Source organism: Thermobia domestica, chromosome 4, assembly GCF_964235325.1.
Source record: "Thermobia domestica chromosome 4, izTheDome1.hap1.1, whole genome shotgun sequence".
Taxonomy (NCBI): domain Eukaryota; kingdom Metazoa; phylum Arthropoda; class Insecta; order Zygentoma; family Lepismatidae; genus Thermobia; species Thermobia domestica.
In genome coordinates this window covers 94,313,178-94,457,356 of record NC_137457.1, presented here as the reverse complement: position 1 = coordinate 94,457,356, position 144,179 = coordinate 94,313,178, and the positions used below count along the sequence as shown (strand labels likewise).

The 144,179-nt window shown below is 36.1% G+C and overlaps 1 pseudogene; it reads left to right on the top strand.

Moving 5' to 3' along the window:
• The first annotated feature begins 92,115 nt into the window (after positions 1-92,115).
• LOC145682818 (uncharacterized) lies at positions 92,116-92,919 on the top strand (annotated as a pseudogene).
• The last annotated feature ends 51,260 nt before the right edge of the window (positions 92,920-144,179 follow it).

Here is a 144,179-nt window from a genome sequence, read left to right as displayed (position 1 = left end):
TGGGTAATGTCTTGTCCTACGATCCACTGACTCACTCACAAATCTTAAACCATTTGACTCACCGACCCACTAAATCTCTGATTATAACATGTACTGTATCATTTAAAAGTCGAAACACACATCTACACAATTTGGTCTCGAGTGCAAAGACTGGCTTGATACATACACTAGTTGAAATGGCCATTTCTTCTTACGGTGAGAAATTCATACGATTAAAAAAACCAACTTCAAATGGGTACAAACTACATTCCAAAGATATTTCGCAACCCCAGAAAACTACCACTTCGAAAATATTAGAGTAAGTTTTTTACTTTTTATTGGTCATATCTCCGAGCACCTCATCCTGTGAAGATGGGGTGAATTTGGATATAATACCATTGAGTGCCTCATTCTTCATGTCAAATACCCGGAAAACAATGAATAACACACTACGAACACTCGTTTTACATTATTTTTACATGTTACACCTCCCAATTTCTACCATTGGGGTATCTGACTTCCACAATATTTTTTTTAGATTTAAGTAATACGTCTCCCACGTTTGGTAAAAGTTACGGCATACTTTCTGGAGTTTAGCTGGAATATACACTTATACACACATTGAAAAAATTGGAGGTGTATGAGCAGCACTTTCGATACTGCCCCTGTAAATTCAAAATCCAGCTAACATAATCGGCCAGGCCAAACGTGGCATTAAATGCAATTGCGATTGTAATAGCATGACAAACCGAAAGTATGGATTTGAAAGTAATGTCACTCAATTGAGATATTTTATTTTTCATCGTTTATTGCCTCCGTGACGATAGGGGTATGAATCTATTGAGTTGATTTTGAGTTTAATGTCTCGTTCAGCAGTCAGGCTATTTGAGACGTAGACCTACTAATTAACGTAGAATAAGAACTACACGAGCTTCCACTGGGGGACCGAACCTGGGTCTCCAATCCGAAAATGTGTATCCTATAAGCTTAGTCACCAAGGAGCTTTACGATGCAAATTGTATTATCGGAGTTGTAATTATTAATATCTGCAGCAATGATAACTATGGATTCGACACTAATATCGGTCGCTTTTACTTTATATATATCATGCTCCAACTCCCAATAATTTTACCCGACAGTATTTTTAGAGTCTAAGTACTATATGTTGGAAGTTTGTTTACATTGTGGAACATACATACACCTACACATACACACTTGTTTACGAATGCGCAGAAAAATTACAGTTCCAGCTCCCACTTCCGGTTCCACTTCCGAAATGGTACCAGTACCATAACATATCTGTATGATCTAATGCCACACACACACACACACATTATTAACATTCTTCTACAGAATTTCTGGCACTACTAGGATATCTACAGTGTGACAATATTTCAGTTATCTACAGTGTAAAATAATAGCACAAAGTAGATAATAGACGCAGTTTTGGGGAGAAAAGTCTACAAGAATTTAAAAGTATGAGAAGAGAAACTACATAGTTGTTTATATTTAAATTACCAGATATTCGTCAAGTTAGCTTCCTATAGTTCTCCTTAATTCTGGCAACCACGTTAAATCGGGAGACACTCTGTATGTATGATCTCCACTTCTTTTTATCGGAGTAGAAGTGGGTACTTAAAACAAGTTTTACCAAGAAAGAAACAACTCGTTCGTAAACGGGCGAGAAGCAGTTTGAGGTTTGCTATGACCACAACTGATGGCTGTATTTATTAACAAATGCTCAGAAGGATATATCCACTTTTTCGATTAACTCTCCTGCCATTCAAACAGTTCCTTTACCTTCTGCGTGACGATGACGTAGAAACATTCTTACGACAGTCAGACTATTTTTATATCACATTCGTCGATAAAAAGGAAAAGCATAAAATCTAAGTTGTTTCGAAAGAAAAATGTTGATACAGAAACATAAATAGGGTATGCTGAGAATTTTAACGCGTAGCTATTTTTAGAATTTTCTTGCTAAGTACTTAGACGTTCAATATGGTACATTTGGGATTGCTTTCGGATAGATGAACCGGACTTTTGATCGGACTCTTGTACTGACCTTATGAATTTAAATGTATTCCACATTTGACACTTTACGGAACAACTGAATTACATTGAAAAATGAGCACTCAGTCCAAAAATTGCGCATTAGAAAATGACTGTGACAACTTTGTTTCCACTGTTTGTATGTAAATTCTAGAATTAGAAAATATTCTTGCAATAATCCTGGTCACTGCGTAAGATAATTCTTGTGGGCGTCATTATTATATTACTGAATGCGCCTCTAACAAAGAAACTTACGGAAGTGTAACGATTTGAATGAAACTTCGCAGTTCTGTACAACGTCGAAAAAGGATCGACACGTATTTTTTAAAAAATTCGGCAATGGTATGGGTTTAAGGTTCCTCGGTAACCGTATGAATGTTAGGGAAGATTTTGAAGCATAGACAGAAAACAATCATTTATTATAGAACAAACATACTGCCAGTTAGCTTTTGGAACAGCTGATAAAGAATTTGAAGCCAAAATTAAAAAATTCAAAATGGCGTATCCAATATGTTGTTTACAATTACAAACGTCGGTTTGGGTACAAAACCTCGTGGCCAGAACCTCGCGGCGACAACCTCGCGGACCAAAACCTCGCCTCCCGAAACCTCGCGGCAAAAAATCTCGCCGGGCCGAAACCTCGCCTGGCCAAAACCTCGCCGCCCAAAACCTCGCGGGACAAAATCTCGCCGGGCCAAAACCCCGCCTGGCCAAAACCTCGCCACCCAAAACGTCGCGGGCCAAAATCTCGCCGGGCCAAAACCTCGCCTTGCCAAAACCTCGCGCCCCAAAATATCGCCATACCCAAAATCTCGCCTGACCAAAATGTAAATGTTCCAACAGATGATAAGGATGACGGTATAAAAGACGCTGTTTCAGAAAAAGTATCACGGGTATTTGACTAAGTCCCGCGATACCATATGAAAATTCTACTTCTGTATTAGAGGATTTCAATGTGAAGATAAGTCGACAGGATGTTTTTAAACTGGTTATAGGGAAAGAATGTCTGCATAAGGAAAGTAATGACAACTAAAGGTGTTAGTTTCGTGAACTTTGGAACATCCAAAAACTTAAAATTTCAACAAGAATCTAATAATATTTATGAAAGTATGAAATAATATATGAGTTTTTACGACGTCCCTTGATTATGTCCTGTAGGTTAAAGGAGACGTAGATGACCAGGATGGAGAAAAAGATCAAATAAAGAAAGTGGGAGGAAATGGGAATAACCCGAGAAAGCCCACGCACACGATGTTTTGTATCTTATTATTATTATTATTATTATTATTATTATTATTATTATTATTATTATTATTATTATTATTATTATTATTATTATTTGTAATGTGGAATTGCATATTAAGAAACTCATTGGGTAAATTTTAAAGAAAAGTTTCATTCGCGGCGAGGTTTTGGCCACGCGATGTTTTGGGTAGCGAGGTTTTGGCAACGCGAGGTTTTGTCCCGCGAGGATTTGGGCGGCGAGGTTTTGGCCACGCGATGTTTTGGGTGGCGAGGTTTTGGCCCGGCGAGGTTTTGACAACGCGAGGTTTTGTCCCGCGAGGTTTTGGGCGGCGAGGTTTTGGCCACGCGAGGTTTTGGCCCGGCGAGATTTTGTCCCGCGAGGTTTTGGCCGGCGAGACTTTGGGCGGCGATGTTTCGGCCGCGAGATTTTGTCCGTATCCCACAAACATCTTCTGGTTTGAAATAGTTTGCAGTTAGCCAGGAACGATTATAGTTGGCATGCGTTATTACGAGTAGGTTGCAAACCACTTTGAAACGCCTTTTTGTACTTATTTTAGCGGCATGTTTGATTAAAGTGTGTTTTGTCACCTCTCCTTATTCGGGGTGCTTATTTAAAGAGAGTCCCCTCGCTTGTCACTATTAGAGATGCTTATTGTAAGTGACCACTTCGGCTCTTACTAGTCGGGATGCTTATTTAAGAGATTTATATTATATTTGAGTCCCGAGTTAAACCTCAAAAAAGTATCTCAAAACAGAAACAATTCCTGCAGAAACAACCGGATTTAGCATCGTGATGTATTTTTTTAGTCTCTGGAAAATCTTCTAGGTACATTTTTCTGACATTGTCCTTCTCTATAACATAAATTTACATGTCCGTAATAGTATAATTAAGATCCAATCATTTATTCATAAATAGCTTTTCTTCTCCCATATTTGCAACTATTATTAGGTATCTGTGATACGAAAGCGGTCATTTGTAACAAAAGTCTCCTACATTTGAATATCACGTAACATTTTATTTCAAAGATTGTGCATCATTTTGTAATTTGTGCACAGTTATTGCTGTAATAAAGTGTTTGTTCTGAAAGCTATGTTTATGTATCACACATCTTTTTAAGGAATATCATTACTGTAAAACGTCGTTTCAATAAATTCAAGAATTATAAGAACTGAGGATATATGAAACTTGGACATATTGAGAATCAAGGAGACTCACAATAAACAAGCACCCAGAATAGTGATAGGTATAGAGATGCACTTTGGTCAAGCATTTCGTTAAAATAAGTAAGGAAAGGTGTTTCAAATTGTTCTGCAACCTCCTCACAGTAAATCCTGCTAACTATAATTGTTCTTTGCTAACTGAAGACCATTTCATAGCAGAAGACTTTTGTAATTGTAATCACCATATTGGATGAACCATTTTGCACTTTCTAATTTTGACGTCAGATTCTGAATCAGCTGTCATGAAACCCCCAATTAGTATGTTTTTTTCTACAATATATAATTGTTTTCTGTGTACGCTTCAAGCTCACCTCTAACGTTCAAAGTTTGTTTCCACTCTTAAACTTGCACCAATGCCAATGCCAATAAAAAAAAGTGTCAATTATTTTTCGAAATTTTAGCAGTTTACAAAGTTTCATTCAAATCGGTGAGTTTCACTTTCGTAAGTCTCCTTGTAAGATAAACATCTTATCCGGAAATGTTTAATCTGTCTCTGAAATTGACGTTTTAGATTAACATTTATCTAAAACATGTATTTTATATAATGTTTGATAACATAGTGCTTTTTTTCTCAATATTCAATATCGCTCCAGTGGCCTAAAAAAATAAGTAGTTTAACGTAAAATATTTTGTCGTGCTGAACGTACATGGACATTTCATGTGCCGCCGCAGCTTGATTGTTTGGTTGGTTCGAATTTTAACATGACTTTTGAGCACTGAAACATTTGACACGAACTTTCGCCTTATCATTATGTCCTAACCTCTTCTGTTTCCACCCGGAATGTAGTTGATTTTCGTTGAGCGTCCCTTTCACCAGCGAGGCTATATGAGACGAGGACCTACTGATTAAAGTGGCAATCGAACGACATGAGCTCCCGCCGAAGATCAAATCCGCGTCTTGCGCCTAACATCCTTACTGTATAACAAAATGCCATTTGAATATCCCTACTGTATAACAAAATTGCCAACTTGTGAGGTGAAAGTTGTCGGAAGAGTATAACAATCTAAATCGTTCTTTGATTTTGTATCAGAGATCTGGAATTGAATCTAAATTTGAGATATAGCTTTTGTGATTCAGCGTGTTAGTAAACAAGTAGTTACCCATCTCTTTCCGGCATTTGAATCATATCAATATTAGTAAATCAAAAGTATTGGTAAGATACCGAAATAGAACATTTATATTTCTTCACTGGTAATTTCAGTGAAATTATGGTTGCGATCAATTCGGCGTTTGCCGAGAATGTCCGACATATTGCGATTTTTCAACGTCAAGACGTCAATTATTTTTGAATAGTCTTACATTTAATCATATTTCTATTTGTTCAATATTTTGCTTGAAACATTAGTATATTAAAATATTTCTCAATTGCGTTAGAAAACTGTTTTTCAATGGTATTAAATCAACTCTTTAATAAAAATCATTCTCTGAAATGTGTCGATTCTCTAAAATGTGAAATCTAAACTTCAAATTTGATCTCATCTAACTCGGGAACTAAAAGCCTGAACATCAAATTTATTTCATATGAATATACGTTGTCAAGATTTACAACCGTACCAAGTTTGATTCAGATAAATGAGTTTGGTTGAGTTTGTACTGTACAATTCCCTTTGATCAATGAAAGACGAAACTATAAATGAGGAAAGTTATATAAGCATAGGCGTCTAGTCTAGTCCTAATAACTCATTATGTGTCCATTATCCTTTATGAGTTCTTACTCTAGACTGTAAATTTAACTCTTGTTTAAGAGTAGTGAAGGGGCATTTCTCAGAAGTAACAATAGCATTGAAATTTCCAGTGAAGATTATCAACTTTATTTTTCAATTTTAGCAGTACGGTAATGCAGGGAGTAAAGAGTACCTTGTCTAATCAATGCATATTGTAAAGGCCAACATACACTAGCGTATTTTCTGCGCGTATTTTTGGTCCGTAAAATGATGTCGTAAGTTTAGGTCCGTAAGTTGGCCCATACACCAAGTGTAAAAATAGGCGCGTAAAAGAAGAAGAAAAAGAAGCGGTCGTTTTTCGCTCTTCCACTTGCCTGTTGTTTGAGCACGTGGTCGTTTTGCAGTTTACTCAAGTTACTTGAACAAGATGGATCTATTTGAGGCCATGGTTTTAAGTGCATGTGCTATAAAGATTGTGTTGTTAAGTAAAAGAATAAAAAGAAAGCATAGAAGAAACAGACTGGGAGCCACGCCGAAGAGGATTAAAAATTCACTTTTATCTAAATTACGTCCAAGCAGCTCAATCCATTTGCCCTATTTTTGGTACAATCTTAGATCATTGTACTTAGAGATCTGACAAGGAAGGGTCACGCAGTGGCTCCGCTGAAATCCGAACGAGACAATTGTGTTTGCATTTGAAATGCTATAACTAGATGAATCCCAAAGTTATACGTGCCACCGGGCGGAATATCATGAGTTACAACGTATTTTGTAATGTAAGAACTACGAAAGAAAAACCTGGCAGAATAGTTTGAATCGAGTCATTTGTTCGGAAAGGGTTGGATAAGTGGAAAACTCGACCAACACGTATCCAATCATTTTCAACGACAAACTTTTTTGGGGTAAAAAAAACTTTGTCCCAGGGTACCCCGCAGGGCCCCGGACAGGGTCCAACTCAAAATGTTCAAATGGCAAGAAGGCTTGCATGGCACATCATTTGTAAGATGTTGTAAAATGAAAGAAAATGCAGCAAGTCTCTACTCTCTACAGCAACCCTGTGCAAAATGGCGACGGGTCAAAGTGTAAACAAAAAACGAAATTTTAAAGTCTATGGTCACACCTATAAATCGGAAATGGTGAGACAAATGTGAAAATAGGAAAGGATGTATGGTATTATTTTCAAAGTACAACGATTTAAGTGAAAACGTCTTGTCCCAGGGTCCCCACATGGTCCCAGGTGGTGTCCAACTAAAAAATTTCAAATGGCAGGAGAGGTAGGACATCGTTTGAAAGCTCTTGTTAAGTGAAAGAAGATGAAGCACGTCTCTACTTTCTACGACAACCCTGTCCAAAATTGCGGTGGGTCAAAATGTAAACAAATTGGAAAACAATCCAAGATGGCCGCTTAAAACCTATATCGAAAGGATAAGTATGCCAAACTTCTGAAGCTAGGAAAACAAATTTGGCATTAATGTTGATTAGTAAGTGACTAAAATATGCAAAATATTCAAAAACGCGACATCTTGAGTTCAAAATGCCACATTATGTATCGAACGCATATCCAGCTCGAAACCACTGGTGTTGGAGAAGCGAACGTTTATGGTTAATAGTCCACAAGATATCAAAGAGTATAATCTGTAATCAAATATGGCTGCCAGCGTGAAAAATGAGTTTGACTATAAACATGTTATTTCTTGGAATACTGTGACCAAATCAACAAAGTTTGACGCAGTTCGATGTACTGAAATGACTTACATATTACTGTCTGGTACTACTTGCCAATCTTGCAAATGATTTTTTTTTGTATATTTGGTATTGCTTGAAGTATTGAGATCAAACCAACGAATGTCATACAAATGTAACCATCACGAATACGTTACAATAGAGCCCCCAACCTACTGGTGCAGCAAGTTCTTTCTGTATGACAAAATCTGAGAAATACCCGAAGGTATTCAACTTTTTTTTTGCACTATGAGTAGGAAGTCATAGTTGTGTGTTCATCGCATATTCGTTATATTCAAGCAAATAATGTCGAGAGAACCGTGACGAACGTGCATTAAGAAGAAACCATATATGTGTTGTTACCGAATGAAATAATCGTTGAAGTGAATCGAAATTCTATTGTTCTTTAGTTTCCCTAGTATTTCTAAATACATAATATAGAAAAATAGAGATTTAGATTTGTACTGTTATGAATGACATAGGTTTTAAGCGGCCATCTTGGATTCAAGGTGGCTATAGATTTTCAATTAAGCTTTTATTTACATTTTGACCCGCCACAATTTTGGACAGGGTTGGCGTAGAAAATCAAGACTTGCTCCATCTACTTTCATTTAACAAGATCTTGCAAACGATCAGCTTCTTAACCTCTCTTACCATTTGAAACTTTTTAGTTGGACCCCACCTGGGACCCTGTGGGCACCCTCGGACAAGACGTTTTCACTTAAATTGTTGTACTTTGAAAATAATGCCAGACTCCCTTCTTATATTCATACTTGTCTCACCATTTCCGATTTATAGGGGTGACCATGGACTTTTAAATCTAGTTTTTCTTTACAATTTGACCCTCCATCATATCGCACAGGTTTATTGTAGAGAGTCGAGACTTGCTGCATTTTCTTTCATTTTACAACAGCTTTCAAATGATATGCCACTTAACCCCCCTTGCCATTTGAAAATTTTGAGTTGGACCTCGTCTGGCGCCCTGCAGGAGACCCTGGGACAAAGTTTTTTACCCCAAAATGTTTGTCGTTGAAAATGATGGGATACGTATTGGTCGAGTTTTTCATTTACCCAACCGTTTCCGAACGAATGACTCGGTTCAAACTATTCTGCCAGGTAATTTTTTTTGTAGTTCTTACATTACAAAATATGTTGTAACTCATGATATTCCGCCCGGTGGCACGTATAACTTTGGGATTCATCTAGTTATAGCATTTCAAATGCAAACACAATTGTCTCGTTCGATCTCAGCGGAGCCACTGCATGACCCTTCCTTGTAAGAGTCCAAGCTCTTGGATCTTCCTCCATGTTGACTGAGTCAGGTGAAAAAAGTAACGCTATAAACGAGTTGAATCTCCAAAAGTTTCGTTTACAGGCAGCATTTACGCTATATCAAAATCCATTACCATAGTTACAGGTCCTGATATTCACTAAATTCACTGCAGTGATGCACCACCGCACGAAACAGTTCTTCATATGAATGTTGTGTCTTGGTCTACATTAGGACGTATACCTAGTAAAGGAAGTTTCACTTCAAATAACATACACATTTTTTGGAGCCATTGTATAGTTGGTGTTCTCCATCCATGTTTCACTTTTTAATAACTTCATAAGGCTATATTTAAAGGAAACATCCATAAATATTTATGTTTTTCTTCCTTTATAGAAATTTGTTCTCTTCCCATATATCCAATAACAATTTACCAACGTTTACTCAGAGTTGAAATATAATAAAATTCTTTTAATAGCTTCTAAAATAAGGCCACTCTTTTCAAATGACTCTGTTAACTTGGAAGGTGAAAGAGTTTGTGCTCAGAAAACAGTACTAGAACGACGAAAATTTAGGTCTATTCTGCGGGTAAATTAACAGATTGGCGTATCTTCCCATATTTGCTATTTTCTGTTCTGAAATTTTGATATTCTCGAAATTTAATATTAGTAAATAAAATCAATCATTGTTCCAATTCACAAGAAAGGCGACAAAACTGACTGAAATAATTATCGAGGCATTTCTCTTTTGTCAACATCCTTTCAAATATTCTGTTAGCAGGACTGACCCCTTACGCAGATGAAATTATTGGAGATTATCAGTGCGGATTTAGACGAAATCGATCAACTATCGACCAAATATTTACCATTCGCCAAATACTCGAAAAAAAGTGGGAATACAATACCCCGGTACATCAACTATTTATTGATTTTAGAAAGGCATACGACTCGGTTAGGAGAGAAACATTATACAACGTTCTTACAGAACTTGGAATACCGAGAAAGCTAATTAGATTAATTAAGATATGTTTAAATGAATCCCAAAGTAAAGTCCGGGTAGGAAAATTTTTGTCCACGAGCTTTCACGTCGAAAATGGCCTGAAACAAGGAGATGTGTTGTCGCCATTATTATTTAACTTCGTTCTAGAATACGCTATAAGGAAAATCAAAGAGAGCAACCAGGGCCTACAGTTGAACGGTATTCACCAGGTTATGGCATATGCTGATGATGTAAATTTAATAGGGGATGATAGGAGAACAATAGAAAGAAATGCAGAGATCTTATTAAATGCTTGCAGGGACAGGGGTTTAGAAGTAAATGAGGATAAAACTAAATACATGGAAGTGCGTCGGGACCATAATACGGCAAATTGTGGATGTGTTAAAATATTAAATAATACTTTTGATAAAGTGGATACTTTCAAATATTTAGGGTCGATATTAATAGACGAAAATCATATTCACGAAGAAATTAAATGTCGACTAAAAGCAGGGAATTCGTGTTACTATTTGGTTCAAAATCTCTTGTCGTCGCGAATTCTGTCGAAGAATTTGAAGCTTAAAATATATAAAACGATAATCATGCCTGTTGTTCTGCATGGTTGCGAAACATGGTCGCTTACTCTGAGGGAAGAACATAGACTGAAAGTTTTTGAGAACAAGATCCTGAGACGAATATTCGCACCCAAGATAAACGGAAATGGGGAATGGCGGAAACTTCATAACGAGGAACTACATAATTTATATGGTCTACCCAACATTGTTAGGGTCGTCAAGTCTAGGAGGCTTAGGTGGGTGGGTCATGTAGCTAGAATGGAAGAAAGTAGAACGCTTTCAAAGTCTTGACTGGAAGGCCAATCGGAAAACGACCATTAGGAAGACCTAGGCGCAGATGGGAGGACATTATTAAGATGGATCTCGCAGAGATAGGAATACAAAGTAGAAACTGGATGCAATTAGCTAAAGATAGAAGTCAGTGGAGAGCTTTTGTGAAAGCTGCATTGAACCTCCGGGTTCCATAGGCCATAGAGTTAGTTAGTTAGTTAGTGAATAATGAACCCCATGTTGCATGTGCTTTTAACATTTGCTCAAGCAGACATTATTTTCTTCTACTCGTGCTTGTTCTTGCGTCGAGTACCAGAAACTTCAATTTTGCAGAGTTCAACACCAACTGAATTGTTTTCTAAGTTTTGTTTAAATAACGTAAGCTGTTTAATCGTTTGCTTTGTCTCTATTTAATTCAAAAAAGGTGATGAAGTAACCGTGACAAAATTTCCTATATGACATTATTTGTGTGATAGAATTACTGGAAATTTTTATTTCTTGTCTCAAATACGATATCTAAAATATGTAACTCTTTCTTTAATAATAATAATCTATTTTGATTATGCTGCATAGGTTTGCTTCAGTTGAAGATTAAAGGAAACAATTTCAAAGACCTTTTCGAGTTTGTACATGTATTATACTTGTACTTGTACTTGTATTATGTTCTAAAAGACACTGGTGAGGAAATTGTCGTGACATTATTTTCGGTAACGAAATTACCTATATGGTAATATTTTGGTGACAAAATTACCGGTGACGAAATTACCGTGACGAATTTTTCGGTGACAAAATTACCGCCGCCCGATGTTAGCATGCGGCGCCAGGTTAAATTCAGTTCTATTCTGGTTTTCGTTTATTGCCAGTTTATGACTGTTTATTTTCATGTTTTCTTTAAATGTAGTCTTTAGTGATTTACTGTATTAAAAATGTTTTAAACACTTAATGACTTTTTTCTTCGTTCAAGCTGTCGGGTATGTGACAAGAGGGTAAAATCCACCCAAACTTTAGGGTTTCCACACATACATACAAATCAATTGAATAGTAGTAAGGGCGAACTCAACATCGGATAATTTTCTTTAAATTCGTGTGATAAGTTTCTAAACTTAATACTTTTATCAGATTTCCATGGGAAAGTTTTCGAATTTTCTAACTATCCCCCCCAAAAAAGGAAGTTCACTGATAGATGAAAATAAAAAGACAAACGCGATATTATCGAAAATAACTCTAACGATTCTGTTCGTACATAAATATTTCATTACCACTTTTATTATCTGGCATAAGTTATTTCTGTGGTAAAAATACAAAAAGGTTAGTTTACTCTTGCATGTGAGTTGCCTTGATAAATAAATGGTTTATTAATAATCGGACAATATGACATAATTATTTTTTCCTGAAAAGATCCACAACTGGTAGTTTACTCTTGAGGGAAAATTTGTTTCGAATTTCTGAAAAACGCCTTAGGTGATAGTTCATATTTCATAAATAAATATTTAATTAATAGTCTGCAATATAGAAACATCCATACGAGGCAGTCTTGAAGATGAGTTTCTATTATGTTCAATATGTAATGTTTATGAAAAATATACCCTATTAGGTAGCAGATTGCGTCAATTATGTCAATTCTCCTAATAGTGATGCATATATAACTTACGAACATAGTTAAACGATTGATTTGTACGTGAAATAAATTATTTAAATGACAAGTATTGAGTGATACATAATGTTTTATAGCAATATACCTTAAATTGACATTTATCTAGGAAGGTTTGATAGTACTCCCAACACAGAGATTGAGAAATGCTTTAATAAGTTAATATAAATTTATGAGTGTATTTCCTGTAAATGGGTGTAATTTTCAATTCTGGTCTTAGTTATGATCTCTTTTGGGATTACATCTATTGTACTTTTCAGGTAAGTGTTCATAAACATATCCCCATCATGATGAGATATAATACAATGTTGAAAAATATTCAACATGGCCGGTACCTCGAATTGAACCAGAACTTTTACGGCTGGGAAGCAACGACACACAAAAAAGCTGTACAACGATTTGATATTTGACTTAGTATGTAAGCATTCATGGTGAAATAAGATTATTATTAGATTTAAATATTTGCACAAACTAAAATTTGGAATAATATACGAAGAAAGAAACATTATATCTCGTGGTTCTTCTTCTTCTTGTGGTATATATTCTTTTACGAGTAATGTCAAGATCGCGTGAAAAAATAGTTACTTTCTGAGCCTATTTCGCTATTAATTCTTGTAAAGTTGAGAAAGTACTTAAAATAACAAGCAGCACATTGTCAAAATTGCAAGAATCGTCATCGAATTTCGATATTCAAACTCCGATATTCAAACATCAAATTATTTGCTCCGTGTTATCAGGGAAATATCGGATAGTATCTTGTTCAAGGTCATGATTACTACTATTTAAACTTACTTCGTAGGTAGCTACAGCTTCAATGCTGGTGATGCTTTCTTCGAATATTTTTTTCAGGGAAGCGTGGGATAAAAAAATATTTCCATTAGTTGGTGAAGGAGAGTCCTGCACAAGAGTGAAATGTAATTTATCTTTGTTATTGGGATCAGTTTTATTCGTGGTCGGCCGGAGGGAACCAAGTTCCTGGAAGTATGCCTGGAAGAAATATTGTTGCTGGGTGCGCTAATTTTATCGTTCACTTTTCTTTTCTTTTCTTTTCTTTTCTTTTCTTTTCTTTTCTTTTCTTTTCTTTTCTTTTCTTTTCTTTTCTTTTCTTTTCTTTTCTTTCTTTTTGTTTTTTCGTTTTTGTAAATAGAGTGGCATCATTTATTTATTTATAACATGTTTCAGATACAGCACTAGGCCATTTTACTCTGAAACATTTAAACAATTTGATAATTTAGTAACAATTTGAGGTGAGGATGGTACAAGACGACAGCAACATTACAAAAATAGCTTATCTGAAAGTATAGATGATCTGAAAGTATACGCACTTGAAACAACGTCTACAGTTTCTGGTAACTGATTGTAGGTACTGATAATTTTGTTTAGAAGGGACCTTTGGACAATATTTACTCACACCGTTCTAATGTAAAAGAGATCACTAGACCGTGGTGTTCTAGCGGGTACGCGAAAATTGATCTGACTTAACAACTGTTCATATGATATGTGGCCATTTACAATTTTTTTTGTAAAAATATGAAGTCACAAATTTTGTTTCTCACTAGGGGAGGTTTGATATTGAGGGATTCTAAAACGCTATTTTTTGGAAGTGTTCGGAGGTGAGGTACTCGGTAGGATACAATGGCTAAAAAGCAATTCATTACGGAATTTAAATTTTTAAATAGGTAGGGCAGGCTATAGAGTAGATAGGAGAATAGTAATCAATAGTGGAAGCAACATATGATTTATAGATAATTTTCAATTCTGCAAGAATTGGTCAAATGCTATTGATAGTCTTACTTTTTTTAAAAAAAATATCACAACAGAGGACAAGAGCGGCTCAGTGCTAAAGCACTTATCTCTGGTGCGTGGGGTCCCTGGTTCAATCCCCGTGCAAATAAGTTTGTGTGGGCAACATTATGTCCGTGGGTTTTCTCAGGGTACTCTCGTTTCCTCCCACATTTCATTCCACCAATTCTCTCATCGTCATTCACTTGCCTTAATTATTGTATCCTTTAGTCTAAAGGGCATAATCGTGGGAAGTTAAACTCAAGGGTAACTCTGAAGGTGTGACTTCATCTTTATATGCGCCTTTACCTGTGTGAAAAGAAAACTAATGTCCAAATATTAAATTAAATCTTAAATTCCTAGTCGAAAGGCATCAGGGTCGATAAGTTTAGCGAGCCTATATGATAAGTAGAATCCAACCCGCATGAGCACCGGCCTAGAATCGAACAGGGCACCCCGCACCGAGGACGCGTACGCTGACTATATAGCCACGAAAGAGGTCTCATAATTTGCGAATTCAGAATAGGAGGTATTGGATTTAAATACCTTTCTCTCTGTGCACTCAAAATTAATTATGAATTTTAATTAGGAAATAATGTCTCGTTTTGTGCAATAGAAAATATTAGTTTAGCCGAAATCGTATCTTGTATGGAAAGACTGAAACTAGATTGGAATCATTATTTCTGGTGAGTCTACCAGCAAACCTCTGCAACGATTCTCGAGGACAACACAAGAACAGGTTTTCTCTTCTGAAAACAATACGACCAGACCAGGGAGAAGGCCGTGGAAAGGGCAAGAGTCCACCTGCTGCTCGAAAACCCTTTCATCTGAGCCGTTTTTACGTGCCGTATTTACGCTCGGAGTTGAAAGCAGACAGACTTTTCCAGCGTATTCGGTACGTAAACGTACGCCAGGTCTCATACACTATCGTATTGACAGCTGCTAAAAAGACTAGCGCATGAACTTTTATGGCTACAACCGAAAAATACGTCAATGTATGGCTGGTGTAAAAAAGCTCGTTAATATAGCCAGTTACGGGATCGGTCATTGTACTAAAATGTACGTCGTTTCATGTACATAAATTATTAAGAATTTTACAAACACTTGTTGCAACAATATAATGCATTACTTCGGTCAAAAAATGCTGGCTGGGGCAACTGCAATTCTGATTTAAAAACCAATGCAGATTCATCATCATCCACACAATTATAAGGTAAAATGTTTTCAAATTTACATGTAAAAAATTCAGCTTTTTAATAAAAGATCTGCAGTTTTCTGAAAGAATGTCCACTGTTCAACAATTTCGATGTAATAATCTTACAACATTGTAGAAGAAATAATGAAATGAGAACAAATATTGACCAGTTGCTAAGTGTATTTATATCCTATAGTCCAACCTAACATCAAATGCAGAGTTCCCATTACCGCATCAGTAAAAAAAAATCATCATAACAAATCACAGTATGAGGGATGATAAAATATTTAACATGATTTTCGGTAAGTTTCGGGATGAACCTATTTAGACGATATGTTTCAGAGAATCGGATACCAAATTTTTCAACCCCTCTAATTTTAAACCAGAGAACGTACTAATATCGGAATAGCAGCTTAAGCAATGCACACGAAGACACATGCACTAACACCAGGGCCGGATTAAGGGAGAGGCTTAATGAGGCTGTAGCCCCGGACATCCAAGTGAGTAGGGGCCTGCAATCTGATCAAAATCTCAAGTGACTTTCTAAAAAGAATCATGAAGATATAATCATCAAAAAATAAAATATGACCAAAAATATTAACCATATTCCATAATTTTCCTACTGTACTTTGACAAAAATTTATTAGATGAAGTCCGTAAGGGTCACATATTTTTTTCTAGCCCCGGTTATCCAGATTGTTAATCCAGCCCTGTCTAACACATTACGTACTACGGAAAAGTATTAGAAAAATGAAAATATTTCTATTCTTTTTATAATTAATCTATCTTAAACCACACTCTTAAACCAGATTCTTAAAGCTACGCAGCGACGACACTAGAAAGGACCAGGGGAATGGGCGCATTCCGATCACATCGTCCGCGTTTCGCCCTCGTGACAACTCCTCAGGCATGCTCTATTATCATACAGCCGTTTTTCGGTACACAAAAATATAACTGGGTTTCCAAAAGATGTCTATCCACACACACACCCTCTCCCAAGAAAGTAAAGCTGGTGTCGTCATTGCTTCTACGGCGCGTGTTTCGCAAAAACTAGAGAAATCGAATTATAAGATATCCGAACTTACCGTTAAAACCAATACATCGCACACAACAGCTGAAACGTTGTTAATGCTACTTGTAAAAAGATGGTGAAAATAGTACTAGATTCAGCTAATTGTGAAATCCCAAACGTTCTCTCTCAGTCGACAATCAGTCTCCGAGTTTGTTTTCAGCTAGGCAAGGGCACGAAAGATACAATTTTATTATTTAACGGACTCAGTGAATGCAGTTCGTAGAAGGAGGGACTATAACAGAGTCCAGATGTTGCATTGATGTCATTCTTCGTTATGTTCGTTTGTTTCGTGGAGCTATCCGTCCAACGTTTCGTTTTATGAATGTCAATGCTTGTCCGCATCGTACAGCTGCCGTGGCCGCTTTCCTTTAGGAAGAGTATATTCATTAAATATGATGGTCAGCGTATTTCCTGGAGATCAACCCATAGATCATGCTTGGGCTGCTCTCTGGATACGTGTTGCCGAACGTATACCTCCACCAAGTACTCTTCCAGACTGTCGACGAACTCTCACTGAAGAGTGAGAGGCCCTGCAACAAGAACTGCTTCCCAATTGTTTCCAGTATGGTACGTCGATGTCAGTAGCCCGTTTCTCTTCGATGAGAGCATATTCCATAGTGAGTCCGGCATATGAATGCTCTACTGTCCTAGTCTTTTTGCATTCTGGACATGAGGTTCGACATAAGATACGGTTTGCTTAAATATTAGCAGTATTTGATACACTATTTTAGTACAGACACTCCATGAACAAAATTACTGTAGTTTTACCTTATGTATTTTATTGCTAACCCTAAACGACATTCATGAAACCTGGCATATGAATGTCTTAGGTCACTTTAAGTTTTGGACACGAGTGTATTATTTCCCTTATACTTTCTAAAAGGATTAAATATTTCGTGTGTACATGAACTTAAAATAAACATGAAAGCATGCATTAAATACATACCTACACATAAAGGTAAACACAACTGTTAAAATATTATCCCATACAAAATGATATGGACGCAAATTTAACGTTACAGAAATAAAACACTGTTGGATATTGGATAATGGAGAATGGCACAAAGTTCTTACAAAGAGGATACTAGACCGTTACGGAGTTAAAAAGAGTAATATGTGCAATGAAAGATAGATAGATTGGGGTTATGTTAAGAGAAGACTCTTGGACCAATTTGCGAATTAGACCATCTCTTTTAGTTCAGCCATAAACCAAGATTCTCGGATACCTTGGTGCTTTTCAGTGCTTGCATTACTCTCAACTCTTGATTTCTTTTGACCGTTACAACACATCTTCCCACTGTCTGATTCACAAAAACTTGTTTACACTGTTAAAACGTAAATTTCTTCTGATTCGACTGCGCTAATGTAGTAAATCTCAACAACACAATATATTATTTCACATCTTTATTCTATATCTATGCCTACACTTTAATCTCAGTTCCTTAAATTAATCGTGTTTCGTAAACCTACCATCTTTACTTATATCATAATATAAAGCTTATTTAACATTCATAACCTCCCTCTACTCTTGTCTCAACATATTTCCAATCTATCTATCTTTATTTGCACTATTACACTTTTAGCTCCGTAAGGGTCTAGAATCATCTTTTTAAACACATTGTACCATTCTACATCCAATATTCAACAAAGAGTAGAGAATGTCTTCTAATCATACTACAATTGCTCTTAATCCAAGTGTTGCAGTTACTGTAACCAATGTCAAAAGATTCATGTTGTAATTTACTTTATGAATGCCCTTTATGCCCTCCCAAAATATTCCAGGTGGTGAGGATTTGTCTTCTAAATCCTCGATTTTTTTTTACGAAGCTTAAATTTTAATAAAGTCATTTAAAAATTTTGGCATTCTTAATATATACCATTTTATTATTTTCGTTTACATGTTGTTAATGACGAGAGTAGCCTTAAGCTCTTAAGCTGGATCGTTAGTCATCTTTAGGGTAAAACTTTCTCACTGGATGGCAGAGAACATTGCGATACATGCGATGTTGCCACACGAGTTATGGATAGGAAAGTGTTTAGACACGATCGCATTATATGCATGATTTACAACAAAGAGAGTTGAAAGCTTTTTTTTCCATTTTACTCAATACTGCCTGCTTTAAAATATGAATTAATTATATTATTTGATCAAAAGTTATTTTTTAACTTATGAAACGTTATGCGTATCTCTCAAACTAGATGTCTTTACGGTGAAGATTAAGAATGCCTATACTAATACAAAATCATTTCATAAATTTCATCTTTTGGACAAAACCCTATCAGTACGCTCAAAAATGGTGTTTTATAAGCGTAGTTGTTATTCTTGGAGTAAAACTTATCTCTACTTTAGAGATTTAATATATTATGGCTAAAATTCCATTGTTTTCTGGTATTTCCTGGTTTTCTGGTATTTCCCCAAAATGCAACTCAATTTGCATTTAGGGGAAAATTATATCCTTTCTATGGTAATAGTTTCTTAGAAAACGGCAGTTAAACGTTATACATTTATTTATAATTAGATGCCTCTACGGTGCAGATTAAGGATACGTGTACAAATACAAAATCATTACCTAGATAGAATGGACAAAACAGATTCTTAGTAGGTTCAAGAATGTTATTTTATAGGCGATGTTGCAATCCTTGGAGCAGCTTTACTTTAGGGGCTGAAATATCATGGCTACCATTCCAGCGTTTTCTGGGCAAAATTTGACTCAAACTGCATTTAGGGAAAACTTACTTTTATGGTAAAATACGTGTCTCAAAGGTGCAAATTAAGAATAAGTATACAAATACAAAACCATTACACAAACGCATCTCTTCAACAAAACAGACTTAGTTCCTTCAAGCGTGGTAGTTTTTCAGTTGTATTCCCGTGCAGGTATTTTGTAAGTTGTGTTCAACAGTGCATATATTTTGTAAGTTGAATGTCTTAGTGTAACTTTACTTTAGATGGCATAATCATCAAGCCCGTATCCAGGGGGGTCTACGCGGGCCGGACCCCCCTAAATTTTGACTGGCCTCCCTAAAATTTTCACGGTAGGCTTGCAAATGAACTATAATATGGTGATGAACTATAATGTTGTTGGATCGAGCCCCCTCTAACCTCAGGCGGGTCCCCCTACAATCTTGGAGTGGTTACCAGGATGATAATCATTATGGCTAAAATTCCAGCGTTTTCTGGACCAAACATAGCTACATTAAATTACGTACATAGGCAGATTTGTTCCACTATCCAGGTGAAAAGAGGAATATGAGATAGGGCTTTATGCAGAATCGTTTTGATGTATGATTAGCGTCATACTAAAGGCCTGACTACTGCAGGAAATAAAAGTTAATCGAACTGTTTAGTAATCACGCGTCAGAATGACTCTGCAGCGAGTAAATCTACGCGATTAGCACGGTCTTTGGGTGCTGAAGGCGTATTTGAAATTTTCTAGTTTAACATCCACGATTATAATCAGAATCTAAAAGGAGCAGTGATGACGATTATCGAAATGTTGGACTGAAGGAAGTGGGAAAACACTGAGAAAATCCACGCAAGCTATGGGTCCTACAGAAAGTCTTCCTGGCGAAAAGTGGGATCGAACCAGCGATCTCATGCGCCAGAGGTGGTCTTTCTACCAAGCTATTTGCAGCTAATTTTATTAAAATCTGCTAGTATATTTAACCTACTTCATTTCTCCAAGTGTTTTGCAAGTGCTTGCTTTTACACCGTGATTGCTGTACTTCATATACCACATGATCTTCAACAATAATAACAAGTATGAATTCTGTAATTCTTGTTTATAGTGGCATATATTCAAAACAATTTCACGCTATCTTTTAGTACTGGTTCATACTTGATACTATACATACCTGATAATAACAGTTCCGAATAAGAACACTTTTATCCAGAAACACCCGCAGGATTTTTCCAAAGTCGTGGAAGGGGCAACAGCGCGACACACCTTGATGCGCATAATGCATGATGCAAAACAGTTATTATTGAGGCATATTGAATATCTTTGTGGGCTACATTTTATAGGTCTATATTAAATATTCTAGTAGGTGTAACCAAATATAATGTTCCTTCATGTGTATTTCTGGGCAAAAGTGTTTTGAAACAACCTAACACCTTTCAAAAATGCAGGGTAAAGCGATTGTCCCCTTGCCTTCGCTGCGGACGCTCGTGGCCTGATCGTTGACAGAGTATACGGGTCTATTGCTTTACTCAATGGTGTCATTCACCTAGTTCGCCCGAACCGGTTATTAAAATTTCTCAGGTTCTTGAAACCGGTTGTTAAAATTGTATCTCCACTTCCATATCCGGTACTTAAGGAAACAACAATTTTCTAGTGTTACGAGGTGTTAAAAAAACTTTAAAACTTAAAAAAAGGAAAATATTGAGCGAGCATGGAACAAATGAATTTCATTTTTCTACACAATCCACTCTACGCTCAATTTAAGTTTCCTATTACTTACAAACTCTCCCAATGCCTCCAAAGATTTTTTTTTTTAAATTGGATACGCAATCAGTCATACACCATTCGCTGCACCTCTTCATCTAATTGCAACTTCTTTATCATTAGTGCCTTTCACCACTGAGGCGAGATTAGGTAAGAAACGAGAATGAAATGAAGATTTTCAATGATCGCATCCATTGCACAGGCAGTAGTATAAGGCCGAGTATTGTTATGTTATAGAGGAAATTTGTTTTCAGAAGTCCGTGTTACTTCGTATAGTAAGTTTAAAACCTCTTTGGAGATCGGAACAATTGATCTATGGGCTCCCTATGCTGTAACACTTCAAAATGTCAGCCTTTTGGTCCCAGAAGAAAGAATTAACTTCCCTGTAGATAGTTGTGTCCGATAATGGATACTGCCATTGCATGCTCGCCTTCTTACTTCTGGAATGTAATAGTGCACCAGAGATGGAGTAGGTCAGTGGGTCGGTGGGTCAAGTTTTCCGAGTGGGTCAGTGGGTAGTGGGTCAACAGCATGTGACCCACTGCAACCCACAACCCACCATGACCCACTGCGACGCACCGACTCAGTATGATCTATCGACCCACTCTGCTTACTGCTTTGTAGACAGTATCTTCTGAAAACTGGTAAATTTATCTTCGTTTTATTTCAAGACCTTCATTCCCTTCCTTTTCCATTAGTTTCTGCTTACTTACCTGAGGTGAGTATATCTAACCAAGTGAAAAAAAAGAACTTCAGTCACTTTTGGATATTGATATTTTTAATTGTAATAATAGCAATAGGACTTATACTACTACTTGGCTTTCGAGACCTGTGAGTTTTTAGAGGAGCTAACTACTAGAAAAAATACATTTTTGAATAACTGTAAGATATAAATTATTATATAAAAATTGAATGTAACTATGTGTACCTGATCATCACTGTCAAATTGTAGTGTCAAATGAAATTACTTTTATTACATAGTTAGGCCTTAATCCAAACTGGGATATTATATTGCTTTCATTATAATGCATAATATCTTAAGGAGGTAGTGAGGATCCGAATTTTTGCGAAAAAAAATAGTATTTTGCACGCCGTTAAACTTACGAGCTGAATTTCAGTGTATTGGAAATAAACAGAATGTTCCCTAGCATTTTTTTATAAATTCTCCTTTATGATGGGGGGGGGGTCTTTCTATATATGGAAAATTGGTAGTGAGTTGGTTTTGTAAAAATGATCGAAAACGATCGATTATTTAAGAAAAAATCAGGAACAAAAAATACAGCATCATATATCCATTGCTTTCTACTATAATAATTGCTGAAGCTTATGTTTATTATGTGGAGGGCTTACAGCACAGAACAATCAACCCATAAAGTTGTGAGAAAAATAGCCGTAACATTTGTACTGTAAGCTTAATTACACGGCAATTTTAAGTTTGGATTGTACACATAATTATATGGAAAATTTTACACTTTCCCCCCCTTTACAATGGTTTACTTACCTTGATTTGGAACTTTCAAAACTCATCCCTTTTTCACTGAAAAGTATCGATAATTCAACAAGGAAATAATTATATGATGATAATTTAATTGAAATTCCTTGGCACATAGCAAACAGCAGTGTGGTACTAATTGAAGGGGAAGAAGGAGGGAAATTCCCATTCACCTCTGAACCATTCACCCTTAACCCATTCCAGGAACTTCGTTCCCTTTCGCTTTCTAAAGAGGGGAGGGAACTTGGTAATGGCATCAAAACTTCATGTGTAATTACAAAAATTAAATTTATAAACAAATAAGAAATCATCAGTTTATCAGACTTTAATTCATAAATGCACAAGATTTCCTATCGAAGGTGAAATAAATGAAGTTTCTGTTGTCTATGAGTCGACATTCGCAACTGACATGATCTATATGGAAAATATGTTGTATGGTGATAGAGAGGCGGTACTTCTTGCTGAGTATTTCAAAACTGACCACGAAAACTCGTTATCAGACTTAAGTCAAACAAGCAGATTGTCGATGAGGAGTTCCAGAAATCGGGTAGAAGTATTATCAATTTCCACGACAGAGTGCGAACGGGGATTTCCCATTATGAATTTACAAATGACTGATTTTAGAAATAGACTAAGTGCTCAAACTTGGTCTAACTTGTTCTTCATCAATGTTAATGGCCCACCGCTAGACAAGCTGAAAGTAGACGAGCTAGTTATTTCTTGGCTGAAGGATGAAAATCATTCCGCTCCGGGTGATTTACCACGAAAAAGTTACCAACAGGAAATAAACCAGATTTCAGATTTGTTTTAAGGTGGAAAATTACGAGTTATGGAAAACGTATACTTGTATTACTAATGGCTTATTTGTGTTATTCAACTTTGTACCTTATTTTTAGTAAATCTCTTCTTTGCTTTAGGTAAACTACTTTGAATAAATATTCATAATAATTGCAATTATGCATATTTGTAACTTAAATTTAACGTTGTATTTTAGTGATTACACAAATTACAATTATGAGCATACTTTATGGAGATGCTCTCACATAGGGTACCCGAGCACCTTTATAGACTATGAAAAACTGATTTTTGAAGTATTTTGGGAGAAAACTACTGTGAACTGAAAAACTATAACCTTTTTCATATTGTACAGGGGTATTTTTCTGCGAATAGAAGTTTCTTTTTATTGCGTTCACAAATTAACTCTTCAAGAATACTCTCTTAGTACAAGTATATTTTAGGTACACACTAATATCCCCCCACCTCGAAGTGCTTCAATTTCCTCACTGTCAAACACTTTACCATATTATATCGTCAAGGTCAGATCCACCGTTATTGTAACAAAGTGGTGTTTGAGCGATTGACTAGAAATTCATACTCCGATTAATGACAATTTTACGGTCTTGTATTATTACAAGTGTAAACTCTTTAGTCAGTACAGAAGAGGCCGTGGATCGTGTTCAGAGTTGGTGACGATGGATTTGGGTGAGTGAGAGTAGGTCACAGTGGGTCAGAGTGGGTCACGGTGAATGGTGGGGCATGGTGGGTCAGAGTGGGTCATAGTGGGTCACGGTGGATGGTGTTTAAGTGGGTCGTGGGACACGGTGGGTGGTGGGTCAGTGGGTTGTGGGTCAAATTTTCATTGACCCACGCCAACTCTGTAGTGCACCCATGTTTGATACCCAGAAACGAATCTCTTCTGAAACTCCCTATCTTCTCGTTTACGGCGCAGCAAAATCTCGTGACACATAAAAACATCGCTGCTTCAGTTCGTCCATCAACTGGCAATTCGTCCTGGCACACACATTCCGAAATCTGAGCACAGATGGATAATGTTATAGATTGAACAGTGACTTATGCCAATGATTGTAGCTACTTCATCCAGTCAATCTGCATTGCCCCCTATCACGCATTGCCCACTTTCAATTTACATAGAGCAAAACGGTAAGCGATAACAAGAAATTATTTGTTGATATAGATTCAGCGTCCCAAGCATGGGTTCCATCTCCGCTCTTTATTCTTATGTTGAAACCGCACGCGGTAAACGTACCACTTACAATTCGAAATTCACGGACAATGTTCGTCAGAATATTGGATCAATAAGAGCTAAACTCACTTCTGGTGGGTAAGGTTTTTGGCTTGATCCCAGCTCGCGCCAATTGAGCTTTGTGGTGGATAAACCATAAGTGGAGTTCCCTCCGGGTCCCTCCCTTTCTTTCATTCAACCATTTCATTCGTTGTCATCATCACATTCTATCTTTCCTTCGAAGCACAATGATAAGACGTTAAAGAAAAAAAACATTCATGTCTCTCGGTTATACCATATAGGCTAAACGAGACGTTGATGATAAGAATGAATTAAATGGTAGAATGAGAAAGTAGGAGCACAAAGAGAAACTCTGAGAAAATTCACACACACACTCATATACACACACACACATGGTGTGTATCCACCAAATTGCTCACCTACCAAAGCTTGAATCGAACCAGTGACCCCGCATACAAGATGTCAATGCTCTACCACGGAGTCACTGCAGCTCCGGAGTAGAAAAAGGATTTGCATTTCTCAAGTGAAGCTATAGGGTCTGAATACTTACTTTTCATTATAGGGAAAAAATCAAGCTTTACGGTTTAATGAATTTTTAGGTACTAACTAGAGAATGTCGCGGGATATTACTCAGACTTCGTTCCGACATTATGCTAAGTCGACGCCTTTTTATATATGAAACAATTAGAGAACCGGAGAAAATCTCGATCGCAAGCGTGTTGGATTATAATCGTTAAAGGTTCAAAATTGAACATATTTTGCAGAAAGTTTGAAGTACCATTTCTTGAGATAGACGTTTCAGTTTTGATATCAGGGAGTTCTCCTGGATACCCAACACAGTACTAAGATCAAAACGTATGCATTTTGCAAGATAAGGGCAATTATTTGGAATGGTGTGAAGGGTAATGGCGTCTTACACCAAGCAAATTACCTCCTATTTGACATACTAGGCCAACCAGTGGTAAAGGTGGATCTGAAAAGGGGGGATGGTAGATAGCGGCATGACGCAACGCCGTTCCCCTGCCTATCTATACCCATTATGGTTTTTCCCGAACTGGGAGGACGCCTTATTTTTTTCGAGGTGGGGGTACAGCGTCCCCGCATTCTCCTTCATTTTATCCCTGGGGCCAATACGCTAATAAAATATATTTGATACCCCTATTCGACTATATTGTTATTCCAATATCACTTTCCTATCTGGCCACCTTCAAATTGAACAATCACATTTGTCTTGGAAACGCTTTGCCAGGCGTGCAAAATTTAATGAAGAACGACATGATATTTATAATTGAACTTGTGATTATATTGTGTTCTTCCCAGGCCCGTATCTCCGGGCCGGGCTTCCCTATATTTTTACTGCTCCCCTAAAATGTTCACGATAAGCTTGTAAATGAACAATAATATAATGATGAATTATAATATGGTTGGATCGCCCCCCGCTTAACTTCTACCACTCTCCTGAATATTTGGACTGACTACTGGCCTGGTTCTTTCCCTTCTGTAGCTAGGTCCAAACAGCTCGAGCAGCGCCACACAGGCTTGCCCTGCCGCGGTACTCCGAATCCTGTCGGCCTATGCTTATGCATCGGAGAATACGGTGTTCTAATACATCATCGCTAGCCATGTGTTTAATTTTCAGCAATTGGAATGTCGATTATGGGGAAATAATGGTCAAACTTTAGGAAATATTTCAAGATATTCAACGAGAAAATAGAGCGAAAAATTTAAAGTAGAAAAAATGGTTAGCGGGAATGTGCGCTCTAAATTGTGAAAAGGATGACTTTTATTCTCGAGAAAACCGCTGTTTACATACATAATCTCTAGCAGATTAATTGTTTTTGGTCATTTTTCTCGCGAAATACCGTAAAATATTGTCTGAAGTTTGGCCGCTATTTTTAAACAATCGCCATTAAAATCCGTTGAAAATTTTTAAAATATGGCTAGCGATGAAATATTGAAACACCGTCTTCCACAATGGATACCATCATGTCCATGGATTTCTCGGGGTAATCCTGTTTCCTCCCTTCTTCTCATTCCATCAATTCTTCCATCACCATTCACTTGCTTTAATCATCGTCTCCCTTAGCCTAAAGGGTATAATCATCGGATGTTCAACTGAAATATTTCATTTTTCAACAGGTGGACAAACACCGTGCTCGTGGGTTTTCTAGGGGTTCTCTTCTTACCTCCCACTTTCTTCATTCCACCATCTCACTCATCTCTCATCATCACCGTCTCCTTTAGCCTAACCAGCATAACCGTGGGACGTAAAACTTAAAGATTTCATTTCATTTCATTTTCATTTTTTACACAATGCACAGAGGCCGGCAGGGTTGGGAGTCGCGTTGAAGTTAGTCCCGCGGCAAAGCGTTTCGGAGACAAATGTCATTCTTTAACGTTTAGGTTGACACACAGAAACTGACATTTGAATGACAATACAGTTGGTTTCAAATATATTTTATTAGCCTATTTATCCGGTGTGCCAAATAGGATGCAATTTGTAAGTTGTAAGACGCCATTACCCTGCACCCCTTCCCCAATAAGTTCCCTTATCTTGCAAAATGCGTACGTTATGACCTCACCATTCCGTCGAGTACCCAAGAAAACACCCCAGTACCAAAAATTAGGCGTGTATCTCAAAAAATGATTTCTTCAATTTTTTTTTTCAAAATCTCTTCAGTTTTGAAATTTTAACGCCCATCATTCGAACAAGCTTGCGATCGAGGGTTTCTTCGGTTGCCTAATTGTTTCATATGTAAAAAGGAGTCGACTGAGCATAGTATCAATATGAAGTCAGAGTAACATCCCACGACCTTACCTAGTAAGTGGAATTAATTACTATTTTCCACTAACGGGTTCAGGCAACTATTCGTGTATGTATGAAAACTCAAAAACATATATACAATATTTTCAAGAAGATATAATATTTTATCTAAGCAAATCGTTTCAGCAAAAATAAATAAATAAAGAAAGAAAGGAAAGAAAGAAAAGAAGAAAAGAAAGAACACATATTAGGCTACATATTTAACGTTCAAATGATCGTCAAAATAAACTATCTTTGTATTATTATCTTTGTATTACGTAGGAACAAACAGTTAAAAATTGAAAATCGCTTAGCTGTTTCTTTAATTTATTGTCCCTTTCTCTTTGCTTCCTTTGGCTCTTCGATCGTTTACTTAGATCTCACCTCTGGAATTCAAACGCTAACAAGGAATTGCCCTACTACTGTGACTGCAACAGTACACATGTAAGTTTGGCAACGAAGCATTATGCCGTCCTCCGTAAGCATGAGATTCAGCCGCTAAAACTATTTCCGTAAACACAAAATAATATTTAGATAAAGTGTAAAACATAATATGAAAAACGGTAATATAATATCCATATTCCATAATGAGACAACTACTTGTAAAATAATTTATGCTTGTAAGTAAAAATTTCATAAAACTGAGCACAGGAGTAGTAAAATCTAACAGCAAGCGCCATCTTGTGTACTCATCTTAAAACTGATCAAGATTTTCTCTTATATGTTACTTTTTTAGCTAACAGAATACGTAAGCATAGAAAATAGTATCTCATGTTGGATCCGACGCATAACTCTATTTTATAGTGTATTACTTATAATATGTGTCATTTTATTACGCGTTGGTTAAGGCAATGAACTAATGCTAATAGTGACTTTTGGGTGGTGATCCACCTTAAGAATATAGAACAGAGTAGAACAATAAATATTTATAGAATAATCGTATAGAATACTGATAGAGATATAGAATATACAGAGATATAAATATATATATATACAGGGTGTCCCAAAAAATCCTTACCCCCCTATTAAAATCCAAATGGATGTACTTTCAGCGAATTTGATGTCTTTGTTGAACTTGAGGGTAAGGAGGACACTTTCTGGCGTAGGGTACGCGGACGGCCGCAATTTTGAATTTAACTTTTTTTTTATTACAAACACGTGGGTCATGTGATACATGACCATACTCTAGAATTTAACCAGAAAACCGAATCTGAAGTCAAAATGCATTTATCTCTATGTGGTGAACAGTTATCCACAATAGAAGTTGTGAATTTGACTGCGTTTCTTTTGTGTTGCTGGTTGTGAATCATGCCGTTAACGAGAGACGAATGCATCCAGATCATCAAAATATGGGGCGGGAAGAGTGGCTGCCAATTTCAATGCGCGTCATCCACAACGAGCACCTGTATCGCATGTTTCAGTGGCACGGTTATTGCCCAAATTCGATCAAGCGGGAACAGTTGTGGACAGACCTCGAAGTGGACGGCCAAGGACAGCCACGGATGAAGAAAAAGCTACTGCCGTGCTGGCCTTCTTCTCGAAGTCGCTGCAGCGAAGCACACGGCGTTTAGCAATGCTGTGTGCCGTGAGTAACAGTTCAGTGCACAGGGTGCTCCAAAGGTGTGAGGGGCAACATATAAGATGCAATTGTAGCAACAATTGTCGAAGGATGATCCCGATCGTCGCGTCCAGTTTTGCTAGTGGGCAAAGGAGCAATTGAGGATAAATCCGCAGTTCGCAATGCAGATACTTTTTTGGCTTAAGCCCATTTCTACGTAAATGGTGAGATCAATAAGCCAAACATACGATATTCGTCCCGTGAGAACCCCGCTTGCACATATCTCTCGAAAATGTGAATTTGAAAAAAAACTCGGCATATAAGGGTTTTCGAACACGCTCATTACGAATACCATATTTATTTTTACATATGCCGTACAGGTTATATGGGATAAGCCCGTTTTATGACATGTATAACCGATTTGGATGAAGCTAGGCATACATACATTTTCGTACATTCTGATTAAGAATAGAATATTTGTTTTTACCTCGGGTAGATAGTATATGTGGGATACGCCATTTTTATGACAATCTTAACCGATTTCGAATAAACTCCTCATATAGACGATTTCGGACACCAGGATTACGAATAGCAAATTTAGTTTTACCTAGGCCATATAGCTTATGTGGTATACATCCTTTCTATGACAATTTTATCCGATTTGGATCATATTGGGTATATAAGGGTTTTCGAACACGCTGATTATGAGTATCGAACACGCTGATTTATTTTTAACTAGGTCATGTAGTGTATGTGGGATACGCCCTTTTGATGACATTCTTAACCGATGTCGATAAAACTCGGCCCATGGGAATTGTATTAATGCTGATTAAGAACACCATTTTTATTTTTATCTAGGTTATGTTGTTTATTTGGGATACGCTTTTTTATTACAATTTCAACCGATATATAAAACACGGCATATAGGGTTTTTCGAAGATACTGATTACGAATATCATATTTATTTTTACCTACGTCTTATAGTTTGTGTGGGGGTAAGCTCTTTTATTACAAATTTTAGCAGATTTGGATGAAATATAAAAATACAGTATATAAGAATTTCCGTACTGAGTACGAACTCAGTATATAAGAGTTTCCGAACATGCTGGTTACGAACACCATATTTATTTTTACCTAGGCCATGTAGGTTATATGGGACACGCCCGTTTTATGACAATTTTAACGGATTAGATAAAATTTGGTACATATGAGTTTTTGAACATGCAAATTGCAAATTTCATATTTATTTTTACCAAGCTCATGTAGTGTATGTGGGATACGTTCTATTTTGACATTTTAAACGATTCGATAAATTTAACATATCGATATTTCGAACATGCTGATTACGAATAGCATATTAGTTTTTACCTAGGTCCAATACCTTATGTGAGTTACGCCCCTTATGTAAAAATTGTAACTGATTTTTATTAAACTCTGCATATAGACGTTCTCAGACGTACTGGTTACGCGTAGCATTCTTATTTTTATCTAGTTCATATAGTTTATGTCAGATACGTCCTCTCTACGACAATTTTAGCCTTTTTTGCTGAAACACGGTATATAAGGTTTTTCTAACATGCTGATTACGAATATTATATTTATTTTTACCTACGTCGCAAAGCATATGTGGAATACGTCCTTTTTTGGCTATTTAGCCAATGTCGATAAACTCGGCATATAGAAGCTTTCGAGAATGCTGATTACGAATGCCATATTTGATTTTAACTAGATATTATAGTTTATGTGGGATACGCCTTTCTATGAAAATTATGACCAATTTCGATAAAACTCGGCATATATGGGTTTTCGGAAATTCCTATTTCGTCCAGCATATTTGTTTTTACCTAGGTCAAATAGCTTATGTTTGAATGGCCACTTCTTTGACAATTTCAGCCGATTGAGATGAAACTCGTCATATAATGATTCTTGAACATGCTGAGTAAGAGTAGTTTTACCTACGTCATGTAGTTTATGCTGGATACGCCCTCCCTATGACAATATTAACCGATTTTTATCAAACTAGTCATAGAGGGATTTTTGAACATGCTGATTACGAATACCATATTTATTTTTTGGCATACGTCATGTAGTTTATGTGGTTTACGCCCTTTTTAATATTTTAACAGATTTCGATAAAACTCAGCAAATACGGGTTTTCGAAAATGCTAATTACCAATACCATATTAATATTTACCTACGTGTTATAGTTTAGGTTGCATACACGTTTTTTAAAATGTTCACCGATTTGAATGAAACTCGGTATATAGGTGTTTCCTAACTTGCTGATTACGAATATCATATTGTAATAAAACTATGACATGAATTGAAAAAGAAGGTTAGCTCAACATATTCCAAAACGGAATATTTCAAAAAAGTTTTTTGTCAATGACTAACATTGTTTTCTAGTAATTATATGTAAAAATGTATGTGTACATAAATTATGTTACAAAAGAATTTTGGATAAATAGTCACAGTTATCGTGAACTAATGAGGTTCTCCGGCAGTCACGTAGCGTCGTGCAAAGTATTCAAGTGAACAAACAAGTATTTTATGGAGAACCTCAAAGTCTAAGTGACGAGATTTATACCATATAAAAAGGTAAGGGCGAGGTCCGAGGTTCATCTCAGCAGCCAACCAGCATCTCATCGAGTAATCGACCAGCATCTGCACAACATGGGTGCCAAATTAACATTAATACCGTAAGTTGTATTTTTCATTAGTACCAGAAACGCTGTCATGTATATAAGGCTCCAAGTTTGTCGAATTGGTCTCCTGCGAAAGAGTATAAATTGAATTTGTATTGGGTCTTAAATTCATGTAAAATATAGTATTACTTGTTGTAGAAGAAATTTATTCATCTGTTTATTGACATCTGACAGGCAAGAGATCCCTATCTAACTTACTATTAAAACATGGCTCCCAGACGAAAGAATACAATTGGGGCCCTATATTAAACTTTTTTTTCGTTTTGGACGTTTTCCTTTTTTTCAATAGTTTCATAGTTCTTTCAGTGCATTTGCTATATTTTTCTTTTTGGTTTACCAATATATTTTCGAATGTATTCTAGTATTCTATAATGCAAATAACACGTAATCTTGCACAACAATGGCTATAAACGGTCACGTAGTTGACCCGCAGTCTTTGACGACTCTTCCTGCTACGTCCATTAACCTACACGCTAACAACACTACACCATTCTATAACTCCAGAACCTGTAGTTAATACTCTTTCTCAAACAGTTTCCCAACCTTCAGCCTCAGTCACGTTAGGCACAGCATCCGTTACTCTTAACCCGAAATCTCTCACCATATTTGCGGGCACACCTTAGAGTTGGTAGATTTGTTTCTAACTAATTTCGAACGCACAGCGAAAATATCTGGTTAGTCAGAAGATAGAATGAAAAATATTTTTTCGTTATGTCTAGCTTATGTACCCCTGTACTTGTACCAAACCACTGCCGGGTTAGATGCTTTGTCATGGACAGATGTTAAAGACAAATGTTTTAAACAATTTGGTCCTAACAACTTGCCTATATCAGCAACAGAAATATATAGGTCTAGGGTTCAGGACACTTCCGAATCTCTTTTGCATTACTTATACGCAAAAAAATATTTGTGTACACAACTAGCGAACCCGCCTAGCTTTGATGATTTTTTATTAGATGCTATCACAGGAATGTTGCCACACCAAAATATAGTAGAATTTTCTCAAAAAAACATTCGCAAGTTTGAAGAATTGGTTACCCTAGCCTCTACTAGGGAACGAGGCGATAGGTTAGCACAAAAACGGTTCACAAGCGGTCATATAGGTTATATGGGATACGCCAGTTTTATGACAATATTAACCGATTTCATAAAATTCAGCACATAGGGGTTTTCGAACATGCTGATTACTAATATCATATTTATTTTTACCTAGCTCATATAGTGTATGTGCGATACGTGCTTGTTATGACATTTTAAACGATTCGATAAACTCGGCTTATAGAGATTTCGAACACGCTGATTACGAATACAATATTTATTTCTACTTAGGTCTTATTGTTAATGTGAGATACACCCTTTTTACAAAAATTATAACTGATTTGGATGAACCTAGGCATATACAGGTTTTCGTACATGCTGACTGCGAAGAGCATATTTCTTTTACCTGAATCTGAAAGTTTGCGGGATACGCCATTTTTATTACAATTTTAACCGATTTCGATAAATCTCGGCCTATGAGGATTGTAATCATGTTGATTAAGAACACCATATTTACTTTTGACTAGGACGTGTAGTTGATGTGGGATACGACCTTTTATAACAATTTTAACCTTTTCGGGTAAAACTTGGCATATTGAGATTTTCGAACAGGCTGGTTACGATTACCATATTTATTTTTACCTAGATTTTATAGTTCATGTTAGATACACGCTTTTTGAACAATTGTAACAGATTTAGGTAAAACTAGGCATATATAGATTTTCGTACATGCTGATTACGAATGGTACATTAGTTTTTACCTAGCTCCGATACTTTATGTGGGATGCGTCACTTATGTAAAAATTGTAATCGATTTGGATAAAACTCAGCATATAGATGTTATCAGACATGCTGCTTACGCGTAGCATTTTTATTTTTATCGAGGTAATATAGTTTATGTTTGATACGACGTCTCTACGCCAATTTTAGCCTTTTTGCTGAAACACGTTTTATAATGATTTTCTAACATGCTGATTACGAATATTATATTTATTTTACCTATGTCGTATAGCGTATGTTGGATACGTCCTTTTTCGACAATTTAACCGATTTCGATTAACTCGGCACATAGGAATTTTCGGAAATTCTTATTACGTACATCGTATGTGCTTTACCTAGGTCAAATAGTTTGTGTTTGATAGGCCACTTCTATGATAATTTCAGCCAATTTGGAAGAAACTCGGCATATAGGGTTTTCCGAACATGCTGATTATAAATATCATATTTGTTTTTACCTAGCTCATGAAGTTTATGTGAGATACGCAATTTCTGTGACAATTTTAACCGATTTATATAAAACTCGGCCTACGGGGTTTGTGTGCATGCACATTACTAAAACCATTTTTATTTTTATCGTTGTCAAATAGTTTATTTGGGATACGCCCTTTTATGACAATTTTAACCGATTTAGAGAAAACACGGTAATTAGGGATTTTAGAACAGGCTGCTTCAGAATATCATATTTATTTTTAACTACGTCTTATTGTTTGTGTGCTTTAAGCTTTTTTGACAATTTTTACCAGATTTGGATGGAACTCAGTATTTAGGAGTTTCCGAACAGGACGATTACGAATATCATATTTATTTTTAACTAAGTCTTATGTTTCATATGAGATACACCCTTTCTACGACAATTTTATCCCATTTTGATGAAGCTAGATATACATAGTTTTTCGTGCATGATGATTACGTGTAGCATATTTGTTTTTGGCTGGGTTCGATAGTTTATGTGGGATACGCCGTTTTTTATGACATCCTTAACCGATTTGGAATAAACCCGGCATATAGACGTTTTCGGACATGCATATTTATTTTTTGTTAGGCATATAGCTTATGTGGGATACGCCCTTTCCATGACAATTTTGGCCGATTAGGATGAAATTAGGTATATAAGGGTTTCCGAACACGCTGATTACGAATATTATACTTATTTTTACGTAGGTCATGTATTGTATGTGGGATACAGCCTATATGTATCAATTTAACCGATTTCGATAAACTCGGCATATACGGGTTTTCGAGCACGCTGATTACGAAAAGCATATCCATTTTATCATAGTTCATATAGTTTCCGTGCAACAGGTTCTTTCTATGAAAAATTTATCTGATTTTGAATAAAATCGGTATATAAGGGTTTTCAAACATGCTGATTACGAGTATCATATATATTATTTACCTAGGTGATGTAGTGTATATGGGACAAGGCCTTCTCCGATTCGATAAACTCTTCATATACATGTTTTCGATCATGCTGATTACGAAAACCATATGTATTTTTGCCTACGTTTTATAGTTTATGATACGCCTTTTCTTTGCTAATTTCACCCGATTTGGATGAATCTCGGCATATATAGGTTTTCGTATATATTATTTACCTAGATGATGTAGTGTATATGGGACAAGGCCTTTTCCGATTCGATAAACTCTTCATATACATGTTTTCGATCATGCTGATTACGAAAACCATAATGATTTTTGCCTACGTTTTATAGTTTATGATACGCCTTTTCGTTGCTAATTTTACCCGATTTGGATGAATCTCGGCATATATAGGTTTTCGTACATTCTGACTACGAATAACAAATATGTTTTCACCTAGGTCCGACAGTTTATGTGGGTTTCGCACCTTATATAACAAGTTTAACGAATTTGGATGAAACTTAGCATATATACGTTTTCGGATTGCCAATATCATATTAATTTTTACCTATGTCATATAGCATTTGTTTGATACTTCCTTTTTTTTGACAATTTAACCTATTTCGTTATACTCGGCATATAGCAGTTTTCGAACACACTGATAATAAATGCAATACTTAATTTTTCCTAGGTTTTCTAGTTCATGTGAGATACACTTTTTTACGACAATTTTAACCGATTTGGATGGAGCTAGGCATATAGGAATTTTCGAACATGCTGATTACTTATACCATACTTATTTTTACCTAGTTTATGTGAAATACGCGCTTTCTATGACAATTTCAGCCGATTTGGATGAAACTCTTCGTATAGGGTTGAAGAAGATGCTGATTGCAAATATCGTATTTATTTTTCCCTATCTTATGTATTTTATGTGGGATATGCCCTTTCTATGACACTTTTAACCGATATTGATAAAACACGGCATATAGGGATTTACGAATATGCTTTGTACGAATATCATATTTATTTTTACCTACGTGATACGATCTTTGTGTGGGATACGATATTTATTTTTACCTATATCTTATAGTTCATGTAAAGATACACACTTTTCACGACAAATTTAGACGATTTGGATGAAGCTAGGCATATAAAGATTCTTGAATATGGTAAATACGTATACCATATTTATTTTTACCTAGTTTATGTGGAATACGCAATTTCTATTAATGTTTCAGTCGTCTTGTATCAAGGTCAGCGTATACGGGTTTTCGAGCATGCTGACTACCAATACTATAGTGATTTTTATCTAGATCATGCAGTTTATATCGGATACGACCATTTTAAGACAATTTTAACCGATTTTTTGAAGCTAGGCATATAGGGAGCTTTTAATATATTTATTACCTATACCATACTTATTTTCCCTACTTTAGGTGGAATACGAAACTTTCTATTAATATTTCAGTCGATTTGGATAAAACTCAGCGTATAGAGTTTTCGAGCATGCTGATTGCGAATATCATATTTATTTTTCCCTAGTTCATGTAGTTTATGTGGGATACGGCTTTTCTTTGACGATTTTAGCCGATTTGGATGAAATTAGGTATACAGGGGTTCCAACATGCCGATTAAGAGTAGCATATTTATTTTTACCAGTGTCATATTACGTATGTGGGATACGCCATTTTTATGACAATTTTAACTGATTTGGATAAAACTCAGCATATAGGGTATTTAGAACATCGTGATTACGATTGCTATATTTATTTTTACCTAGGTTTTATAGTTTTCTGCGATACATGCTTTTTCGACAATTGTAACAGATTAGGATGAATCTACGCATATATAGGTTTTCGTACATGCTGATTACGTACAGCATATTTGTTATTAGTTAGGTCCGATAATTTGTGTGTGATACGACACTTAACTAACACGTTTAACCGATTTGGATGAAACTCCGCATATAGACTTTCACGGGCATGCTGATTACGCGTAGAATATTTATTTCTATTAGGTCATATACTTTATGTCGGATACGTCGTCTCCATGCCAATTTTAACCGATTTTGCTGAAACACGGTATATAAGGATTTTCTAACATGCTGATTAGGAATATTATATTTATTTTTACCAAGATCATATCGCATATTCGGAATACGTTCTTTTTAGACAATTTAGCCAATTTCACTAAACGCAGCATGTAGGGATCTTCGAGAATGCTGAAAACGAATACCATACTTATTTTACCTAGGTCTTATAGTTTCTTTGGGATACGCCTCTTTATGAAAATTATAACTAATTTCGTAAAACTCGGCATATAGGTGTTTCCGGAAGTTTCGATTATGAACAAGATACTTGTTTTTACCTATGGCAAATAGTTTATGTTCGATTGGCCCTTTCTTTGACAATTTCAGCCGATTTGGGTGAATCTCGGCATATAGGCGTTTTTGAACATGCTGATTGCGAATATCATATTTATTTGGAATACGTCATTTCTATTGCAATTTTAACCGACTTGGAAGAAGCTACGCATATAAAAATTTTTGAACATGCTGATTTCGAATAGCATATTTGTTTCTTCTTGGTTCAAAAGATTATGCGGGATACGTGACTTTTTATGAAATCATTAACAGATTTTGATGGAAGTCGGCAAATAGACGTCTTCGCACATGCTGATTACGAATAGCGTGTTTATTTGAACCTAGGTCATTTAGTTTTTGTGGGGATACGCCGCTTCTATGACAATTTTAGACGATTTGGATGAAACCCGGTATATAGGTATTTTCGAAAATGTTGATAGTAATACCGTATTTATTTTTACCTAGGTCTTATAGTTCATGTGAAATACACACAGTTTTTCCACATTTTGAACCGAATTAGAGGAAACTCGGCATATATAGGATTTTGTACATGCTAATTACGAATAGCAATTTGTTTTTCATCTAAGTCCGATAGTTTATGAGGGATACGACCCTTATTTAACAAATTTAACCTATTTAGATTAAACTCATGGTATAGACGTTTTCGGACATGCTGATTACGAATATTATATTTATTTTTCCTAGGTCAAGTAGCGTACGTGGGATACGTCCTTTTTTGAGAATTTAACCGGTTTCGTTATACTCGCCATATAGCGGTTTTCGAACATGCTGTTTACGAATTCCAAACTTATTTTCCCTAGACCTTATACTTCATGTGAGATGGACCGTTTTTAGGATAATTTTAACCGATTTGGAAGACGATAGACTTATAAGATTTTTCAAACATTCTGATTACGTACGCCATATTTATTTTTACCTAGTTTATGTGAAATACACTCTTTGTATGACAATTTCAGCCAATTTGGATGAAACATTTCGTATAGGGTTTTTGAAGACGCAGATTTCAAATATCATATTTATTTGTCTTAGGTTATGTAGTTTATGCGGGATACGCCCTTTCTATGACAATTTAAACAGATTTGGATGATACTCGGCATGTAGGGATTTCGAATATGCTGATTACGAATATCGTATATTTTTACGTAGATCATGTAGTTTGTGCAGCATACGCTCTTTTCATTACAATTTTAACCGATTTCGATAAATTCGGCATATAGTGATTTTCGAAAATGCAGATTACGAATGTCATATTTATCATTACCTACGATTTTAGTTTATGTGAGATACGCCCCTTTTCGAAAATTTTAGCCGATTTGGATGATACTTGGCATATCACTTTTCGAAGAACGTGATTACGAATGCCATATTTATTTCTACCAATCTCGTGTACTGTATGTGGGATACGCCTTGTTTAAGACAATTTTAAACAATTTCGATAAAGCTCGGTGTTTTGGAATTGAAATGCATGCTGATTACGAATACCATATTTATTTTTACCTAAGTCATGTAGTTTATATGGGGTACGACCTTTTCAAGACAATTATAATCGATTATATGGGGTACGACAATTATAATCGATTTAGATAAAACATGGCATATAGGAATTTTAGATCATGGTGGTAACGAATAGAATATTTATTTTTACCTACGTCTTATAGTTTGTGTGGGATAAGCTTTTTTGACAAATTTAACAGATTTTGATAAAACACAGTATTTAGGGGTTTCTGAACATGGTGCTTAAGAATTACATATTTACTATTACCTAGGTGTTATAGTTCATGTGAGATACACGCTTTCTACGACTATTTTAATACATTTACACATACATAAGTTTTCGTACATGCTGATTACAAGTAGCATATTGGTTTTTATCTGGGTTTTAATAGTTTATGTGGGATACGTCCTTTTTAAAATAATTTTAACCGATTTGACTTTAGTTCTGCATATAGACGTTTTCAGACATATATATAGCGAATAGCATTTTTTTTACTTAGACCATATATTTTATGCGGAATACGTCATTTATCCGACAATCTTAGCAGTTTTTTTTAAAACTCGATATATAAGGGTTTTCAAACATCCCGATTAAGAGTATCGGATATATTTCTACCTAGGTTATGTAGTGCATGTGTGACACGTCCTTTTTAAGAAAATTATCTGATTTTGATAAACTCCGCATATAGATGTTCTAGAACATGCTGATTACGAATATCATAAATGTTTCTACCTACGTCTTATAGCTTATTTTGGATACGCCTTTTGTTTGACCATTTTATCCGTTTTCTATAACATTTAGCCTATGAGGACTGCACCATCATACTGATTAAGAATATCATATTTATTTTTAAATATGTCATGCAGTTTGTATGGGATTCGCCCTTTTCATGACAATTTTAACCTATTTAGATAAAACACTGCATATAGGGGTTTTCGAACAAGATGATTACGATATATCATATTTATTTTTACCTACGTCTTATAGGTTTTGTATGTTACGCTCTTTTCTGACAACTTTTATCAGATTTGGATGAATCTCAGCATATAAAGTTTTCCGGACATGTCGACTACGAATACCATATTTATTTATATCTAGGTCCTGTATTTCATGTGAGTTACAACCTTTTTACAACAATTTTAACTGATTTGGATGATGCTAGGTATATACAGGTTGCCGTATATGCTGATTACGAATACCATATTTATTTTTACCTTAGTTCGATACTTTAAGGAAATAGGCCCTTTTTATGACAACTTTAACCGATTTGGATTAAACTCGGCATATAGACCTTTTCGGACATGCTGATTACGGAAAGCATATTTATTTTTAGTTAGGTTATATTTTGTTTGGGATGCGCAATTGCTATGAAAATTTTAGCAGATTTGGGTTTTCGAACACGCCGATTACGATTTACTTTTTACCTAGGTCATGTGGTTTATGTGGGATACATCCTCTTTGTAAGAATTTCACCTATTTAGATAAACTCAGCAGATATGGTTTTCCAAGCACACTGATTATGAAAAAACAGATTCATTTCTTCATAGTTCATATAGTTTCGGTGGGACGCGTTTTTTGTATGAAAAGTTTAGCCGAGTTTGATGAAACTCAGTATATAAGGGACTTCGAACAGCCCAATTGCGAGTATCATGTATAATTTCCCTAGGTCATGTAGCGAATGTGTGGCATGTCCTTTTTAAGAAAATTTAACTGATTTCGATAAACTAGGCATATAGATATTTTCGAACTTCTTGATTACGAATACTACAATTATTTTCACCAACGTTTTATAGTTTATGTGTGATACGCCTTATCTTTTACAATTTTAGAAATTTTGGATGAAAGTCGGTATATAGAGGTTGGGAACACGCTGATTGCGAATACCATATTTGTTTATACCAATGTCATGTAGTGTATGTGGAATAGCCCTTTTTGTGACAACTTGCACCGATTTGGATGGTACTCGGTATTTAAGGATTTTCGAGCATGATGATAACGAATATCGTATTTGTTTTCACTTATTGGGCAAGATTGTGAGCTAGTTAAAATTCTATTTTGAAGGTGTGGCACTACAGGTGACCGAAGAGCCCCAAATTTTAAAATGGCAATCCCGCGTTTATTTGAAGAGTACATATTTTCTTGGGTGGACAAAAATGGAAGATTGTGAGCTTGTTAGAATTCGAATTTGAGCATGTCGGACTAAAGGTGATCGAACTGCCCCAAATTTTGAAAATTCACTAACTCGTTTATTTCAATGGTGAAAAATATTTCTTGGGTGGAAAAATGGAAAAAAACTTATAGGTAATAAAAATTGAAATTGGAAGAAGTCGCACTAATTGTTGTCGAAGTTCCTAAATTTTTTAATGGCCCTCCCTCCTTTATTTAATGGGTGCAAATCTTTTTCTTAAGGTGGACGGAAATTGGACGAAATTCTAAGCTAGTTAGAATTCAAATTCGAAGAAGTAGCACTATAGGTGATCGAAGTGCCCCAAATTTTGAAATGGCCCTCCCTCGTTTATTTTAATTGTACAAAATTTTCTCTTGTTTGGACAAAAAATAGGCCAAGATTGTGAGCTGGTTAAAATTCGAATTTGAAAATGTCGCACTACAGGTGATTGAAATGCCCGAAATGTTGAAGTGGCACTCACTTGATTGTTGCGTTGTACTTTTTTGGGGGGTTGAAAAAAATTGTACAAAATTAGACAAAATTCTGAGCTGCTTAAAATTCGTATTTGAAGATGTCGCACTACAGGTGATCGAAGTGTCCCAAACATTGAAATTGCCCTCCCTCGTTTATTCTAGTGGTACATTTTTTTCTTTTGTGGACAAAAATGAACAAAAGTTGTACAAAATTCTGAGATAATTAAAATTCGAATTTGAAATTGTAGCTCTACAGGTGATCGAAGTGCCCCAAATATTGAAATGGCCATCCCTCTTTGATTTGAATGTTACAAAAATTTTTCTTTGCTGAACAAAAATGGACGAAAATTGGACAAAATTCAGAGCTACTTAAAATTCAAATTTTAAGATATCGCACTACAGGAGACCGAAATGTCCCAAATTTTAAAATGGCCCTCACTCGTTTATTTTAATGGCACAGAATTGTTTGGGTGTACAAAAATAAAAACTGGGCAAAATTCTGAGATATTTAAAATTCAAATTTGATTTTTTCGCACTGAGGTGACAGATGTATCCCAAATTTAAAATATGTCTTTCTCGTTTATTTGAATTGTACATAATAAAAATTGAAATTGGAAGATGTCCCAGTAATTGTTATCGAAGTACCCCAATTTTTGAATGGCCCTCAGTAATTTATTTGATGGGTAAAAATTTTTCCTTTATTGGACGAAAATTTGACAAAATTCTGTGCTAGTTTGAATTCTGTCTTAGAGATGTCGCACTACAGTTGGTCGAGGTGTCCATATTTTAAAATTGAATTTTACTTGTTTATTTGAATTTTACAAAATGTTTTCTTGTGTCGACAAAAATGAAAAAAGATGGACAAAATTCTTAGCAAGTTAAAATTATAATTTGAAGATGTTGCACTACAGGTGACCTAAGTGCCCCAAATTTTGAAATGTCCCTCCCTCGTTTATTTGTATGGTAGAAAGTTTTTTCTTGGGTCGACAAAAATGAACAAAATTTGGACAAAATTCTGAGTTGCTTAAAATTCTTATTTGAAGATGTCGCATTACAGGTGGTCGAAGTGTCCCAAATATTGAATATGCCCTCCAACGTTTATTTTAGTGGTACTAATTTTTTTTCTTTTATGTACAAAAAAGTTCAAAACTTCGGCAAATTTCTGAGATAGTGATAATTCGAATTTGAATATGTCGCACTACAGGTGATCCAAGAGCCCAAAATTTTGAAATGTCCTGCCCTCGTTTATTTGAATGTTGCAAAATATATTCTTGGGTACATAATAACGGACAAAAATTGGACAAAATTCAGAGCTACTTAAAATTTGAATTTTGAGATATCGCACTACAGGCGACCGAAGAGTACGAAATTTTGAAATGGCCATCACTCCTTTATTTCAATGGTACACAATTGTTTGGGTGTACAAAAATAAAAAAAACATTCTGAGATAATTAAATTTCGAATTTGAAGAAGTCGCACTACAGAAGATAGAAATACCCCAAATTTTGAAACTTCCCTCTCTTGTTTATTTCAATAATACCTCCCTCATTTATTTATTTCAATTGTACAAAATATTTTCTTGGGTTGAAAAAATGGACAAAATTTATATGTAATACAAATTGAAATTGGAAAATGTCGCATTAATTAATATCGAAACACCCCAAATTTGGATATTCCTTAATAATTTATTTGATGGGTACAAACTTTTTTCTTTTGGTGCATGAAAATTGGACAGAATGCTGAGCTAGTGTGAATTCTGTCCTAAACATGTCGTACTAACGATGCCCGAAGTGTCCCATATTTCCAAATGGCCCTTCCTCGTTTATTTGAATGGTACAAAATTGTTCCTTGGTTTGACAAAATGGACAAAATTTTTGACAAAATTCTGAGCTACTTAATATTCTAATTTGAAGATGTCGCACTACAGGTGTTCGAAGTGCCCTAAATGTAAAATGCCCCTCCATAGTTGACTTAAATGGTACATAATTATTTATTGGGTTAACAAAAAGAACAAAAATTGGATAAAATTCTGAGGTAGTTAAAATTCGAATTTGAAGATATCGCACTACACATGATCGAAGTGCTCCAAATTTGAAATAGCCCTCCTTCGTTTATTTGAATGGTACAAAATGTTTCTTTGGGTGGGCAAAAATTGACAAAAATTAGGCAAGGATGTGAGCTAGTTAAAATTCTTATTTGAAGATGTTGCACTACAGGTGATCGAAGTGCCCCAAATTTTAAAATGTCTCTCCCTCGTTTATTTGAGTGGTACAAAATACTTTTTGGGTGAACAAAAATGGACAAAACTGGGCAAGATTGTGAGCTAGTTAATATTCAAATTTTAACATGTCGCACTACATTTGATCGAAGTGCCCTAAATTTTGAAATGATCCTCTCTCCTTTATTTGAATGGTAAAAAATTTTTCGTTGGCTGGATAAAACCGATCAAAAATTGAAAAAAATCTAAGTTATTTAAAATTAGAATTCGAAGATTTCGAATTACAGGTAATCGAAGTGCCCCAAATTTTGAAGTAGGCCTCCTACGTTTGTTTAATAGTACAAAAATTTATCTTGCGTGGACAAAAACGGACAAGAATTGTACAATATCCTGAGCTACTTACAATTCGAATTTGAAGACGTCGCACTATGGGGTGATCGAAGTGCCCCAAATTTTGAAATGGATCTGACTTGTTTATTTCAATGGTAAAAATTTTTTCTCTGTTGGACAAAAATGTACAAGAATTGGACAAAATTTAGAGCTGGTTAAAATTCAAAATTGAAGATTCGCACTACACATGATCGAAATGACCCAAATTTTGAAATCACTCTCCATTGTTTATTTCAATAGTACAAATTGTTTTCTCGGGGGAGCAAAAATCTACACAAATTGGACAAAACTCTGAGCTAGTTATAATTTAAATTTGAAGATGTCTCACTACAGGTGATCGAAGTGCCCAAATTTTGAAATGGCCTCCGTCTGTTATTTCAACGGTACAAAATCTTTCTTGGGTGAATAAAAATGGACAAAAATTGGACAAAACTCTTAGCTAGTTAAAATTCGAATCTGAAGATGTCGCATTACAATTGACCGTAGTGCCCCAAATTTTGAAATGGCCCTAGCACTTGTATTTGAATCGAAAAAAACTACAAAATCTTTCTTGCATCGAAAAATATGGACGAAAATTGGACAAAATTCTTATCTAGTTAAAATTCAAATTTGAAGATGTTGCACTACATGTCACCGAAGTGCCCAATATATTGAAATTTTCCTCCCTCGTTTATTTGAATCGTACATTTTTATTCTTGGGGGGACAAATATGAAAAAATATTTAAAAATCTGAGCTAGTTAAAATTCAAATATGAAGATGTCACTCACAGGTGATCGAAATGCACCAAATTTTGAAATGCGACTTACTAGTTTATTTAAATGGTAATTTTTTTTCTTCTGTAGACAAAAATGTACAAAAATTGGACTAAATTCTGAGCTAGGAAAAATTCAAATTTGAAGATGTCGCACTACAGGTGATCCAAGTACCCCAAATATTTAATGGCCCTCGTTTGTTTATTTGAATGGCCCTTAATTTTTCCTTGGGTAGACGAAAATTGAAAAAGGTGGACAAAATTATGAGCTAGGTAAAATTCGAATTCAAAGATGTCGAATTCCAAGTGGCCGAAGTGCCCCAAATTAAAAAAAGGCCCTCCACGTTTTTTAGTAGTACAAAAAATTTTCCTAAGTGGACAAAAACTGTACAATATTCTGAGGTAATTAAAATTCGAGATTGAAGATAACGCACTACAGGTGATCGAAGTGTCCCAAATTTTGAAATGACCTTCCTAGTTTTTTTGAGCGGTACAATTTTTTTCTTACTTCGAAAAAATGGACAAGAATATGACAAAATTTTGAGCTAGTTAAAATTCGAATTTGAAGATGTTGCAGTACAGGTGATCGAAGTGGCCCCAATTTTCAAATGGCCCTCCCACCTTTATTTGAATGGTAAAAATCCTTTCCTTAGGTGAACAAAAGTGGACAAATGTTGGACAATATTCTGAGCTCAAACTACAGGTGACATCTCCAAGATTGAACCTACAGCTTATTGTGGAATGTATGCCTTGATCCCATAAGTGATCAAAGAAGTATCTTTTAACTCTATACGTGCTAATAATAGTATTCATGTTACTTGTAAATAACTAAACCCTTGAGCGAAATAACGTTCAGTACAGGAAACGAAACATCGGGGATGAAAACACCTGTGAGTTATAACTTTAAAATCTTCTCGAGAACAAATCTCTTGGATATATTTTTTGAATAGACGACTCCAAAAGTGCATTACCACCTGCAATTTTCCTTTCCTGCAATATCAGGCAACCCAACAAGCTCGGCGGTTGGATTGGTTGCAAATTCGAAAGGCGTTGGACTAAACCTCAATTTTGTCACAAATATACAACTGTGGCTAACTGCAAATAAGAGATAAAAACAAATTCTTAAGAATGACAATTTCATTATTTTGACGGAGTTCGATGTCATCAAAAGTTACAAAATGACTTTCTTAAGCAGTTCAAATAAGATGAATAGTAAGAAACAGATATAAGAAGAAAGCATTTCTCTCTTTCCCCCACACCACCCTAAAAAGAAACTCATAAAAAGAAAAAGTTATATAATATGAAGGTTTTTTCATATAAAAGCCTAACAGCACAAAATCAAATAGCTAAACGAAACCAAAAAGAGACAAACAAAGAATAAGGAACACCACTGGTGTAGCGGCTATCCCATGCAAGATAAACAAATGGGACCCAAGTTGTAAACCCCATTCTTATAATAATAATAATAATAATTATTATTATTATTATTATTATTTTTATTATTATTATTATTATTATTATTATTACTATCAAAAAATCCTTTCCTTTTTAAAATCTCTGTCTCTGCATAAGAGCATGAACGCATATAGCGATCATGTGTGCACGTTTTGTGAATGAGAGGTCCCAAAGGCCAAAAGGGCTAGAAATCTCCAAGAGAGAGAAATAAACAACTTTCTTATGGTAAATTCTAGTTCAAAGTTCGAAGCACTTGTTGATTATTTTTTTCTTTTTTTAGGGAACAGAAAAGTTCTGGCGCCTAAGAAATTATACCACATAATGTTGCAAACTTGCAAGTGGATGTATTTACATTGCAATTTGTGGTAATATAGATATAATGATTAGAAAACAATATTGTAAAAAGTAAGTTTAATTTCTTCATCCATCGCAAAACTTAGGGGCCCCTTATATCTCGCCGCTCCCCGAATAACGACATCAATAATTTAGAATGATATATTCATGTCCATATATTCGTGATATCGAATGTTGATATATGATAATATAGATATCGACGATAGCGATGTATCGATATATCACAAGCCGAGGTCAGAGAAGTGATGCTTGAAATATACTGGAATCAACAATCAAATTCTAAATAAATTCTCCATTTCAATGTTGAGGGCGAAGGGTCTGAACTCTATTAGAAATTTTAAGAAAAACAAATATTAAGATAAAATAGGGTTTTCTGTCTCCGCTTTAATACAAAAATTAACACAAAACTATTACTGTAATTTACCTTTTACTTCTGGTTCTGATTCTTATCAGAAATCAGCGAAAGTACATATACTTTACATATTATCCCAATACACTCTATAACTTTTTACAACTAAGCAAGCTGGAAGATGAATTTCCTGTGATATTAAAGTGGAATCTTCTACAAAATAGTCATAATTCATTGGCCATATTTCTATCTGCATTTTGGTACGGACTAAGAGCTACAAGACTAAGAGAACTAGAAATTAGAGATTTCATTCCTTTTTTCTCTCAGACTAAAAGACTTCTGCATTTTCCTGAGATTTTCATTTTCTTAATATAAGTCCCCTATCCTGGGCTAATTCTGCCTACAACGGTTTCGAGGTAATCGGTAAACAAAAGACTAAAGTTTCTCGACTCTCAACTCTCGACAGTTTGTGAGAAGATATTTCACAGTTAATGTTGTTATTTCATCGTTACAAAAACACTTCTAGTTGAATCTGTTCATTGTAAATTGCTGAGCTTATAAACATTTACAATCATTGAAAGACGAATAATTATGTTTAAACGAAAAATTTGGCTACAGTAGTGGAATGCAGTAGTAGATGGAAGTGAATGAAAATATTGTTTATTTGTTGAGATGTGCAAACTGAATTTGAATAATAAGTGTTTCCATTTCTCTTGTCCAGAGGCGGATCTACGATGGATTTTTGGGGGCTTGGTGGTTGGTAATACTGCTACTTATAGCTACTTTTCAGAGCTCCAAACTCTGGAATGGGTTTTATTCATACATAAAATAAAGATTCCCTTTCTGGTAGACAGTCGCGATGATCATCCCTGCTCTTGTATAGCATACTTTGAAGATATTTAGTTCGTGTATGCTCCTGACGATGCTGATTAGGGATTGCCACATATGGATAATTTTTTATTCAGACATCGGGTAGAAACTTATCCGGATTTGCAATATCCGGTTGACGGATTACATAAGGGAGGACGGATGACGGGTAATTTCTGCATAACTGTTGACGGATGATATCCTGATAACGGACAATATTCGGATGACGGATAGCGGATAATATCCGGATGTCGGATAATATCCGGATAATGGATTTATCCGGATAATTTATAAAATTTAAGATAACGGATAATATCTGGATAACAGAACATTCGGATAACTGATTACATCCGGATGGCGAAAAAAAAACAATATTCGGTTAACATATACTGTTTTAAAAAGACCATATAGGAGAGGGACGAATCAGTCTTTTCTGCTCATGGAGTTATTAAAAGAAGATCATCGGGCAGTGGTCTTTACCATTCAAAGATATTGCTTCTTAAAATATGTAATTGTAACGGCCAATTTTCTTGTTCTTGTTTTGGAGCGCGGTGGCTCAATCGTAGAACGGTTCCTGTGGTGCGTGCGGTCCTTATTGTTTCTATCCAACGGCCAAGTAAGTTTGCGGTGGACAAGAAAGTATCCGTAGGTTCTCTCAGGGTACTCCCGCTTCCTGCCACTTTTCATTCCATCAATTCTTCTATTATCATTGACTTGCTGTAATCATTGGGCGCGGTGGATAACTGGTAGAGCGGTTCCTCTCGTGCGTGGTGTCCTTATTTCTTCGAGCCCCAGCCAAGTAAGTTCTGTTGTGTACAATATCGTATCCGCGGATTTTCTCAGGCTACTCCCGCTTCTTCTCACTTTCCATTCCACCAATTGCTCTATTATAATTGACTTGCTTTAATAATTGGACACGGTGATTCAGTGGCAGAGCGCTCCTCTGTAAGTGGGGTCCTTATTGTTTCGATCCCCTGTCTAATAAATGTTGGTGACCAAGATCGTATCCCTGAGTTTTGTCAGTTAAAATTCGAATTTGAAGATGTCGCACTACAGCTGACATCTCCAAGATCGAACCAACAACTTATTGTGAAGTGTATGCCTTCATCCCATAAGTGATCAAAGAAGTATCTTTTAACTCTATATGTGCTAATAATAGTATTCATGTTACTTGTAAATAACTAAACCCTTGAACAAAATAACGTTCAGTACAGGAAACAAAACATTGGGGATGAAGATTCGTGTGAGTTATAACTTCAACATCTTCTCGAGAACAAATCTCTTGGATATAATTTTCTGTATACACGACTCCAAAAATGCATTACCACCTGCAATTCTCCTTTTTCTGCAATATCAGGCAACCCAACAAGCTCGGCGGTTGGGTTGGTTGCAAATTCGAACGGCGTTGGACTAAACCTCAATTTTGTCACAAATATACAACTGTGGCTAACTGCAAATAAGAGATAAAAACAAATTGTTAAGAATGACAATTTTATTATTGTGACGGAGTTGGATGACATCAAATGTTACAAAATGACTTACTTAAGCAGTTCAAACAAGATGAATGGTAAGAAACAAATATAGGAAGAAAGCATTTCTCTCTTTCCCCCACACCACCCAAAAAAGGAACTCATAAAAAGAAAAAGTTATATAATATGAAGGTGTCATATAAAAGCCTAACAGCACAAAATCAAATAGCTAAACGAAACGAAGAGACAAATAAAGAATAGGGAAAACCACTGGCGTAGCAGACTAGCGGCAATCCCATGCAAGATAAAGAAATGGGACCCTAGTTGTAAACCCCATTCTTATAATAATAATAATAATAATAATAATAATAATAATAATAATAATAATAATAATAATAATAATAATAATTATTATTATTATTATTATTTTTAAAAATTCGTTCCCTTTTTAAAATCTCTCTGCAAAAGAGCATGAACGCATATAGCGATTATGTGTGCACATTTTGTGAATGAGAGGTACCAAAGGCAGAAAGGAGTGGAAATCTCCAAGAGAGAGAAATAAACAACTTTCTTATGGTAAATTCTAGTTCAAAGTTTGAAGCACTTGCTTTTGCACGTGATTATTTTTTTCTTTTCTCAGGGAACAGAAAAGTTCTGGCGCCTAAGAAATTATGCCATATAATATTGCAAATTTGCAAGTGGATGTATTTACATTGCAATTTGTGGAAATAAAGATATAATGATTAGAAAACAATATTGTAAAAAGTATGTTTAATTTCTTCATCCATCGCAAGTCTTAGGGGCTCATTATACCTCGTCACTCCCCGAATAACTATATCAAAAACTTAGAATGATATATTCATGTCCATATATTCGCGATATCGAATGTTGATATATGATAATATAGATATCGACGATAGCGATGTATCGACATATCACAAGCCCAGGTCCGAGAAGTGATGCTTGAAATATACTGGAATCAACAATCAAATTCTGAATAAATTCTCCATTTCCGTATTCAATGTCGAGGGGGAAGGGTATGAACCCGATTAGAAATTTTAAGAAGAACAAATGTTAAGATAAAAGTAGGTTTTCCGTCTCCCTTTAATACAAAAATTAACAGAAAACTATTACTGTAATTTAGCTTTTACTTCTGTTTCTGATTGTTATTAGAAATCAGCGAAAGTACATATACTTTACATATTATCCCAATACACTCTATAACTTTTCACAACTAAGCAAGCCGGAAGATGAATTTCCTGTGATATTAAAGTGGAATGTTCTACAAAATAGTCATAATTCATTTTCCATATTTCTATCGGTACTTTGGTACCGACTGAGAGCTACAAGACTAAGAGAACTAGAAATTAGAGATTTCATTCCTTCTTTCTCTCAGACTAAAAGACTTCTGCATTTTCCTGAGATTTTCATTTTCTTAATATAAGTCCCCTATCCTGGGCTAATTCTGCCTACAACGGTTTCGAGGTAATCGGTAAACAAAAGACTAAAGTTTCTCGACTCTCAACTCTCGACAGTTTGTGAGAAGATATTTTACAGTTAATGTTGTTATTTCATCGTTACAAAAACACTTCTAGTTGAATCTGTTCATTGTAAATTGCTGAACTTATAAACATTTACAATCATTGAAAGACGAATAATTATGTTTAAACGAAAAATTTGGCTACAGTAGTGGAATGCAGTAGTAGATAGAAATGAATGAAAATATTGTTTATTTGTTGAGATGTGCAAACTGAATTTGAATAATAAGTGTTTCCATTTCTCTTGTCCAGAGGCGGATCTACGATGGATTTTTGGGGGCTCGGTGGTTGGTAATACTGCTACTTAGAGCTACTTTTCAGAGCTCCAAACTCTGGAATGGGTTTTATTCATACATAAAATAAAGATTCCCTTTCTGGGGGGCAGTCGCCATGATCATCCGTGCTCTTTTGTAGCATACTTTGAAAGCATTTAGTTCGTGTATGCTCCTGACAATGCTGAATAGGGATTGCCACATATGGGTAATGTTTTATTCAGACATCGGGTAGAAACTTAACCGGATTTGCAATATCCAGTTGACGGATGACATAAGGGAGGACGGATAACGGGTAATATCTGCATAACTGTTGACGGATGATATCCTGATAACGAACAATATTCGGATGACGGATAGCGGATAATATCCGGATGTCGGATAATATCCGGATAATGGATTTATCCGAATAATTTATAAAATTTAAGATAACGGATAATATCTGGATAATACAACATTCGGATAACTGATTACATCCGGATGACGAATAAAGGACAATATTCGGATAACATATATGGTTTTAAAAAGACCATATAGGAGAGGGACGAATCGGTCTTTTCTGCTCATGGAGTTATTAAAAGAAGATCATTGGGCCGTGGTCTTTACCATTCAAAGATATTGCTTCTTAAAATATTTAATAGTAACGGCCAATTTTCTTGTTCTTGTTTTGGGGCGCGGTGGCTCAATCGTAGAGCGGTTCCTCTGGTGCGTGGGGTCCTTATTGTTTCTATTCCCGGCCAAGTAAGTTTGCGGTGGACAAGAAACTATCAGTAGGATCTCTGAGGGTACTCCCGCTTCCTGCAACTTTTCATTCCATTAATTCTTCTATTGTCATTGACTTGCTGTAATCATTGGGCGCGGTGGTTCAGTGGTCGATCACTTCCTCTCGTGCCTGGAGTCCTTATTTTTTCGATCTCCGGCCAAATAAGTTTGTGGTGGACAAGATCGTATCGGTGGGTTTTCACAGGGTACTCCCGCTTCTGCCCACTTTTCATTCCACCAACTCCTCTATTATCATTGACTTCCTTTAATCATTGGGCGCGGTGACTCAGTGGTAGAGCGGTTCCTCTCGTGCATAGGGTCTTTATTGTTTCGTTCCCCATCCAAGTAAGTTTGCTGTGGACAAGATTGTATCCGTAGGTTCTGTTAGGCTACTCCAGCTTCTTGCCACTTTCATTCCATCAATTGTTGTATTATCATTGACTCTGTAATCATTTGGCGCAGTGATTCAGTGGCAGAGCGCTTCTTCTGTAAGTGGGGTCCTTATTGTTTCGATCCCCTGTCCAATAAATTTGTGGTGGACAAGATCGTATCCCTGGGTTTTGTCAGTGTACTCCCGCATCCTCCTACATTCATTTCTCCAATTCTTCTAATAGTTTTGACTTCCTTCAGTCATTGGGTGCAGTGGGTCAGTGGTAAAACGCTTCCTCTCGTGGGTAAAGTAGTTTATTATGGACAAGATAATATCCTTGGGTTTTCTGAGAATTCTCCCGCTTCTTCCCACTTTTCACTCCACCAATTTCTCTTTTATCATTAACTTGATTCAATCATTGGGCACGGTGGTTCAGTGGTGGAACGATTTCTCAGTTGCGTGGGGTCCTTACTGTTTCGTTCCCCTGCCTGATATATTTGTGGTGGTCAAGATCGTATTCCTGAGTTTTGTTATGGTACTTCCGCTTCCTCCCACTGTACAATCAAACAATTCTTCTATTATCATTGACTTGCTTCAATCATTGTGCGAAGTGGATCAGTGATAGAGTGCTTCGTCTGGTGGACCAAGTTAGTTTGTGGTGGAGAAGATCGTATCCGTGTTTTTTCTCACGGTACTCCCGCTTCTTCCCACTTTTCATTGACTTGCTTCAATCATTGGGCACGGTGGATCAGTGGTAGAATGCTTCATCTGGTGCGTGGGGTCCTTAGTGTTTTCATCTCCGGGCTGGTAAGTTTGTGGTGGACAAGATCGTATCAGTGGGTTTTCTCAGGGTACTCCCGCTTCTTCCCACTTTTCATTAAATCAATTCTTCTATTAAAATTCACTAGTTTTAATAATTGGTCGAGGTGTCTCAGTGGTTGAGCGCTTCCTCTGGTGGACCAAGTTAGTTTGTGGTGGAGAAGATCGTATCCGTGGTTTTTCTTACGGTACTCCCGCTTCTTCCCACTTTTCATTGACTTGCTTCAATCATTGGGCACGGTGGCTCAGTGGTAGAATGCTTCTTCTCGCGCGTGGGGTCCTTATTGTTTTGATCCCCAGCCAAGTAAGTTGTGTGGTGGATAGGGTTGTACCCTTAGGTTGATCAAGATACCCTCGCTTCCTCTCACATTTCATTCTACCATACCCTCTATTAGCACTGACTTACTCTAATCATTGGACACGGTGGCTCAGTGGCAAAGCGCTTTCTCTAGTGCGTGGGGTCCTTGTTCTTTCGATCCCCGGCCAAGAAGGTTTCCGGTGGACAAGATCGCATCCGTCGGTTTTCTAAGTTTACTTCCTCTTCGCCCACTTTGCAATCCACCAATTCCTCTATTATCATTAACTTGATTTAATCATTGGTCTCGGTGGCTCAGTGGTAGAGCGCTTCCTCTGGTGGGTCAAGTATGTTTCTGGTGGACAAGATCGTATTCGTGGGTTTTCTCAGGGTACACCCTCTTCTTCCCACTTTTCATTGCACGAATTTCTCTATTATCATTGACGCTTGAATCATTGGGTGCGGTAGCTCAGCAGTAGAGCCCTTTTTCTGCTACATGGGGTCCCTATTGTTTCGATTCCCGGCCTAGTATGTGTGTGGTGGACAACATCGTATTCGCGGGTTTTCTTAAGGTACTCCCACTTCCTCCTGCGTTTCATTCAACAAATTCTTCTACCATCATTGAGTGGCTTTAATCATTGGACAGGTCTTGGACGCTTGAGCATTGCCGTGATGTCAGAAATCTGATTCGGTCCCAAGCTTTTGGTTTTTGATGTTAACCTTTGTTGCTGTTCAATCTCAGTATTCTATTACGCCAGATAAAACCATCCATGCATCCATAAATGTTGTTCTCTCTTGCGCAACCATGTATTGATATTGAGCCAATTCGGAACCTGATTTCTGGCGCTTTGAGGCCAGGAACCGATTTCGGACATTATGCTAGGATCTTTCCAATATTACCATCTGCGTCCAACAACCCCATGTTTAAAACTGTAATAGACATACCCGCGTCTAAAACTTCGGGACCCAGTTTCCTGAGGTTATTGAGGCTAAAAATCGATTGACATCACAATTGTGCTAAAGGGATCAAAACCTTTCAAATGCCGCCAACACCTTCCAACAACTTCATGTTTAATAGGTGAAGAGAAGGGACCGGAGCCCATAACGTCAGAACCACATTTTTTGAGCTTCGTCGTCTGGGTCTGATTTCTGACTTTACTACTGCACTCAGGGGCAGCTGCTAGGGATAGGCACGAGCGAGCTCGAGCGACTTCGAGCGAATTTTCCTTGAAAATCGACTCGACTCGAAACAGACATCTTTTGGCTTGACTCGAGAACTCGACTCGAAAAATTTCCTCCAACTCGACTCGAAACTCGATCCAAATTCGAGTAGAGGAAACGACTCGAGTCGAGCGGAAACGACCTAGATCGATCCAAATCTTGCGTGTAGTTTCAAGTTCCTTTTCAGTTATTCTATATAGTCAATATAATTATTATCCATGTTGTTATTTCCACTACAATTATTATTATTATTATTATTATTATTATTATTATTATTATTATTATTATTATTATTATTATTATTATTATTATTATTATTATTATTATTATTACTAAATTCTGTATTTAAACTTGAAAGGTAGGCGATTAGCGTCTGAATACTAAAAACTAGTTTACTGCCGATTTCGGTAGTCGGGAAATCTAGGACGCAAGGATATCGTTCACGAGGTTCTGGGTTTGAGTTCCGGAGGAGCTAGTATTCGTGCTTGAGCCAAAATTTTTTAAAAGTTATAGCGTGCCCGGCAAACATGTTTAAAACTGCTTTGCCTGGGTCTGGTGTTGTCAACGACTTGTGCAGCTTAGCTCACAGCTTATTCAATATCAAGCCGAAACGTGAAGTAGTAATGCGCACGAGTCGAGACACAATTTGTAAAACTCGAGTCGAATCGAGACTGCTCGTAAAAATCTTGATTCGACTCGAATGTCTCAAAACTCTTCACATATTTTTAAAAATAATTTTGAAGAAACTAATCACTCAGAAACAGTTATTATATATATATATATATATATATATATATATATACATCAGTTAATGATTATGACATCAAACACAATTCGAAGCTTTCTTGCACCCACTGGAAAACGTGAAGTATATTAATATTTATTTGCATATATTGTTATTGTAGACGGTTCCCATAATGCCCACCGACTTCGATTTTACAAAATTTGAAAAATAAATTTCACTTTTTATTAGGAATCAATCATTATGAAACAATTTCATGTTTTACACGCAGCAGTGGTATCAATCTTTAAAAGTGTTATCTTCTTTCTTTTTTAATTAATTTTGTGAGTAATGATGCATTCAGTATAAAGGTACAATAAGATTTTCTCTCTCTCTCTCTCTGTCTTTCTCTCTCACTTTGTGTGTTTGTGTCTGTGTTTCTTGTTACCAGCGTAAACGTGTGGATACTACCAGGTATACTTCCGTGTGTACATATGCTAGTGTGTGTGTGTGGCGGGGGTATATGAAGTATTAATTGGGATCGCGTAGTGGAACTTATTAATATTATTACGTATATACAGTACATGCGGCCGTTACTCCATGCGATAACTTTGGAAGAATGCGAATTTTTTAATTCTGCTTTATGCAATAAATAAGTAGAGTAATTCCTCTCGAGGGAGTTTTTTAATGGAGGTGATTCGCCAACTGGAAGTGGTAGAAATGAGTCATTTCCGATTTTAACGTTGATCACTATAGAGCGGAAATGGTTATAAATAGTAAGAAGCAGTTTTCGGCAATCGATAAAGGGTTTCAAGAATAACATTTAGGTTCATCCTTAACATCCTGGTAGAACCGCAAGAGATAGAAATTAACTATGATTTCTGGCTTCAAATTAATCTACATAGTGCGATAAGAAGAAGCTGTTTTAAGAATGAATTTAGCATAGTGGGAATAAATATCGTCTTCTCTTTTAAACTTCTATTCAAATCGGAAGTAGCAAAACTCAACTACTTTCCATTTTAGTGTTGATCACAACAGATTTAAACGATACTAAATAACGAAAAGAGGTTTTCCGAAATCAATTAAGTGCCCCAAGAATATGTTCTATCTCGACTCTAATCTTTCTACTGAAACTTGAAGTAATCGAAATCAATCGCTTCCGGTTATAACATTGAGCGTTATAGAATGGATAGCGAGAAGGCTTGTTAGGTAATTCATTAAGTGCTCGAAGAGTATATTCCATCTTGGCAGTAATCCCTCTACTCAAATCGGGAGTGCAATAAATATACTAGAACTTCTGGTTCCCAAACCACTACAGAAAATATAACATGATCTTCTTTAATGTTTTATTATTATTAGGATCACGTAGTGGAACTTGTAATATCGTAATGTTAGTAGGTACGTACACTCAAGTCCAAAATTATTGTCGCATGTTTATAAATATGTTGTTGTAAGAATATAATTTGATAATCAATTTGCCCGGTATTTATTATAATGTTAGTATGTGTATAATTGGCAAGGACATATATGTGGCAAATTTCATGTCAATAGAGCAGTGAATAAGAAAATTGAAAGAAAATTAAACTTTCTTGTCCATTTAGGAACTTTTTGTTTTACTCATTCTAATTTCGTATTTATAATTATTTTCCTATGAAATTTACCACAAATATGTATTTCCCAATTTTACACATAGTATCAGTATGAAGAGTATCCTGCATAATTATTATCAAATTATATTCTTACAAGAAGACAGCTATACATATGCGACAATCATTTTGGACATGAGTGTACATATATACGTCCGTTACTTTGAACGATAACATTTGAAGGATGTGAATTTTCTAATTGTTTTTTGCAATAGGTATATAGTTTGATTTTCTCGAAGTTCATTAATAGAGGTGATTCGACAAACAAATTGGTAGAAATGAGTAATTTCAGGTTTTAACGTTGATCAATATAAAACAGAAACGGTAATGGATAGCAAAAAGCTGTTCTCGGCAAATGAGTATACGTTCAAGGAAATCTCTCATCTTATTCTTAACATTCTATTTAATAGTAGAACTGGAGATCGTAGAAATGAGCCATTTCCGGTTTTAGCATTCATTACTATAAAGCAAAAACGATAATAGATAACGAGAGGATGTTTTCGGCAATCAATTAAACTTTTTAAGAACAACCTTCCTCTTCACATTTAAGAAGCTAGTAAAACTTAAGCTAATAGAATTTGGCAATTTCCGGTTTCAACGTTCATCACTATACAGCAAAAACTGTAATAGATAGTAAGAAGCAGTTTCCAGGGATCTATATAGCGTTTCACCCTAACACTCTAGTAAAACCGGAAGTTGTAAAAAATGAACCACTTCCGGTTTTAACTTTGATCACTATAGAGCGAAAACGAGAATAGATAATAAGAAGCAGTTTTCGGCAATCGATAAACCGTTCCAGGAGTAACTTTCATCTTCATGCTTAACACCCTAGTAAAAAGGAAGTGTAGAAATCACCTATAACTTCCGGTTTCAATTTAATTTACATAAAATATAAGACATAGGGAGAGGCAGTTTTATGGAATCAATTTAACGTTGTGGTAACAGGCAAGATATTATCTCTCTTAAACACAAACCGGAAGTAGCAAAACCCAACTACTTCCGGTTTTACTGTTGATCGCAATAGATTAGAAAAGATAATAGATAAGGAGAAGCGCTTTTCTATAATCATTTAGTGTCGCAAGAATATGTTCTATCTCAACTCTAACCTTTATACTAAAAGCCGAAGGTGCAGATATCAATCACTTCCGGTTATAAATTGTGTGTTATAGATTGGAGAGCTAGAAGGGATTTTACGTAATTCATTAAGTACACCAAGAGTATATGCCATCTCGACAGTAATCTTACATTAATACCAGAAGTGAAAGAAATATGATACAAATTCCGGTATCCGTATTGATTCAGAACATATTGCGTCATCCTCTTTACGGTTTTTACTAGAGTTTATTTTTAAATTAAATACTGGCCGAATCTTTTCTAAATATTGTAAGCTAATAGCCCATTTCCTAAGGAATAAGTACTGGGAAATTCTGTGGTCAAATTTGGCCAAGAAAAGGGTGGGCACGGGTTGCATTTCATACCTTATTTCTCGATAACTACTTAATTAGCCAGAAGCATTTTCATTATAACTATTGGCCGAATGGGAACAAAACTCGGTGGTGAGCAGCCCTCAACCTAATTATGATAGCTACATTTGCTGGCCGAGCTTGGCCAAGATTTGGGCTTGATTTGCGTGTGGTAATTTATTTCTCGGCAGTTTCTTGCCAGATCCAATCGAAAGGATTTACCATTACAGAAAATCGCTCGTCGCTATTATCGATTTTGCTCTATAGTGTTCAACGTAACACCGGAAATTGTTTATTTCTACTACTTTTGGTTGGTAACAAAAGGAGATGAATGGTATTCTTGGAATGCTAAATCAATTGTCGAAAACCGTTTTCGTTTTATAGTGTTCAACGTCAAACCTTGGAAATGGTTTATTTCTACCCATTCCGGTTTATGGATCACTTCAATTAACAAGCTGCTCCTAAATAATAACTGTATACATAGTTTGAAAAAATAAATAAATAAATAAATAAAAATTTGCTTTCCTTCAAGAGCTATCGTGCGCAGTAACTTAATCGCAGCAGCTATCGTGGTCATTATTATTATTATTATTATTATTATTATTATTATTATTATTATTATTATTATTATTATTATTATTATTATTATTATTATTATTATTATTGTGTCCAGGTTCTGTTATTCTTTTAACTGCTAGAGGAAAGGTTCTCTACAGTCTTATTTTTCTATAATTTTTCTTCGGAATTCTTCTTAGTGTTTAGTTAACTACAGAAGAAGCGAATCTAGTTGTGTGGAGGCGCCATTTCATGTTAGCCTTCGCTGACCTTTTAGTACTGTTCAGCGAGGTAATTTAGCAGAAGAACAATGTTCTTATAGAGTATTCGTTGTATTGTTTTAAAGTAGGAATAAATACAAGACGCTGTATTTTCTAAATTAAAGTTTTGGGATCCTCCAGGGCAATGGTTCCAACCTTTTTAACAAGCACCCACATTTTTAAACCCTACATATTTCACGCCCACATCAGTCGCGCATGTCTTTGACCGTTTTTCAATTTTAGTTGCAGCATTGTATTCTCAAATCATCAGTAATAGTAACAAAAATTGAAATATAGCTCTGCAATATGAAAAAATGTTCCGATGATTTTGCTTTGAGTGGCGTTTCCTTATAATTTTAGGCCGCTGATTACGAATATAACATCAATTTCCCCAATCACGTCACGTTTCCCTGAAAATGGGGATGTATGTTTATATCAACACGTACAGAATACATTATATTACAGAATAAATAATATTTATTTTTAATGTACATTAACTAAACACACACAGATCCAAACAAATTCCAAAATTTACTCAAATATGTACACTTAACTATACAAAAGCCTACTACTTTGAAACAATTTCCTTCGTTTGGTCAATTTTCGAGGAGTTACAATGCCTGTGTTCTCCCTTTTCAGCAGCAAACGATAGTTGACCATAATATTAATAGTCCAATTACCTTCATACATTTTTCAATACCCTGTAAGTCCTGGTAAAAGCGTTCTTCGCGTTCTTCACTATAAACATATTGTGTGGGAAATTTTCGAAATGTGCATATAAAATTGTAGTTAGAAACTCATATTACACCTAAGATTTCTAAGATCTTGCAGCAACCTTTCTACAATAAGTTCGTAATCAGAGCAGCTTGTATTACCCAGGAAGTTATTCACAATTCCTTGAGCTTTGTCATGTTTTCTTCTCCATTTGGGTCATGGGATTCTGAAAACGTGGATAGTTGATAAGTTTTCTTATCTGTGGACCAGTAAATATACATCTGGGAGGTTTTCGAAGCTCATAGTACTAAATGCCTTCCATATGTAATGCGAAAACTTAAGACCTTATTTAGAGCACGAACTAACTGTGTGATGGTGCCTAACTTTATATGCAGGGGAGGGAGTAAAATTTTTGAACGCTCCACGAGTAATTCATGTCCAACATTCTTCACTCCAGGTGACAGAGCGTTTCGGGATGACCATTCTTTCCTAACCTAATATTCACCCTTTGCACGACTGTCCCATTCGCAGACATAACAAGGATGTGTGGTGACGACAAATTCTTAACATTTTCAAATGTCTCTTTCATATGAATAGAATATCCAACAGGAATAGACCCAAGTATAATGCCGTTGTTAAATAGGAAACCTTTCAACTTGATTTCGATGAATCGATAAAATTTCTCCGATCAGAAGCATTGTAAGTCACACCAACACATTTTATAAGTCCTGGTATGTCACAGCAGTAACCCATTGAACCATGTTCAACAAAAAATAAATAGTCTCATGTTTTCAATGACTATACCAAGAGAAAATTGTCCGGGATGAAAGTCAAGACATCGTAGGACTTACAAATAGCAAAATTAATGTCAATCTTCTAGCAATTACTAGAATATATTCATGTTTTCTACTAGTTTTCCGCATGGACATAAGTAGTTTTCCCACTAAACCATGATTTCTGAATATGTTTAATTCTCAAAAACCTGACGTGATAGAAATAAAGGGATTACATATTTGAAATCAGTGTAAAAGTCCATTTTAGAAAATGTCATTCGTTTGAAAACATCAGAATGCATGCAGAGCAGTGAAACTATAACAATAATATTAATAATCTATATTGCATATAAGACAGTATAAGTTAGTTACTCATTATCGACCAAGCCATAATACTATAATTAGCAAGAATACTCTTTTTGACGAAAGCAACGGATAAGGAAGGATTTTTGGAAATACGTATCCTTAGGGGCGTAAGTAGCTTTTTTAAGGGATAGTGTATCTTGCTAATCCCTGAGGTAAGGAAGATGAAACTAGGCATATAAACTAACCATCAAAAATAACTGAACATGTTTCTCACAGTTTCAGAAAATTCCGCACCTAAGCAACGAAGGAGGAATTCGTATAACAATAATTTTTCAAGTGTATTTTATTCCATTTATTATTAGAAAATTATAAATGTAAGAATTCCTTATATTGGACACGTGCAATTTCAAAATTAAACTCAATTAAAAACAAACCATTACATATTCATTTTCCCGAAAATTCTGTCCTAAGATGAGAATGGAAAATAGTGTCTACCTATTAAAATTTCTGCATTTGCTTAAGTTTAAGGTGTGAAATTTGGCTTCGACTTCTTAACTAAAAATAATTTAACGTATGTTTCCGGAAATTCCCTCTTTTAGAGATGGAAAAAATACTATAATATTAAAATGTACCACTATTTATTCAGAAAATGTCATGAAATGTGAAAATCGCGTAAATTCGAAATGTGAAACTTGGTATATAAACTTTGAAATAAAAACTATGGAAATTTCGAAATTATCCTTTTAAGGAAGGAGAAAGGAGGAATTAATTTAATTATTTCTCAACATTTAAATCGGCGTTCGCTGTCTCATCATCATATAATGTTCGAGGATAATTACTGAACATATTTAGAACTATTCTACAGCATGGTCTCATGATGTCACTTTCACTGAAATGCGTATCCTAAGGGAGAGGGGGTCAAGGTCTAAAATATTAGTTAAAAATACAGTATCTTACAAGTGTCTCATGTTATGAAGATGAAATTTATCATAAAAACCAAGTAGACACGCAACCCAGAGTTCTAGAAAGTTCCACTTCCGTCTCATCTCATGAAAAATGACTGAGAATTTTAGAACATAGTTAGCACTAGGCTGAAGCCAGGTTTTAACCATGTTAGCCTCATTAAAATTCTATCCTAAGAGGATATAGGTGTTAATATATATGTCGAAAATTACATATCTCCAAGCCAAACAGATTAACTAGGTATGTCACCTTTTTAGTTAACGAAGTCACCATGTGGACATGTCCCAGCGTTTTCGAGAATTCTGATTCCAAAAGAGGTTACATTGCCATTTCTAAAATTTTTAACTTGCCGCTTTGTATTCACAAAACGACTGACATGGTAAAGTGTTTGAAACGTCTGAAATGAATTTTTAAACATATTTAGCACGTGGGACATTTCTATTTTATCAACTCACTTTGAAAAAAAGAATCGTAAAAGAAGAAGAGAATTTAGATTCCTTGCAAAGCATAAATACTGCATCGTATGAAACACATTTTGAACATGGTCGAGCTAGGGGTTTTATTTCACTTTGGTTCAAGTAAGTTACGTAACGGGGAAAGGGTGATCAAATATATTTTTCAAATATTTCCCAGAAACGTATTCTACCCGTACGAAGAACAGGCTTGCATATAATAATAATAAATAATTATTGCCATATTCTCACAAATTTTAGTCATTTCCAGCAAGACTCCTGCATAGCATTTTGTCCTTAATGAATCCATAGACCTTACGCAATAGTTATTTCGTGATTAAATGATATTTAATTTAATGTTTGTTACAACATTAGTAATATTTGTAATTTTGAATGTAATTCTGTCAAAGACTCGCACCCCGAGATTAGGAACCACTGCTCTAGGGACTATCTAAAAACTTTGAATTTACACCTACATAGGATTTGTGACGTGGGGTACCACTAAGAAAATTTTTGAAAATTCACGAAAAGAGGAGGAATTGCAGTGAGAGTTATTTTAATAAGATGCCCTTATCTCCGAAACGTATAGGACTGGGAACTTGAAATTTGATATTTGGATTTCCAATTTAAAATAATTTAACACGTGTTTCAGCATTCCTTTTATATCTTACTCGTTAGTAATAAAGGGGAAGAAAAAATGTGAGAATAGCACTTATTACTCATATAATAGCATGTCGGTATCTCAGAATCTCTCAGAATCAGAAGTTAGAAACATGAAATCTGGCTTTAGGACTTCTCATTTAAAACAAAGTCTCTTAAATACAGTAAACAGGACCACCCAATATTTTTCAATTGAAATTGAAACCAGAAGTTGAAGTAGATATCTACCACTTAGTGTTATAGTCTAGTAATTAGAGTGGAGATGGAATATATTCTAGGACGCTTAATCGAATACAAAAACCGTGTCGCGCTATCTATTGCCGTTTGTCATATACAGTCTTGTTCAAGAAAACTTTGCCAATCACCTCTTTTTAAAAGCCTGTAGTCTTACCTACAGTTAAAATTAAATCAAATAAATGTGAATTTTGTTTGGTCGATTAAGAAGTTTATTTAGACCTACAGCATTATAATTTTCTTTCGCGGTTGCAAGAATACTATCTTTCATAGCAGGGTGGGTGGACAAGACTTCTTGAACAAGACTGTACAAGGATGAACGTTAAAACCGGAAGTAGTTGATTTTTAATAATTACGTTTGATTACAGGGTAAAAGAAGAGATGGTACCTAATTTAAGAACGCTAACTCCTTAAAAAGAACTCTTCTTGCTGTCTCTTACAGGTCATGTTCTATGCATATTAAATTGAAATCGGAAGTCATACTGGATTACCAAGGTGTCTATCGGTCACGAAATGGATTTAAAAAGTCACGAAATCCGAAAATGTACATGAAAGGCAAGGAATGTTGCTTTTGGGTCACGATTCATTTTATCTGTACAAATATAAGTACGGTCTTTATCCGTTGAGCACAATGGTGATGTTAATCGATCCCTAGCCTTGAACCTCAAGAAACTGGGTCCCGAAATTTTAGACGCGTGTCCATTCTATTCCCCTTTTAAACAAGGGGTTGTTTGACGAGGATGGTAACAGTGGAAAAATCCTAGTCCTTTGAGGACAGCGTAATGTCCGAAATCGGTTCTTGGAATCAATGCGTCAGAAATTAGGTTCCGAATTGGCTCAATATCAATACCTGGTTCCGCAATATAGAACAACATTTATAGCTGTATGGATGTTTTTATTTCGCGTAATAAAATACTGAGATTGAACCACAGCAAAGGTTTACATCACAACCCTAATGCTTGGGACCGAATCTAATTTCTGACATCACCGCAAGGCTCAAAAGACCAAGAACTCTCCAATGATTAAAGCAAATCAATGATGATACAATAATTGGTTGAATGAAATGTGGGAGGAAGCGGGAGTACGCTGAGAAAACCCACGGAAACGACCTTGACAACCCCAAAATAATTGGGCCGGGAATCAAAACAATGAGGACCCCATGCACCATAGCAAGGGCTCTACCACGGAGCAAACGCGCACAATGATTAAAGCGCGAATTATAATAGAGAAATTGGTGGAATGAAAAGTGGGAAGAAGCGGGAGCAACCTCGGAACCCCACGGATACGATCTTGTTCACCACAAAATTACTTGACCCCACGCACCAAAGGAAGCGTTCTATCACTGACCCAACGCTCAAAATTGATGAAAATGATAATAGAAGAATTGATGGAATGAAAAGTGTGAAGAAGCCGGAGTACCCTGAGAAAACCCAGGGTTACGATCTTGCCCACCACAAAGTTCCTTGGACCATCAAAGGAAGCGCCTTACTACTAAGCCACTGTCCTCACTGATTAAAGTAAGTCAATGATAATAGAAGAATTGGTGGAATGAAATGATGGAGGAAGCGAGAGTACCCTGACAAAACTCACGGATACGATCTTGTCCATTACAACTTACTTGGCACACAACACGAAGCACCCTACCGCTGAGCCACCACGACCAATGATTAAGGTAAGTCAATGATAATAGATGAATTCGTGGAATGAAAAGTGGGAAAAAACGGGAGTACACTGATAAAACCCGGGAATACGATCTTGTCCACCACAAACTTACTTGACCCACCAGAAGAAACACTCTACCAAGAGTCACTGCGCCCAAAGAATGGAGCAAGAAAATGACAATAGAAGAATTGGTGGAATGAAATTTGGGAGGATGCGAGAGTACCCTGGCAAACCCCACGGATATAATCTTCACCACAAACTTACTTGATCGAGAATCGAAACAATATGGACCCCACGCACCAGAGGAAGCGCTCAACCAGTGTGCCACAGTGCCCAAAAATAGAAGCAAGTCAATGACAATAGAAGAGTTGGTGGAATGAAATGTGAGAGGAACAGGAGGTACCCTGAGAAAAGCCACGGATAAGATCTTCTCCACCAAAAATTTACTTGGCCCACCTGAGGAAGCGATTTTCCATTGAGCCACTGCGCCCAATGATTAAAGTAAGTCAATGATAATAAATTGGTGGAAAGAAATGTGGAAGGAAGAGGGAGTACCTTGATAAAACCCACGGATACGATCTTCTCCACCACAAATTTACTTGGCTCACCAGAAGAAGGGCTCTACCACTCAACCATCCTGCCCAATGATTGAAGCAAGTCAATGATAATAGAAGAGTTGGTGGAATGAAATGTGAGAGGAACAGGAGGTACCCTGAGAAAAGCCACGGATAAGATCTTCTCCACCAAAAATTTACTTGGCCCACCTGAGGAAGCGATTTTCCATTGAGCCACTGCGCCCAATGATTAAAGTAAGTCAATGATAATAAATTGGTGGAAAGAAATGTGGAAGGAAGAGGGAGTACCTTGATAAAACCCACGGATACGATCTTCTCCACCACAAATTTACTTGGCTCACCAGAAGAAGGGCTCTACCACTCAACCATCGTGCCCAATGATTGAAGCAAGTCAATGAGAATAGAAGAGTTGGTGGAATGAAAAGTGGGAAGAAGCAGGAGTACCGTGAGAAAAACCACGGAAACGATCTTGTCCACCACAAACTTTCTTTTCCCACCAGAACGAGCGCACTAGCACTGAGCCACTGCGCCCAATGATTGAACCAATTCAATGATAATGGAGGAGTTGCTGGAATGAAAAGTTGGAAGAGGCACTAGTACCCTGAGAAAACAGAAGCAAATGATCTTGTCCACCACAAATTTACTTGGCCCACCAGAGGAAGCGCTCTACTACTGAGCCACCACGTCCAATGATTAAAGTAACTCAATGATTATAGATGAATTCGTGTAATGAAAAGTAGGAAAAAGCAGCAGTTAACTGGGAAAACACAGGGATACGATCTTGTCCACCACAAAATTACTTGACCCACCGGAGGAAGAACACTACCACTGAGCCACTACGCCCAATAATTGAAGAAAGTCACTGAAAATAGAAGAATTGGTGGAATGAAATGTGGGCGGAAGCGTGAGTACGCTGCAAACTCCACGGATACGATCTTATCCACAACAAACTTACTTGACCGGGAATCGAAACAATATATACCCCACGCGCTATACCACTGACCCACCATGCCCAATAATTGAAGCAAGTCAATGATAACAAACAAATTCGCAGAATGAAAAGTGGGAAGAAACGTGAGTACCTCCAGAGCATCAACGGATACAATCTTGTCCATTACAATCTTACTTGGCCCACCAGAGGAAGCGCTCTACCACTGAGCCACTGCGCCAAATGATTGAAGGAAGTTAATGATAATAGAAGAATTGGTGGAATGAAATGTGGGAGGAAGAAGGAGTACCCTGATAAAACCTACGGATACGATTTTCTCAACCATAAATTTAATTGGCCCACCAGAGGAAGCACTCTACCAGTGAGCCACTGCGCCAAATGATTAAAGGAAGTAAATGATAATAGAGTAATTGGTGGAAGGAAAAGTGTAAAGGAGCGGGAATACCGCCAGAAAACCCACGGATACGATCTTCTTCACGACAAACTTACTTGGACCACCAGAGCAAGCGCTCTATCACTGATCCACTGCACCCAATGATTGAAGCAAGTCAGCCAGAATAGAGAAATTCGCGGAATGAAAAGTGTGAAGAAACGGAAGTACCCTGATAAAACCTACGGATACGATCTTCTCAACGATAAATTTATTTGGCCCACTAGAGGAAACACTCTACCACTGTGCCACCCCTCCCAATCATTAAAGCAAGTAAATGGTAATAGAGGATTTGGTGGAAAGAAAATGTAAAGAAGCAGTTGTACCTTGAGAAAATCCACGTATTCGGTTTTGCCCACAAAAAACTTACATGGCCCACCAGAAGAAGTGCTTTACAACTGAGTCACTGCGCCCAATGATTAAAGCGTCAATGATAATAAAGGAATTGGTTGAATGAAAAATGGGAAGAAGCGGGATTACCTTGAGAAATCCACGGATACGATCTTGTCTACCACAACTTTCTTGGCCCACCAGAGGAAGCGCTGTACCACTGATCCACCGCGCCCAATATTAAAGCAAGTCAATGATAGTAGAGGAATTGGTTGAATGAATTGTGGAATGAAGCGGGAGTATGCTGAAAAAACACTGATACGAGCTTGTCCACCACAAACTTACTTGGCCCACTAGAGAAAGCGTTCTACCACTTAGCGACCGCGCCCAATAGATAAGGCAAGTCAACCAGAATAGAGAAATTCGCGGAATGAAAAGTGGGAAGAAACTTGAGTACCTCCAGAAAATCAATAATTGAGGCAAGTCAACTAGAATAGAGAAATTCGCGGAATTAAAAAGGGAAGAAACGTGAGTACCTCCAGAAAATCAACGGATACAATCTTATCCATTACAATCTTACTTGGCCCACCAGAGGAAGCGCTCTACCACTGAGCCACTGCTCTAAATGATTGAAGGAAGTTAATGATAATAGAAGAATTGGTTGAATGAAATGTGGGAGGAAGAAGGAGTACCCTGATAAAACCTACGGATACGATCTTCTCAACCATAAATTTAATTGGCCCACCAGAGGAAGCACTCTAGCACTGGGCCACTGCGCCCAATGATTAAAGGAAGTAAATGATAATAGAGTAATTGGTGGAATGAATAGTGTAAAGGAGCGGAAATACCTCCAGAAAACCCACGGGTACGATCTTCTTCACGACAAACTTACTTGGACCACCAGAGGAAGCGCTCTATCACTGATCCACTGCGCCCAACGATTGAAGCAAGTCAACCAGAATAGAGACATTCGCGGAATGAAAAGTGGGAAGAAACGGGAGTACCCTGATAAAACCTACGGATACGATCTTCTCAACGATAAATTTACTTCGACCACCAGAAGAAGCACTCTACCACTGTGCCACCGCTCCCAATCATTAAAGCAAGTAAATGGTAATAAAGTAATTGGTGGAAAGAAAAATGTGAAGAAGCGGTTGTACCTTGAAAAAACCCACGTATTCGGTTTTGCCCACCAAAAACTTACATGGACCACCAGAAGAAACGCTTTACCACTGAGTCACTGCGCCCAATGATTAAAGCGTCAATGATAATAGAGGAATTGGTAGAATGAAAAATGCGGGATTACCTTGAGAAATCCACGGATACGATCTTGTCCACCACAAAGTTACTTGGCCCACCAGAGGAAGCGCTTTACCAACTGAGCCACTGCGCAAAATGATTAGAGCAAATATATGATAATAGAAACATTGGTGGAATGAAAAATGGAATAAGCGGGAGTACCCTGACAAAGACCACGGATACGATCTTGTCCATTACAACTTACTTGGCGCACAAGACGAAGCGCTCTACCACTGAGCAACCACGTCCACTGATTAAAGTAAGTCAATGATTATAAATGAATTCGTGGATAGAAAACTGGGAAAAAGTGAAAGTACACTGATAAAACCCAGGGATACGATCTTCTTCACCACAAACTTACTTGACCCACCGAAGGAAGCGCTTAAGCAGTGAGCCACTGCGCCCAATGATTGAAGCAAGTTAATGATAATAGAAGAAATGGTGGAATGAAATGTGGGAGGAAGCGAGAGTTCCCTGACAAAACCCATGGATACGATCTTGTCCATTACAAACTTACTAGGTCGGGGATCGTAAGTCTAAGGACCCCATTCACCAGAGAGAACGTTCTACCACTTAGCCAACTTGCTCCATGATTATATCAAGTCGATGATAAGACATGAGTTTTTGGAGTGAAAAGTGGAAAGAAGCGGGAGTACCTTTAGAAAAGCGACGGATAAGATCTTGTCCACTACAATCTTACTTGGTCCACAAGAGGAAGCGGTCTACCACTGAGCCACTGCACACAACGAATAAAGCAAGTCAATGACAATAGAAATATTCGTGGAATTAAATGAGGGAAGTGCGGGCGTACCACGCCAAAACCCACTGATACGATCTTCTCTACCACAAACTTACTTGGACCACCAGAGGAAGAGCTCTACCACAGAGCCACGCTCCATTACAAACTTACTTGGCACACCAGTAAAAGCGCTCTAACACTGTGCCACCGCGTCTAGTGATGAAAATCAATGATTAAAGATGTATTGGAAGAATGGAAATTGGAAAGAAGCGGGAGGACACTGAATAAACCCACGGATACGATCTTGTCCAGAACAAACTTACTTGACCCGCCAGAGGAAGCGCTCTACTACTGAGCCACCTTGCCAAATGATTGAATCAAGTCTATGATAAAAGATGGGTTTTTGGAGTAAAAGTGGGAAGAAGCGGGAGTATCCTGAGAAAACCCACAGTTACGATCTTGTTCAATAATAAATTATTTGGTCTACCAGAGGAAGCACTCTACACTGAGCAACCGCGCCCAATGATTAACCCATGTCTTTCATAATAGAAGAATTGGTGAAATGAAAATTGGGAAAAGCGGGAGTAACCTGAGAATAGCCACGGATACGATCTTCTCCACCACAAATTTACTTCGTCCATCACAGGAAGCGTTCTACCGCTGAGCCACTGTGCCCAATTATTAAAGCAAATCAATGATAATAGAGGAATTGATGAAACGAATAGTGGGAAGAAGCGGGAATATCCTGATAAAACCCAGGGATACGATCTTGTCCACCACACAACTTACTTGACTGGGGAACGAAGCAAAAGAGCACCCTATGCTCGAGAGGAACCGCTCTACCAATGAGCGAACGCGTGCAAAGATTAAAGCAAGTCATTGATAATAGAGGAATTGGTGGAATGAGAAATGAGGAGGAAGCGGGTGTACCCACGTATAGGATCTTGATCACTACAAACTTACTAGGCACATCAGAAGAAGCGCTCTACCACTGAGCCGTTGCCCTGACTGATTAAAGTAAGTCATTGATAATAGAGGAATTATTGGAATGAAAAGTGGGAAGAAGCGAGAGTACCCTGACAAAACCAACGAATAACATCTTGTATAATACAAACTTATTTGCCACACCAGAGGAAGCGCTCTAGCACTGAGCCACTGGGCCCAATGATTGAACCAAGTCAATGATAATAGAAGAATTGGTGAAATGAAGTGTGGGAGGAAGCGGGCGTACCCTGACAAAACCCACGGATACGATCTTGTCCAACACAAAATTCCTAGGCCGGGGATCGAAAACGTAAGGACCTCATGCCCCAGACGAAGCGCTCTACTACTGAGCCACCGTGCCCAATGTTTGAAGCAAGTCAATGATAATACAGGAATTGGTGGAATGAAGAGTGGGAAGAAGCGGAAATACAGTGAAAAAACCCACGGATATGATCTTGCCCACCACAAACTTACTTGACCTAACAGACGAAGCGCTCTACTACTGAGCCACTGCGCCCAATGATTGAGTCAATTCAACGATAATAGAAGAATTGGTAGAATGAAATGTGGGAGGAAGCGAGAGTGTCCTGGCAAAACCCACGGATACGATCTTGTCCACTACGAACTTACTAGGCCGGGAATGGAACTGTAAGGACCGCACGCACCAGAGGGAGCCTTCTACCACTGAGCCACCTTGCCCAATGATTGACTTAAATCCATGATAAAAGATATTTTTTTGGAATGAGAAGTGGGAAGAAGCGGGAGTACCCTGAGAAAAGCCACGGATATGAACTCATCCACCACAAAGCTACTTGGCCTAGCAAAGGAAGCGTTCTACCACTGAGCCACTGATCCCAACGAATAAAGCAAGTCAATAATAATAGAAGAATTGGTGGAATCAAATTTGGGAGGAGCGGAAGTACCCTGACAAAACCCACGAATACAATGTTGCTCATTACAAACTTTACTTGTGCCACCACAGGAAGCGCTCTACCACTGAGCCACCGAGTCCAATGTTAAAGTAAGTCAATGATTATAGATGAATTCGAGGAATGGATATTGGGAATAAGCGGGAATGCAGTGAGAAACCCACGGATATGTTCCTGTCCACTACAAAACTCTTTTAGATGTGCTTCGAAAAAATAAAGATCCCACGCACGAGAGCAAGCGCTCTACCACTGAGCCTCGGTGCCCAATGATTAAAGCAAATCAATGATAATAGAAGAATTGGTGGAGTGAAAAGTGGGAAGAAGCGGGAGTGCCCTGAGAAAAGCCACGAATGTGATCTTGTCCACCACAAACATACTTGGCCCACCAGAGAAAGCGCTATACAACTGAGCTACCGCGTTCAATGATTACAGTAGGTCAACAATTATAGATGAATTCGTGGAATGAAAAGTGGTTAGAAGCGGGAGTACACTGAGAAAACACACGGATACGGGTCTTGTTCACCACAAACTTACTTGGCCCACCAGAGGAAGCGTTCTACCACTGAGCCACCGCGCTCAATGATTAACGTAGGTCAAGAAAGAATAATGCGATTCTTATGTAACTTACTAAGTATATGATTCTTACTAAGATATTATGATTCTTACTAAGTATAAATCAAGCTAAAATTCAATATAATTTGTGTATTTATATACCTTAGGGTACCCGAGCTACAGGTATGAAATTGGTTTATGGAAGGGAAATCTGGGGGGAAATTTCTCTAAAATTCCTGTGTCACGGGAAAACTGAGGGTGATGGAGAAAAACTGATTGCAGATTCGAATTCTACGTGAAACGTTCTATTAGAATCAGGTATTTTCTTCCGTGTGCCATATATAAAGTGTTCTAGTAACAAATTAGGACACTGTGCGGATCTGTTTAGCTGTGTGCTTGACCTTGTCACGTTTAGTCAAGGTGTACTGAGAGGGATCAAATCTATTCGAGATTAACAATACTGTTTCAGAGTTCGTAACCTATTTAAATACATTTTAGTAAATATAAAGAAGGCTCCCGTTTAGCTCGTCCCTAACATGTTTCCCGTCACTGGATAGCACTAAGAATTGTGAACCCTCATGTATTCAAAGAGAAAAATCGAGTTAGGTGCGAAGTAATATTTACAATAAAATTTGACACAAAATACATAGTAATACTTTGTGATACTACACGTACACCTAGACTCTATGTAGTACTGTAAGTAAGAATGTTATAGAAATCCCTGGAAGCTTCTAGATGCATCATTATCATTATTTTATATAAATTCCAATAAGTTTTGAAAATGAAATGAAATCTTTGAGTTTTACGTCCCACGCTTACGAGGGTTAGGCTAAAGGAGACGGTGATTATGAATAATGAATGAAATGCTGGAATGAAGAAAATGGGAGGAAACAGGAGAACCCCAAGAAAACCCACGCACACGGTGTTTGCCCACCACAAAGTCCACTTGCCGAGGGCTGAGATCGAACCCGGGACCCCAAGCACCAGAGGTGAACGCTCTACCACTGAGCCACCGCGGTCCTTCCGATAAGTTTTCAGTAAATGAAAATAGTTAAATTATATTTACATTCTTAACTGTTATATACCACCAACTCTATTCACTATGATAGACCAAATATCAAAAAGACACGGGTCTGGGAGAAAGGGTTCTTTTTTATTATGTTACTCTCAATTTTTTAAAAGATTAAAAGAAAAGCGTCAAAATAGGTATATCGTTAAGAAAGTTTAATGCAATACCAAAGAATATAGTTATACAAATTTCGTTTAGGAATACATCGTCTTAAAACAATAACATCATGTAAATTTGTTAATTAAATTAATGTGTTACTAATATTTGTTTATCTAAAATAAATATGAATTTATCCCTTCCTTTATTTTTCTGCTTATTACATGAATCCAACCAAAAGTTTCTCGAAACCTAGTTACCAAGCATTTAAACACTGTCACTAATAAAGGGCAGGAATATCATGGCAAGAAGAAAATTTTCTGTGTGGCAGTCTTTTTTTTTTTAAAAAAAAATATGGGTGTTTGCTTTTCTAAAACTAACAGATATAAAGCAAATCAGAAATATCCTAATATAATAATAGCTACAAATTGGCTGTCTATATTTTAAGAATATATATGCTGTACATAAAGTAGCGCAGAAATAGGAACATTTTACTTCATTTGGCGTAATGTACATAAACTTAATACCTAATAATATAAAATGAAACATTCTCATGAACTTTTGAGGGAAATTCTGAATTTCCATTGACTTTTCCCCAGATAAAACTTGGGATTCATCCCTCTTAAGTTTTTACTAATAGTATACTACAGTATATGAACAATCTTGTAAGTCTATAGAATATATTGATATGCCAGAGGCGCTGAAACCGTCTAGATTATAGCCCGGTAAATATTTAGAAAGGTTTTAATTTAAAAATCCACAATGTATTCAGAATAATAATAGGAATCATTTAATGAATAACCATTTTAAATAATGCGTGAAATGAATTTTTGACGACAAGGATGTGACAATAAAAATAATATTCTACTTTCAAGGATCATTTGTGCTGCTTTTTGTTTTTCAGTCATCATCCATATCTCCCAATAGTTGCCTTTTTCGTTCTTTCTTCAGTTTTACCCACTCAAAACTGCGTAACATTCTGTGAAATAAACGAGACTAGAATTGCAGAAGAATATACAGTGTTGTTTGGCTTTCATTTTGTCACTTTTCATTCCCCTTCCCTGCTGAACTATGTATTCATAGGGTCACTGACCACATATAGGCACATAAAAGAACAAGAAAGAGAAACTTCAGGAATACATTCATTCATAAGATCATTTCAAGTTTTAACAGTAACAGTAACTTGTAAATTCTACAGAATGTAATATACGCTTGAAATCAAAATTATTTAATACGTAATGCAAATTTAAAAAGAAACGAAGCGCAACTTTTTCTATCCATTCGATAAAATGAAGAAATATATGTAACTAAAATAATGTGAGCCTGCAAACGAGATTTTGATAATCTAGTTGGCCCGAGGAAAATGTTGGGAGTTAAATGTTTGCGGAGACCCGGGGAAAATGTTAGGATGTAAGTACTGTAATCTGTACCTGCACATGACAAAGTAAAAATATATTTAAAGAACACAAAAAGTATACTATAGCATGTGGATTGTTTAGATTTTTGCTGGGATGTATCAAGTATTTATTCAAGGTTCTATATTTTATATATATGTTTTTATTTAAAAGAGAAAGTGATATAGTTATTCATTTGTAAAGCCTATTAGTTTAAGAAGTTAATTAAAGTAAATACCTTAGCACTAACTCATTTTGGACGACCTAACAAATAGCGCAGTCTCATGGAAAAGAATCTACGCGTAATGCTATGCTACAAGAGATGGAAAGACTTTAGATCAAAAGAAGCTTCATTTATGGATTTTGAAAGAATTTAGAAAGCGTGACCTTGTAATTTGTCAATTAAAAGAAGAAATCAAAGACTTGAAAGCTAAACAAAATCTGGTTAGCTATTCATCGAGTTGACTGTGTACACCAGGAAGGAATTTTAGGCGATCTACATATTCATCGTCATCTCACTCTACGAGTAAGAAGGAAAATCAAATTAGATGTAATAGATGTCTGAGATCACATATAACAGAAAAGTGTCCAGCTTACGGGAAGCGTTGCATCCGCTGTACTGGTTTATACCATTTGGCACCAGCATGTATCTTACGATTTGGAGAGGCAGAGAGGAAAAATTTGAAGGTGGAAGACTTGGTAGGAAGTAGCGACAATACAAAAGGAGTTTTAGAATCGAAGAATGTGGATGAGTCTAATCATGTTTTTACCATAAACACAATGGTTTACCAATCAGCTGAAGACAGTAAAAAGCACAGTCAGACAACAGAAAAGTGTATACCAGATTCAAACAAAGGGAAAGACCATGGCATAGGAGAAAATACAGAAAATATGAAAGTCAGACGCTTAAATTTAAACAAGGACACGTCCTTCACGAACCCCAGCTTTACTTTAATCTCCCTAATGTCGCGTAGGAAAGCCAAAAAGAGACGAAAGGTGTTGAAAAGTACAAGTTTTTGATAGACTCTGAGGAAGACGAAATTCTTAATGTTCAGCTGCAGAATTTGAATGAGAGATCTAGAAGACCTAGAGGATATCGAGAAAGAGATGGAGGACAGAAAGCTCAGAATACCAGGCAGAGTAAAGAAAGTGAGAAGAAAGAGGAGCCAAAAGCAGGAAGTGTTACAGTATAAGTTTATGGAGTACATGTCTAGAGATCAGAGGATGCAGTTTGTTGGAATATAAAAGGGCACAAAGTGCTTGTTAAATGGACACTGGCTGTCGCTAAGGAAAGTAGGTGATATTATGTGCAAATATGATAGAATATAAGATTAGTTGTTATCATATAGATTGGATTTGTATTCTTAGAGTTGGATATGAGTTCTAGATGCCCAGAACGAGATTTATGGTGATTAAGATATGTCAGGATAAACAGATGTTGTACTTGAAGAAGTGAATTCAATTGTATCAGTGCAGATTAGGAATAAAGTGGCTAAATGCGATATATAGTTTTTTGGTGTAAAGAAGTACTAGGTTAACTTTGATTTAGTATCCCTATAAGAAAAGCTAACATATTAGCGCAGTCTGGTTTTTATAAGTACCTACAAGCTTGCATAATGTCTATGATTCCCAATTTTCCACCGTTTAATGCAGAAACAGATCGGCTACAATCGTATTTGGATCGATTCGAACATTTGTGCATAGCGTCACAAATTCCAGAAGAAAGGAAAGTTTCTACATTATTTACAGTTATTGGTGCAGAAGCGTATGAACAATTATGTAAAATCTGTTGGCCGGTCTCGCCCGCAGAAAAGTCATATTCCGAGATTAAAGAAGAAATGAAAAAATATTATTCAGCAAAAGTAAACATTATTTCTGAAAGGTATCAATTTCGTACGTTAAAGCAAAAACCATATCAGTCTGTTAAGAGTTTTGTTCTGGATTTAAAAAATCAATCGTCCTTTTGTGATTACAAGTGCTGTTTGGATGAAAATTTGAGAGACCAGTTCGTTTTTGGAATTAATGATGAGTCAATTCGGAGGAAATTGTTAAATACCAAAGACTTAACTTTCCAAAAAGCAACAGAAATTGCGGTCAACATGGAATCAACAGAAAATCAATTAAGATTATACAAGCACGATCAAGATAATACAGTAAGTACAGTGCATCAGAATAGGAAACGATTCTCTACTGGTGAAGAAAGGAAGGCTTCAAGTGCAAGTACAAGTTCAGGTTCTCCCCAAACAACACCACCTACTTCACCAAGTCGCTGTCTTTACTGTAACTTACATCACAGGAAAGGAGTTTGCCCAGCATGGGGAATGCAATGTTTAAAGTGTGGTAGATGGAATCATTTTGCCTTAGCATGCCGATATGATACTTTTCAGTCCCAAAAGTATAAAATGCACGAACTGGTTGTAGAAGAAGATCAGACAGAGAAGCAGAGAGATAATTCAGCACAACAGGAGCAGGAAGATTTATTCTATATGGTCAGCTTAATGAATTTGGATGTGGGCGTTGATAGCATGGATAATAATCGGTCGTTCTCTGCCAAGGAATCTGAAGATGGATTCTCAGATATATTATTTTATGATCAGCGGGACGATAGAAAACCTCACGATGCAGAAATTAACGACGAAGGTTTAAATAAGACACCAGAGGAAAACCAACAAGCATTCGGGTATTCTTATCCAGAACAACAGTTGGGTAATTCCATGGATATAGCCATAATAGAGGAAAAGAGAATGACTTCCCCGAAAAAAGTTAAAACTAGCTGGACGAATTGGTTCAATAGAAGAACAGATCGAGATTATAGTAAAACTGGTATGACGAATAGGAAGTACAGAGATGGGGATCAGACAAGTAGGGAGAAGACACAACAAGTAGAGAAGCTAGATGAACTTATTCAGCGGCTGATTAAACAACAAGCTTACATGCAAGAGCAAATTGACTTTCTGATGAATAGTTGGTACCGGATTAAACATCACAAAAAGCATAAGATTGCGAAGGAAGAGGAATTTAATTCCAATCATTACTTTGGTTCGGTTAATTTTTAAACAGATTGATGTTCGTTTCGTTTTTTAGTTCGGATTGCATTACAGGTTCTGTTTTTGTACCGGGGGGAGAATGTTGGAATATAAAAGGGCACAAAGTGCTTGTTAAATGGACACTGGCTGTCGCTAAGGAAAGTAGGTGATATTATGTGCAAATATGATAGAAGATAAGATTAGTTGTTGTCATATAGATTGGATTTGTATTCTTAGATTTGGATATGAGTTCTAGATGCCCAGAACGAGATTTATGGTGATTAAGATATGTCAGGATAAACAGATGTTGTACTTGAAGAAGTGAATTCAATTGTATCAGTGCAGATTAGGAATAAAGTGGCTAAATGCGATATATAGTTTTTTGGTGTAAAGAAGTACTAGGTTAACTTTGATTTAGTATCCCTATAAGAAAAGCTAACACAGGGGATAAGTGACAAGAGTTTGGAAATGGAACAACGGTTGAGAAGATTGGAGAGAAAAAGAAGAAAGAAATCTAATAAACGATAGTAACCCAAAATCTTGTTAGTGAACTTGGTGATCATCTTCTGTTATAATTAAATAAGACTTGAATTTTTTTGGTGATGCACGGAAGGAGGTTAGGCTTTTTCAGTTAGTGCAGTTCATTTTTAGGTGATACCCAAGAAAATGTTGGAGTGTAAATGTTAAAAGTTAGTAGATAGATTGTGTAAACAAAAGAAGAACGTAATTAAGATTAGAACAATGGTTTATAAAATATAAAGGGTAACTAGGTGATTGTTTATATGTGTATTTAGTTGATGACTGAAATGAGCCAGACGTGGCTGAAGTTGTTGTATGTTCAGAAGGTATTATAGCCTAGTGTGGTTATTAATATTTAAAGAGTATTGTATAGCCAGGTGTGGCTTACATTATTGGAATGGTTTTCAGAATACAGGAAGGTTTCTGTTTAGTGCATGTAGTTGTATAAGTGAAGTAAAGATAGATCGGAAGAGAAAGTGATATAGTAATTCATTTGTAAAGCCTATTAATTTAAGAAGTTAATTAAAGTAAATATCTTTGCACTAACTAATTTTGGAAGACCTAACTCTGCTAAACTAGTATTCATAGGATGACTGACCACACAAACGCACATAAATGAACAAGAAAGAGAAACTTCGGGAATAAATTCATTCCTAAGATCATTTCAAGTTATAACAGGAACATTAACTTTAAAGTCTACAGAATGTAATATACGCTTGAAATCAAAATTATTTAATAAGTAATTCAAACTTAAAAAGAAACGAAACGCAACTTTTTCTAACCATTCGATAAAATGAAGAAATATATTCAACTAAAATAATGTGCAACTGCAAAATAAATTTTTATAATCTATAATCTACATTATCTTCCCAATTTTCAAATTAAAGAATAAAGTTATCATTCGTAAAAATAAGCTATTCTTTCAATGGAAGTTTTTCGGTGTGAAAATGACTTCGAGAAGATGGAATTTTGAATGATTATGTGTACGATAGGTTAAGTGATGGTGAGGAAGAAATGATATCAACGTGAGGTAGAGTGAGTTGAATTGAATGGGATTGAGTGTGATGTCGAACTAACAATGTGAGCATGAAGTTGATTGAGTGTGAAATTGGACTAGTGATATCAACGTAATATTGTATTGGCGTGAGATATAAAACATATTGTGAGCATAAGGTGGAGTGAGGAGGATGGTGTTTTGACGATATGAGCGTAAGGTCGATTAAGTATGATGTTTAAATGATATAGTAAGTGTGAGGTCGAAATGACATAAGTGTCTCTTTGAGTGAGTTTAGTCCAAAGTGAGCATGTTTGAATATGTCATATTCATCTTCTGTTAGGTATAGTTTTCTGCCTGTTCTAAATTTAACGTTTACGTTCTACAGTGTGAAAAATGATACTTCTATTTTAATTCTAAGTAAATAACAACACATGTAATGTGTACACCACACTAAGACGTGTAGACTGTATGGTGTGATATATTTCGGTTAATATTTAAACCGGAAGTAGTAGTAGAGTTATATCACTTTCTATTTTACTAGAGAGATTTGAATGGTCTTTGAATTTATTCTTCGAATGATTAAATTCTTTCAGGAAACTGCTTGAATCTATCAACTATCTACTCTATAGATATCAACGTTAAACACGGAAGAGTTTGATTTCGGCCACTTCTGGTTTGAATAGTTATGAGTGTACATGAACCATTTTAGAACGTCAAATCTGTTCCATAAACGATTCGCGCTATTTCTACTTCTGCTTACTCTATAGACCAATATAGAAATCGGAAGTTGTAATGATTTTCTACATTTGTGGCTTTAGCAGAGTGTTAAGGATGGAGTCAAAACTTTTTTACGATGCTTAATCGATTGCAGAATATCAATTCTCAAAATTCTTTTTTGTTCTGTAAGATCTTATTATTACCATTTGAGCGGCGAACTTCACTCCTAAATTTGACCATCTATAATCGGAAAAAAGCTAGGTGGTTATAACTCAAAATCCCTATATACAGAGTATATATATGAAGTTCTTGTATGCCAAGCTCTTTAAATTAGAAGTGAAATTTGTTACTTTAACGTTCTAAGACTATACCCATTATGCTAAAGGAGAGGGGCGATTAATGAAAATAAATAACGGTAAAATTATGCCAATGAATAACGTTCTTCCTCTGAGAATTGAACCCGTGAAACTCTTCACCTTGGCGCACGCGATAATAAGTACACCAGTCATGAGAAGGTTAGAAAAATAAAAACAGTAGCTCAACGTGGTATAAGTTGAATTTGAACTAATCAATAATATTCTTTCTTCATATAAGCAAGTGGCAAAATACGATGTGTACTGCATATTCAAACAGGGAAGTAAATTTTAACATTATGAATTAAATTTAAAATAATTTCAGTTCACTTGTGAAAATGGAATATTGATAGTGCTTAACAGGAATACGACGCTAATACGCTTTTAATTAAATCATCCGATGAGCGAATGTTATGAGGACTTATGACATTGACATGTCATACATGGATGCTTTTCGAAGACTTGAGGACTTAAATATTTGATGATCTTTGGACATAGACAAAATACCGTATGTGTTTTCTTTATGGCAAGTAGTATTGCCACGGGACGAGATGAGGTAAAAAAATAGGCTGTCTCGTTTCATCTCGTGCTAGCGCTGTTTCGCCCAGTGTTTCGTCTCGAAAATAAAATATTGTTCCGTACTTCGTCTCTTGTCTCTAAAACGAGGTACGACACAGGCACCAAAATGTCTCGTTTTAAAATTTGTGTCTTGTTTCGAAATGTATTGTTTTCGAGAAAGATCTTAAATACGTCTCGTCTCGTAGCAACACTTGTGGCAAGGGGCTATCTGAATGAATTACAGTTTGTGACGCCTCAACTAGACTGTCGCAAAGTCTAAAACTTTGTAGATATTTTAGGCATATCACAAAAACCCAAAAGGTTCAAGACACCCGAACGTTTCTCCATACTGTTCGATATCATTAACTAATTCTTGCTTTATTTTCTCCAAGTATTCTTTTACATTTTGTTGCAATTTCGTTGTGATCAAACTTATCAATCACGTGACCATCGTGAATTTTTCATGACGTGTACAGCTCCTTGTTGCTCTCATCCTTAATTTGCAAACCATTGAAGCCACTCTAGTACGACTTGATCGTATGTGTTAAACTCGGTAAGTTATGCTTCTGGGTGGTGAAATCTATGAATCTAAAGTAAAGTGTGGGTGGTGTTTTACTAGTTAAGCAAACACTACTGTCAGCAAAAGCGAATACTGTAAAATAATACCGCCAGCCTGAGGCATATTTCAACATCGCTGCATAGTGTTTAAAAAAATTAAATAAATTAAATGGGTTGTGCTTGTGCGTGAGAGTGTTGCAAATAGTGTCAAATGGCGTACCAGGTCCATGAATAGTGCAATATATACATGATTTTTGGACAATGCTACGGAAATGCTAGAGCAGCTTCTCGTGTGTATGTAGAGAGTTATCCAAATCGTCGGCACCCAGATAAGAACGTCTTTCAACGGTTGGACCAAAGATTACTAGAACGTGGCAGTGTAATGCCTTCCCTAGTACTTAACATAGGTCGTCTCTCTACTCGTCATACAGCAAACGTCGAGGACCGTATTGCTAATATAGTGCGACAAACTCCAACTGCCAGTACGCGTGACATAAATCATGAATTAGGTATGGCGCTTTCTAATGGAATTTTGTCAATGGATCAGAGTACAAAGCCATCGATATTCTAACTTGGTCCAACGAATATTGTGGACAGATGACTGAACTTCTACACGCGACCGCTTTTTCAACACACATATCAGCCGCATTTGGGCACAACAAAATCCACAGGCCAACCGAAGTTCTAACCATCAGGTACGATGGATTGTCAGTGTGTGGGCTGGTATGCTTGAGAAACATATTATTGGACCCTACTTTCTCCCTGCACGGCTCACAGCAGAGGGATACTAATATTTCTTCAAGACGTTCTGCCAGACCTTCTGGAAGATATTCCACTATTTCGTCGCCAAGGCATGCGCTTCCAACATGATGGCAAGCCTATCCATTCCACTACTGCCGTTAGAGCATGGTTGAATGGTCGCTTCCATGGTAGGTGGATTGGTCGCGGTGGTGCCGTGACATAGCTACGATGATCTTCTGAGTTGAACCCTATTTTGAGTTGAACCCTATTTGAGATTTTTTCTGCGGTCTAGTAGCCGGATTGCATGCAGCTGTTACCCCAATTAATAATCACATGTTATCTATTACACAAAATGACATTCTTTGGCGTGCAACGTTGTGTATAAGGATGAAGGGTGGAAATTTTGAAAATTAGCGCTAGTTTAACATCAGATTTTAACTTTGACCTTTTCCCCAGCCATAACACTGTCTCTAGTCGTCATAGGTAATGATGTACGTATAATGCAATCATCTTTACATTTTTTGACAATATCAGCTATTTCGTTTCCTGATTGTCACGTGTGCTGAAGGCATTGATTATATTGTATAATGACCTGACATTTCTGTGCATGCAGTATTTTACGTATACTATCTATAAATATAATGTGTATAAGCTTCACTTCCGCCAATAGCAAACACATGGTTTTGTGCTTCCATAGCACAGAAGTTGGAAGAGATGTTGTTTTATAGTACCAATTATAGTATGAATTACAAAAAACATTATCTTCTAACATCTCCATTCTTTTGCAACATATCCGGACGTCACACATCGGACGGTGTATAGGACAGACAAAGACACTCTCGTAATTGAATCGCTCATTGCAGAAAGTGCTTAAGTCTATTATCATTAAAGCGGATTATAGTTCGACAAATTCAAGAATTCCTATACTTAAAAAATCAAACAGACATCCCAAATTTGTGATTACAGGTTATAATGCAGAAATCACAAGTATGGGATATCTGTTCGAAGGATTTGAATGAAGAGATTGCTAAACTGGTCAATCTCCAATATTCCTTAATAACTCTGGACTTAAGCCCCTTGTACAATGACCGATTGAATTGAATGACTCCGTCGAAGAACGTTGCAAAGGTCAATTTTTGTGAGATTAAGATTTGAATAGAATAACGTAGCAAACAACACACTCCTCCACGTGGATCAGTTCGTTTTTCATATTCTTGTAGTTGGTATTCCTACACAGCTAGGGCATGGGCTTGAAAGCGTAAGCCTATACGGCCTCACAACATAGTTTACTGTTTCGCTTCCTGCGAACTTGGTGTGTTTTTTCTTCAACGTTGTCCGGCAGAGCCATTAAATTTTGACAAGTTTTCTCCGGTTTATGACATGTATGACTTGAATTTTGAGTTTATACTATGCAAGGACTTTGGTGCGAGGACAGACGTCAAATACCCCTCTCTGGTGGAAAGTTCTCAATGCAGGTTGTTCACAGCAATCTAGCTTGTCCTTCGTTCTGGACAACTGCTTCACGGAAGTGTTCGGCGATCATTATTTGTTTCATTTAAGAAACAGCAGATACAGCTTAGAGGTAATTGTAGATTCTTCGCATAACAACTATCACTGATATGATCAGAAGAGCCAACTGTCGATACATACACAGCATATCCTACATCCACATGTGCATCTTAAATCACATTAGACCGCCTCGTTACTATCAGACCTTCCTGGAGCTTTACTTGTTTATTTCGGATCAGTGTAGTGATTATCTTTTTGTAATTGTGCCAACAATTCATCATCGCATGAGCAAACCATTACTTTTTGACATATCGTTATTCAGCAACCGAATACTTGTTTCCTATCAACATGTACAGTATTTTTATTCTTGCTAATTTCGAAAGTTTTGATCAGATAATTTCCGGGGAATCCCCACTTCTTTTGGGGAATCCCTTCCGCACACATTTCAAAATTGCGACATAGCCCTACACATTTCTGAATAGTGTAGGTTTGAAGTCTTTCATGTGACCATGCCACATTCGCTCTATCATTCAGGGTTGTCGTGATATAGAGCTCTCAAGATCATTTTCTCACGGTTTCGGCACTTAATATCTCCGAAACTAGTGGTCTCTGACCAAAGTTACACAGGACTTTTCTCTTGTCTTGTTTCACCTATATGGCTGTGTATAGTTGGTATGCGAGTTTTGGAACAACATGTATATATATTGAAATCAGTAGGGTACAATTGTCAGCCAATAGCATTTTTTGTTCTACATAAGGACATTCAGGTAATTGAAATATTGATTACATTTATTGCTCATGAATGGCAATATTTATAACAGAAACTTTATATATTATAAATGTTGAACTAATTAAAGAATTTCTTTTCACTTCTTTGCAGCTGAAGATGTGTGCCCAGGTAAGTTTAATGTATCATTGATATACTAGATATTTTACAATATTAACTGCACAAAATAATTATAGCTTATGTCTATTATATATTCTCTAAATTGTAGATTTGAAAGTACCCATATTATTATGTTATTTGAACAATTTACATAATTCTAGAAAATATTTTGAGATATTGACAGACGTACTGACTAGTACTCCTTAAAACCTTGCATGAAGAAAACTACAAAAGGGAGTAGTTAACATCGTTAATAATAAACGCACTTGCGTCGTGTGAGAGAGATCTGGAACTGGCAAATTTGAGCTTTCGATTTTTTTGAGAGAAAAGCCACTTTAAGATAAAATGATTTACATAAAATTATATTTAAAAAAGTGCTTAAATCAAACATAAGATACATATCCACATTCCAAAAATGATTATTAGCAATAAATTAAACGAAGCAGAAATAAATATCAAATAATATAAAGTGCTTACAATTTAGGTTACAGACATATCATACAATATTTTCAAGCATGTAGTATGATTATCCAGCCCATGTTCTAAATAATTGAAAATAATTTCAGAGGAAGGCGCTGATCATATGTTATATAATTTGCTAAAAATATATTGTATCATGTGATAAATCAAGTATTTAATATGGGTATTACTATAATAAAATGATAAGTAACACCAATACCAAAACATATTAAGTTCTTAAATATTTGTTCAGCAAATATTGATTCGTAATGTTTCATATGTATTTGTAGGAGTGAAACATTGCTTTTAACATAAAGAACGTTCCTCTTTTATTAACACGTTAGCTCAGAAGGGTGAATTCTGTTGTTCACCATTAGAGTGCAAAATGTAACCTAAGTAAGTAAGTAATATCTTTTAACGTAATGTTAATGCTGAAACATAACTAAATGCGTTCTGATCGCACCTAATCCTGTATTTTTTGTTTATAGGAAGGGGATAAATTACAGTTGAACTGGCAACTCTGTTTGATAGTAATTTGTTCGTTATTATATGAAGAAACTAGCTTTGTGTGAGAAGTGTGGGTATGTGTTGCTTTTAGTGATAATAAGTAGCTTCTGCAGTGAAAAACGAAGAAATATGAGCAGAAATTGACCGCATTTGAAACAACAGGATAATGATCTAGACTTTTCTAAAAAGGAAAAATCAACAAATTGACGGGGACTTCACAATACCCCCGTCTTGTCAAAATAAATTATAGTAAGGCATCCAGAAAGAAACACGTAAGTCCGATCGGCTCTACAGAAACAGCAAATATTTGTTAATTGATATCACTGATTAGCATGGGTAGGTTGTCTCGAAGGTAATAGCTGTTTCTTAATAATTTTGACATGCTCGTTCCGAAAATGAAGACTGTTTGTTTCTTTCACGTACAGACTTTGCACAAAACTACAGTATATTACTTTTTTTAATATAAAAAAAGTATTGTTCCAGATTTTGTTAATAGATAGCGCCATGTAAACTTGTACAAAATATATGTACTTTTATGTTAGAAATCTTTCATTTGGAATTGAATGTATATAAAAATAATATAAAAACATCTTTATTGTGTTGACATGCTGTTGGTAAACTACTTTGGCTTTGGGTATTTATACGCCTATTTACTTACAAAGATCCATAATACTAATAAAATGTGTTGTTTTGTATGAGTTATCGCGTTGCGTGTAGTTATTTTGCGAGTGTTGTGTTGCTCTTTAATGAGCTGAAAAAGTTAAAAGTACTTATTTGAGAAGTGTTTTATGTTTCTGGTTAATGGGCATTGACTAAAGCCACTTAATTTGAAAAGAAGTTCCTGTCGTGCATATTTTGCCAATGATGTGTTCCTCTAGTGTAGTGTCTTAAACTAGTTAACTGTTTTATGTACTTATTGCAGCAATGTTGTGTCTTCTTGGATGAATTGCGGTGACTCAAGTTACCTATTTAAAAATATTGTGCTGGTACTTATTTTGGTAGTGTTATGTCTTTCCGATTAGTGTTGTGACTCAATTCTTAGAAAATGACATAGTGTAAATGTTTGAAAAACCCTGATATTTTCTGTTATCTGTGTGACACTTACATTGTGCTCGAACAGAGACTCTCTGGTCCAAGTTTCATAAAGAAAGTGTACTTTGCTTATTTTGGTATCAAATTAGGCGATCAAGTTAAATCGTGTGCACCTCACAGTGTCTGCAGAATATGTGCAGAGACACTGAGATTCTCTGCAAACGTTAAAAATAAAGGAATGCAGTTCGAAATAACTATGGTGTGGAGGGAACCTTGAAGAAATCATGATGACTTAGTCCTGTGCAATGAATTTTAAAGGATGCAATGCAAAGAGCAAAAAGGGTATTCTGTATCCGGATAAGACAGGTTCAGCAATTCGACCCGTTCCTCAAGGTGAAAATCTATCTTTTCCCAATCCACCAGCTTCTATGGATGTTTTATCGCCATCTAGTAGTAGTGAAACTGGTGTTCCATGTGGGAATGATAACAACTATACTGGCACGATTCCGCAGTCGTTATCACAATCCGAAGTTAATGATCTTGTTTCAGATTTAAATCTACCAAGGAGAGTGCAAACGTTCTTGGGTCTAGACTTCGTTCAAAAAACCTTTTGGCCAGTGGGACACAGTACTCATGATATAAACACCTAGAGAGAGAATTTCTTCCCTATTTCTCCGAAGAAGACGAGTTTGTGTTCTGCAATAACATTCCAGCTGTTGTGGATGCATTTGGTGCTTCTTATAATGCATTCAATTGGAGACTCTTTGTAGAAGCTTCGAAATCCAGCATAAAAGGAGTTCGTCTGCATAATTGAAACACACTTTTATCGATTCCAGTAGCATACACTCTTACATGGAAAGAAACGTACAATACCTTGAAATTAATACTTTATAAGTTAAAATACGAACACCACGGTTGGTCTGTTTGAGGGGACTTGAAAGAAGTAGGACTCCTAATAGAAATGCAGCCATGCGGACATACAAAATACCAATGCTTTTTATGTGAATGGGATAGCACGACCAGAGACAAGCACTGGATTGTGAGAGAGCGGATTCAGCTCTGTGATTGGTATGCAGGTGAGAAAAGTGTAGTGCATACTTCGCTTGGTGATCGCAATAAAATGCTATTCGTCTGAAACTGGGACTTATGAAGCAATTTGTAAAAACTGTGGACAAGAATGGGCAGTGTTTCCAATATATAGCTGAAACGTTTCCATCACTGAGTGCAGCAAAACTTTCGGAAGGTATTTTTACAGGGCCACAAATTAGAAACCTGTTAGTAGATGACACATTTGAAAATTCAATGACCGAATTGAAAAAGAACGCCTGGTTAAGTTTAAAAAATGTTGTAGGTAACTTTCTCGGAAACAAGAAACACCTGACTAAGCAACAATTGTAGAAGATATGTTGACCCATTTTCGCGCACTTGTTTGTAACACATAACTCAAGATACATTTTCTACATTCTCATCTCGACTTTTTTTCTGCCTAACTTGGTGATGTCAGCGAAGAGCAAAGGGAAAGATTTCACGAAGATGTTTCTGAAAGAGAGAGCAAATGTCAAAGCAGATGGAATATCACAATGTTGTCAGACCATTCTTGGATGATGAAGAGTGATCGTGACAGTCACAACAGAAGTTGTAGGAAAACAAAGAGACTTGATTTAAAAAGTAATAAGTGGCTTCTCAATGATCTGGAGAAGCAGCGCAAGAAAGTGTATTCAAAATTATTCCGTAGGAAACAAGGTTTGTGATAGTATTATGCATAGCATTGTTTAGTGTAACCAAATTAATCTAGTTTATTTGTTAAAGTTATATGATCATTTCAATTGTTCTGCAGTATAATTCGAGCCTTCCGAAATTATATAATACTATATACGTATATTGAAATGATGGTATATTTCGAAATAAAGATTACAAGTATAATAAAACCTGACGGGATAGGCATAAATGGATGACACTTCAGTATTTAGCTGACAAAAATCATTTAGGATTAACTATTAGTTTGTAACCAACCGAAACTTCTTTTCAAAATGCTGACCAGTGTTTTCTGCTCCTCTTGCGGCGTCAATTAGCAACGTCAACAACAAAACCTACAGTATATATATCTTCTATATCGTGTATGATAGAAAGAATACTGTTCATTAACACTAGAGGCAGAACTTTAAGATACAACCACCTAACTACAACTTGACGAATTACAAATTGTGGATCTGATCGGACCTACTAGGACATTTTCTTAGACCATTCCAGTAGGGTCGATTTGACCCACATGGTAACTTGTTAAATATGTATATATGGGTGGCTGTAGGTGTATGTGTTTTAATTTCAAGCAATTGTTGTGCAATAATCACAAGAATATACAGATTTAAACTTCGTCATTAATCTATTTAGTACAAAGTGTAATTATTGTCAGAGCTTATCAATTCTTTTCTAATATCTTAAACATCAAGTTTACCGTCTCCTGATGATAGAAATATGTTTAATAAATCCTTAAATGCAAATGTTGGATTTACACTCTAAATCTTTCTACTTAGAAGTTTACATGTAAGGCAACATATCAAAAATTTTGGCTGGTATTTTGTTCACTAATATGCTGTTTCATTTTTGATCTTAATAAAATCAGAATGGAAATAATTGGCAGAAAGAATACTACATTTTGGTGTTTATTCAACCCCCCAAAGTAAATTTGATTACACATTGTAATATACATTAATATATATATATATATATATATATATATATATATATATATATATATATATATATATATATATATTTCATCTTACCGGTATAAGATAAAAAGATTGCCTTCAATTTAGACCCGTAACCATTTATCGAATCCAGAAATTTAAGAAATCATACTTTTCTCGTTTCTTTCCGGTTTGTCTCAGAACCAAAACACGATACATGATGTCAAGTAAGCAAGTATCATATTAACTGAAGGAAATCAACTGAATTTAGTAGAATGTCCATTTTCTATATGCATTTCCAAAATACAAATAGTAAATTACATCGACTAATGGTATTCTTTAATCTCTTCCGTGTCCCAAGAAGATGTAACAACATTTCCGTTAACGCCATACACAAGACGGAAGCCGTAGATCAAACACCAATATCAATATCAATTTCGGGTTAAATTAATGTCACTGGACATTACGTACTCAACAACTGGGATATTATTATTCATTTTGATTCGTAGGGGATTTGCTTCCTAGTACTGCTATTAAATGTGTTATTCCATTTTACATGTTTCGCTTCATTTCTATTACATCTTAGTAGTTTCAGTATGCAAGACTATGCATATGGCATATATCAAATTGAATAAAGACGTTTTATTCTACAATTTTATTACCATGTAGTGGAAACATTTTTGTTCATATGTAAGAAGTAATAAGAGGTGATACTGTGCCGGACAAAAGAAGAACCAGACATGTCTAAACGTAAAAATTAATGCTTCATAACACTTCATCGGGTCAACCTTTGACTATAATATATCGTCATGTAATTCTAATTAAACCCCTAGAAAAGCGCATGCATATAGTTTTGTTAACTATATAAAGAATAAATTATAACTATCAAATTGCAATTTCTGTTTAAACGCATTATTGTCCAAATGTAATGCATATATAAATTTGAACTAAAAAATGTAAACGCATGGATACAAATTTGTATTGGTTGTTTGGCAGGATTTCGAGAAACCGTTTTCCGTGTCACTAAAAGTTGCAGTTCATTGAAAACATTAGAAATCCGTTTATGCATTATTCTAGAATACCACCTCATGCTACGAGATCGCTCAAAGGTCGTGGAAATCGACGAATAAGAGTGCAATGTTCAAGAATATGTTCTCTACTATCATTAGCAGTACAATTGTTTGTTTCCTTGTCACTTCCAGAATACATGTGCTTGGTTGGAGTACAACGTATTACCTTAGCGAGCACTTCTACTCCCAAACTCACACGACAATCATGTATCATCTATTGCCAAAACAGAGCCAAGCACAATCTCCTTTCCTTGGTTAAGATTGATACTTTATTTTTCTTACAGCCTGTAGGAAACAATCTTTATATTGATATTGCAACAGTTCATGTTCGTACTTATTTGTCAACGATGCAAGCTATGCTGAAAATTAACCCTATTTTAACATAGGACTATATACTCTATTATTTATTTAAATTTCAAGTTTATAAGGATTTCTTCCGTTGTCATTTGTCAGAAATTTTAGCGTTGAATTTCTTGAACTGGCGTTTTAATTTCAAGACTAGCTTTCTAACTTTGATGCTGCGAACAGGATCTCTCGCTGGTTTTTCGCCACACCACTGGCATCTTATGAGATTCCTTTGTAAAGTCCAACTACTACAATAATAACTTTTAATCGTTTAAGTTCAACATTACACGTTCACGCCTATTCGGCTAAGGGAGACGTGACGTACTATTTATGGTGAAATCCGAACCAAATTCTTCGTTGAACTGTACCTTCTCTGGAAATGTATCCTGTGACCTACAGTAATAATATATGACATATTTTCCACGGTGATTAATATGAACTAAATTTCGCAAATGTGTGTTTTTTTCTTTTCAAATAAATTATTTGTTTCAAGAAATGCAATCCAGATGTCACAACATATTTCCAGACAACTAACGTAAAGAAACAAAATCTTCATGATCCTTAATGGAAACTAGAGTAGCATCACAAGCACGTTAAATGTCCCAATAATTTGACGCCGAACAATAGGAATATGTATAAATATAAGTGAGCATACATCATTCGCATATTCACAATTATCACATGGCTTTTTTTATATGAATAATATACAGTATAGACGTTTCGAAACAGGCAATCAGTGCCCTTCAACATTAACAAAAACAGTCTCCGTTCATGAAATAAAACATTTCTCGTTAAATATTTACAAAAGTGTACAATTTTCGCATTCTGTATGAAATGTGATATTTGTGTCATTACTGAAACATACCAGTGTATTTGGGTATAACATTGTTGAAAATATGATGTCAAAATGAAGGCTTCCATACAAAAAAAATTAGAGAAGTACACATGTGTAAAAGAAGGAAATATACAGAAGGTGTGAATAAAATTTGAAATAAAAATTTCCACATCTTGACTTAAGAGACTTTGATTGAAAGCACCCATTAGCTACGAAATTGCTCATCAAAATTCAACACTGTGTTTTGTAATAATTATGCTGTCCTAGGTTACTCTTGTAAATCTGCATCTGCATTTCGGAAATCTCAAGAGTAATATAGCAACTCAAGTTTCTGATTTAGTTGTTTCCACACTAGCTATAAATTAAAATTCTGTTATTTATATGGATTTTTACACTTACTTTTATTTAATTAATGGTATTAATTGTTAATTAGGGCGACGATTTGTATAGAATTCAGAGTGAGTTCTTCGCAATTACACTCGAAAATGGCAAAAAATATATGATTTTATGTAGATTATGTGTACATTTAAAAAAAAAACGTATGAAATTTGCGATATGAATTCGTATGATATTTGCGTATGATGTTTGAGATTAGTTTGTATTTCGTGGCTTGTTACTCCCAAAAGAAAAGAAAGAAATACAATTTTATTTAAAATGTTTCGAACAGTTATGCGTGTCTCATTAGGTTCACGAAGACAAAGTTTTCATATTTTATGAAGACTTTCTAATGTACATCTTCAACCAATAAAAAGGTAATGTACACGTTCAACGATGCTGTTGATAATATTATTACGAGGATATTAATGAAATATAAAACAAATATTATGACAGCCTAATAGATGTCTTAGATGTCTTATAAATGTCCTTTATAAGATATCTTAGACTGATTTTCAAGATGTTTTACAATATATATCGGAACTGATATGAGGACATTCGTGTATATCAATGTGAACGTATATTTAACCAAATTAAGTTTTAGCGTAGATTAATATTATCGTTTCAGTCATGCCAGAGAATAAAGAAGAAGTATTGGCTGATTTTCAGGCTTGTAAGGGTACAGAAGATGTAGGAAAGGCAATTTAACACTTAGAAGAGACTAACTGGAATTTGCTGGATGCAATTAATCAGTGTGATGCCACAGGAGACCTAGACTCTGCCTTCGGAAATGACGGTCCAAACAATCAATGGAATACTAACTCTTGTAGTTCATCAACAGATGTTCTACCAGTGTGGAGATCAGACAGCCAGTCGTGAGCGCCTCGTCTGCCTGATAGTGTTAGTGATGATGTGATTACACTTTCTTCAACTTCTAAGGACGCTGGAGTTTTTACATTCCGTATCCAGTACAGCGATCGTGTATTGGAGCTTAGTGTTCCAGATTCAGGGACTGTAGGAAACCTTAAAACTATGATTCAAGCCGAAACTGGAATTCCTACTTGTCATCAGGATTTACACGGCTAGTCTCAGTGTCCAAGCTCAGATTTAGTATTGTTAAAAAGCCTTCGTCTACTAAAGGAAAACAATCTCCTTCTCAGTGAAATCTCGTTAGATGGCCATTTAGGAAGAGAAGAAACTGAAATAACAGAGCGATTAGCATAAACCCTCACTTTAAATATTAAGGATGAAACAAATCGTAAATCTTACAAATTAAATTTTCCTGGAACAAAGACTTTGTTAGAGATTAAATCGGATGAGTACAGTTTAACATATAGTCCTCTAAGGCATCAAGTTTGGTCCGGTCGGCCTCAAGTCACAGAAACGGACAAGGTCCGCCCTTCTGTGGTAAGGACTTCAAGGACTATTGGCTAAATAGGGGAGTGAAGATATTGAATTCTGCTCCGTGGCATCTCCACAGCAATGGTCTAGCGGAAAGAACGGCGAAAACCGTAAAGGGTTTGATGAGAAAGAAGTTAATGGGAAAAGGACTTTCTGTGTGTTTCTGTTCACAGTTGTTAATGATCTTGGAAGACACAGTATATGGACTTAGGTTCATACGATTGGAAAAGTTGCATAATTCACCAGCTGGTTTACTTTTCCGATATGAACCACGTACCCGGTATGATATCACGTATCAAGACTGTAGGAAATGCAAAGGTGACCAGGATGTGTACATGTACAGCACTAACTTTTGGTGGTATATGGAAACTGAAACATTACCCAATAATCTTTATCCACCATTACTATCAGAAAAGAGGTGGAGGATGAAACGACATTATGTCGCTCCGAGCGGCAGCGCAGATGTCCATGTATATATATATATATATATATATATATATATATATATATATATATATATGTCTGAATGAAAAAGATTAGGAGAATGTTGTAGTGGATGGAAAGTGTTTGCATATTTTATTAGTAGCCGTCTAATAATTTAGAAGAAAAGTGTGTAAAGTAATTTGTCTCTGAGCTTATTGTCGATTATTATTCGGTGAACAAATAAGAAATTATTGGAGTAAAATGATAAATTGTTATGTTTCCCGTTCTTTTCAACTAACCGTACTGAAGGGTTATGTCCAAGGTATTTTCTGTATATTCCTGGTTCTATGGCTTTGTATAATAGCATATTGTTGTTACGCAACCGGTGAAATTGTGCTATTGCTTACCTGGTTCTATAGTAAACCGATGGTGAAATGTATTACTATTTATGGAATTATATGAAAACGTCTAAAGTTATTAATTCGAATATCACTACCTACTCTTTCTAGTAAAGACGAATAAAGACTAATATTAATTGTTGTTTCTAACAGTTAAATTAAAAGGGAAACATTTAATGCAACACATATTCTATAAATATACCATGCACAGCAGAACAAACAGGAACAATAAATGTCTTATGACAGGCAAGGCAAAAGCCACACTTTAAATTTCACGGTTTCCAATATCAATATAAGGCATTTCATAAGTTGCAGTCATCGTGAAAATCATTAGTGAATCAAGAAAATGAATTGATTGATATTGAATGTGTCAGTAGTGCAAGACTATGGCTAAGTGTCCATTGTTCTGATTACGTCTTTATAGTTGTAATTCGTGCTAATGCAGAGCAAATTTAATGGGAATAAATTATGTAAAATTAAATAACGCAAATGTCCCCATATTAACCAATTGATATCTCGTAAGATCAAAATATAATTTATATAATGTATTTGGTTCTCAGATGGTGCAATACAAATTTATTTAACAGCCTCTGCTACAGCCACGGATATTCTATACGCTTACCATACTTCCCACAATTGTAAAGCAAGCTAGTGTGAAACCAGTAATTCCATACATAGGGACGTGAGGTCTTAAAATGAATCACTTTGATTTCCAATAATTTATCTTGAATAATATTCATAATTTAATATTAATGGAAAGGGTAAATTCAATTACTGAATAATTGTAATTCATTGTACCAATTTTAATTTAAATTCTGAATTTAAGAAAGTTTAATGAGAAAACAATCTCGTTAATTGGGTTGGGATTTTCTGAGTGTTTCCTTACAAAATGAATTTAAAAATATGTGTATATTTGAAATGTTTTCGAGATGTAAATTTGAGTTTGCATTTTACCTATCTTGTAGAAAAATAATTTACTTTATACTGAACTATTACAAGAAATTCCCATCAGTGAATTCCTATTCTTATTTTAACCATAACCATACATATTTTGTTTAAAATTTCAAGATTTATAGTTATCACTGTATAATATATCATAATAAATACAAATGAATTTTAAAAAATATTTAAATTTCACTTAACCTTATGTTCATAATCGCTTTTTACAAGTCGTCAGATGAAACAATAATCTTATGATGAAAGTTATAATCGACAGATACGCCACTGATTGTTCTCAAGCATCGAAACGTATAAGAGTTGAGGTTTGATGAGTTGAATTTATTTAATAAACTATACTATATATGCCAATTATTTACCATAAGTATTTCAATTAAATACCTTAAAATACTCCGTTGTAGTACAAATGCTCGAATGTGGTGGCCACTGGCGTAAAAAAATATAAAGTGTTTAATCCAAATCAGAGGTAACGAAGATCAATTATAATTTAGATCATACTTGAAATCTGATGAAGCAATCCACTCATTGGTCAAATGAATACAAAGCTAACTGAGAACTATTACTAAGCTACATTTTCGTTAACTGTGCGGTTGATGGGCTAAACTGAATGTAATATTTAAACCAAATTGGCAACAAATACTAAAGAATGAGTCAGAAAAAACTTGGCCAGTAACTTTGACCAAAAAAGTAGGTAAAGAAATGAAAAGAAGAAAGGTCGTTTGCATATTTTAGTTGACTATAAAGTTTAAAAAAATAAACACACAAAATATATTATAAAGAACTAATTATGGAAAAATGCTCGTACATTACTCTTAATCCGCTTCATAAGAGTTCGCACATCTTCTTCTGTTATTTGATTGGCAGCTGCAGTCCACTTGCGACGAAAAGTTTTCAAGTCAGCCGCCTTCCCTTTTGATGTTTTCAATGTTCTTTTAATGTGGGCCCAATATTTTTCAATTGGCCTAAGTTCAGGGCAATTTGGTGAATTTGCCTCTCTTCGAACTGCGACGATACCCTTTTCTTTATAACAATCAGTGGCTGCTTTAGAGTAGTGAGAGGTAGCAAGATCTGGCCAAAAGAAAACAGAGTTACTGTATGACATCACAAATGGATACAAGCGTTTTTGTAAACACTCCTTCATATAAATTTCGCCGTTAATTGTCCCTGTTGTGATGAACGCTTTGCTTTTTTTACCGCATGAACAAATAGCTTGCCAAATTAAATATTGTTTGGGATATTTGGATGCCTTCCGTTGTTTAAATTTATCCTGCAAATCTCCCCTCTTCAGTGTCACGTACTACTCCTTTCCGGGAATTTGACTGAAATCAGCGACACAATAGGTTTCGTCGTCCATAATGCAACATCCATATTGAGTAAGGTACTGATCATAGAGTTTTCTTGCTCTGGATTTTGCCGTCACTTTTTGCTTTTCGTCTCGGTTAGGTACCTTTTGGACTTTGAAAGATCGTAAACTTTTCCTTGCTTAAATCTGTGCACTGTAGATTGGGACGCTTTGACCACACCAGCAACTGCTCTTTCCGATAAATAAGGATTTTGACGCAGCAATGCAGTAACCCTTTTCTCCAGCTTCGGTTGGCTAGTCCCCGGTTTTCTACCTGAGCCAGGTTTTCTTTCAACAGTTAAATCTTGTGCGTACTTTTTAATTACATTTTGCACAGTAGACCGAGGGTATTTTACGAGTTTGCTTAATTTATTTAAGGACATACCTGGATTTTCGAGGTATTTGTTCACAATTAGTTTTCGTTTTTCTAACTGACTCATCGTTCTTTACCACAGTATGCACACTTCACAACTGACAATCTATTCGTGAGTAAGATCGACAGTCTGCCCTTGCTTATGCACAGTGCTGCCAATGTTCATCTTATATACTAGAAAATATGGAGGGAGGAAAGTGGCCAGGTTTTTTCTGACTCATTCTTTAAATTGGATATATTATAGCCATTCAATTGCTACAATTTAGAAGAAACAGTAAATAATCTGAATTTCTAAAAAAAACGACAGAAGTATTTTACAGAGTCCATATAGGTATCGCTTATAACTTGCTTTTCTGTGAAAAATATTAAAACTGAAAATAACATATCTTTGTGTAATTTGTAGTTGCAAAAGAAAATGAAATTCAGAGGTGAAAACATTTTTCGTTGGAGAAATTAATAAATATAAAAAATAATTTCTGCCTTTATCATTTTACACCATGGTGGCCTGCGTTAAAATTGGAAAATGTAGTTCACAGAATTTTCAGTTAAATCCGAGAGTTGAAACTTATCATGTGGTGTTTACTTAATAACTGGAAACAATTTCTTGCTATATTTTACCGTTCATTTCTCCATCTTGATTAACATAAAACAAAAATTTTTGGTACATTGTGAGACATGAGTTATATAGTGATTGAAATGACAAATCATTTCCGATTGAGATGACCATCATTCATATTTGAATGTTAAATAAGTAAAAGGCATATGTAAATTCAATTGTATTATACGTGTTATTTGGCCATAGTTACTGATAATACCTGTACTGAAATAACTATTTATAGAGTTAAATGTTAACCATGAGACTGAAATTAATAAGATAGTTACCCACACCGACTGTACTAACATTAGGAATTATATGTATATCAAAATAATCCCTGGAAGAAGTATTAAGGGTAACTGCATTTTTTGGTCTTTATGTAACGCAAGACTTATCAAGTCAGGAGATAATTCTCAAGAACGTAATGGAACCTCTCCTGTTACAGACGACATATATTTTGTTAAATGTTTGTTCTACAGTTTTGAAACACCTTTCGTTTGTTGTGGTATGTATCTTTCCTCATGCGAGTAGAATAAGCGTACCGAACCACTAACAATATACCACTTCAATACCTTGAAGGATACCCACCATTTCATCACGTCGTGCTTTTATTGGTGGCGCACTATAATTTAAAAGGTGTCACGCTCCTATAAGTAATACTTATTGCAACTTCTGATATTAAATGTTTTAGTCATTTTAGTGAGGTTGGCCGCAATCCGGTAAGTGAAGGAACGGATTTGTGTTACAAATGGATAAGATGCCCAGCACGTGAAACATACAAAAAAGTAGTATCATTCAATTATGGCACTATCAGTAAATAAGTAACTGCTTCCCAGCTCCTTAAAAATAGAAATGTATTTACAGTATATCCCCTATAGTACAGTCGATTTCAAAAAGACAATACATAAATTGTTCTTACTACAAGCTGTAACAAGAAGAAATCATGCTGTGAAGCACCAAATTATGTTTTTCAATTATTAGATAGCGGAATTAATCATATAATTGTTAACACACATTCTAAGAAATTATAAAATATATCCCTGAAATCCAGAGGTGGGTGGAATTAATGAACTATCAAAACTTCCGTGATACTATCCAAATCAAGTAGGAATATGTAAGGTAGGAAGACAATAAATTTTAGCACGGAATAATTTACATTTGAAATTTGACTCATCATCTCTTTCAATTCAGTTCTCCAATTCAGGATAGAAAAGCCAGAAGTAAGGTTCTTTTAGAAATCAATCTCTTAGAGGCCTTCATACTTGAGTAACTCCTGCATGACATCAGTTATGCAATGGCAAGCTGTGAAACGATTGTAAGCCACATAACTCTTTTCTGTATTATACTATGCTATTGTGTGTAAAATTTACATTATAAATTTTATACTAAGTTCATTTTCTCTTGGTTTCACTAATGTACTCTTACATATTGTGTCGACATTTTTAGAAAGAACATAATAACATATTTAGTAGCTTACATTTTTCCTGTTCTCAATTCTACACCGTATATTCTTGCGAGGAAAAGTTTGATGCATGTATCAAACGAGGAAACTATTATGGTATGCAACTGCGAAAACCAACACATACAACAACTCACCTTTAATTAGATTATGTTCATTATATAATAATATAGCTGAGAGTATCAATGACATTGACTTAAGTTTGAAAGAAAAGATATTTAAAAATTACTGAACAGATATTTGTGCGAAATTAAGTTAAATGGAAAACGTAATTAATATTGGATATAACTATATTAACTACGGTAATGACGTTTGATTATTTTCTATTTTCATGTTATTGTAATGTACAACATCAATGGTGAGCACATGAATTTGTGCATGTGAAATGTGCGAGATATGTATGTGTTCGTCCATATATATTTGCATGTATAAATATTGGTGTATGTATATGTATATGTAAGTGTATAAATGTATTATGTATGTATGCCTATTTCTAGAATGAGAGGATGAGTTTGTGCTTCATCAAATGTATGGATTGACCTGTGGAATGTCCGTATACAAAGTTATATATTGTATTTGCTTATTGCTAGCTTAATATTCTTAATATTTTAATTTATAAATTTCTGTTTTACTTATTATTATTATTATTATATAATAATGTAATCAATTGTGTACACCTCCTATAATTGGAGAGATCTCTCTGTTGGAGAAAATAAATAAATATATAAATAAATTAGTATTAATTAAAAACTTTTAGAACGAAGTGAAGAAATGGAAGAGGACGTTAAAACGATAGAAAGTTCTAAAATAATATACTTTTGGTAGTTTCATTTTTTCCCGCTAGGCGTACCATAATCGGTTTTGTATATACATTTAGGAGTATATTCTATACATCTTACCGATCATTTGATGTCCTCAAGCTGGCAACGTCGCAGTTGATCTTAAATGAGTATATTCAAAGTACTTCCGTACATGCTGACAATTGGGCGTCCTTAAATTAGAAGCGGGGAAATTCTTGCTGCTATTAGTGTACATTTTCTCGTCATTGATTTCTGTTTTCAGAAATATTTATCTGAATTGATAGAAGTTGGAAACATAAAACTATGGAGCCAAATACCCTTTAACTCAGAAGACACGCGAGTGCTTATTCATCAAAAAATATTCAACGCAGGACCAAAATTTTATTGTTTTAAAGCAGCTACACGCAACACAGCTACCCTCGAAACTGAAAGAATTTGTAGCAGAATTGTTCAGACAGATACTCTTTAGTTCTAAGAATACATTTGCATTATGGTTTCGTAATCAGCAGTTCCCAACAGAAATCCCCTCATCACTCATACCGATGGGGAATGAAATTTTGGTAATCTCAAAGAGATTATCACTATGCATCTCAGCGGATCATTAATCTATTGATGAAACGCTAATATCAGTCGTTTTATAATATTACATGACACATATATAGAATAAATATAAATGTTAGTTATGACTAAATTCCGAAAAATTCTTAAGTGATGCAAGAATGTAACTACCTAACTAAAAGTAGCAACGTCGATTTATAAATAATCATTTAAAATTTCTAAATAAGCAGGAAACTCATATATAGACCAGTGTTATTATTATTATTATTATTATTATTATTATTATTATTATTATTATTATTATTATTATTAGGTACTATTAAGTGGATCACTGACCAAAAACATAGCATTACTTAAGTCCTCTACCAACAGTGGCACAATATAGCCTGCTTTCTGTAGTTTTCCTTCACTTTCTTTTTCTAAAACGACAAATAACTTCGGGGACCAAATATTCCCTGAAAAGATATTCCCCTCTTAGAGTTCTATTCACGTCAAAACAATGTATGTTGTCTTTTACTAGAATGAGACTAGGAATTATATTTCTGAATCCAAGATGACCCCGAGTCCAAGACGACCCCCTATTCTTTAACAAAGGTTTACAGGAAAACAATTACGTCATTTTAAGTTTTCCCAGGTGGAGCAAGATTGTAAAATGACATAAGAGTCTCACATGCTTCATTAAGATATTAGTATAGCTCTTATACAATGTATAATAAAGCATATGCTATTCAAAATCAATGGGACGTAATTGTCCAATACTCTCTCCAAATGACACCCTTGGAGAAAAGGATACATTCACTGTATATACTGCTTATGTTTTCTGAACTTTAAAACTATACTAATAATCATATCAGATACAGGTTTCCCTTACTCTTCCTTACTGGAATGGTCCACTCGATATGCTAACGTTGAATGTGGTAGGCGAGAAGGCGGGTAAAGTCGTAGCTTAATTGAAGGTCGTGGTCCTGTTGAGAGAAACTTTGTTATCTGTCAACGAAACGAAGATGGCCATAGATTTCTGAGTACGAAATTTTGGCTAAAAGCTCGTCTTGAATTCACAAGTATACAGTAATTGTTCAAACTACCATTCTCAATAGTTTCAAAGTTCATGATTCTGATTCAGAATCATATTTTGATAATATCTTGCACACTGTATTAAAACCAAAAAAACAAGTTTTATTAAATAGTGGAAAACAGTTCTTAATTATAAATAAAATGAATCTGACTTGTACGTACCGTAAAGTGAAAATTCCAATGTTAGGAAAGATTGATTCAGTATAAGTATTCGTACTTTGCTAGATATCGGAAAAATTCAGAATATACGTCTGATAAGCAGAAAATCACATGCTTAGTCTACTTATATACAGTTGCAGGTAATCACATGCATACGTCAACAATTAACAACTTATTTACCGAGATACTGTCAGATGTAATTCCCACTGATCCAATGGCCAATGCTCGAGCTTTCCGTACAGTAGATCTCGAGTCTCATTTCCGGTGAGAAGACGTTTGTGTTATACGGTAGTTCGGTTTCCGCTTTAAACTGTAGGTCTATATCTCATCTAGACTCGGGACGCTAAACTTCAGCGAATACCTCCATATGAATATAAAAGTATATAGCAATATTTTAGAGAATCCAATGTCAATTGGTTGATTATAGCCTCTTTGTCAGCAGGAAGGTCTTCACTGAATTGAGTTTCTCCTATTTATTAACGTTAAAACTTTTCGGCAGTTTTTAAAGCTAGGAATGAACAAATGGTTACAAAAATTTTCATCGAGTTCAATCCATAACCAAGGTCTGGACACATGGATTTAGAATTTTACAAGCATTAACTGAGTTATCTATTTGTCCCATTTTCTAATATGAAGATACCAATAGCGCCTTTATTACCAATAGCGCATATATTACGCTTCGTTCCCTCTCTATCTCTCTCTTAGTAGGCTGCGTTAAGTAACCTGTGCGAGCTTTGAGCTTCGTCTACAGTTGTGGGATGGTCCTTTTCAACAATGACATATAACATTTTTGTGAAGTGGCTGTCTAACACAAGGATGCGTTCGATTTCCCGCTGAAAGCAACAAGAAAGCGAGAACAACTTCAGTTTTCTTTTATATCTGTTTACCCCGTCATTTATATACATTTGTTAGAAATTAGACAAAAATTGTCTTTTCATAATAAAGATATTTTTCCTATAGGTGAAAGCGAAAGCACTTTATTATTCTAACTTCCATCTTTCCCCATATACCATTACGTACAAATTTCTAACTCCAAAAAACAGTTCCCTCCCTCGTAACTATTATTGGTAAACGTATACATCTTTGGCACGGGAGACACGTGTTCGTTTCCGTTCGGGCCCGGTCGTGTGTCAAATCACATGTTAAATAATCACGTGCAATTGCATCTGAGTCTGCATCTATACTCATTCACTTCTTCAATACTTATATCTGCATCCCTTTCAGCAGCCACTAATTCTCGACAATCAACATCAGATTCATCATTAATATTGTCAAGCCACTTTTGTATCACACTTGCATTCAAAAAGCGAAACATTGTTTAGAAAAACAAAAATTCACCCATAAACAGTAATTATTAGATTAATGATCGCGCGTTGGAAAATTTCAAACTCCATAAAAATACATGGTTGCTACCATTATCACGGAAGTGCTCGCGTTTTTGAAACACAGACGAAAGTATTTCCTCAACCTGTACTGGTAGTTACTACAATTTGCTTTGCAACACGTCAACGAGCTTTGAGGTAGAAGATGGGGAGGAACCACTTGAGGAATAGCAGGGGGGATGATTCCGCTAGTGCGACAGGTAATAAACAGCATTTGTTTTTATTCACCTGTTCGTTTTTTCCAACAGCGCGAGTGACAAAAGATTAAAGAGTAATTAATTTTTATTTATTTTATATACCTCTTTCTCTTTCCTCCCCTTCTCTATTGTAAAAATGAAATAATAGTAAGCTTCCCGGGACCTCATCTATATTGAAAAATTAATTCAAATTGTTTGGATTGTTCGAAAGTTATTAAGTTATATATATCTCCCTCTCTCCTTCCCTAGGTTTTGCCGTCAAAGTAAATAAATAAATGCACTCCCAGGCCAGCATCTAACCTACGTTCAAAATTATAACGAAATCGGTTGGATAGTTCAGGATATTAAGTGTAACAAACATAGTGTCTTTCAATTTCATAATATAGACAAGCCTTTGACAATATGGGAGCTTCATCCCCAGACCCTGGTATTTGCTGGGCCTAGGGCCTTGCATCTCTTATGTATCAGCTTTTCCATGAAAAATGAATTTCTTGCATTTGTTCTTAATATTTCCGAAATTTGGCCTGTAGTTAGATTTACCTCCGTTTTCTCGTCCTACGGCCCAGTACTTCTTAAACCCACAATTCTACCGAATTGCAAGTGTTTTTGGCCTATTTCAACTACCTAAAAAGTACGATTTTGTATGCCAGAAAACCGTCCTTTTAAGTAAGATGGGAAATTCTACATCCACTCTTTAAACCCCTTGGAAACAAAAAGTATTCGCTTTAGGCAATTTTCCTCTAGGTTAGTTTTGGAAGGCTACAATCATGCCCAATTTCATCATAAAATCCTGGCGGAAGTGCCTCAACATGTTTGGGTGAAATATATGTCCCATGCAAAAATACCATACTAACGATTTTTCAGTTTCTCGTAAGGCGATGGGTTCTCCCATTCCCTCCAACTTTCTCATTCCACTAATTCTCCCATCATCATTCACTTCCCTTAATCATCGTCTCCCTTAGACTAAAGGGCATAATCGTGGGGCGTGAATAAAGGTGGAGGTGAATGTTTCATTTCATTTTAATTTTCCATTCAAGACATATCGCCAAGCTGGACGACTTCAGACATACAGGAAAGCGTTAGAAGAGTTTCAAAGTAGTCGGTATTTTAAATATATATATATATATATATATATATATATATATATATATATATATATATATATATATATATATATATATATATATATGATATAAACGAAACGATGTATGCAGTCTAAAAATTGTAAAATATGGGTGGCTGATTGGCAGTGTTAAGGATATTTACGGGACAAGACGAGTTAGAGGAAATGTCCCGTCTTCATATAAGACAAAAATAGTTCTATGTAAATTACGTAATACATATATTTTTTTGAAAATTCGCAACATTTTGATCAGGCGCGTTACATGAATTAATTTGGAAAGGGTCCAAAGCTTCTGAAGGAATCAAATTCATTATGAAGAAAAATTATTAAAATTTTTAAACTCACCTATAAAGATAAACAAAATTTATAGACAAATTTTTGTTTTGGAATGGTCAGAATATCAGGACTCCATTCACTGATTACGTCCCAGATTTTCATCAATATGTAGCGTCCCCACAACTTGTTAGGAAGGAACTGACCCACGAAAACTATAACGACGATGAATTTGACGAACGAGGCAATATTTTTCTACCATTTTGGACTTCGAATTTGATAGCTTCTTTTTCTTCTCTTTATTTTATTGTAAAATTTTCTTTCTTGAGTACCTTTCTCTTTATACTATATTTGTACTGCTTTAAATTGGAATTGTTTTTGAATATTTCTTTACTCACTCATGGAGTCTATTCAGATTTCTTTTTTAAGATTCGTAAATAGTGTTGAAAGTTTGGTTAAGTTTTGGTATGTTTTAATTTATTTTATTTCTTATGAAATATCCGTGTTTACAGAATTTAGACATTTGGTCTTTCACTATATAGGGCAATATAACAGAAAATTAGTTTCTGTGGAGTTCGGTGTGACAAAATTCCGTTATAAATGTACATTTTTAATCGGACCGAATTGATCAATCATCACCAAATTTAGCCAAACTTTAGAAGGTAAAAGTTAGGGAAGAAGTTCTTTTTTCGAGCCGATAATCAAGTCTGTAAAGGTACAAATTATTCATCTCCGTTTTCGATATTGATCATGATAGGGTGAAGATGGTAACAGATAGAGAGAAGCAGTTTGCTGCAATCGATTAAGAGTCTCCGAAGTTTATGCCATGTCCAATGTAATATCATTATTAAAACCGGTTGTAAAAAAATACTTTCGGTTTTATTTTCGAAAGTTATATAGCGAAAATGGTAACACAACCCGATAAGAATTTTCTGTAATTTATTAATATATATTCAACCTCCGCTGTTTTCTCTCTATTAAAGGAAGTCAGAGAAAATCATCCACCCTTAATTTTAACGATGATTGATACAGAGTAGAAAACGGCAATAGATAGAGGAAACCAGTTTATGTAATCAACTTAGCATTCAAAAGTATATCTCACATCCATTTTTAGGCATCCACAACAATGGGAAGAGGTAGAATCGCACAAAGACTTCCGATTTAATATTCATCTCAATAGAGAAACGTTCTAAGAATAGGTTCTGTCTTCTTTCTTAAACTACTACTCAAACCGTAAGTTATAATGTCAACCTCTTTAAGTATAAAGTTAATCGTTATAGAGTTTACACGCTAACGGATAGAAATAAATATTTTTTGCAATCAATTAAGCGTTCCAGGAATGTATTCTATCTACACTCTAGTCTCTGTACTAAAACGGAAGTCATACAAATCTACTAAGTCTTTCAGTCTTACATTGGAGAAAATGGCCGCCAGACCATTCTGTAGTTGTTCTCACGCTCCAGAGTCTTGTCAACGTGCCGTCCATGAACAACACGTCTGTCCCATTACACCACGGAAAGCATGCACATCTCCTGTCTAAACTTTACAATATTAATCAGTGGTGGCGGATCCTTCTGCAAAATGCAGCGATGTTCATCTATTTTTTATGATACTCAAACATACCATAACATAATATTGACCATACCTTATGAATGCTATGAAGGTATTTTGTGAATGCTATGGTATTCCTCGTTCTTGCAACACGATGATATCCGTATCTGTAATCACTAGATACACAGAAACGTAACTTACTTAAGAAAATGACATTGGACCCGTTCCCATCATCCCAGATATTGATTCGGTAGATGTTGTGAAAAAAGGACCAACACTATTGGATATCTTTGCAGCCGGATCTGTTACCGCTTGTAGCGAGATCATAAGATGATACATTTGTCTTTTTCATAGTACGGCGTGTCCCAGTGGGGCATTTTGTGGGTTACTGGCGGTAGCCCTAGAGTATTACGAAATAAAGGTATTATAATAAAATGTAATATATATTGATATTTTTATATTATAGTATCTTCTTTCAATGATAGAAGTTACTGAGGACTATATGAATTGAGAAACATGCAGTAGTTTCTTTAACGGAGTGTGTCTCACTAATTAAATGATCTTCCACTCGGCAACACAGCAGAAACCTACTTTCTTTTTCAGCAATAATCGTGTAGTTATCAGCGCATTCTTTACTCCAACTCCAACCGTAGCTTACGAACGGGCTGCCAGGTAGCACCAGTCTCCTAGAGAGAAATCGGTTTCTTGGGCGTGCGCGAAGGGCAAAGGGAAGTTATACGAGTAACGACAACGCATTTAGGGAATTTCAGTCACTTGCAATTCTCTCGGACCTAGTAAATATCGCTCCGTAGGAATTTGCGTCAACGCAAAAAATTTTGTTTTACAGTATTTTGCGATAGTGGGCATACCTGTTATAATTACCTGTTGCTTATTTGCGCTACGTTGCGATTCGTTTACAAACTGAGGCTCCTCCTTCGTTTGCTAATCACCTATTTCAGCGTTCTTTTGTAAACTTTCATTTACTCTAATGGGTAGAGTTACCACTTATCGAAAGCAAAATATAGGGACACTTCACGCAGCATATGAAGCTAGAAATGTACTATCCTTTTTCCGTAATAACTAGTAAGAAAAAATAACTCTTTCTAATAAACAAATCATATTTATCTATTTCATAATATATAAGTATGCTCTAAGGCTTTCTGTTATTTTCAAGACTGTACAATAACATGGAAACTAAATAATAATAATAATAATAATAATAATAATAATAATAATAATAATAATAATAATAATAATAATAATAATAATAATACTGTGCGGGTGTTACAAATGTTATCCCAAACAATCAATCCAATATACGCCGACTTGGTGTTTATGGACGACAATCACAGAGCTGCAAATATTGGAAAGACCCCAAAATGTTGGAAAACCTACCGAATAGACTGGTAACCATATTAACTGACCTGAAATACATTGACCATGTTCGGGATGCTGTTGGACAACGGGTTGCACAGCGGAATTCTCCATCTTTGACACCTCAGGATCTAAAAACTGCCTTCAGCGGAGAATGGAACAACTTACTCCTGAAATTCACGAACTATATAGTGGATATCATAGCAACTATATGAAATATGCCTTACTGTTCTACTCAGAACCAGTTGGTATTAATGACAACTAACATTTCATGTTAATAGTCCATTTTTAAAGGTTATGTTTTTCACAATGACGAATTTCTACCATATATGATCGATCAATAACACCAGCATAATATCGGCACTCATATTTTAGCCACTTACTGTACCCTGACTGTGTTATGCAAATAGTTAAAAATGAATTTGATGCCAAAAAATTACCAACCAGTATGTGTCCCTACTCACAGTCTGAAAAACAGTCATAATAATAAGGAAGGTACATTTGTATGTATATTTTCAGTAAAAGTATAAATGCATATGTCCTTTTGTGTAGAATAATGCATTATATTACAGTTCAATTTCTCCTAGATATTGATTTATCAGTGATTAGCACTTCAGATCCCCTTACCAGTTCCCCAATTGTCTTATAATGCTTGATCAATACTGAAAAATGTAACACAGGAAGTAGAATCCGACAGTAATTACGCCAATAGGAACACATTTGTGCAACAAGATGTTCTTTTAAATTTCCCATATAGATAAAAAAATACCTTTTAGTAGTAATTTAGTATAAACACTTTATAACAAGAGAAAATTTGATTCTATTGTAAAAATATGTCTCCATTAGTCTAATGGGAAGTAAAACAACATTTAGACTGATCACCACTTTGTTTTGAATACCCAATATCGGTAGTGGCGTTTAAACATCACCGTAAAGGAAATAGGATAAACCTTGAAAGAAATCAAGTATTTAGGAATGGACACGAACGAGCTTTCTTTGAAATTCGACTCGACTCGAAAGAGACATCTTTGAGCTCGACTCGAGAACTCGACTCGAAAAATTTCCTCCACCTGGACTCGAAACTCGACTCGAATTTAGGTTCAGCTTCGAGTCGAGTCGAGCCAAATCCAGCTGAATCCTGTTTGTAGTTTCAAGTACTCTCTTGAAGCTTCCTACATAGACAATATAATAACTAATGATACTACTACCACTACTATTACTACAACTTATTATTATTATTATTATTATTATTATTATTATTATTATTATTATTATTATTATTATTATTATTATTCCAACACGTTGTTTAACCATGAAAGATAGGCGGTTTGTATCTGAATACTAAAAGCTAGTAGACTGCCGACCTCGGTTGTGGAAAAGTCTATATCTTCAAGAGGCAAGGACATCGTTCACGAGGTTCTGGGTTTGAGTTAAGGAGGAGGAAGTATTTGGGCTCAACCCAAAAATTGCTAAAAGTTATAGAGAGCTGGGCAAACATGATCAAAACTGCTCGGCCTAGGTTTATGGTTCTCTACGGCTCAACACACAGCTTATTGACTATCGATCGGAACCGAAAATTGAGCCGAGCCAACAGTTCACGTGACCGAGTCGGCTCGAGCTGATATCTCATCTGAGCCGAGTCGGTGTCTCATCCCAACTGAGCCAGCTAGAGCCGGTTTCTCATCTGAACCGAGACGATGGCTCGTCTCAAGCATCGCCTCAATTGAAGCAAGCCGATGGCTCATCTCAACCGAGTCGGTTCACATCACTACCAGGATGAGCTTTTGCTTGGGTTCAAAAATTCGATCGTACAAGTCTCATCCTTGATGGTAAGAAACACAGTATATACTTATATTGGTGCTCACGACATTTGAATCTGTCTCGTTATAAAAATATATTGCCTCGAATAGTGTCCCCTGTCGTGAGAAACCCTAGAAATATTCCACATTACTGCTTACATTTCTCATGGCTTTTCGCTTTCGAGTCTTATCAGGCCATGATTTCATAACAAGTTAAAACGAGCTTAACGAGCGAGCCATTTATCAAACTCGACTCTACTCGAAACTCGACCTCGAAAACAGTAACTCGGATCGGAACTCGACTCGAGAAAATTAGCTTTGACTCGACTGGAAACTCGTCTTGAGTTTTTGCTCGACTCATGCCCATGCCGACAAGCATTACTAGCGAGGTAGACCTGATGTGGTACCACGTACTTCCCCTATACGAATGTCAAAGCATAATGATAGGGCGTGGCCTTATTTACTCTTGTGGCACAGAGTTCACATTATTATTATTATTATTATTATTATTATTATTATTATTATTATTATTTCATACAGAAAATTATCTGTTACGTGTGTTAATCCATAGGTCACTCAGAATTTCAATATGTACGAAATGTAATTTATAATTGTATAACCCATCGCCAAGTAAGACCTTAAAGTAGTTGAGATGCAAAGGGCCTTTTCTAGATTTGAAACCGAGCACAAATCTTTTCAAAGGTGGTAGTAAGTTAGGTGGGAACTGAATGAATACACTAAACAGTAAGGTTGCAGCAGGAACAGCCACCATATAGTATAATATTTATAAAATACTAGTAGTAGTTCAGTCTTCAAGGAAGTCAAAAGTGGCCAAATGGAAAGACAACGTGGCAAGGACAAAAGACATTTCTTGAAGTTATAAGCCAACAAACACATCTGTGAATTAAACTTTTTCCAAATTTACAATGGTGGAGATATCACGTTAAATCTATGTTTGAATTTATATTTTAAATCTATATCTGAAAAGAATAAAGCCGAACCTATTATTAGAACGCTGAATAAATTGCAAAAAAAATCTCAATATTTCTTACCATGGACGGACGGACTTATGGACTGTATGTACTGTATTGGTTAGTTTTGTCGGGGATTTTCCATTTTCTTCGACTTTACTCATTCCACTATTTTACACATTACCATCATCTTTCATTTAACCTCGGTGAATGATCGTGGCACATTAAACTAAAAGCAAAGCATTTTCATTTTATCGAAATAACCTAATTGTGGTGGAGGTGTAGGCAGATATAGACTGATTTCTTTTTTTTCTTCTTTTTTTGAAAATGTTGGGAGATACTGGCTTCCAGGTGAAGGTGTTTCCTATACAGTTTTTGCCGGGGGGGGGGGGGGTTAAATTTGGAGGGTTTGCGTCCAAGCACTTGGGCAAACAGTACTGCTGAAATAGAATACGAAAATTATCATAAGTATTACGACAAGTAATAAGATACTTGTAAAGCGTATAGCATATATGAATTATTGTGCGCGTTTACCTGTTTCAGTTAAAAATAAATTAAATAACTCTCTTCTCGCTCTATCTTAAAGCACTAATATTAGTATCAAAACCGAGGTTATTTTTAAGCAAGTACTGGACTTGCATGAGTGAGACATCTCCTTACAGACTTCGCCTGAAACCAGCGAACTTAAATCACGTGAACATGATTGGGAATATTTTCTCTTTCTGCTGTAACTTTCATGAGCCGATATCTTTATTTCGTGATTGTACCATCCCGGCATTTTCCTGATGTGAATGAGGAAAAATCTAAAAAAGATTTTACGCTTTTCCCATTGAATATGTCCATCGGAAATCGAATCTTATACCAAAGCGAGACTATTAGCGACTACGCCAGGTCGGGCCATTTTCTTGACGAGATGACTAGTTTTCTTTCTTCTGTCTAATTCAAATACAAAACAAAATGGGTAGTTCTGTGCCAAACAAGACATACTTGGTCTTGCTTTTTCAAAAACAAAATTGATCATCGAATTTTCTTTAACTAAGGAGAATAAAGTCACTCCTCTTTTTCCTTACTTTGGGAACTTTAACCACAATCAACGAGGACTACTGCGAATCTGAAAGAAAATGCGACACTAGCACCAAAGCCAAAAGTATTTACCAAAGTTTAATGAAAATCTGGCTATTTTAAGGAATAATAGAGGCCAATTTGATTTTTAAACGAAAAAAATTCACCTCCTCTCTTCTGACTGATTTCAACCCTGAAGAATAGGACCAAGCCTTAAGTCAAAAAAAAAAAAAAGATATATTCTACAAAATATAAAAAAAAACTTTTAGGAAATTATATTTTTTCTAAAAAAAAGAAATTACTAGAATTTCATCAATATGGAAATATAATTTCGGTTTTCACATCATATAACGTATATTATATTTGGTTCACATTTTCCAATTGTCCCCTCTACTTGTGTTTCTATTTAGATAAAAACGATGGACAAATTTTTTCCTCCCACAAGCTGATTTTACTCTATCTAAAAGAAAGTATGTTTAATTATAATCTTCCTAATATTATCAAGATTTTACCAATTATGCTCTATGCTTTCTACTGTACTTCGTAATGGTACGTACCGTATTACTCAGGACTGAGGTTATTCTAGAATAAGGAAATGAGTTTAACTATTGGTATGGATTGAACTCGCTCAAGAGTAACAATTTATTTCAGCGTGTTACAAAAAGTTACAAAACTTAAATGTGTAGGCTTTCCCGGTTTCTATGCATCATGGTGTGCATTTCGCTTATAATCTGTTTCGCTGAATGACTTTAGCTTGGCATGTGAATGCAATCGGTCATGTTTTGCCAAATAGGAATACCTGTTTGGTCTAATCTATGTCACCGAAACATAGTCAAGAGTGGATTTACATTCAGAAAAAAAATTTTCCCCATCTAAATCTCCATTGTATGATAGATTATTTGTGAGATGTTACCAATTTTCAAGGAATGTCCTGTTTATTGTTATCAAACAAAGCACTCCAATTAGAAATTAATATGGGATGTGTTTTTCCTTTCCAAAGTATTTTTAAATTAAATATTCTGCCTCTTGATTGATTGTCAGATCTTACTAATTATCAAACTTAATCATATCATTAAATTTCAACATTTTTAAAAATTTTCGTGACTTCCTCATTCTTGAAAGGGTTTCTCTAATTAAAAGCGTACATTTGATAAACGTAGGTAAGTTGAGGTATGAAAGTGAACCTTAACATTACTAATTTACGTCACATTGTTTAATTATGAATATGGCTGAATTACACAGGATTAATTAAATACATGATTTATCAATAAATCTATGTAATAGGTTTCAAGTATAACCCTTTTTATACTTACATTAAAATTTCAAATTTAAGAACTGATGGAAATAAGAGGCCGGGTGAGTGGGTATTATTCGTCAAACACTTTCCTCCAATGAGTTTCAGAAGTAACAGTAATGTCATAATTAATGCTAAGAGTCCGGTGATCTAAAATCAGCTAGCCAGATCGGGAAGTGAGAATCGAATACCTGATTCCAGAACCGAGAATCGGGTACCTGTATCCGAAATTGAGGCTTGAGTTCTGGCTCCGGAGCTGAGAATCGGGTATCCGAACGTAAGCTGTCCGTAGTCCAAAGAAGAATTAGACATTTGAAAATGCATTTGTTTAGCTAACAGAATTTTACTTTCATTAAAATTGGCATTTCAGTGGTCAAGCGTAGCATAGTCGCTAACATTCTCACCTTCGGTGTGAGCGGTCTCAGGTTCGATTCCCAGTGGGGTCACTAGATCGAATAATTGTTAAAAAGCTTTTTCAGACCAGCCTTTGTGAATGAGGTTTTCCAGGGTTTTCCTTATTTCTACCAGTCAAATGACAGGTAGTACCTAACATATAGGTCCCAGGCCGCTTCCTTATTTCCTGAATCCTTTCTTCCTCCTCTTTCCCCGGATAGTGTGCTAGCCGAGAAAGCTCATTCCTCAAACGTGACGGGCTGACATGGCCAGAGATTCCGTAAGCCCAGAAATGTAAATCCTAAGCTGGCATTGCAAAGTAAAGGATACAGAGTGAAATCCTATTTAGAGCAATATTGAGAACTAATCGTACGTATTGATCGCGAGTTTTGGTACCATTACAATTGAAGTGGAGTTTTCTACCATAATTCGTATGAAAAGAGGAATAAGTAATAAGGCCGCTTATGACATTCATATTTCATTACTTTTCTCCGAGAAACTGGCACACTGGTTTCGTTTCCTTCTACAGTCATCTTTCTTCTTTGTACTGAGCCCAGTTGTTCTCCACTCACTGGAGCATCCCCAGCTTAATGCTTAAGTGCTACCGAAAAAAGTGAACGTCTGAGGAGAAACAATTCTTAACGCAGCACGCAGAAGATTAGTGTTGAATTGAGACCTTCTTCCAAAGGTGCGTCAAGAAAATTTAATGTTTGGGCATTAAACAAGTTCACTCTTACGAAAATTATTCTGATTAAACTTGTCATTTTTCCAGAAAGGAAAAATCGCACAAAGTCAACAAGACCATCAAATTTATTAAAAGAGCATAAAAGAAATCATTTATTCGTTATTAAATCGTTCTGACATGAACAATCAACAAATGCTTAATTTAGGCAACTTTCACTGTTACAATTGTGTATGTTGCACTTTCAGCTTTGGTTTTAGAATTGCTTCTGCTAATTACTTTTACGTATATATATATATATATATATATATATATATATATATATATATATATATATATATATATATATATATATATATATATATATATATATTATGTAAAAGTTTATCTGGCCAAAAAACATAACGTATGGCAACAAGACGACATAGGCTACCCTCGCTTCACCCAAATAAAAACCGTTCTTAGTGGGCATTCTTTCGAAACCTTTGAAACCTTTGAGCTTTCCGTCCCACGATTATGCCGGTTAGGCTAAAGGAGACAGTGATAATGAGCAATGAATGAAATAGTGGAATGAAGAAAGTGGGAGGAATTGGGAGAAGCCCGAGGAAACTCACGCACACGGTGTTTGTTCACTACAAAGTTCACTTGGCGGTGCTGGGATCGAATCCGGGACCCCAAGCACCCGGACCGCAAGCGCTCTGCCACTTAGCCACCGCGGCCCCGTAGCCCTTCAAGGTTGAAGTTCAGCTGAAGTGGGATGTAAGCAGGGTCGAGGGTCCCCGAACTTTCATCTTTTCTGCAAATTTAGTCAACTTTTATGGACAATTTTACAAAATTTAATATAATTCATCCTGATACTGAATGAAGATTCAGCAAATACAATGGACCCGTCCAGAAATAAATCTCTGCATCATTCAGGTACTTAAAAACAATCGAATTAATGGACATTAATTTTTTTAACAATGTAACATCTCTTTTCTTCAGTTGGTAGATTACAACATTCAATATTTGTTAGTTTCCGTTTTGGTGCCATATAACTTCGCGATACGCACTCTTTTCTATGGGTAAAGCAGTTTCAGAATGAGGACAGCCTACACAAGGAAGTTTATGATGGTTCATTTGTCGAGAACGATATTTTCCCCCTATAACCTAAAACATTTGAATATACTTCAACGTCTTTAGCAGTATCTACTTTCATCACTACACTGCAAAGGTATTATCTGTAAATTTAGAGAGTCGTGAAGAAATCTAAGAAGATTTTGTCTCTTCTTGAAAGTGCTTGAATTCAAGATTGTAGCAGATAGAAGAGGAAACCAGAGCTACAAATATCGGAAATTATTACAATCGTAAGATAAAAGAGAGACGGATAGCTTATGTTTGAAAATTTAGATGTAATTCTCAGTTGAAACAGAAAATTATCTGTTAAACTTCAACCATGTAGTCAGGTATTTTTCTGTAATCTATACTGTCTCTTTTTTGTTAAGTCTGAAATACAAAACCAAAAATCAATGTTTCTGTTTTAAAATGTTGTTATTTGGCAGCACAACATTCCTGTGCATAGCGAGTTTCTTCGTGGCTAAGCGGTTAGCATACGTTTGTTTGGTGCAGGAGATCCGGGTTTGTTTCACGGTGTTTCGGATTCCACGCTAATCAGTAGGTCCCGTCTCATAGAACCTCGCTGTTGAAAAGTACGCAAAACTCAAAAACATCGTACCTCATTCCTGTGCATAGAATGGGACTTCACATAGTCATATTATTATATTTGTGGGTTCGGGTATTACCAAATCTAGTATGCATTTTAAATGTTAGGTTATGTAGTTTTATTATTATTATTATTATTATTATTATTATTATTATTATTATTATTATTATTATTATTATTATCGGTTTCGATAACCTTCTGCACTATTGAAAATTGTAGGTGAAATTAACTACATATAACAAGTTACTGGTTTCAGCATTGCTAATACAAAGCTATAAAATGCATCCTTTGCAATTTCAGTCGATTTAAATTTCGTTTTGCATAAAATTAACAGCAATTTGAGAGTCGTATCTTATCAAAGGTGCTTCAAAATTACACTTTTCTTCATAGTAAAATACAACCGCACAGTGCACACTCGAAGAGTGACGGCGCTAAAATAAAAAGGGGTCGAGCGCCATCAGTGGTTCCGTTCGCCCCCGATTGCTCCCCACACGTATTGTAGTGTATTGTAGGTAAAGTAGTATAAAACTAATATCTTCGACATACAACAAAAGCAGCTTCCTCCAAACGTCTGCCTCTCCGTTCTATCAAGGTTTTAAAGCTTGCGCCAACACTGAAACCAACGGTAACAAAGGATTTATGAATACGTTTATTTGTACATTAATTAGGTTGGCATATAGTTTGTACACTCCGCATCAAAAAATTGCGACACCTAACGCCGTGCAGTTAGGCCACCCAATATACACAATCTTATCCCATAATCGTGTCTGGTAAAGAGACCCCGTCTCTCTCCTCCTTTCTTCTCACCATAACTAAAGTTAGCTAACGACATGATCGCAATTCTAATTTCAAAATACACATGCATTAGTATCCATGAAATGAAATAACAAAACCAAGACGAAACAAGATTCATAAGTTGATTTAGGGAGAAACTGAAACACACACAATGAAAAATTGAAACCAATGGAGGTATATTACCCAGAGGTTCAGAAATGAGGAGAGAGAGAGAAAGAGAGAGAGAGAGAAGGCGAGAGAAGAAGAAAAACAAAAGAGGGAACAAAAAAATGAGGAATTTTAAACTTAGTAAGAAAACAACCTAACATTATAAAAACAAAAGAGATAACAGAAAAAAAATTTTGGAATTTTAAACTTAGTAAGAAAACAACCTAACATTATAAAGTTCCGTTACCAGAAATTCAACAGTAATATAAAAATAACGTTTCTTTTATATTTTTCAGAACTATTCGAATGTATAGAGGAGGCTTGAAACAACCAGTAAGTCACTTTCAAAAAGGATATCATACTCAATTTCCAGTAGAACTGAAGATCTCACAGACACAACTAAGATAATGTCAAAATTTTAACACATGCATTGTTTCCATGTGGTTCGGTTGTAAATTCGGTAGTGTTCATTGGACGTACCGATGCAAACCACATTCTAATAAACCCAATAGGTAACGTACTTCATATCTTCCATTCCAGACTACTAATGCAAAGTGAACAAAAAAAGAAAAAACAAAAAGAAAAAGAGAGAAAGAAAGCAAGACAAAATTGAATGAGTGCTAATTTACTGCTAAATTTTATTCAGAAATATAATATATTAAAAGTCCAAACCGTATCATTATGAAAAGTTAAAAATGTTCAAATGGAAAATTGGATGTTCCTTATAGATGTAGCAAACCTTGCATGTTTCAAATTTCAAAGTGAATGAATCACATTGAATTATATGATGGAAACAAATTTGTATCGAACTAGTATAAATATTTTCTTTCAAATAAGCAAAGAGGTGGCCATTTTCTAGTCTTTTCCGAAGATTTATCTGTTCCGACCACCCAGCATCACTTTCATCTCTTGCGGATATAACGTTGTAATTTGCACAGATAGAATGAACACGCTAAAGCTCAAACGGATCATAGTGTCAGTCGGATGATGTTGGTTAGCTTTTGAATCACCACTTGGTCGAGAACTCAAAGCCATAGTGTCCCAGTAATTCGACTGAGACTCGGTAACCCAGATGATAAAAAAGATATTTTTCTTATTCCTTTGCGTTTAAACAGTATTTCTTTCAGAGATGACCAGGACTGGAGTTGTTTACCCCAGAGCACAAAAGCTTGACGCTGAAGTTGGCAGTTATTTACATTTTCCGGACCAAGAATATCGGTCTTTTGCTCCGTTTTAACTTTGGAACATACACACGCATATAAAGTGCGTGTGTACCTGAGAGACAGGGAGATAAGAGAAAGATACAAAAATAGGATAGGGACGCGCCAAGAAAGAGAGAGAGAGAGACGAATATAAATATGAAACATACTTATCATTACAGTGTATGGTGAAGAACACGCACACTGTTTATTCGAATTCTCGCCAGTGATGCTTTGTAAGTTCTCTAACAGAAGATAACTCTGTTTTCAGCCATTATTTTAAGCGAAAAATTTATATTACCTGAAGGGGAATCGAACCTAGATTTTCAGCTTGGAAGTCTGGTACTTTACGAGTACACCACCGCTTGCTTTACCCAAACTTTCTCCAACAAATGCTGTAATATTTCTTTCTGAGAACGATAACACGAAAAGTGTTTACTGCAGATCAATGAACTGTTTCGAATATCCTGCCTTGCCCTTTCGCAACCAACATTCGTAAATCGTTTCTATCATGATAAAGGTGTTTGTTTCCACATTCATAAGCATTTCACATCTAATATGAGAATTGGATTCTTCACTATCACTTTGTAAAAAAATGCAAGCTTGGCGTGAACATGATTCGAACCTATGCCCGGCAGCTCTATTAATCGTAACTCCATTACGTTACCGCCACGCTACAAGATTTATTATTTCCGCACATAAATTACAAGCTGCGAACACAACCACATTAGCCAAACATAATTAAGTACAAAAGGAGGCTCTAGCCTGCTTACTATATTACATAATAACACATGTACTATACATCACGAAATAATATTAAAAATTGGTAGTACTAAAGGAGACGGAAACCTGTTTACTATATTACATAATTACACATATACTTTACATCACAAAAGAATATTATATGATATTAAAAACGTTCAGTACTAAAGGAGGCGGAAGGCTGTTTACTATATTACATAATAACACATATACTTTACATCACAAAAGAATATTATATCATATTTTAAAAAAAAACTTCTGAAAGAGAGGGATGTGGGTTATTGCAAAACCACTTCCAAAAACCGGCTGAAAAGGTTCCGGTCTCTGTCTGTGGTATATAACTTTCGACGTGTACGTTTCAAAAATTCAAAATACGTGCGTGCATCTAACAATGTTGTGAAGCGCTGAAAATATATGAGAGTGCTGGCAACAAGAAACAGAACCGCTCGATGTTTAATGTGGGGATAAAAATGAAAATCAGGGAAAAACATAAATTGCACCGTGAAGTATGAAGGCGGGCGACGGGTAATGTGGCCCAACACCTCCTGCATGGTGTGCCAAATTAATGGCGAGCCGACACAGTGTGTATATCGATGGGTTAATGTGTCCTCTTACTGGCAGTGCTCGTACAAGGCATCTGAGGCTCTTGAATCTCGTAAAGACGGGCCCGTGTCGGGAGAAGTTGAAGTACTACCTGAAAACACAAAACCCGGTGTGCAGGTTTTGAGATATTAGACCACACCTTCGGTCAATCTACGTCTAGATACTTCTGAGGTACTGGTAAAATAGTGTGAGAGAAAGAGTGCGCGGAAAATGTCCTATATAACGAGCGCGCATTGGGTTGTTGAGAGTGGAGAACCATCCCGGAATAATTCCAATATCAGATAAACGTTTTGATATAAGCCGGGCATTGATCAAAGAATTGAATATAAGGAGGGTTTTGCGGTTGACTATAATCCTTCCAGAAACAACTCACCCAATGGTTAGTGATAAAACTGCGTGATGAGAGCGCTGCATAAGTGTCAGCCATAAACAACGTTTGACATTTGATACGAATATTGACTAAGCCCAGCCGATCAGCGGTACGAGGCAAATAAAGGGCTTGACGGGGAATGCGAAAATAAAAAACTCGCCAAATATGCCATAGGAATAAGGATTCAAATCGTTTGGCATAAATTTCTGGGAAAGGAAACACACGCGCTCTGTACCACAGTTTACACACAACAAAAATATTGATAAAATGAACACCGTGAAGTAAATGGAGCCTACGGAAGCGCTGTGAATAGAACAACTTACGAATTTGCGTTAAAAGGGGAGCCCATACTTCATCATAGTTGGGAGTTGGGTTAGACGTAAAGGGGATGCCTAAAATAGTGAGTGAGGTGATATGCGGTAAGGCAGGAGAAACTGAAGGATCCCTGGGAGCTGAAAATCATTGAAGGACAACACCTGTGTTTTGTTGTCGTTATACTGCAAACCCGAACATCGGGTAAAACGGGTCAGGACAGGAAACACGCCCTGTAGTGAGAGATGATCAACTCCTGTTATGGTCAAATCGTCAGCATATCCAAAAATGTTTTGGCGGAACAGGGAGGGTCCATTCGAAGACAACATGGACAAACGAAGACAACATGGTCTAAAACCAGAGCAGAAAAACGGTGCTAAGACAGCACCCTTGGCGTAGTCCGCGTTGTAAAGAGATGGTTGGGGTAGATGTGCATTTATTTGCAAGCGGAACTGAGCTTTGACATATAGATTATGAATCACCTGGTGAAAAACAGTGGGAAAACCCCAAGATTCAAGCGTCAGATGGAGAAACTGATGGTCTACTGAATGGTAAGCTTTGGCAAAATCCACTGCGAGTGCGCAAGCAGGAACATGCCGAAGGTGATAATACGAAAATAGGTCCCGCAGGGAGCGAAGCGTGTATTGGATGTTGAGCGAGTCATGTAGCGCAGCTTGATAAGGGGTAATGTATTTCCGAATAATGGGACGGAGTCTGGCAGCAAGAACTTCTGTACATAATTTAAGATCCACTGGTAATAAGGACAGCGGCCGATAATCAATCACGACTCGCGCATTGGAGGACTTTGGTAGGAGAACCACAATACCTATGTTGTGAAAAAAGGGCTCCCCACATAACCATGCGTTAAACAGGGAAACCAGTGTACGGCTAAGAATGGACCAGTAACGCTTATAAAAGGCAAAACTCAGACCGTCAATCCCAGGGGAGCTACGGCCTTTGCTTCCCCGTAGAACAGAAAAAATTTCATCCGCAGTGATAGGACGTGTTAAGGTGTGAGAGTCAGTCTCTGTCAGCTCGTGAGGCAGAGCAGAGAAGAATTCTGGGGCATTAGAGAGATCCGCAGTCTGCACACTTGTAAAAGCTTTATAATGCCTTGTGAATTCTTGGATTATTTGTATCGAGTCAGAAACTACCGTTCCACCTGCCGCGGTGAGGGAGTCAATGTAGGTAGCTTTCCGCTTCCGAAACAGATGATCAATTTGGTAGATGGAGGCAATTTCTTCCGGGAAGCAATGATAAAACTCCTTTAAAGAATAGGCTTATATTGATGCATGTGAATCTAGTTGACGCAACGTACTCTTAATTTCCTGAATTTGTATCCTGTTGGCCAAGTTTGGGGGGATGTCCATAACTCGCTGAAAGCACGATGGAACAATTCTGAAAGCGTACGGTCCTGTTGTTGTGCCAATTTACCACGCCATTGGAAAAAACTGTGAATTTTAGGTTTACCTATACTTGCCACCATGTATCAACATTGGGGAAATGTCGTTGCATCTTACACCAATACTCAAAGCGTGTCTTAAATTAATCAATCACATCCGCACGAGCCAAAAGGGTATTGTTGATCTTCCTATACGATGGACCGCGTCCAGCGGGAAGAGAAAAAGGAAGCTTAAAAGCTTTTCAACCGCAGCATGATTTGACAAAGGGGGCAAGAGGGTTAAAACGTGAAGCACTGCCTTGCATAAAGGATCTGTGACATAAATCCGATCGGGGCGACTTTGAGTTGACAAATAGCGAAATGTCATCAAATGCTGTGAGTTGGAAACAAAAAGAGTATCATGTAGCTTCATGGCACGCACAAGCTCAACTAGGTCCGGGCAGGGAGGTGAGGGGGTGAGGGAGTCCCTAGGATCTATCACCGCATTAAAGTTGCCCAACATTATACATTGATCATGGATGGAACCATTACAACTAAATACTTTGGCTTTTGTAATATTTACCAGTACCTTGGGCAGAAAGTACTCATACATATGCACTATACTTAGTAGAATGTTCATTTCATATTAACAAAAGAAGAATGTTTTTAATATGTGTAAGTGATTATTATGGGATAGTTGTTGATATGGACATGTTTTATGGTTACCTAGTCAGTGAGTTTGTGTACTTAACAGTTTTAAGAAAAGGATATTATAAGTTATATCAAATAATAAACCATTTTAACATCGGTTATAGACGTTGTCAGTTTTATTAAAAAGGTGAGATTAATGGTATTTAAATATCGAAGCTAATATTTTTAATGTCAAAGAAATACTTTCAACTTTCTTCTAATATAATATCTTCATCAGACCCCGGCGAAGGCGAGTTCATCTCAGGTGATTGGGGCAACTCAAAGCGATCACTGCCCAAGTTATTTCGGTAAATGTTGTCTTTAGCCTGTAGCGTTCTAATCTCTTCCTGAATAGTAGCTAATAACTGTGTATTTACACGTATGTTATTAGAATTGTTGCTAACCTGGATCTTTTGCTGTTTAATGGAAGATTCTATTACTTCTAAATCTTTTTTTAAAGCACTAATTTCTTGGTTTTGTTGATTGTGCTTTTCTTGACAATCATCGGATATCCTTTTTAACTTTTCCTCAAACTGTGAGGATATGTCGTTCACCACCTGGACAATTGTCTGTTTCGTCTCATCTGATTTCTGTTCTATCCGTCTACTTAATTCTTCATATTGCTTGTTAGCTTCGTCAAACTTCAGTTCTATCTTATGTTCCATGGTCTTGTTAGATTCGTTGAATTTCTGTTCCATGGTCTGCTTTAATTCTTCATTTTGTTTGTTAGCTTCGTTGAACTTCTGTTCCATGGCCTGCTTTAATTCTTCGTATCGCTTGTTAGCTTCGTCAGACTTCTGCTCTATGGTCTGCTTTATCTCAGTAGACATTTGCATTATTTGTCGCTGTACAGCTAACAAGAGTCGATAATCTGATGACAAACCTGGTGTTACACTAGTTTCACCTTGGTCACTAGTATTTGATTCCTGCTGCATTGTTTCGTTGTCCATTTTTCTTATGATTACTTTACCACTTCGCAATATGGTTAAGTTCGTATTCATTAACTGTAATATAAAAGTAAATTCAACCTTACTCTTCTTCTTCGGGAATTGAATTTACAGATTCCCGGGTGAGGTAAACCAAATTTTTACAACGACTTATCAAAATGATAGTCGTAAACCTGGTTCGTTTGCTGAGGTAAAAATTTGAAGTGGTAGTATTTCTTTGACATTAAAAATATTAGCTTCGATATTTAAATACCATTAATCTCACCTTTTTAATAAAACTGACAACGTCTATAACTGATGTTAAAATGGTTTATTATTTGATATAACTTATAATATCCTTTTCTTAAAACTGTTAAGTACACAAACTCACTGACTAGGTAACCATAAAACATGTCCATATCAACAACTATCCCATAATAATCACTTACACATATTAAAAACATTCTTCTTTTGTTAATATGAAATGAACATTCTACTAAGTATAGTGCATATGTATGAGTACTTTCTGCCCAAGGTACAGGTAAATATTACACAAGCCAAAGTATTTAGTTGTAATGGTTCCATCCATGATCAATGTATAATGTTGGGCAACTTTAATGCGGTGATAGATCCTAGGGACTCCCTCACCCCCTCACCTCCCTGCCCGGACCTAGTTGAGCTTGTGCGTGCCATGAAGCTACATGATACTCTTTTTGTTTCCAACTCACAGCATGTGATGATATTTCGCTATTTGTCAACTCAAAGTCGCCCCGATCGGATTTATGTCACAGATCCTTTATGCAAGGCAGTGCTTCACGTTTTAACCCTCTTGCCCCCTTTGTCAAATCATGCTGCGGTTGAAAAGCTTTTAAGCTTCCTTTTTCTCTTCCCGCTGGACGCGGTCCATCGTATTGGAAGATCAACAATACCCTTTTGGCTCGTGCGGACGTGATTGATTAATTTAAGACACGCTTTGAGTATTGGTGTAAGATGCAACGACATTTCCCCAATGTTGATGCATGGTGGCAAGTATAGGTAAACCTAAAATTCGCAGTTTTTTCCAATGGCGTGGTAAATTGGCACAACAACAGGACCGTACGCTTTCAGAATTGTTCCATCGTGCTTTCAGCGAGTTATGGACATCCCCCCAAACTTGGCCAACAGGATACAAATTCAGGAAATTAAGAGTACGTTGCGTCAACTAGATTCACATGCATCAATACAAGCCTATTCTTTAAAGGAGTTTTATCATTGCTTCCCGGAAGAAATTGCCTCCATCTACCAAATTGATCATCTGTTTCGGAAGCGGAAAGCTACCTACATTGACTCTCTCACCGCGGCAGGTGGAACGGTAGTTTCTGACTCGATACAAATACTCCAAGAATTCACAAGGCATTATAAAGGTTTTACAAGTGTGCAGACTCCGGATCTCTCTAATGCCCCAGAATTCTTCTCTGCTCTGCCTCACGAGCTGACAGAGACTGACTCTCACACCTTAACACGTCCTATCACTGCGGATGAAATTTTTTCTGTTCTACGGGGAAGCAAAGGCCGTAGCTCCCCTGGGATTGACGGTCTGAGCTTTGCTTTTTATAAGCGTTACTGGTCCATTCTTAGCCGTACACTGGTTTCCCTGTTTAACGCATTGTTATGTGGGGAGCCCTTTTTTCACAACAAAGGTATTGTGGTTCTCCTACCAAAGTCCTCCAATGCGCGAGTCGTGATTGATTATCGGCCGCTGTCCTTATTACCAGTGGATCTTAAATTATGTACAGAAGTTCTTGCTGCCAGACTCCGTCCCATTATTCGGAAATACATTAGCCCGTATCAAGCTGCGCTACATGACTCGCTCAACATCCAATACACGCTTCGCTCCCTGCGGGACCTATTTTCGTATTATCACCTTCGGCATGTTCCTGCTTGCGCACTCGCAGTGGATTTTGCCAAAGCTTACCATTCAGTAGACCATCAGTTTCTCCATCTGACGCTTGAATCTTGGGGTTTTCCCACTGTTTTTCGCCAGGTGATTCATAATCTATATGCTAAAGCTCAGTTCCGCTTGCAAATAAATGCACATCTACCCCAACCATCTCTTTACGACGCGGACTACGCCAAGGGTGCTGTCTTAGCACCGTTTTTTTGCTCTGGTTTTAGACCATGTTGTCTTCGTTTGTCCATGTTGTCTTCGAATGGACCCTCCCTGTTCCGCCAAAACATTTTTGGATATGCTGACGATTTGACCATAACAGGAGTTGATCATCTCTCACTACAGGGCGTGTTTCCTGTCCTGACCCGTTTTACCCGATGTTCGGGTTTGCAGTATAACGACAACAAAACACAGGTGTTGTCCTTCAATGGTTTTCAGCTCCCAGGGGATCCTTCAGTTTCTCCTGCCTTACCGCATATCACCTCACTCACTATTTTAGGCATCCCCTTTACTTCTAACCCAACTCCCAACTATGATGAAGTATGGGCTCCCCTTTTAACGCAAATTCGTAAGTTGTTCTATTCACAGCGCTTCCGTAGGCTCCATTTACTTCACGGTGTTCATTTTATCAATATTTTTGTTGTGTGTAAACTGTGGTACAGAGCGCGTGTGTTTCCTTTCCCAGAAATTTATGCCAAACGATTTGAATCCTTATTCCTATGGCATATTTGGCGAGTTTTTTATTTTCGCATTCCCCGTCAAGCCCTTTATTTGCCTCGTATCGCTGATGGGCTGGGCTTAGTCAATATTCGTATCAAATGTCAAACGTTGTTTATGGCTGACACTTATGCAGCGCTCTCATCACGCAGTTCTATCACTAACCATTGGGTGAGTTGTTTCTGGAAGGATTATAGTCAACCGCAAAACCCTCCTTATATTCAATTCTTTGATCAATGCCCGGCTTATATCAAAACGTTTATCTGATATTGGAATTATTCCGGGATGGTTCTCCACTCTCAACAACCCAATGCGCGCTCGTTATATAGGACATTTTCCGCGCACTCTTTCTCTCACACTATTTTACCAGTACCTCAGAAGTATCTAGACGTAGATTGACCGAACGTGTGGTCTAATATCTCAAAACCTGCATACCGGTTTTTGTGTTTTCAGGTAGTACTTCAACTTCTCCCGACACGGGCGCGTCTTTACGAGATTCAAGAGCCTCAGATGCCTTGTACGAGCACTGCCAGCAAGAGGACACATTACCCCATCGATATACACACTGTGTCGGCTCACCATTAATTTGGCACACCATGCAGGAGGTGTTGGGCCACATTACCCGTCGCCCGCCTTCATACTTCACGGTGCAATTTATGTTTTTCCCTGATTTTCATTTTTATCCCCACATTAAACATCGAGCGGTTCTGTTTCTTGTTGCCAGCACTCTCATATATTTTCAGCGCTTCACAACATTATTAGATGCACGCACGTATTTTGAATTTTTGAAACGTACACGTCGAAAGTTATATACCACAGGCAGGGACCGGAACCTTTTCAGTCGGTTTTTGGTAGTGGTTTGGCAATAACCCACATCCCTCTCTTTCAGAAGTTTTTTTAAATATGATATAATATTCTTTTTTGATGTAAAGTATATGTGTTATTATGTAATATAGTAAACAGCCTTCCGCCTCCTTTAGTACTGCCCGTTTTTAATATCATATAATATTATTTTGTGATGTAAAGTATATGTGTTATTATGTAATATAGTAAACAGGTTTCCGTCTCCTTTAGTACTACCAATTTTTAATATTATTTCGTGATGTATAGTACATGTGTTATTATGTAATATAGTAAGCAGGCTAGAGCCTCCTTTTGTACTTAATTATGTTTGGCTCCTGTGGTTGGGTTCGCGGCTTGTAATTTATGTACGGAAATAATAAAACTTGTAGCGTGGCGGTAACGTAATGGAGTTACGATTAATAGAGCTGCCCGGCATAGGTTCGAATCATGTTCACGCCAAGCTTGCATTTTTTTACAAAGTGATAGTGAAGAATCCAATTCTCATATTAGATGTGAAATGCTTATGAATGTGGAAACAAACACCTTTATCATGATAGAAACGATTTACGAATGTTGGTTGCGAAAGGGCAAGGCAGGATATTCGAAACAGTTCATTGATCTGCAGTAAACACTTTTCGTGTTATCGTTCTCAGAAAGAAATATTACAGCATTTGTTGGAGAAAGTTTGGGTAAAGCAAGCGGTGGTGTACTCGTAAAGTACCAGACTTCCAAGCTGAAAATCTAGGTTCGATTCCCCTTCAGGTAATATAAATTTTTCGCTTAAAATAATGGCTGAAAACAGAGTTATCTTCTGTTAGAGAACTTACAAAGCATCACTGGCGAGAATTCGAATAAACAGTGTGCGTGTTCTTCACCATACACTGTAATGATAAGTATGTTTCATATTTATATTCGTCTCTCTCTCTCTCTCTTTCTTGGCGCGTCCCTATCCTATTTTTGTATCTTTCTCTTCTCTCCCCTGTCTCTCAGGTGCACACGCACTTTATATGCGTGTGTATGTTCCAAAGTTAAAACGGAGCAAAAGACCGATATTCTTGGTCCGGAAAATGTAAATAACTGCCAACTTCAGCGTCAAGCTTTTGTGCTCTGGGGTAAACAACTCCAGTCCTGGTCATCTCTGAAAGAAATACTGTTTAAACGCAAAGGAATAAGAAAAATATCTTTTTTATCATCTGGGTTACCGAGTCTCAGTCGAATTACTGGGACACTATGGCTTTGAGTTCTCGACCAAGTGGTGATTCATAAGCTAACCAACATCATCCGACTGACACTATGATCCGTTTGAGCTTTAGCGTGTTCATTCTATCTGTGCAAATTACAACGTTATATCCGCAAGAGATGAAAGTGATGCTGGGTGGTCGGAACAGATAAATCTTCGGAAAAGACTAGAAAATGGCCACCTCTTTGCTTATTTGAAAGAAAATATTTATACTAGTTCGATACAAATTTGTTTCCATCATATAATTCAATGTGATTCATTCACTTTGAAATTTGAAACATGCAAGGTTTGCTACTTCTATAAGGAACATCCAATTTTCCATTTGAACATTTTTAACTTTTCATAATGATACGGTTTGGACTTTTAATATATTATATTTCTGAATAAAATTTAGCAGTAAATTAGCACTCATTCAATTTTGTCTTGCTTTCTTTCTCTCTTTTTCTTTTTGTTTTTTCTTTTTTTGTTCACTTAGCATTAGTAGTCTGGAATGGAAGATATGAAGTACGTTACCTATTGGGTTTATTAGAATGTGGTTTGCATCGGTACGTCCAATGAACACTACCGAATTTACAACCGAACCACATGGAAACAATGCATGTGTTAAAATTTTGACATTATCTTAGTTGTGTCTGTGAGATCTTCAGTTCTACTAAAATTGAGTATGATATCCTTTTTGAAAGTGACTTACTGGTTGTTTCAAGCCTCCCCTATACATTCAAATAGTTCTGAAAAATATAAAAGAAACGTTATTTTTATATTACTGTTGAATTTCTGGTAACGGAACTTTATAATGTTAGGTTGTTTTCTTACTAAGTTTAAAATTCCTCATTTTTTTGTTCCCTCTTTTGTTTTTCTTCTTCTCTCGCCTTCTCTCTCTCTCTCTTTCTCTCTCTCTCTCTCTCTCTCTCCTCATTTCTGAACCTCTGGGTAATATACCTCCATTGGTTTCAATTTTTCATTGTGTGTGTTTCAGTTTCTCCCTAAATCAACTTATGAATCTTGTTTCGTCTTGGTTTTGTTATTTCATTTCATGGATACTAATGCATGTGTATTTTGAAATTAGAATTGCGATCATGATGTTAGGTAACTTTAGTTATGGAGAGAAGAAAGGAGGAGAGAGAAACACTATGATCCGTTTGAGCTCTAGCGTGTTCATTCTATCTGTGCAAATTACAACGTTATAACCGCAAGAGATGAAAGTGATGCTGGATGGTCGGAACAGATAAATCTTCGGAAAAGACTAGAAAATGGGCACTTCTTTGCTTATTTGAAAAAAAAAAATATTTATACTAGTTCGATACAAATTCGTTTCCATCCTATAATTTAATGTGATTTATTCACTTTGAAATTTGAAACATGCAAGGTTTGCTACTTCTATAAGGAACATCCAACTTTCCATTTGAACATTTTTAACTTTTCATAATGATACGGTTTGGACTTTTAATATATTATATTTCTGAATAAAATTTTGCAGTAAATTAGCACTCATTCAATTTTGTCTTGCTTTCTTTCTCTCTTTTTCTTTTTGTTTTTTCTTTTTTTGTTCAGTTTGCATTAGTAGTCTGGAATGGAAGATATGAAATACGTTACCTATTGGGTTTATTAGAATGTGGTTTGCATCGGTACGTCCAATGAACACTACCGAATTTACAACCAATCCACATGGAAACAAAGCATGTGTTAAAGTGTTGACATTATCTTAGATGTTTCTATGAAATCTGCAGCTCTACTGGAAATTGAGTATGATATCCTTTTTGAAAGTGACTTAATGGATATTTCAGGCATCCTCTATATATTGGAATAGTTCTAAAAAATATATAAAAGAAACGTTATTTCTATATTACTGTTGGATTTCTGGTAACGGAACTTTATAATGTTAGGTTGTTTTCTTACTAAGTTTAGAATTGCACATTTTCATCTGTTGTCTCTTTTGATTTTCTTCTTCTCTCGCCTTCTCATTCTCTCTCTCTCTCTCTCTGCCTCATTTCTGAACCTCTGGGTAATATACATCCATTGGTTCCAATTTTTCATTATGTGTGTTTCAGTTTCTCTCTAAATCAACTTATGAATTTTGTTTCGTCTTGGTTTTGTTATTTCATTTTATCGATATTGATGCATGTGTAGTTTGAAATTAGAATTTCGTTCATGTAGTTAGCTAAATTTAGTTATGGAGAGAAGAAAGGAGGAGAGAGAGGGGGTCTCTTTATCAGACACGATTATGGGATAAAGCGTGTATATTGTGTGGCCTAACAGCACAGCGTTAGATGTCGCAATTTTTTTGATGCGTAGTGTACAGTGGGTCCGTCATTTTTTGTACTGCCAACAGAGTTCAATGAATTTCACTGTTTGATATGATCTTACTTTTCTCGGCTAAAAGCCGACGACAAATCAAGCATTTATTTTTGCTACAAATGGGAATAACAAGGATATTTTTGAAGGCAGATGTTTTATCTGATCTTCCAATTCTTTTGTGGAAATACTCCGCTTTCTACCTAGGTAGATCCACAACAGCGAACGCAAGGCTGGTGACCTTGTCAATATCCAAACTCTGTATTTTTCTTTCTCTCTCTCGTTCATGTTAAACAACTGTATATTGCCAAGTTTTCTTATAAAATTACAATTTAGCTACCTATTTATCAGCAGTACGTATTATTTTGTGATGCATTAAAATATTAAGTAAAAGAGTTGTGACCGTCAGCATGGCCACAAGGTTACACTTTTGTACAGACAGTATATTTCTTTCTAACTTTTATTCATCTTACAAAATCATTATTTTATTCATGCAAAAGAAAAGTTATTTTTCTTCCTTGGTTCTGAATGCTTCCAAGCTGGAGAGAAACTCAGTTCTTTCTTTATCTGCAGGTATTCCTCAGTTTTATCGCCTCTAGCGACAAAACAAACGACTTGTTATTTACCAACTCAACTCTTATCTTCTTAACAGAATGCTTTGAAACAGCAAACTCTTTTTTCCTGTCCCTAAGTGATGCTACCAACCAATGGTTTTCGCTCTTGTGACTGTTTTGTATATATTTTTCATAACTACAATTATTATATTTGGAAATCGTTTTAGACATGAAGCTGTTACAGTGTGTGAGTGAATGCTCGTTGAATGTTGCGTTCTCAAGCATTAACATTTCATCATCCTTCCTACCGTGGGAACAGTTCTCATAGCGTGCATGGGTCACAGACTAAATGACTAAGCCACACAATTGCCAATGTGCATTCTTTTACATCAGTCGTGAGTGTGAGTGAAAAATCCATCAGTCGTGGAAGGAATCTTCAAGTTTAGCCTGCAACACTTGTTTCGTTGCCGTCTTCGAGATTTTGTTTTCACAGAACTGAAACAGGTGTTAACAGAGCTCTTAAATCTACCAGCATTATATTTCTATCATGCAGGAATATACAAACTTCGATACTTCTCTTGTTAAATATTATAATACACTGCCAACCCGAGGCATGGTGATCGGGATGTTCCCGAGTGTTAGTAAAAGCGAGGAGTTGGCGCTTACCACCGAGTGAAAAAGGATCGAAAAGTTATTTGCGGAGAATTTAACACGTATTAATACAGGATAATTAAGAAGAGTTATTAAGTAGGCCTATGTGGTAAAATCATAATTGCCGTAAAAAACCGGAAAAGTGAACAAACTGATGTTCTAATAATTATCTTCTGAAATACAGCATTTTGTGAGTTACGAAGCTTCATCAGGAGTTAGTGTCCCCTCCATTCCCACATTCATTGCCCCAACTACGCAGTGAAAGTCTAATGTACGTGTGAATAGCGATTCAGTGCAAGTGATTACGGTATAACAAAAGGGCTATGTTCTTAGTGTTTTCATGTATCATATACATATCTACATATTATATATATATATCTACATCTATTTTGTGATACTAAGCGTTTTACCTTCCTCGATTCCATTCGCTTAGTTTATGTGTGTAATTTCCTCTGTTTAGGCATTCTTGCTAAGTGAAGTGAAAATTTTGTGTGTTATTAATATCATTCGTTTTACTCCGTACACACGTAAGTGTCTATTCAATAAGTAAGAGTTCGTCTTAGGTGATATTATCTTCTTCATTTACATATGTGCGAATCCTTATGAATAGTCACTGTTCTGTCTCGTATATATAAATGCGTGTTCAAAAGTAAGTATAACTAAACCTAATAGCGTTATATACATATGAAAAAATAGCAATTGACATTTAATAAGCGAATATATATTGGTATGAGCGTATTAGAACTATCAAAACAATTAATGTATGATTTTCACTTTAATACTATGAAGCCGAAATATGGAGAAAATATAGATTTATGCTACATGGATACTGATAGCTTTATATATGAGATAGAGACAGATGATTTCTATAAAGATTTGAAAGAAATGATTATCCAATTTGATACGAGTGAATATGAGGAAAATAATATATATATAGAGTACCACCGATAAATAAGAAAGTACTAGGTAAGATGAAAGATGAGAATAAAGGTAAAATAATGACTGAGTTTGTTGGGCTACGAGCTAAGATGTATGCTTATAGAGTAGAAAATAAAGAAAAGAAAAAGGCTAAAGGAGTAACTAAATGTGTAATAGCAAAGCAGTTGCAGTTTAATGACTATAAAGAAAGCTTATTTAAAAATGTTAAAACGTATAAAGAATTAAACCTAATTACAAGTCATAAACATGAGCTATATACTATAACTGTTAATAAGCTAGCATTAGATTCTCCAGACGATAAAAGATATATATTACGGGATGGGGGCATTGTAAGATAGAAAAGAAGTAGATTTAAGTTCTTTATAGTTAAGCGCTATAAAATTTCATACGCAAACAACATTGTTGGTAGAAAGTGTCACGGTAGACTACACATACTGTGTTGCGTAAGATTGATAGTCTGTGGTTGTATGTTGATCAAGATAAACAAGATGTATTGAAGGATATTAAATATATGTCTTAAGGACAAAGATTAGGAAGATTGTAAGTATATGAATTCAGAAAGATTCATGGAGATCATTATCTAAAGATATAATAAGAAGGATACAGTTTAATGGAAGAGGAATAAAGAATTCAGGTTATATAATAGTGTATACATGTGTTTGATTTATAGTACAAATAAGATTCCGGATAGATTACGTTAAAGTTTATTAAGTTACCAACACTAGACAAATACCCTTTAAGAAAGTAGCATCATTTCATTTTATAAAGTAACAAACATGTTTAGTAATTATGTTAGCCATCTAGTGGTGATTTGTAGTTAATGATATTATATCCATTTTATTTAAATTCTGGCTAACCATTTAATTTAAATTATTTAAAATCTTTTTTGTATCCAATTATGAAGCTTTATATGGGATATGGAACAAAAGTTCTCATTATAATATGCAGGAATTCCACATACAACACATTTATTATTAATATTTCTTTCGTTAATTAAGTCTTTATGTTAGCAAAGCTGATCAAAAATTAGAAATCGTTGATCATACACGGCAAAAAATGATCAAAAGATTGACATGAAGATAATTTAAAATTTAGAGTAAGGAAGCGCTAGCTGCACAGGTATCTGAAGAAGTATTTTTTTCTGGCACAACTACAGTGGAGAGCACGATATGAACACTGAAAGTTTGAAAAGTCTCAATGTAACTAACAAAAACTCTTATTGCTGCATTCGATCTACAATGACTCTCACAGTGACAATGGAACAAAAGGTAGAAATCAGGGTAGAATTCTGGGAAACAGGTACAGTTGAAGAGAAGGAAGGTGAACAATCAAAGGCTGTCACCATTGAAAATAAGACAATCAAGGTACTATCATCGTTTATGAACACTTTCATTAGTAGTACTCGACATCTCTCTCTGGAAAATGGCATTAGAAACTTCTCCGTTGTTCGTACATTGAATACCCGTCCTTATAAACTACACATGCAAATTAAACTAAGTTAGGATAACCCAAAAGCCCTAAGTCTAATGACATAAGGCACCTACAGAATGTTCCGCTAGCACGGTTATGGGCACATTTCACTGGGAATGAACCTGAATACGTCTACTACCATTGTGCATTAGATGATGTGGCTGCCAAATACGTACATGTAAGGAAGCGCTAGCTGCACAGGTATCTGAAGAAGTAGTTATTCCGTAGTGTGCCATTAATAGGTGATTTTAAAATTTTGGTGTTTATAACGTGCAATGCGTTCAAGATATAGAGAAATTACACCTTTGGATTTAAGCGCTATAAAGATCCATACGCAAACAACAAGTTTAGTAATTATGTTAGTCATCTAGTGGTGATTTGTAGTTAGTGATATTATATAAATTTTCTTTAAATTCTGGCAATCTTTTTGTATCCAATTATGAAGCTTTATGTGGGATATGGAACAAAAGTTCTCATTATAATATGCAGGAATTCCACATACAACACATTTATTATTAATATTTCTTTCGTTAGTTAAGTCATAACAAGATGTAGTTTCGTTCCTTCTAGTAAAATGTGGCGGGAAACTAACACATATTATATCTTTAAATAAAATAACTTGTGGTGCTGGTGTTGTTAGCTCTATGGGGCTATATATTGAATCTACAAACTTACATTCCGATAATGCAGCTGGTCTTAAAATCTTAAATGGTGTGTCTATATCCTTAAAGAAAGGATATATAATTTTTTTTTATAAAGTCATGCTCTAACATTTTCTTATGTATTTCAGTCATTCGTTCTTTAGATAAGAGTGAATAATCCAGCAATGATCCAGAATATTTAAACCATGCTCAATTTCTTTCTTCTCTGCTCTATAACGTATTTTACACTTATCAGATCTCTTGTCCCCATTTTGAGCGAATTTTCGGTATTGTTTTAATTCTCCACAAATTATGCACTTTTCATGATTTATTAAATAAAAAATATCCAAAATAATTATTTCATTTTTGTTATAACTAGATAGATTTCATGATTTTGATTTTAAATACCTATGTGCAGAGCAAATACTCAATCTACTTTGTGCTATTCTTCTTTGTTAAAGCACTATGGTCAGTGGCTGATTCATATTTTTTGGCAGTTAGGGATGGAGGAGAAAAGTTGTCTGCAGAACATACATATGTACACTACTCTCAGCGGAAATCTTAATCTGCAGTCCGTTTTAAATTGTGTCATATTATTTGAATCTTTGTCCACCTCTATTTGCTAAGAACGTTCATATCATTAACCAAATATATTTTCTATTAATTTTCAGTTCTCGTAATTAGAACGGTATTAGAACAAAACTGCCGTTATTGTTACTACATACCATGGTTGAAAAAAACACATTTTCAAGAAGAAAGTATTTTATGTTTAAAATATTTAAAAAAAACGTTTTTAATGTATAAAACAAAGTACTTTGTTTTAAACACAAAAACACGTTTAAAATGATTATTTTGTTTAAAACAATCTTCTAAATAGGCATATATAATACATTTTTACACGCTCACAGGCATTGCTTGAAATCCAAATTCAACCGTTAGATCAAATTTCGGGAACTTACCTTATCTCAATCCGTCCAAATGTTCCGGTGAAAGAAATCGGGATTTTCCCGATCTTTGATCACAGCGTGTTACGCTCTACTCAGGGCTAGATTAACCTATCTGGAGTCCCTGGGCTAGAAAAATATGTAGCTGCTGCTGACTTCATCTAATACATTTCTGTGAAAGTACAGTGCAAAATTTAAGGGAATATGTTTCATATTTTTAGTCATATTTTATTTTATGATGATTGTAGGTATATTCATGATCCTTTTTTAGATAGCCACTTGAAATTTTGATCAGAATAGAGGACCTTTCAACTTAGAGGCCCGGGGCTGTAGGCTCCTTATGCCCGCCTTAATCCTGTCCTGGTTCTACTGGTCGTCTCTATTCTTAATCTTGAAACTCCCATTGATGCAACTGCTGTTTTAAACCTTATTGGCTCAGTTCCTAATTAAGGCAGGAAGATGCTTTTAGTACCAATTTATTCCTTAGGATGCAGCTTTCCGCCGGCGTGCATTTTATGTATGTGAGGGTATCAGGTGACGGTGGGAGGAGGGTAACTATCGTGTTTTTTTTATTTTTTTCCCACAGTTTTTTTGCGGGGCACTCCCCTCTTGGGGGATACATTTATAAAAATAGGTACGTGAAGCAATGAACTGAGCCACTACATGGTAATATCGTGTATTTCTACTTCTTGCTTATATAAGGGAGCAGGGAGGTTGCAAAGTTAGCCAATTTTTTGAGTTTCAGTTTTTTGACGTAAAATACATTTATTTATTTATTTATTTTTATTTATTTATTTTTACAACAAACATTAATTGATTAGTCCCTAATTAACCCTTTATTTACGACATTATGAACCAATGAAGCTAGACATGATCTTCTTAGTGCTTTTTGCTGAATTGGAGTAAAATAAAGTATTTTTAAGCAACAATTGAAAAAAAATTCTTTCCTGAATTTTTGGCGGTCCCTTTGACTCAAAAGTACCATCAGGTCAGAAATGTCATTTTTCACAGAATGCACAATGTACAAAAAAATGTTTTAACTCTTTGTTTTGTGATTTTGTTAAATAAAATATGACATTGTAAGTGAACAACTGACATTTATTACCACTCAAAAAGAATGTAGACATTTACTAACCAGAGTTGAATACAAGATAGCCTAAGTGTCAACAGGAATAAGGTCGAAATTAGTATACACATTAATACTAATTTCGATCCAATTCTATTGAGCCTAGACAACTTTGGCACGATTGGAACACACAAATCTATATCACTGCATCAATAATCTTTGATTTTCGGAAGTCTGTGATATCCAAAGAGAAACTGTAAACCAAGAAACCCATAAATCTCTTCCACACTTATTGGCTGAATCTTCCTTCGTTCTTGCACGGAATAGAAATTGGACTGGTAGACGATGTTTTTAATGATATTACTGTAAAAAGTGTCAGGAATTAATTAGTAGCGGTATCCAATGAAAAGAATATTTCTGTAATGGAACCTTTCTGCAGTGTGAAAATCGGAATAGTTGTGCTTAGGCCCTTCTTCCGCCATTTTCTTGCGATTGGGATATTCGATGGAAGCGAACTTTCTTCATCTTCAACAGAAACTTCTGGTTCCCTATCTTCGAGTAATGGCGATTCTCTGGAACAAGAACTTGCCTGTTGACCAGAACTCGCATTTTTATTCTCTTCTTCGCTTGAACCCTCAGGCGTTTCAACATTGTCATCCATCTCTTCCAAGCGAAAAAGAATTTCGTGTGAGGGCAGCAGGCTTCTATGTTCAGCCATCTAAAAAAATGCTAGTATCGTAGGAGAATTACATAAATATCGCACAAATAAGTTAGTTTTAGAGCCCTATTTACTCAAATGTGCCTAGCCTGTAGCTCAGTCGGTAGGGTGGCCGACTGCTAATCCATCGACCCCTGTTCAATTTCCGGTGGGTGTAGTAGAGGAACCTTTCACTTCAAGCCTTAAGTCTCAGACTAGTGCTCTCAAATGGGTCCGGTCAGGTTAGAGCAGCTCGATTCATTTGTTGGGTCAAGTCAGAGCTACTCGGGTCCCAGGTCGGGTCGGGTTGGTCCCTGAGCCGACCCGTTGAGAGCACTATCCTAGAGGTTCACTCATCCTCTGAAAATGAGTGCCGAGGAAAACCAGAATCAAACCAGTCGAGAATGTTACTCAAAGCGGCTGGGAGTAGCGGCACACTGAACACGTACACCCCGCAGAAAAGCCACTTAGCTGGCCCTGGTCCTAACAGGCTGTTGCGCCGTATGTTCATTTTATTTACACTAATGTTACTGAGGAATCTAGTAGAAACTTACAAATTTACTGGCATAACCGGAAGTGTGATTGCTCTTCAGATTGTGTCCCAAACTCTCCTCACGGGTACCTTGCTGGTCGCGCCAATAAAACACCTGAATGTATTAATGGGTGCATTATTGGCGCGACCAGCATGGGAAGATTGATTATCAGATTCTCTCCCGAACATTCCCTACTTACTTTGACTTGATTATGGTATCCATTTTTAAGATTATTTCCAAATATACATTATGTTATATAAATATAAATCATGGAGACGAATGCCCCTTATCCCTGTCCACCTACACTACTGCTTGCACCTGAGTCAGATATATCTATGCTCCATTCATTCAAAGAAGTTGCTAACACTTTTACATTACATGGAGAAAGTTTACTCAATTCTCCCTTAAAAATCACAAAAAACAGTAAAATAAGCCAATAATCTATCTTTCCAGCTCGGACGGTACTTCCAAGGCAAGAAACAACAATTGGCTTTCTCGCACATAACAATCAAAGGATTCCGAAACTGAACAATAAACACATGAATACCGAATACGTTGATAAAATTTTTTTAAAAAAACATCTGAGCACCTACCTGTTTTAGTTAACTCCCCAGGGCCTTTCAAATCCTTAGTAGCCAAAACTGCGTGGTACCCTTTCTGAATTGCTGAAATAAAATGGCTTTGGCGGGGAAAATATTTCTGATACATCGTGCAGCCAGCTGTTGGTCGTTTTACAAAACAGAGTGAAGTGCCACCAAGAAGTACCGTTCGAACATAACGTAAGAATGATTTTCTATAACGTTTTCTTTCTGCATGTACTTGAAAGTACCGACAGTAAATAAAGAGAGCTAGAAAGATGATTTGATACCAAAGTATTTCCCAAGGATGGAGGGTTCCGCTAGTATGAATTTTATGTATGTAGGGGCTACGTATGTACGGCCGAGGAGGGAAGATGAAGTTCGTTTTTTTAAAATTTTCATCAGATTTTTGAGGCCATTCCTCCCTCGTTTGTGGTACATCCATAAAAATTGGTATGTGAAGCAATGAAGTAGTCCCCGTACATAATAGTAACATCTAAGTGTACTTACGTATTGTTTATGGAGGAAGAGGGGGGGTCAAAGTTGGCTGATTTACATTTATTTTGAGGACGGTTCCAAATAAGAAAAGATATATTTCACTGAAATGGTCTAGAAGCATAATTCTTCTTCGTAGACATTATGTGTGCAACATAAATGATTTGCATATCGATGTGGTACTATGTGGGGGAGGGGAGAGAATGTCTATTTTAATGTATGTTTTTTCTGCGACTTTTTTAAAAAAAATCCTACATAAAACAAATTCATTACGCAATGGCTACCATTTCGTATATTATTGTGAAAAGTATGTGGCCTACACATTAGAATAATTTTGTCAGCGTAGGGTGACTGCAAGGGTTGCCAGGGTCCTGCAAAGTCAATATTTTCATATTTTTAATTTTTTTATGTCTGTTCTTTTTCTACGCATACGGCGGGAATTTCACGAATGTTACCTAGTTCTAGTCTGTCTATAAGCTTTCCAACGGTGTATAAATCATGACTCTGTGATAATTAGGGGTGTCACCAGAGCCCCGAACGTGAAAGTCTACCATTTTGTCAACGTGGTAAAGGTTAATTGTTTGTTATGACGTAGACACTAATCATTGTTAGCTATCCATGTTGCAGGTAGAGATGTATCTTGAAAACTGTTTAGTTAAAATATGTCATTTTCTCCATGCTGCTCTTTTCTATGAGTTGTACTGTATTTGTCGGAGCATTTCTTCTAGCTTAAGATGTGAGAACTGTTCATTATTTTGGAAATGATAGTGACCAAAAAATACTTAAGTTTGAATTTGTGAATTTGGATGTTAAAATAGTGTATACTGTTTTTAACCTCTGTTTTTCTTGGAAATTAAGAAATGTTCATAACTTCACATCAATTCCTATTGGTTTAATTATATGGACATTGATGTGCAGAATTTCGTTTAGTAATTGCTGTTATAATAAGAATATAACTCTGCTTGTAATTTTCTCCATGCACAAATCCTGCGGAGGAGGGTTGTTTGTTACAAAATGAAATTAGCTTCTTCAATCTGATATTTTAGTTGTTTTAAACATGTCCAACCACCATCGAAAAAAAACCCACGTTTAAAACCATTTGTTTAAAACGTTTAAAACAAACTGAATGAAATAACAGCCCTGGTTTTAAACATGTTAAACATTTTGCTTTAAACATATCAACCCTGCTATATACAAAGGTGACTATTAGACATACCAACAGAATATTTTCCAGGGAAGTGTGAAAAACCCACGATGAATGGATAGACAAAACGCACGACAAAACAAATCACTATTTACTATAATTTTAGGTTTGAAAATATGGAACAGCCTTAAAGACATCCCATTTTAGATTTCCATGTTTGACATTATTCTCTCTGCGGCAGGTCATGGCATGATAAAGTTAATTCTACATCAAGCTAAAATTCAGATAGCTAGTTACCACCACTACCAAGTTTGAATACTTAAAATATCAGCCTGAAATCAACCTTAACATATGAACTTTTAAATCAAACTAATACCAAGTTGAAAATAGCATTGTTGTACCAAGCGAGTGTAGTCAAGCGTAGAATAATAGTGAGTTATCAAGATAAAAAAAGTTTGACATATCCGGCAACATAAAACCAAGGGATAGGTTCTGATTGCCACGGGTGCTGACTGCCACAGCCAATTATTGATGCTGATTGCCACGACTGTCGCTAATTGCAAATATGAAGGTGCTGACTGCCACGAGCCTGGTAGAAACCGTATTTGGAAAGAGACGAATTAATCCCTCATACTAAATGTATGATTGTTAATTAATTTAGTAGGCATTAATTAGGAATTAATTTAGTAATCACCACAGCAAATCTATGTGGCATTCTATAAGTTACAAAGTTGCTCACTAAGTGGAATGACATACACTTGGATGTTTATAAAGGGATTGTCTTTTCTGTTATATGTACAATTTGCACGTTTCATTGTTTTTATAATTTTTTCATTGTATTATTTAATATGATATAAAGGTCTGAAGCCAGCTGACAAGGGAAGTTCGGGAGAAAGCACTCGCCTGCAGAGAAATAAGCATGTCATTTGAAGGACTAATTCATGCTGATTACAACAGTTAATGAAAATCCTGTACGTTGAGAACTGTTCGAGATATTCAGCTTGGAAGTTTATATGAGAAAATGAATGGATGTACGTTTCAACGCGTTAAGTATTCTCACCCATGGCGAAGCCTGATGGTTTGAACTTCCTATTGATCCATCACTGGGGTCCATTCACAGACAAATTGTCCATTACAAGTTGCATGACGGATGGCAAAGACGTAATGCTTGAGAAGATACCAAAGAATTGCACACAATTTGTGCAACCATTTAATGTATTTTTATTCGATCAATCAAAGATTATGGCAGGAGATGTGTGCATAGTATGAAACATCTTCACCCGGACGTTATAATGTACCGTCGAAACAATCAAATAAATTTCGTGTCCATACGAGTAACTTCCGATCACCGCCATACATTGGATTGTTTCAGTTTACGTTCTACATGCCAGGTTACGAACAAATTATATGCCTATAACTTTTGAATCACTTGTCGAATTTGCGTTTTGCTTTGGTTCTGCGAACTGTTTCCTTGACGGATGCAATGCAATTGCACATATAAAATGTTCATGGTGCAAGCGAGTCTTTTCCTTGCGTCATTTGTTCATAAAACAGAATAATAGCAGTGATCAATTATATTTATTTACGATAGTGTTTGAAGAAGGATATGCTAGATATCCGAAACACTTACAAATTATAATTTAAAGTTTTAAGCTTTGGACAGTGTCTCTTTTGTTAAAATTATCTGTGATTTGAATTTAGTTTTTTAATTGTATTGAGTATTTATCTTCATTATTTTCAGTTACATTTTAGAGCCAATTTAATTGCCTATTTTTTAAATTTTAAGTGCCTTTTTGCCTGGCAGTTTTCCAGGATTTATTGCCTGAACATCCGGTCTCTACTTATAAGATTGTAATGTTAGTAATCCTTTATTCCACAGGATAACTCTTGAGTGAAAGTGAATTTCTGAATTTTGTTATTTGCAGTAGATACGTAGAATGGTTATCTCGGCCGAGTTCGTTAATGGAGTCAGCTCTTTAACATCTTCATAGGTAACGGTGACTTTGACAGTGATTATCCATATTTAATTTACTCATAAATTATTCTTTATTATTGTGAATTGTTAGCTACTTGACAGGACGATTAATCATGTTAGGTTGTAATGCCACACAGGAAAAAATCTAGAGGATATCTTTAGAAATTAATGGCCAGATACATACATAATATATTTGTTAGTTTTCAGCCTAAGGTCACGTTCAACGAACTAATCAATCTATTTTGGTCTGTGGTTGACAAATCAGTGGCTGAGAATATATTACTCTAAGTTGTGTTAAAAAAACACTAAGTTCAAAGAATTATAGGTAATACCGGGATAAGATGTATATATGCCGCTATCCCAGAGAAATCAAACAAATTGTTTAAAAAACAATAACAATATTTTACTACAATTAACGTCTGTAGCTGCCTGATTTTATTGTTAGTAACTGAGAAAGAAAAATACATGGCAAGATTAGGCAATATCTCAACAGTCGAGTCCAACCGAAAACGCTCGATAATAATATGGAATAAGTCAGTATTTGACAAAGCGAGCCTATGGATCTGAAAACATATATATATATATATATATATATATATATATATGTGCTACTTAATTTTATATATATATATAATTATATATATTCATCCTCACGGCATTGTCAAGGCTCTATATTTGTATTTTACATTTATTATTGCAACCGGGTGTTTCTGACTTCCGTATACGGTAGCCCGATCATCACCCTTGTTCTTCGCGCGCACAGTCATTCGAAGAACTGAAAACGTACTCTGTACACAAACAGTTTATGGTTGTGAACTCGGAAAGCCTGGTACTTCAGCTTGTCAAGGTCAAAAAGTGGGAGAAAAAAGGATGTGTAGAATGTAAAGAGGGTGCAACAGTGACTGATGCTTATAAGGGAACATATTCACTTGTAGTTCGTGCACATTCCGCCTGTAGCGCTACTGTGGCACAACGTATATTGTAACTGTATAACTCTTGTACACCGCTAGTAGGTCTATTCGCGTTAGTGACGACCGAAACTATGTTGTCAGCTATGACTGCGAAAAGGCACTGCCGTGCTGCTTTTCTTTCTCTTTTTTCCCCTTTTCCATTTGTGAGACGCCAAACATGTTGTTTTTGTTTGTTGCACGCGCTGAACGGGCTTCGGCGAGCGAAGTATTTAAGAAGTTGACTACATATTCTTGTTTGCGATAGTTTTAAATTGGTTAACTGTTGAAAAATATACGAAAATAAAGCTGCACTTGTTAAGGTATATTAGTCGAGGACGTAGCTACTGACAGTGTTGATTACAGATTTTCTCGAGGAAGAATTTAATTACAGTAGAGGTGTAAAGGAGACGTCCATTTAGACAGCCTCCCCCCCTTATCAGACTCAATCGGAAATGGTCTCAATCGTTTGTACACAAATGTGCAGGCGAAATTTTCGTTTGTACACAATTATGGGCGCTGTCAGAACGAAAACAAAGTGGGGCTGTCTAAATGGTAGCCCCCCACCAACATGTCCTATTCAAGAACAAATTGTCGCAATCATTTGTACATCGTTTCTACAGAAATGTGAAGGCGAAATTTTCGTTTGTACACAATTAGCGGCGCCGCCAGAACGAAAACAAATTGGGGGGTGTCCAAATGCTAGTCCCCCCCCACCATGTCCAATTCAATCACAAATTGTCGCAATCGTTTTGTACATCGTTTGTACAGAAATGTGCAGGCGAAAGTTTTGTTTTACACAATTAGGGGCGCCGCCAGAACGAAAACAAAGTGGGGCTGTCTAAGTGATACCCCCCACCACGTCCAATTCAATGTCAAATTGTCGCAATCGTTCCTACATCGTTTCTACAGAAATGTGAAGGCTAAATTTTCGTTTGTACACAATTAGGGGCGCCGCCAGAACGAAAACAAAGTCGAGGATGCCTAAGTGGTAGCCCCCCCCCACCATGACCAGTTGAATCACAAATTGTCGCAATCCTGTGTACTTCGTTTGTACAAAAATGTGCAGGCAAAATTTTCGTTTGTACACAATTAGGGGCGCCACCAGAATGAAAACAAAGTGGTGTCTGTGTAAATGGTAGCACCCATTTCCAATTTAATCACAAATTGTCGCAATTGTTTCTACATCGTTTGTACAGAAATGCGCAAGCCAAATTTTCGTTTGTACACTATTAGCGGCGCCGTCAGAACAAACATAGTGGGGGCTGTCTAAATGGTAGCCCACACAATGTCCAATTCAAGCAAAAATTGTGGCAATCGTTTCTACATCGTTTGTACAAAAAAGTGCAGGCGAAATTTTTGTTTGAACATAATTAGGAGCGCCGTCAAAACTGAATCAAATTGGGGGCTGTCTAAGTGATACCCCCCCTTCCCAAATGTCCAGTTCAATCATAAATTGTCGCAATCGTTTCCACATCGTTTCTAAAGAAATGTGAAGGCTAAATTTTCGTTTGTACATAATTAAGGGCGCCCCCAGAACGAAAACAAAGTGAGGGCTGTCTAAGAGATAGCCCCCCCACCATGTCCAATTCAAGCACAAATCGTCGCAATCGTTTGTACATTATTTGTACAGACGTGTGCAGGTGAAAGTTTAGTTTGTACACAATTAGGGGCGCCGCCAGAACGAAAACAATGTGAGGGCTGTCTAAATAGTAGCCCCCCCATTAACAATTCAATCACAAATTGTCACAATCGTTTCTATATCGTTTGTACAGAAATGTGCAGGCTAAATTATTGTTTGTACATAATTAAGGGCGCCGCCAGAACGAAAACAAAGTGGGGGTCTGTTTAAGTGATAGCCCTCACCATGTCCAATTCATTCACAAATTGTCGCAATCGTTTGTACATCGTTTGTACAGAAATATGGATGCAAAAGTTTTGTTTGTACATAATTAGGGGCGCCGCCAGGGCGAAAACAAAGTGGGGGCTTTCTAAGTGATAGCCCAATCACCATGTTCAATTCAATCACAAATTGTCGCAATCGTTTGTACATCGTTTGTACAGAAATATGCAGGCGAAATTTTCGTTTGTACACAATTAGGGGCGACCTCAGAACGAAAACAAAGTGGGGGGCTGTCTAAATGGTAGCCCCCCCACCATGTGCAATTCAATCACAAATTGTCGCAATCGTTTGAATATAGTTATAAAGAAATGTGGAGGCGAGGTTTTCGTTTGAACACAATTAGGGGCGCCGCCAGAACGAAAACAAAGTTGGGGCTGTCTAAATGTTAGCCCTCCCACCATGTTCAATTCAACCACAAACTGTCGCACTTGTTTGTACGCCTTTGTACATAAATGTGCAGCTGAAATTTTCGTTTGCACATAAATGTGGCCCCGCCAAAACGATAACAAAGTATGGGCTCTCTAATTGATAGGCCTCCCACCATGTCAAATTCAACCACAAACTGTCGCACTTGTTTGTTACGGTTTTGTACACAAATTTGCAGGCGAAAT